A 144,179-nucleotide genomic window follows, 5' to 3' on the forward strand; every position below is an offset into this window, starting at 1 on the left:
TAGATACATGTATATGTATAACTGAATCACTTTGTGGTACACCTGAAACTAACACAACATTGTTAATCAACTATACTCCAATATAAATTAAAAAGTTAAAAAAAAAGAAAGAAAATTCATTCGGGCTGAGAAGCCGCGGTAAACAAACCTTGTTATTTCTTTAATTTGCTACTCCAAACCCAAACTCTGTTTAGATTCTGCACTAGTTAATCACTCAAAGCCTGTTTATTTGTCCTGTTAATTCCTCACAAATTTGTTTCTTTGTCTTAAAAGTATAAAAGCTGCCTGCTTTGGCCATTCCTTAGGTCCTATTTCTATGAGACCTCTATGTGCACAAGTTAAAATTAATTTCTTTTTCTCCTGTTAATCTGTCTTGGTCAATTTTATGATTAGTCCAGCCACAAGAACTCAAGAGGAATAGAGGGGAAAATTTTCCCCTCCCCGACAGTGTGGGTCTGTGTGTGTGTGTTGGAGGGCGTTCCTGCTGTTTGAGATGATTTTACTGAACTTTTCTGAGTGGCCTAACTACAGAAGATTGAGTTTTCATGTACATTTTTATTGAAAATCTATCCATAACCCAATTGTATCCTTTACAAATAAGGAATTGACAACATTGTTTTCATGTAAAACAAATTTGAATAGACAATTTATAAGAGAAGAAGAAATACTGATTGAAAAGTACATATGGAAATATTCTACCTTTCAGCCATCAAATAAATACAAATCCAGCTTCAGTGTTAGAGACAAATGAGCACATGTAAAAATAACAGAACATTTAATATGAGAATATTTGCAGTAAATGGGCAGTTTTACCCTGATGGTGAGGCAAAAATTGGGGTGATCTTATCAGAAAATGTCCCCCAATATATCAAACTCTTAAATATTTTTATAACCAACCCTTAATACATAATCCTACTTCTGTAAATAAACCCTGAGAGGTCAACAAAGTAAAAACACCAAAAACAGTAAAAAGTTAAAATGTCCACATTGAGATATTGTATAGCCTTATTCAAAATATTGAATACTTGGAAATGACACTTTAAACTGAAAAAAGAGGAGTCGACAAATAAATTATGGCATGCTTTATATGAAGAAATACTATGTGAGGATTAAATTCATCTTTGTAAAATATTGTAATATCATGGAAACTTTCGTTTTATATTACATGAAAAGATATATATTTTATATGTACACTATTTAATATGATATCAAAATTATTTACAGTTTAAACTATAAACTATGAGAAAAGTATACTGAAAATTTTAATTTTTATCAGTGACTATATCTGTCATTCTGGGTACTTGTTTTTTTCCTATTTTTCTACTTTCTATATCCTAAATATTTTCTCATGAGCACATATCAATTTTTAAAATGAATAAAAATAAATCTCATTAAAATTATTTTTAAGATGAGACTTAGAGTTTGGTAGGATTTTTGAGGGGGATTTATCATTTTATTAAAAACCTAAAATAAGCTAATCACCACCACCTCCCCAGAATGTTGAAAGATGTCATCTGAATAGCATGGATTACTCCTCCAGAAAACTAGATCACATTCTGGCTTCGTTATTATTTTAGAAAACTCACCTTTCAACCATCTGCAATATGGGCCATCATTCATATCGAACTTAATTAGAAAACAGTTTGGAAGTTGGAGAAATTCCTAATTTAAATCAATTAAAGGGAAAGTTGTCAGGTTCGCTTTGGGTTTGCTTATCTCTACTCTCACAGCAGGACTGAAGAGATCTGTCTTCCCCAATCTCCTTGTACTCCTCCAGGATTATGTCATAGTGTTCAGTGTGTAAATCTAGGAACTTGTGGTGGCAATTAGCATCTGAGGCTCCTGCCATAGCTAGGAGAAGTCTGGGTAACAAATGAAGGCATCCCAGTATTCCACGCTGAAAATTCTTTGATGGGTGCTTCCATTCACAGTGACATATCTGTAGTTTTGGGGGCCAGGCAACCCTGTTCTGTAGCCCTATTTCCATTCTGTGTTGAGAGCTCTTCTTCCTTCCCTCACCCATGCCCTAAATCCTATTGTGTCACAGTTAATCTAGTTATCAAATGGAAAAAGCATGTCACATAGTGATTATTTAAGGAGCACATTCCTTTCACTGAATAGATCATTATAGGTTCTTTACCTCTCCATTGCTAAAATAAGATTCCTTGCCTTATCTGTCACCTGCCCATATCCCTGCTGGCTTAAAATGTGCGCTCACTCTCCACCCAACTTAGAGAGAACTACTTTTTGTATAGTAATTTCATCTTCTAGTGCATTCTAAAATTATCATTATCTGCCAAGCACAGGGGATAAGATATATTCTCCAAGGTGATTTTACATAGATAGATAGATAGATAGATAGATAGATAGATAGATTTTTTCCCCCAAAATTAAGGTTCATGGGCATTTATACATCTGCCTTCTCTGAGGCTGTGGTCCATGAGAACAGTCACCAAGTTTTAATCATCTTTAGTATCCTAAGATATACATGACTCTCAATTTATGACTTAGAATCAATGAATGAATGAATGAAAAAAAATAGCTGTCTTGTATTATTTTTGAGTGCAAAAGTGATGGAATTTCTGAAATCTTTCGATAATTTGAGAAAATAATCCAGGATATTTGAAACTATACATACCTTAAAATTCCAGAATATATTATGGTTTATACATAGAATAAATCAAAAGAAATTTCTAAGCAAGAGACTAGAAAGTCTAGACTATATTACAGTAATGCATTAGGATATTTAATGGAAAATCCTAGACTAGGGGTTAGAAGACTCTATTCAGACTTTCTGTCTGTAGTCAAAATAGATGTAAAAGTTAAAACAATTACCCAAGTAATTAGGATGATTAGATTTTCTATTCTCCTCACATACTTTTAATGTGCAGATTTGTCTCCTATCAGACTGTAAACTCTTTAAGGTCAGAAATTCCACTTTTCTTTGAGTTTCCAGAATTGCCTCCCTTGGACTGTGTCTTAGTAGGTACTCATTTGGTTAACTGTTGTAAGCTAGCTACCGTAGAATGTACAGGCTCCAGAGATCTCAGTTCTCTTGCTCTTTGGTAGTTTCCTCTGGTACCTCAATTGCAGTTTACCAAGGTTCTTTCTGAAGGGCTGGTCCCATGTGGAAGAGCCCAGGGCAGAGAAGAGGACACTGCTAAAACAAGAGGTGTCTAGGGCATACCTTACAGTCAAGTTTACAGGTTTAAACTCGACTATGCTTTAAAATTGTCAGACACTTTTTAAATGAAGGCTCCTAGGCTCATGTCTAGATATCCTGATTCAATGTTCTTGGACTACAGTCCAGAAAGACACTATTTATTTATTTGTTTGTTATTGAGGTATAATTGACATATGACATTATATTAGTTTCAGGTGTACAACGGTAATGATTTGATATTTGCATATATTGTAAAATGATCACCACAATAAGTCTAGTTAATGTCCATCATATATGTAATATATATAATGTGCTTTATGACATCTATTAAGGAGAAGACATTCTATTGAGATTTTGCTACAATAATAGCTACAGAAAAATAGGAAGACTGAAGGAAGAACCTGCTGTTCCCTTCTGCACAGGTCACTAAGGAACCCATGGGGAGGGGAAAGAGAGGGGTGCCTGGTAATGACCAGAGAGAAGACCCCCTGGATGCTATCTGGCATGAGGAGTCTGATATGAGAGAGAGAGAGAAAAAGAGAAAGACAAAGAAATAAAGAGAGAGAGAGAGGGGCTAACAGCCCAGGTTTCATGAGGGAGGGACAGGTGGGGTCCAAAGAGGTCACAGCACTTGGGAGTCATTGCATCAGAGCCTGCACCATGTCCTTCACCAGCACATCACCATCTTCTCACTGTTGACTGTCAGCTGGGCAGCTCCAGTGGATGGGGCATTCCAGGGTCAGTGGGACCAGTCTCCCACTGGTCAGTGTCCTTCCTGCAAACCTGTACCCACCATAGGCCCCACAAGGGACACAGCCCAGGTTGGCAATGGCAGTCACTTTCTGCACCACAACATTGTTACTCTGACAGGTGTCTGGCAGCTTGAGCTCCTCTGTGATCTCATTCATGCCTGTCAGCTTTCCCTGTTCCTGAACTCATTCTCACTCATGAACACAGAGCCATCAGTTCCCCAGTGGCCGGATGGAGACATAGAACTCTTGGGTTTTGTTCACAGCTGGAAGCCTGGCCACCTAGGTTGAGTCACAGAAATTAATGTCCATGACAGCAGTGGCAGATTCTCTGAGTGCTTAGGGCTCGATTTCAGGATGTTAATGCCAGCAGGAAGTTCAGGGCATGCTCACATGAAGGCCCTTGACAGGGGTATCAGAGCTGTTGAAGAAGTAAATGTGCACAGCCACTACGTGGGAGTCCCGGGAGAAAGGCTGGCTGCTGAAGATGTAGCCCACAGATAGCCCCTCACCAGCTAAAAGGTGCAGCAGCTCCTGCCTCCCAACACCCAATACTGGAATCGGGAGTGAGGGCACGGCGGGGGCAGAGTCTGTGTCAGGCCCTGTAGGTCAGCAGCCAGACTGCTAGACACAACGCTGGGAGGAGAGACAGGCTGGATATTGGGAGGGGTGAAGTCCTCTAGATTGAGCAGGGAGATCTCCTTGGCTGCAGGGGCACTTTTGCCACTGGTTTTTTGTTTGTTTTTTGGTTTCCCTCTAGGAGGCAGGTTCCATCTGCTCTTCCTCAGACCCTGCTGCCTCTCAGACTTTGATGAACTATTAATGGAATCACTGTTGTCATCTGAGAAGGAGCCTGAGCACTTTCTTCCTCTTCACCTTATTCTCACCTTCCTCCTCACTCTGGTCACTCTCGCTGCTCTTCCCCTTCCCCTCATCCTCATCCTGGTCTTCATTTTTGAACTCACTGCTAGACTCCCTGGAGCTGCTATTGCTGCTGCTCTTACTGTATGATTCACTCTCAAACTGGTGGTCGCTGCCTGTAGACTGTGAGCTCTGAGTCCCCCTCAGAGGCTAAGTAGAAAGGTTTCTCCTTCTTCTTCTTCCTCTTCCTCCCCCTCCCTTCACCTCCCCTCCCTCCTTTCCCCCTCCCCTTCCCCTCCCCCTCCCCTTCCCCTCCCCTCCCCTTCCCCTCCCCCTCCCCCTCTTCTCCTCCTCCTCCTCCTCTTCCTCCTCCTCCTTCTTCTTCTTCTCCTCCTGATTTGATCATGTGGTCCATTCACATATCTCCAAGTTGTACAAAGATGGATCTGGGGTTTCCTCTGGCCAGTCTGTGAGTTCCTGGTAGCCTGTGGCCTTGGCATTGAGCAGATGAGACAGTGAGCCCATCTGTAAGTGATCCTGGTCTTTGAAGAATAATTCCAAGACTGGGAGTGGTTTGGGTGCCATGAAGAGTGTCTTGGCATGGCAGCTGAGGGCCCCACACTGCTCCAAAGGGACCATAAATTGCTGGGTGAAGTGCGCCTGGTTTCTGATATCACAGTTCTTGGTGTACACGGCCAGACTCAGTACATACATGCTCAGCAGTTTGGTCTACTTAGAGTTGGTCAGGTAAAGCTTGGCCAACCAGGTTGATGACCTGCAGGTTGAAGATGTCCTCCTCTGCTGTGAAGGACTTGGCTGTTTTTCTCAGGACGTCAGATGCAATCCTAGGGACATGCTCACAGTACTCACTGAAGAGCCACAGGATGCTGGCTCACACCATGGCCACCTGGATGTTTTCTGATCTTTGCCCAGTGTTTGATGATCTCATGTTGTGCTGGGTCTATCTGCAGCAGCTTCTTCATGATGACCACTGACTCTGTGACCACGAGCTCATCACAGTGGGACAGTAGCTGCACCAGGTCATTGCAGCAGATGTCACCCATTCAGCCTATGTTAGTTGCCCAGCGTCTAGTGGCTTGGACCGTGGCTGCCACAAAATCCCTGTCTGTGCTGTGAATGTAGGTATGGCATTCCCGTAGGAAAGTTATGGATGTTAGTCTCATTTGCCAGGTTGGTCAGTGCTTCTAGCTTCAGGATCTTATCTGGGTGGGGTTGATGGGCCTGATGTAGAAAGTCTTCTAGGAGGGCTCAAACATGTCTGGGCATAGTGGACATGGTGGCCACATTCTGGAGCACCATGTACTGCACCTCACTGCAGGGAGAGAATGGGTCAGAGGTACTTGGGCCCCTCAGTTGGAGCAAGGGGCAGCAGGTAGGGAGAGAAGGGAGGTGGGCCAAATAGGAGGGAGGGAAGGATAAGTGGGAGGAGGGCACCAGTAGGTAGAGGATATCAGTGGGAGAAGGACAGGACTGGCGTCAGTGCGGGGGTAGGTGAACTAGGGTGTGGAGGTTGGAGGGGGTGTGATACACTCAGAGTCCTGGAGAAGCCTTTTTTTTTTTTTTGAGAGCACAAAATATTTTATTTAACAACTTACAGTGTAACAATTTGCATTTAGGAGAAATAGCTCCTCCCTTAAAGAAAGCTTCTTGAATCAAAAGCTGCTGGCAGTTTGGGAATTCCCTGGCGGTCCAGTCATTAGGACTCTGTGCTTTCACTGCCAAGGGCTGGGGTTCAGTCCCGTGCTGGGAACTAAGATCTCACAAGTTGCGCAGCCAAGAAAAAGAAAAAGAAAAAGAAAAAGAAAACTTGCTGGTGGTCGACACAGAGAGCAATGGGCAGGGCTGGACTGGAGGAAGCCGAGGGAGCCAGGAGGGCCTCAGGTCCCAGGAATCACACTCAGCGCTGACGAAGGGAAATAAGAGGCTGCGTGTCATAAAGCCCAGCCTTTCTCAAGGTGGCAAGAACAAATGGATCCATTCCTACAAGTCTGTGAAACCTCGTGGATAACGTTCTGTGGGTCTCTCCTAGAGGATCAAGTGAACCAGAAAAATGGGAAGGACCTGTGCTAATTCCACATTTACACGATTCCCACACGTAGAATTAAAATACCCAGTACACTAGGTTCCCCCAGCAGAACCTACAGACAACATTTCCTAATGATTTTTATAAATATTTAAATCTTTTTTTCAGTCTCTTTAGATTTAACAAGAATGTTAATAGTTTTCGGCACCGTGGATGAAGCGTTAAAACTCCGAGTCCAATAAGAGGAGGTCATTTTTTTGAGGTTTAATATGGCTGATAGTCAACATGCTAACTACTGAAGATCTTAGAGTGGAAAAAATTTGATGCGCATATACGATGAACAATACGTGATGGACAGTACGTAGTAGACAATACGGAACGGAACAGGTGGTACCTGGGAGGAGGGAGAAGGGGCGGAGCCTAGAGTTAACAGGAAGATGGCGCCAGGCGGGCCGGAGCTTTATTGAGGGAGCGCTGGACGACGGCGCCGCAAGCCCTCAGGCCTCTAGACTGTGTTAAAGAGACGCCTGTCCCTCAGGCTAGGCTTTAAGATGAACAAAGGAGCCTCATTCACATAAATTCCGGGCACTTCTGGAGGTGCCACCTGTGCGCTGAGCCCTGCGGCGGGTGAGTGGCCTCCGAGCCGTTTAAGTGTTTTTTCTCAGGGTCTTGAGGATGGGGGCCCCCTTGGTTTTGAAAACTAGATGTTTTGGGAGCTTGTCTCCCAGGTGCAGGTCTTAAAAGCTGGGGTCCAAACCCTTTTCTCCTTAGGGAGGACCATGGATTTCGAGTTCCCTCAGGGTGTGGGTTGCGCCACCGCACGTGGGGTTTATGGAGCAATTGTGCCTCAGACTCTGGTGGCCTCTTCGACGGGGGCCTTGCCTCATTGGCTGGAGGTGTAGGAGTCACTCAGACTCCGTTTTTAGGTGTCGTTCCCCTCCCTCCGGAAGTTGTTATGTATATAGCTGCGGATTCAGCGTGTCTGTGGGAGTAGGTGAGTTCTGGGTTTTTCTACGGTGGCGTTCTGAAGCCAGGACGGTGCTGGAGGCTGGGAGTCTGAAATGAGAGTGAGAACCCTACGCATTTTTTTTTTTTTTTTGCGATACGCGGGCCTGTCACCACTGCGGCCTCTCCCGTTGCGGAGCACAGGCTCCGGACGCGCGGGCCCAGCGGCCATGGCTCACGGGCCCAGCTGCTCCGTGGCACGCGGGACCCTCCTGGACCGGGGCACGAACCCACGCCTCCTACACTGGCAGGCGGACCCTCAACCACTGCGCCACCAGAGAAGCCCAGGGCCTACGCATTTTAAACAAGCATCAGCTGTTCTTTATGTCTAGGTGGTTCATTGACCACAGACAGAGAAACTGCCCTGAGGAATATCACTTGTTCCACCTCTCCTGCCCCCTCGTAATTGCTCAGGCACGTAATCCGTCCTCTCTAGAGTAATATAGAAGTTGGGGTGTGGTCTTGGCCAGGTAATCTTGCAAAACAACGCAATGGGACCATCAATGTGATGTTCTAGTTCTAGCTCCAAAGTATTTTCTTTGAAGTTATTTTCTTGTCTCCTCACCATGGATACCTGCCCTCCCGTCACCATAATAATCCATGTTCCATGAAGCACATTCAGGCGTTACCTAAAGAAGTAAAGTGGTGATGAATTTTGCTGAAACCCTTTGGGGTGTTGTCTCAACTTATGCTTGGTTTGTGGGCTTTGGCATGTTTTAACGCTCCAACAATGAGCTCTAGAACGGTCCAAAGGCACAGGGCTTCTCAGCATCTTGGCGCTGACCTGAAAGAAATCACAAGTAGCAAAGGAGGAAGAGTTTTAATACAATGTGTTCTAAATACAGCAACAATATGTGTGTATATATTTGTAAATGCATAGGAAAATTTTTTTGAAAAACATGCACACTCTGGCTACACCCAGGGATGGGTACTAGAACTGGGGGTTAGTCAAAGTGGCCTTTATTATTATCACAGTTTTCTGTCAGTGTTATTTATTTCAAAATTTCTTTCAAGTTGCTTTGGTTTTGTTTTACAATTGGCACATTTTCAAGTACATCTTGAGTGTATATTTTTAAAGTTGGCAGTAATGTTAATACATTTTAAAATATTTTACTTGTCTCTAGCCTAATAATAACAATATTATAACAAGAAATAGCCCTATCACAAAAACTATTTTTTGATAGAAAAGGTGAGAGGATTACAATGAAAGATTCTCTACCCCTTAAGGTGTATGTATATTAGGCAGAATTCTCTCTCATTATGATAGTGTCCCCATTTAAGCCTGTTTCGAGAAAATATCTATAGAAATTTCCTGGGAGCATTTTTGGAAGAGAGCTTTTTTTCCCCATGTGTCACCTGTAAGGAGGTGGGGTAGTTCTTGTCTGAAGTACAGAATCTCTGAATGACCCAGAATTATGTACAATGTATGGATAGATGAATGTCTGGGGTATAGGAATAGATTAGTAAATTGTTAGAAAACAAAACACCTTGACAGAGGTGATGTTACATACACATATATACCATGACATCGTGATACCCATGTGTTTCTTCATCACAGTGGGACACTCTTTCTTAGCTGGAATTTACCTAGCAAGTGACAGTTGACAGCTGAAGAGTAGAATATAAACAGCGTGATCACTGTAGCATGGGGTGGGGAGAGAGAGGGAGAGAAGACACTGAGTATGGCATTCAGGTTAAAGCAGCAGGTCTGAACCTTGGCTGCACATCATAACTGCCGAGGGAGCTTTTAAAAAGACATAGTGGAGCCCCACTCTCATAGATTCTGATTTAATGACCTGAGATGGGGCTCAGGCAATATTAGTTTTAGAAGCTCTCCATCTGATTCTCATGTGTAAGCAGGGTTGAAAATCACTAGAATAGAGAGAAAAATATCTATAGCGGTGGTGGTGAAGTGTATTGGTAAAGCAGACATGGGTAGCAATTGATAAACACTTCAAACTTGAATATTTTGATCAATTGTAAGATCAGGCCTAAGTAATGCTAGTAAGGATTCAGAAACATGAAAGAAACCAGTTGTAGGGCACACCAGGGCAGCACAATACTTTGGAACACATTGAAAAGAAGAAGAAAGACCAGATTAGAATAGAGACAATTTATTCATTCCAGAACCTGGACAGGATTATTTCTAAGAATTTTGTATTTAAGTTTAATCAGTAACTACTCAAATGTAGATGTCTTACCTAACTCTTCATCCCAGGCTGAATACATACATACATACAGTAATTTCCATGCTCAAGTATTTAGTCCACACAGCCTAACCAATGCTCAGTGAGATGCTAGTTTGGTAATCACACCGACAAATAGTTGAGATGGATGATTCCATCTTCATTATTGAAAGCACAGTCTTAGGACTATATCATGCAAGTGTTGTCCTACAATTCTTTGTTTAAAGTATGTTTATCATCTGTTCTACCCTGGCCTTCAGGGGTACATCTGTCTTCTCCCTTCCCCCTTCCATTGTTCAGTTGGCTGGGAAGGCTAGATTTGGGGCTTCACTCTCTGGGTATATCAAATTGTTTGCATGCATATCATAATCTTAGTAGAAATCTCTGAATGCATGAGAATTTTAGAAATGTAGGCTACTATTAACAAAATAAACAAATAAAGAATTTGCTAAGCCCCAGAACCTAGCATACTGTTCATAACTTGGATGATTTTCTGTGTTATGAAATAATGGACAAGTACCTTTTTAAAATTTTGATTTTCTAATCTCTTTTATACATCTTCATTGATTCTGTGGAGTTTGTTATTTAAACACTCTTCCTTTTATTTGCTGCTTTATTTTTAACTTTACTCCCTTTTGAAATCATCCTGGAGTCCAGCATGAAGTTCTTTTTTTTTTTTTTAAACACCTTTATTGGAGTATAATTGCTTTACAATGTTGTGTTAGTTTCTGCTGTATGACAAAGTGAATCAGCTATATGTATACATATATCCCCATATCCCTTCCCTCTTGCATCTCCCTCCCACCCTCCCTATCCCACCCCTCTAGGGGGACACAGAGCACGGAGCTGATCTCCCTGTGCTATGTGGCTGCTTCCCACTAGCTATCTATTTTACATTCATTTGGTAGTGTGAATATGTCAGTGCTATTCTCTCACTGTCTCACTTCGTCCCAGCTTACCCTTCCCCCTTCCCAGGTCCTCAAGTCCATTCTCTGTGTCTGTGTCTTTATTTCTGTCCTGCTCCTAGGTTCATTAGAACCATTTTTTTTTTTAAGATTCTATATATATGTGTTAGCATATGGTATTTGTTTTTGTCTTTCTGACTTACTTCACTCTATGACAGTCTCTAGGTTCCATCCACCTCACTACAGATAACTCAATTTTGTTTCTTTTTATGGCTGAGTAATATTTCATTGTATATATATGCCACACCTTCTTTATCCATTCATCTGTCGATGGACACCTAGGTTGTTTCCGTCTCCTGGCTATTGTAAATAGTGCTGCAATGAACATTGTGGTAAACAGCATGAAGTTTTTGGATTAGTTATTTTTGGGGTGTTGTTATTTTAAATTGTAATGTTAACATTTTGATAGCATATTCACTAGATAATAACCAAATACATCAAATAATATTTTTGGCTTAGAAGGCTTATATTTTCAGGAGCAAGGTGAGGCTTATCAGAAGGTCAATGATGATTTCATCTGGAAAAATTCAATATATTTTTTCTAGGATTTTATTGACTGTTGTGACTAAGTTAACTGTCTTGTTCATTCAATCTGTTAAAAAACACTTTAAAATACTGAGAATTAGATATGCATTTTTGTTGTTGTCGAGGGAGGAGAGATTAAAAGATTTTACAGTCAAAAAACAAACTAAAGAAATATAAATGTTCTTTTTCTCTTTATCATATAATTACAGAGTTGTTTTGTGACAGCCATCAATAATAAATTTTAAACTCGAAAATGCTCAGCTTCTTGGTTCAGAAAACAATATGTTTTTATCCTCTGCAATTTCATCTGAAAATATATCTAGGGAGAAAACCAGGTAATTTCTTTTCCTAAGGGAATGAAGATTACTGCACATCCTTTCTAAGAATCTCATTGACTTTTCTTATTATCTGAAGATAATTTTCAAAGTTATGTCTAATAACTGTCTGTAAATAAATCCCAGAAATTGTATTTATTAAAACCTCTATCAAAAGTCATTCTTAATTATTTTAATAATACTATTATTTATTAAGTATTAGTCTTAATACCTAGAGTACACTTTAGCAATTTTTACAGTTTTATTTAAAGAAAGATAACCTATATTTAATTCAGGCAATAAAACATCATTGGAGGTGAGACAGTGGTGGTCAGCATATGAAGCTTGACTGTAAGGAGTTTGCATTTTGAACCTAGAACAGTTACTGGCACATATTTGACACTCAATAAATAGGATGTAAAGAAGGAAGGAGAAAGAGTTCTGCTGTCACTTTCTATCTGGGATATATTTTTTTCTTTTTTCCAAAACATGCATATCTGAGGCTTATTACATGTACCTATATGATAAGGCTCTATTGTCCAAAGTTTTTGTTATATTTTACTAGAAATGCCATTTTTTTGCAGATATTTTGTGGTATCAGATATAAAGAAAAAGAGATTCTAAAAAGGCTTTTCTGTCTTATTTCCATAGCTAGTCCTGAGAGAGTAGTAATTTTATTTTATTTATTTAGAGGTAACAATAAATATGATTTCTGTCAATTGTGAGGTAGAAAGAGATCATATGTGGTGGTTTCACACATAAGCAGTTATTTCTGGATTTAAAATAAAAACAAATAAATCAACTTCAGTAGTACTGTTGAGCACATAGCTGCATTTTAAAAGTTCAGAGAATCAACTGAGTGTCCATTTATCAAAATCGTATGATTTTTTTTCCTTGGATTTAAAAGCTGGACTAGGCATATCATGAAAGCAAACATTTTGATGAAGATTACAAAAAGATTTAGACAAGAAATGTTTAAGCAAATGAAAAATTGTGTTTCTGAATCAATAAGAGCAATAACAAGAAAAATTCCAAATACAGATAAATGAGGTTTTATTTCATGCCTTCAATCAAGTATGCTGTCTGTACAGTTTAAGGAGACTTTCATTTTTTTTGAACTGGTTTACCAATTTATAATAGAAAGTGGAATTTAGACTGGGTCTACAGAACACTGTCAATGAGTATGATTGATGAAAACAGTTCCTGAAATTTAGAGCTTTCTCCTCTTCCTTAACTATTTATTTTGTGTCTATTTATTGTATCAGTACAGACTTAGAGTCCTAATTTATTAAATAGATTATAATCTAAATAATTATGATTTATTTTGATGCTAAAATTTTCCCCGAACGGGAGCTTCATCAGTTTGCTCCTGTGTCCTTTTGACAAGTCTCCATCATTTCTTGTATGTCTTTAACTTATAACTTAAGTATTATTATATGACTTCATGTATAGCATAAGACCTTGCTGTGGTTTACTTCTCTTGCCTCTTTACTGGCCTTTGTAATATTGTTGTTATGCATTTAGCTTCTAAATATATTATAAACCTCCCAATACATTGTTACTATTTTTTACTACACACATTCAATTAATTTTATAGAGATTAAAAGGAAGAGAAAGTATGTTATAATTATATATTTATAATGTCTGGTGTCCTTAATTGCTTTATGTAGCTACCTGTTTCCATTTGGTATTATTTTCCTTCTGCATGAAGGACCTTTTAGCATTTACTGCAGCACAGGTCTGCTGGTGATGAATTCTTTTAGCCTTAGAGGTCTAAGGAAGTCTTTATTTCATCTTCATTTTTGAAGGCTTATTTTACTATGTTGTCAATTCTAGGTTGATAGTGTTTTCTTTTAGTAGAGTAGTTGTTCCACTTTCCTCTGACTTGCATTGCTTCTGATGAGAAATCTATCATTCTTATCTTCATTCTTTTATTCAAAACATATCACTTTTCTCCAGCTGCTTTTAAGATTTTCTCTTTATCACTGTTTTTAAGCAGTTTAAGATGAGCTTTTGTGTTGTTTTCTGTACTTGGGATTTGTTGAGCTTCTTGGATCTGTGGAATTGTAGTTTTCATCAAACCTGGAACAATTACAGCCATTATTTCCTCAAGTCTTTTTTTTTCTACCTCCTGCCCTGAGTTGTTTTCCTTTGACTCCAATTACACATGTGGTAGCCCACTTGAAGTTGTCCCCCAGCTCACTGATGATACATTCACTTTTTTCACAGTCTTCATACTCCCTGTGTTTCATTTTGGGTAGATTCTGTTGTTGTGTATTCAAGTTCACCAATCTTTTCTTCTGAAGCACCCCCTGTTTTCAATCCAAACAAGTGTGTTTCATGTCAGACATTGTAGTTTTCACATTTAGAAGTTCAATTTATTTTTCATATCATTCATGTCTCTACTTATGTTTAATATTTCCCCTTTCATCTTGGAATATAGAAATATAATAGTAACAGTTTTAATGTCCTTATTTAATAATTTATTATCTGGGTCATTTCTCAGTCTGTTTCTATTGATTGGTTTTTCTCCTCCTGGGTCATACTTTCCTGATTCTTAGCTTACCTCATAGTTTTTGATGGAATGCCAGGCATCGTGATTTTAACTTTGTTGCTGCTGAACATTTTTGTATGTCTATAAATATTCTTGAGCTTCCTTCTGGAGCACAGTTATGTTACTGAGAAATCCTTTTGAGATTGCTTCTAAGCTATGTTAAGTAGCATTAGATTAGACTAATCTACATCTAATTTTGCCCCACTACTGAGATATTCTGAGTTTTCTAAGTACTCTATTGGATTTGCTGTGAATTAAGAGTTTTGTTTCCTTTCTGATTGCATGATACTTTCCCTGCCCTCAAGTTGTTTCCCTTAAATGTGTGTTTGTCAGTCATGAGATGAAGATTTGAGGAAATGCTCTGCTGAACTTTATTGTTTTATTTCTGTGCAGATCCTGTCTCTCCAGTATTTTGACCTGTAAGCCTTTCACATCTTGGCCTGCTTCTTTTAATCACCTCCTAATTACCCCATTGATGAGGAAGGGATTTCCACCCTAGAGTTATGGAAGTAACCAAACACATATCACCCAACACTGGATAAATGAGATCGACCATAGTTGCATATGTTATTAGTCACATATACTCACAGCCTAGGGGAGGAGGACACAGCACACCACATGGACCACATAGAGGTGGCACTCAGGGACAGAGTGAACAACTAGAGGCTATGGGAGACAGGCTTTGTAGTACTAAGGGGTGTGATCTTAGTAATTGTGGTAGGTTGTGATTAGTGTGTTTAATAATTCCATGGGCTGTCAGGAAACTGAAAACCACTACTCAGAGACAAACAAGAACTGTGCCTGGTCTTACTAATAAGGGAAGTTGTTTGGCTAGAGGACCTCATCCACCAGAGCAGAGTTGGAAGGGGAATTTGTAGTTATACCACTTGAGGCCCTTTTGGATTCACCAGGTATGAAAGCAACACATCATACTGGATCTTAATTTTAGGCTTTGCACCACATCCCCCAACCTTCCATCTCCATCTTCTCGGTTCAGTGAGATTGCTAGGCTGTGACTAGGTCTTGCCTCTCAGTGCTGCAGTCTGGGAGCCCTCATGAGGTCATAACCAGGGGGACAGTCACAGAGTTTACTTCATTCAGGTATCGCTGTCCTGGGTTGCCTAATGTGCAAGGTTGGAAAACGTTACTTCGTAGATGTTGTCTGTTTGTGTTGTTGTTCTTAGTGAAACGACCAATGTGGCACCTGCTACTCCATCTTGGCCTTAGCTTACGTTTTAGAGAACTTTGGCAGGATATACATAATAAATTGAGGTTTAATGAGAAGTTTAAAATTATTAAGCAAATGATAATTATTTGATCAACAAGAGGGAGATTTCACCAGGATTGCTTTTAAAAGGCTTCCTATTCCTCTAGAATCCTATAAATAGTATGACTATACAATAACTAGGGGAGCAAGGATGTAAAGGGAAAAAAATACAGAGTATTTGGAAAAAAAAAAGAGGGAAAGAGTAAATCATATCTGTAAACAATATTCTTACCTTTTGCATTCTCCTGACTTTTACGTATTTGAATCTAGAAGCTCATGTTTTTCAAAATGAAGAGATATTTAGGCAGTTGGTTTTGAAAAAGATATTAAACTCTTTTAGTATCAATGCCACTATCTAAAAGAAAAGGTTGGGATAACATCCACATCAATGATTTGTTGCAAACACATTATATAAAATGTACATAGGCACTTTATACAAGATTTGGCACATAATAGGTGTTCAGTAAATATCATTTCCTCTTAAGCCACTTTGATTAATTCTTAAGGAGTTTCCTTTCTCAAAGTTTCCCCATCTCCTTTTGCACAAACTAAAGTTATTTTACCTTCAATTTTTGTCATTTCCTCACTCTGAGAGGCTATAAAATATGCTGTGTCCATAAGTAAATAAAAAAAAGTCCTCAGCCTCCCCAACAAAGAATATTTTTGGCAAACACTCTGCACTTACACTAAGTGTCAGAATTTAAAAGCCTCCCCAAGGAGTCCAGCAAACATATATAAGGAAAGGGAACACAGTGATTATGAGTCCTTTTCAAGGCAGTGAGACCATTCTTTAGAAAGAGACTCAGGCTGTGTAGAGTCACTTGCTTATCTGATAAGACCTTTAGCAGCAGGAAAAAAAAAATACAGGCAGACAAAGAATAACGTATTGTTAGCTCAAAAAGGGGGAATTCATTTGAGAACTATGAATTATTTTAAAAACTTTGCTGTAGTAGTATATAGGAAAACTGTAATCCTTCTGATGATGTTCAATCCATACAATAGTCAGTTGTGTTAACAAGTATGTATTGTGCAAATTAAATCATCTTCAATGTATTGTACTTTAATGTTTGGAGATAAAGATGCTAGTGACTATATGGATAAGGACTTGTTAACATTAACATTCCAACTTTTCAGTTACTGGTTCTGTAATCTTGAGCCAATTATCTAATATCTCTGAACCTCAGTTTCCATCTCTGTTAATTACAGACATTTCATGGGGTTTTTCTGAGGGTTAAAAAAAAAAAGAGTACAAATACAGAATCAGTCATGGTCCATTAATTATAAAATGCCCCCAATGAATGATTGTTCTGCTCCCACTACTAGTAAACCATTAACTGTTACTACATTTATCATTAAATGTTTGTTTTCAAACAATGGACATTTTTAGATTCTTCCAGTGCTTGCCAAAAGCAGAGCCTCTAAAGTCAAAGCAAGGAAACTGAGAGACATGAAATATTACAGGCATGGTGGTAGAAACTCAAAAGTAAATTCTATCATGTAACGAAACATGGCATTTAAAATGCAAACAATTATTGCTCATATAAAAGAGTAGAAAAATAGGGAGAATGAAATATCATTCTACCATTGTAACATCTTTTTCCCTTGTGTATTCATTCATTCATTTAACAAATGATTGTTAAACACATGTAATATTCGCGTCATTATTCTAGGCATTGTGGATAAAGCAGTTAACAAAACAGATAACAAATTTTAGCCCTGTTGGAGATTAAATTTTAGTAAGGAGAAAAAGAGAATACGTATCATGTCATGTTCTATCCTGTTCTATCCTATTCCCAGAGAATAATACATGTGTGCTTTATAATGTGCCTGTGTATATTTATGTTTATATTCATATTTATATACACATACCTACACATATGCTACTATGGAGAAAAATAAGACAGAGAAGAGGAATAAGGAGTGTGTGTATGGCTAAAGGGATTGCAATTTTAAATAAGGTGGCAAGGGAAAGGATCAGTGAGAAAGTATGAACAAAGACTTGAGGAAGGTATAATTTTGACCTTACTGGATAACTGAAAAGAGGATATTCAAGGCAGAGGGAACAACCAGTGCCTGGCCCTGAGTAGGAGCATGCCTCGCCTGTTGATGGAACACGGAGGAGACCAGTGTAGTTAGAGTGGAGTGACCAAGGGGTCAGTCCTATGATTTGAGGCTAGAGAGTTAGTGATGGGAGAGTGCTCAGATGATAGAGGGCCTTGCACATTATTCTAAGGGTTTTGGCTTTTTCTTTCAAAGAGATGGGAGAAACATTCTGACTTCTGTACTGAGAATAAATTAAAGGGAAGTAGAGAGGTAAGTTAGGAAGTAGGGAGTGATTGGATTCTTGATATATCTTGATGACAACATTGAGCGAGTTTTCTGAGTAATTGGATATGGGATGTGAGAGGAATCAAAGATAACTCACAGGTGTAGGCTTGAACAACTGGTGGGATGAAATTTCCAGGTAGAGAGATAGAAAAAGACAATGCTAGAGCAGATGGTGGAGGTTGGAAGATGGTAAGATCCAGAGTTCTATATTAGGAATATTAATTTTGCGATGATTATTAGGCATTCAAGCCTAGGTGTCATGGAAACACTTGCATAAAAATCTGAAGTTCAGGATAGAGATCCTTGCTAGAAATGTAAATTTGGAGTCACCAGCATATAGATTTTCTTCATATTCCTTTTACTCCTTATCTGTAGACGCATAGAATTTATAGATCATTTTTTCAACATTACATTAAAATATCTTCAATATTACCTCATTGCAACATTTAGTATTATTTTAAGGGCAATGGAAGGTATGTGGCAGATCTGGGTATAAATGGTCCATTTTATCAGGTATCATTTTTACAGCTTTGAGCTTGGACATGCTATTTTAGATTTGTGATCCTCAGGTTCCTCAAGTGCAAATAAAAGATAATAATACTTACCTTACAAGATTTTTGTGAGGGTCACATTGTAATACCATTCTTCATAATTTTAGTTTCTAATTTAAGTGATATAGTTTAATCCTCACTAAAAAATAAAGGTAGGTGAAATTATCCCAATAGGAATACTGAGCCTCAGCACATTGACTGATGTGCTTATGCTAACATGGCTAGCAAATAGCAGAATCAAACGTTATCTATTCACTCATTCTTTTGTTTTGCTTTGCTTTTTTTGCTTCTACGTGTATTCATATATAATATGAGTCTCAAGTCCCAGAAATAGAATAGGCACACAATAATTTCTCACTGTTTTCATTATTACATATCTTACATATGTAAGAAGTTGAACATCAGCATTGAAGTAGTAACTAAATAATTTTACAGGAGATAAAACACAGTTATCACTTGAATGAATAATGGTATGTGTGGTAGTTCTGGTAGCAAAATAGTTGCAAATGCAATAGCTTAGCTAAGTTAAGCAACATTTACAAACATACATGCATAAGTGAATTTCAGTTGCTCAGTATATGGAATAGTATCATTGCACATGCTCAGCATCGTACTCAATGGATTGCCTTAAGATCAGTGCAAAGTGGATTCATGGGGCCTCTCTTATTTACTCGAGGTGTCCACTTTTCCAGTTTCTATGAAAGATGCTCTGGTACTCTTTATTACCCCCTTCCAGTGCTTTCCATTGAGTAGGATTTATCCCAGACATCTAAATGTAACTTCATGTGTATATGTTAAGTGAAACCAGCCCATTAACTGGCAAATGCAGTTGAAAAGCTGTGGATGGTGAAGTCTTTCAATTATCTCTGTTACAGCCAAGCCAGATTTAAGTAGCTCTTTGTTTCTGTAAATAATCTGATTAGTGTCTGTTTGCTTTTCTTCTCTTATTATTATTTATCATATACATTTTGTTTCACTCATATAACAAAGAATTCATATAACAAAGAATTTTTCCTATTATATAAATTATATCATAATATATTATCATATTTAGTATATAAATGCCAGAAGTTGTGTGCCAGAGTAGTCAAGCATGTGACAGGAGCACACGTGTTGGTCATGAATCATGCTTTTGACATCCCACTCATGTGAATCTGATTTATGTGAGTAATTTCTCATAGAATTAACTATTCTCATCTGTAAATTGAAAAGGGGGTCCTGGTCTATCAGGGTTCATATTGTAAACAAATCACTGTTTACAAGATATGAATAACTTATTAGTGATAAGTGTAACAATAACTTTAAAACCCAATTTGTTAAGTACATATACTAAGCAGGTACTCAAAATGTTTATATGAACTAGCTAAAATAATCCTTACAGTGACCCTCAAAGGCAAGTATTATAATTATATTAATTTTACAGATAGAGAAATTAGAAACTGAGGTATAGAGACGTTAAGTATCCTCCCCAAAGAGGCATAGCTGGTGTTTGTCTCTCTGATTTGAGTTCTTGCCCTTAAATGTGGTTCTTTAGATCAACAGTGTCCAATACAACTTTCTGTAATGCAAAAAATATTCTATATCTGTCCTGTCCTATGTGGCAACCACTAGTCACAAGTGGGTATTAAGCATTTGAAGTGTGGTGACAGAGATAGAGGAACAGAATGTTCATTTTTATTTAGTTTTAGTTACAATTTAAGTTAAGTAGCCATATGTAGCTAGTGGCTATTACATTGTACATTGCAGCTCTAGAGTAAAAATCTGTCACACTGTGATACCCCCCCAGGGCTTGTGCTGTGTCTCCTTTGGCTTTGGGTCAGGGGTTAGGACAGAGCTTGGAGTTCAGATGCATAGTGAGTATTTGCAGCAAACATTAAAGAAGAGAATGATTGATGGGTTCTACACTTAAATTGCAGATCTAGTTCCGGGTTTGCAGCTGTCCCATCACAGCTGTCCTTTTCCACACCTTCCTTGCCTTTTAAGTTCTTGCTTAGTGAGCCTTGCCTTGACTTCATTTCAAGCTCCTCTGCTGGATCTACACACCAAAAGTGTCCCCATTTCCCAGGGAGAGAGTGTATGTGATGGTTGAAAGTGTGGGCTTCTGAGTAAGGCTGCTTTGTTTGACATTCAGTCCCACAATTTCTCAGCCTACTGTGCTTTCTTGGGAAAGTCCTTTAATCTCTGTGCATCTCAGTTTCCTGTTCTATAGGGAGTGCATAATAAAAGTTCTCATCACGAGAATGTTGGGAGGATACATGGAGATAATCTTTGAAAAGCAACAGAATATCTAGCTGCTAGATGACAGTCAACAAATACTGTCTATTTTTATTATTTTTCTCTGATTTTTCCTACTTCTGCTTTTCTTTCAAACCTCCAACACATCACAAATGCAAAATTTCAGGAGAATGTTTTACAGAAAACATTTCAAGACATTTATTAAGATTGTGTCTGCAGGACACTGATTTCTATCCTTTATTTAAACAATCATTTTTTGAACTGAAATAACTTGCCAGGTTCTTCAGGTGGAACAAGGGATATAAAGATAAATAAGACATATGTACTGCCTCCAAGAAGTGCACAGTCTGGCAGGAAAAACAGCTAACAAACAGATTACAGACCAGTATCACTATTACAGAAGGACTAAGTATGAGGCAGTGATCAACATTACTGTATGGGTAGTAATTGTCAGGGAGGTCTTCACAGAAGAGGTTATAGCTGACTGGATTGTAAAGAGTGCTTGGCATTTGCTTGATGCATATGAAATAAAAACCCTTGTTGATCAGTCTATTCTTTGCTGTTGGGAACTTAATGAATAAATCATGAAAAGTAGTTCCTTTCTTTTCTCTTTGTGCAGGTCGAGTAAAAAACTCTGAAAAGTAAAGTTGATCTTGTATTCAGATCACGTTTCCTCTACAAAAAATGTCTTTTCAAAGGGTTAAAATGGGTCTTAAGAAAAAAGAACAACAATAATTTGTATATGATTATGCTTGAGGTCTCAAACTAGAGCAGATGCCATATTAAAAATAATGCAGACAACAGGAGTATCACAAAAAATACAATTCCTTTAGGTATTAACAAAAGTATGTCAAATAATTGCCACAGCTGGTAAGTTGATTACTTTGTACCTGGAGGAGAGCATGGGACACACTGAAGAACAACTTGAGCTTCACATCACTGTAATTATATCTCAGTCCTGGACAATCTACACAGTCTTGTCCTGCCAAGACCCCTCATATAACTATGCACAACCCATGCCACCAATGGGATACATTGCACAAGAAATCAGACATTTAAAATTAGAGGGCTGAAAGAGGCTCTCTAGCTACTGAGTGGAAGCAGCTGTAGTAAGATGTCTGGCCATCTCAATTTTCTGTAGTTTGGCTCAATGTGTTAGAAAGGAGTGACCTGTTTTAGATCTCTGTCACTAAGGAACTAGGGCATGGTGATAAAGAGTTCTGGAAATAGCTTTTAGTCAAATCCTATCTCTGATCACCCTTGCTTGTGTGACCATGGATAAACTATTTAACCTATACGTGCCTCAGTTTCCTCATCTGTAAATTAATAATAGTATCTTACTTGTTCTGTTAGTATCTCTGATACTAGTAATAGTATCTCTCCTTGTTTCTAATATTGTTCTAATAATTCAATCAGGCAATATATGAAGTGTTTAGCTGGTGGCTGCTAAATTAGTGGCCAATAAAAGTTAGATATTGCCTCTCCAGTTATTCTGTCAGTTTATACTGTGTCTTCTTCATGCATTGTGTTCTTCCAAGTCATTTGGCCTTTAATAAATGGTTGCTCAGTGAAGGAATAAGTAAATGACAGTCTTATATTTATATAGGTCTTGGAATCATTCTAACAAATCATTTTTCTCTAGTTTCAGCATTGCAATATTAGCATATATTCTTCCATAATTTGAATAAATGATGTTTTTATTTGTAAAATTATGTTACTAAATGTCCATAATACTCCATATTGGGAACAAAGGATGGTGTTTGGATTATTTCTAATAATTATTTCAATGTTCTCATTCATTCATTGCTTGTTAATTCATTTTGTCAGTGGTTAGTGACCAATTGCAGAAAAAATGTTTGCAATTCTAATACATATATTGGAAAAACTTTATAGGTTATTATTGTGAAGTGTTAAAGATGGAAGACTTAAGCAAATTGTGGAAAACCACTTTTTCACAGGAACATTCATTGAGAACCACTCAGTGACCCTGACAGCAAGGACATAGAATTTTTCACTTGTATTTTGTCATAAGGGGCAATGTAGTCTCAGGATGGGGTTAGGAATCAGAAACCACTAAAATCTGGCATTCAGATTGTGTAAAAGACATTTTCTTTATTAACTATAACTAAGTAACTATTGTGAAGATCTGAGCTCCAGAGGAGTTTTATAAAATGTAAATAAAAAGCAACATAATGTTTCCTTTAATGAATATACTGGGCAGCATAAGAAAGGAAAAGAAAAGTGGTAATAAATCAATCACTGTATTGTAACTGGTCAGGAATGTTTCACAGTACTTGAGTTGTTCTTGTGATAACCCAACACATATTTCCAGCAAACGTGTGAAAATTATGTTTCACTAAAATTCATGGGGTGGGAGGAGGGCATTTTCACTTCTCCGCTTTCTAGAAGGAGGCATTTTCCCCTGCACTCACCCGTTCTCTTGCATCATGTTTACTCCTCACCCTGCACTGAAGTGGAGTTCCCCTTGTTAGGTGTATCCTTTGAATGGGGGCTATTCTGCTCTACTTTTTTGTTCAGTACTTTCTGCCAGGGTTAAGTGGGAGGCTGTGAAAATAAGATTTTGCCTTCTTTGTAGATTTCCCTCAGGTGAGGCAGAGGATGGGCAAGCCTGTTTGTATCTTTTACTGTAGCATATTAAATATCAGCTTTATTATTCACAAAACACATCTTTACATTCTGAGACTGTCTCTTATTTTTTTCCCTAATTTGGGAGTGTTTGTTTTGACTGATCCCCTTCCACCTCCAACTAGCCAACTCTCACTGTTCTTTCAGAAAAGAGGTGTGTTCGTGGGACTTCTTTTCTAAGATGAACAACTACATCCTTTAGCATTATTCCTGAGTAGAGACAGTGGTAGTACCAGGAGTCTCTGAAGGTCTTATGTTAAAATGTAAGATGTAGTGGAGAAAGAAAAAAAGAGTTGTCAGTAATAAGGTTTTATCTTAATGTTGTCAAGTGATTTCTGGAGTTATTGCTGGCACGTTTGTATTTGCTTTAACGACGGAGTCTGCTTTACAAAATCAGTTTGTGCCGGAAGAGGCTTATTTAAAATTGTTCTCATGGTGCTGTCTCCAGGTGGGAATCTGTTATTAGCGGTGGTGATAAGGAAGGCTGCAGACATGTCATGACATTCGTTACCCTCAGGATAAGAGTAACTCAAGGCTTTCTGAGGAAAGGGCAGAAGGGGAGAATTACTCCTTGTCACTGCCAGACTTTGCGGCTACCAGCAAAGGATCATTTTAAGCTGCTTCCAACTCAGGAAATTGGGAAAATTGTAGCTCCTACACTGATGATTGCTCTCCTCACTCTGCCCTCTTCAGAGCTGTCCTTTGCAGAGACTTCACTCAGGTCCTTGGTCATGGCTAAGTTTTCCCTGCAGATAATTGAACAGTTACTTTATCTGTGTGTACAGGGGCCTCAGGGTCAACTGTCGTGAGTTGAAATATTAGTAACACTGCTTTTACATGTCCCTGCACACACACCCCCCCACACACACACATAACCAAAAGCACACAGGTCGTTTTGACAGTATTGGTTGTAAAATGAGTGTTTAGGAGACTAACATGTATTCAAGGGGGTGCGGGAGGCGGGTAGTTATTTTCCATTAGTCAGGAAAGCTTTTTAACCCCCCATAATAAGGTTAACTAATAAAAAAAAGTATGTACTCACAAATTTGAAACAAATTTTTATTAATCAATTTCCCCCATCCCTGAAATAAAGTATATGAAATGACTGAGAGATTTTGTGTTACACCAGTACAGTGATGTCATTCACTCATATTCTGGGCTATTGTTAAACAAAAAAAAATAGCAGCAAAAAAAACAAGGAAAGGCTATATGAATTCTAGGAATATGCTTATTTTAGACTGAAGATTAAGCATTATTGGATATGAAACTTGCAAATCTTTGGTTATATTCCCTTTTATTCAAAGATCAAAATGTTCTTTATACACCAGCGAAGAAAATATTGGGTATATTTGAATTCAGTAGATATCACCAACTCTTTTTTCAAGTGTTCTGGCTTTGGCAGAAGCCAAGAAGCAGTTTGCAAAGCACTTTTCCTTAGTATTTAAATTCCCTTTGAGGTTTAAGAGAAATTTAATCCACATGTTTCTAATTAATTTGCACTCAACTCATAAAAAAAATGGTCTTCAATTTGATCTCATTGTGGTCCAGGGGCATTAAAAAGCTTTGAAATGAGCCTTCCTCCTTGAATTGATATCCAGATGTTGTGTTTTGTCAGCGCTAAACAAATTCAAAACTCAGAAAAGTCTTGGTCATAAATGAGAAGGCACAGATGGTTTTGGAATTTAGGGGGCAAAAACCCCACAGATAATAGAAACTCTCTTAAAATATAAGGAACTATCATTTTTAAGGATTTCATTCAACTGGTGAGTAACATTATGCTCACTTAAAGATGGCAGTCTCTGCAGCTATGAGAAATTGAATAATCAGGGGCCAAACTGTGGAGCGAGAATATAGCCAGGAATAGACTCTCAGAGCCCTTCATTTTACTAATCACAAATAGTGATTAAAATAAATAAATTGTAGGAGGGTGAAAAGGATGGAACCAAATGTTAAAGCCATATGGTAACACCATCAGAGACAGAAAAAAAAAAAAGGTTATTTTTCACATTTCAAATATTCCCTCACATCAGCCACAAATAAAAGATGGGGAGGGGAGAAGGGACTAAATACTACTCAATGTGAGGCAAAAACAGTCAGATTCTAAATAATTATATTTCTGGCATTTCCCAGAGAGTTCAGCTTTTAAAGATTCAAATTCTCAATCTCAATTTACTGCATTTTGAGGCAAAGTGTGATTCCGTCTCTCTTAAATATGAATTTGGTTTGAAAAATACTTAAATTTTTTTCCACATCTTAAAATCAATAAGTCAGTTTGTAAAAACATGTCACAAACTGCTAAGCAGTAATCTTTTTCACCTTAGAATATGGATTGTTAACATTTCTGCCTTAGTTACAAATATCTTCAAAACAAGGATGAATTTATCAAAATCTTATGCATTTTTTTTTTACTGGTGAGTTCCACCTGAGAACTTGATTATGATTTTTAAAATCTTATATTTGAAAGACACTTTAATGTAAATGCCTTAGGTAAACATTTTTTCCTATACTTCATTTAGTAGGATATGGATATTCGTGGGTTTTCCCTTAGAAATTGCTTTACAGTCAACCAATTCGGGTTCAAATTCTAGCTCCACATGTATAAGATGGGTTATTTGGGGACTTTACATTGTTTCTCATCTATTTTCTCACTGCCAAAATGGTGATAAAAAAAGATACATGTGGCTAGTTTGTTGTGAGGACAGAGAGTGAGCTGTGCAATACCCATTTATTCCCTTTGCATGCACCTTCCCCTCCCCAACACAATGAATTGTATATAGGTGTAGCTCAGTCCTTGATAACCTCAGGAAAGCCAGCAGAACTTCACAGGAGATTTTTCTTTAATGCTCTAAGCCCTCTTCACTCTTGTTTGATCTCTGTAGTGTATAAGAGAATGCTATGCAATTCCTCTTGCATGTCAGTATTTCATAAACCTTGACTCCTGGTCTGGATTTAGCATCATTCAAATCAAAGCCCCAAATTCCTCTTTCCCTATTTCTTTCCAATAGAGAGTATAGAAGATATCCATATCTACCTAGCAATCATTCACTTAAACTCTCACAGCAGCATCCCAATTTTCCTGTTGAACCCTCTTTCCTCCTCATTCCACACGAGTCAGATGGGCTTGACACCGGGCCAGGTTCTCCAAGGCATTGTTTCAGTATCAGAAAGGCAAGTGACCCAAGAAAGGAGAATCAGGGCTCAATTGCAGTTTTTTTTTTTTTTTTTCATTAGAAGAATTGAAGAGCTTTTGGGGGGCTTGATGAGACAATAGGTTTCATACCTGGAATTGCTTGTAGCTTTTGCCAGTATGAAGGGAAAAGCTTGTTTGTGGATGGAGCCCCCATGAAAGGAGAGCAAAAACTTCTGAGTTCTGACGGCATTGTCTATGTGCCTGGAATCAGCCATACCTGAAGCCTTTCAATTACCTAAGAAAACACACTCTTCCTTTAGCACAAACCACTTTGAATTGGAGTGTTCTATTTAATACTAATATGAAAAGAACACATAGATAAATACATTTTTGTTGCATAATAAGATGGCTTTCATAAAAACAGTGACTAACGGCAACTATTTTTCTTCTTTTTCTCACAGTTGTTATTACTATGATTATTACTATGATGATTATTATTATGATTATTACTTGTGCCCAAAATTAGCAATAAAAGTTAGTTTTCTCATCTTTAACAGGCTTTAATTTTTTTTTTTTTCATTTCCAGCCCCCAGACCTTGTGGTGCTTGCAGACCTAGGCAAGTACTTCGTTGAAAACAAACAAACAAACAACACACACACAGAAACAAACAAAACAAAACAACCCCCCCCCCCAAATTCCTCTCCTAAGATATGCCCAGCAGGTCTATTAAACTCCTGTGATTTCTCAGCCATTCACAGTTACTGCATGTTGCTTACAACTGTGTTTTCAACAGATACTTCACACTTTTTCTTTTTTTATTCCCTCTTGGCTGACTGCTTCACTATTTAATACCTGCTTGGGTAGCTTGATACTATTGATTCTAAATGAGTTCCTGATATTGGCCTTTTCATTTGAAAATGGATCCTAATTTATATTCTAATATATATTAGCAGTGTTGATCAAGGAGCCAGAGAAAGGTCTATGGACGATAATTTTGTAAAATAGAAAAAAAGAAGGCAATGGTTGTTATAGAAAAATACTAAATAAATGATAGGGATAAATGTAAAGGAACCACCTTTCTTATGTGGTCAGTGAAGGGCAGGGGCTATAAGCACCCTGGGAGAAGGTGCCACATTTGAATTGCCCTCCTTTGTACCCCAGCTGTCAGCAGAGTGAGAGGCCTTGTCATAGATTCTCATCTCCATTTGCTTAAGGGCTATTGATGGCCAGGACCTCAGCAAAACAGATGGTGGAAGTAGGTTTTGATGTTTAGTCTTGTTCTGATGAGTTTCTATATGCAATTATTAGGGATTACGTAAAATTTCTTTAATCTTGCTTTAGGAAACCTTTTGGAAAAGTTTATATGGGTAAAGGCAGAGTTTCCCTTCACCCATGTTGTCCTAAGTAGATAAATAAGGTTGCCTAAATTCTTTCCTATCACAGATATCTAAATATCTTTCTTGGGAAGCTAAGAGATCAGGAAGGAAAACTCAATTACATTATTTTAGGACTTGAGGAGAAAGTCAGATAGGAGCTCCCAGACTGTTGGTTAGATATGGAGAATAGTAGTGAATAAACACAATCTGGCTTCTTTGAGTTGAATTCCCTTTTGTGATGGCCAGTGTGTTCTTGATACATTCTGTTGGTGAGAATGACATTCACAAATAGCATCCAGGTCTATATCTTACAACTTCCTCTTCCATGCTCACTAATGCTCTGGTATAATTTTTATTGCTACATATTACCATATGATTCTTATTTTGCTCAAGAAGATCATTAGTTCTTAGCACAAGATAAAATTTGCCCAGTATTTTTCAGAAATGGTGATAAATGATCTCTGGCTGACCTTGCCTGCCCATTCCATTCTGTCTTTTCAAGGGCAGAGATATCAGCTGCATGGTGTGCTACAAAGGGAATTTGTCTTGAAATCAGTATATATGACATATAGTGTGAAAAATTACTACACATATGCATTTTTTTAAAAAACCTCAGTTTATCTGTGTTAGTAGGTCAAATCATGTAATTTCTCAGAGATATTCTGCTACGTCTGCCATTGGTAAAATTGGAGGGTTTAATTGGGTAATCAGTGGTTCTCTAAAGAGATGAAAATAGGTGGCTCAAGCAGAGAAAAAAGGGATGATTTCAAGAGTTATGCTAGAAGGGAATATACCACACTCAGCCCCTGCAAAGTTTAAATGTCCTCAGCTTTCAGCTGAATTTTTTATTTCAAGCTACCTGCTCTTTTCCGTTGATACTGCTAAACAGCCATCTGTAAAGGAACTGTGGATATTTGCACATCAGCTGATTTGGCTTAAATTCTTTAATGTCGCCATTTTTTGTCTGAAAAATAAGTATTTATTAAGCTATCTAAATATGTATGGTGATTTGCTTTTTTTACTTTATAATATGAAGGAAAAAGGTTAAAATTAACAACAATTTATAATAGAAGGGAAACAATTGTGTGTGCCAAAAGCAGAGATACCTTCAGACTAAGTCATTCTACTTTGTGTTTATTCTGTAAAACCAAATTTAACAAAATTAAATAACAAGACTTAAACGCTTCAAATAACATTTTGAGAAATGATAGTTAAAATATGAGTTTTAATTAAGAAATTAAAACTTATGATTTAGTTATCTGGGAATGGAATCGCTTTTAAAACAAAACTTTTACCATGGATGTAGGAAGGCTTTGTGTTGTGAAATAAGGGATTGCATAGATTGCTTTTTAAGAAATATTTCAGTAATAAGCTTTCATCTGAAGTTCATTGCTATTGTCTCCTTATAGTTTGAGTATTTTCTGAGTCTTATTAATCTTTATGACTTAAAGGAGTTGATAGAAATCCTAAGATGTATCAGTCCAAACAAATGGCAGAGCACATTCTACCAATGGTTAAGAAAGAAAACGTTTTATTTCTACAGCACATCACATTTAACTGTATCACTTTTCCATCATCTGGATTGTTTTACCCTTAAAATTCTAAACAGTCATTTTGCTGAACTTTTAACAATGATGGTCTGTTCTGAGCATTACAGACATTTCTTTATTTTTAACAGCTTTATTGGACTGTAATTGCTTTATAGTGGTGTGTTAGTTTCTGCTGTATAACAAAGTGAATCATCTGTACATATACATACATCCCCATATCTTCTCCCTCCTGCGTCTCCCTCCCACCCTTCCTATCCCACCCCTCTAGGTGGACACAAAGCACTGAGCTGATCTCCCTGTGCTATGCGGCAGCTTCCCACTAGCTGTCTATTTTACATTTGGTACTGTATATCTCTCCATGCCACCCTTTAACTTCGTCCCACCTTACCCTTCCCCCTCCCCATGTCCTCAAGTCCATTCTCTACGTCTGCATCTTTATTCCTGTCCTGCCCCTAGGTTCTTCAGAAACTTTTTTCTTTTTTTTTTAAGATTCCATATACATGTGTTAGCCTATGATATTTGTTTGTGTCTTTCTGATTACTTCACTCTGTATGACAGCCTCTAGGTCCATCCACCTCACTACAAATAACTCAATTTCGTCTCTTTTTATGGCTGAGGAATGTTCCATTGTATATGTGTGCCACATCTTCTTTATCCATTCATCTGTCAGTGGACACTTAGGTTGCTTCAATGTCCTGGCTATTGTAAATAGTACTGGAGTGAACATTGTGGCAAATGTCTCTTTTTGAATTATGGTTTTCTCAGGGTATATGCCCAGTAGTGGGACTGCTGGGTCATATGGTAGTTCTATCTTAGTTTCTTAAGGAACCTCCATACTGTTCTCCATAGTGGCTGTATCAATTTACATTCTCAGCAACAGTGCAAGAGGGTTCCCTTTTCTCCACACGCTCTTCAGTATTTATTGTTTGTAGATTTTTTAATGAAGGCCATTCTGACCGGTGTGAGGTGATACCTTACTGTAGTTTTGATTTGCATTTCTCTAATGATTAGTGATGTTGAGCATCCTTTCATGTGTTTGTTGGCAGTCTGTATACCTTCTTTGGAGAAATGTCTATTTAGGTCTTCTGCCGATTTTTGGATTGGGTTGTTTGTTTTTTTGATATTGAGCTGCATGAGCTGCTTGTATATTTTGGAGATTAATCCTTTGTCAGTTGCTCCATTTGCAAATATTTTCTCCCATTCTGAGTGTTGTCTTTTCGTCTTGTTTACAGTTTCCTTTGCAAAAGCTTTTAAGTGTCATTAGGTCCCATTTGTTTATTTTTGTTTTTATTTCCATTTCTGTAGGAGGTGGGTCAAAAAGGATCTTGCTGTGATTTATGTCATGGAGTGTTCTGCCTATGTTTTCCTCTAAGAGTTTGATAGTGTCTGCCTTACATTTAGGTCTTTAATCCATTTTGAGTTTATTTTTGTGTATGGTGTTAGGGAGTGTCCTAATTTCATTCTTTTACATGTAGCTGTCCAGTTTTCCCAACGCCACTAATTGAAGAGGCTCTCTTTTCTCCACTGTATCTTCTTTCCTCCTTTATCAAAGATAAGGTGACCATATGTGCATAGGTTTATATCTGGGCTTTCTATCCTGTTCCACTGATCTATATTTCTGTTTTTGTGCCAGTACCATATTGTCTCGATTATTATAGCTTTGTAGTATAGTCTGAAGTCAGGGAGTCTGATTCCTCCAGCTCCATTTTTCGTTCTCAAGATTGTTTTGGCTACTCGGGGTCTTTTGTGTTTCCATACAAATTGTGAAATTTTTTGTTCTAGTTCTGTGAAAAATGCCATTGGTAGTTTGATAGGGATTGCATTGAATTTGTAGATTGCTTTGGGTAGTATAGTCATTTACACAGTGTTGTTCCTTCCAGTCCAAGAGCATAGTATATCTCTCTGTTTGTATCATCTTCAACTTATTTCATCAGTGTCTTATAGTTTTCTGCATACAGGTCTTTTTCTTTTTTTTTGCGGTACGCGGGCCTCTCACTGTTGTGGGCTTTCCCGTTGTGGAGCACAGGCTCTGGACACGCAGGCTCAGCAGCCATGGCTCACGGGCCCAGCCGCTCCGCGGCATGTGGGATCTTCCCAGACCAGGGCACGAACCCGTGTCCCCTGCATCGGCAGGCGGACTCTCAACCACTGCACTGCCAGGGAAGCCCTGCATACAGGTCTTTTATCTCCTTAGGTAGGTTTATTCCTGGGTATATTATTCTAGTTTATTCTTTTTGTTGCAGTGTTAAATGTGAATGTTTCCCTAATTTCTCTTTCAGATTTTTCATCATTAGTGTATAGGAATGCAAGAGATTTCTTTGCATTAACTTTGTATCCTGATACTCTAGCAAATTCATTGATTAGCTCTAGTAGTTTTCTGGTAGCATCTTTAGGATTCTGTATGTATAGTATCATGTCATCTGCAAACAGTGACAGTTTTACTTCTTTTCCAATTTGGATTACTTTTATATCTTTTTCTTCTCTGATAGCTGTGGCTAAAACTTCCAAAACTATGTTGAATAATAGTGGTGAGAGTGGGTAACCTTGTCTTGTTCCTGATCTTAGTGGCAATGGTTTCAGTTTTTACCATTGAGAATGATGTTGGCTGTGGGTCTGTCATATATGGCCTTTATTATGTTGAGGTCAGTTCCCTCTATGCCCACTTTCTGGAGGATTTTTATCATAAATGGTTGTTGAATTTTGTCAAAAGCTTTTTCTGCATCTATTGAGATGATCATATTGTTTTTCTCCTTCAGTTTGTTAATATGGTGTATCACATTGATTGATTTGCATATATTAAAGAATTCTTGCATTCTTGGGATAAACCCCACTTGCTTTTAATGTGCAGTGGGATTCTGTTTGCTAGTATTTTGTTGAGGAGTTTTGCATATATGTTCATCAGTGATATTGGCCTGTAGTTTTCTTTTTTTGTGGCATCTCTGTTTGGTTTTGGTATCAGGGTGATGGTGGCCTCGTAGAATGAGTTTGGGAGTGTTCCTCTGTCTGCTATAATTTGGAAGAGTTTGAGAAGGATAGGTGTTAGCTCTTCTCTAAATGTTTGACAGAATTTGCCTGTGAAGCCATCTGGTCCTGGGCTTTTGTTCGTTGGAAGATTTTTAATCACAGTTTCAGTTTCAGTGCTTGTGATTGGTCTGTTTATATTTTCTGTTTCTTCCTGATTCAGTCTCGGAAGGTTGTGCTTTTCTAAGAATTTGTCCATTACTTCCAGGTTGTCCATTTTATTGACATATAGTTGCTTGTAGTAATCTCTCATGATTCTTTGTATTTCTGCAGTGTCAGTTGTTACTACTTTTTCATTTCTTATTCGATTGATTTGAGTCTTCTCCCTTTTTTTCTTGATGAGTGTGGCTAATGGTTTATCAATTTTGTTTACCTTCTCAAAGAAGCAGCTTTTAGTTTTATTGATCTTTGCTATCATTTCCTTCATTTCTTTTTCATTTATTTCTGATCTGATCTTTATGATTTCTTTCCTTCTGCTAACTTGGGGGTTATTTTGTTCTTCTGTCTCTAATGAGCATTACAAACATCTTGTAGTTATTTTCTGTCAAGTTGCCATATAACTACTGTTGCCATATCTGTGCTTTGTTCATTTTGTGGAATAACATATTTATCCTAATTCAGAATGATCGCAGAGGTGAGTGAGTTCCTATCTCATGACCTGTTTGTTAGCAACTGTATTAAATCACAATCTTTCTAATTGTTTGATGTAGAGACTGGCCTTCATTTATTCCATTTGTTTACACATGTTAAAAATCTGGTGCATGAAAGGTACTATATAAAGAGCTGTGTAGCAGGGCAGGAGGAGGGTAGGCATGAATAAGAGGTCCTTGTGGGGGTGGCAAACATGAAAGCATATCAGTATTCTACATGGTAGTTATAGAGTGCTGTTCAGAAGTATGTGCTAAGGAGAAGGGAGACCTCAGTCTGTCTATGTGAAATTATGTCTTTGCAGAGGATATAACATTAGTTTCATCTCTTATTGTCATTTATTTTGGAGTGTTTCTTTTATGTTTTGGTTACCAGTACCTTTTTTAGGCCTCTCTGAGGGTAGTCAAAGGAGGTTTCTGCTGCTCACTTTTTCATTTAGAAAAAGAAATGCAGCACATGTTTTAAACAATTCCTCTCCATCTTCACTGCCACCATATAGTTCCAATAAGCTTCTGTACTCGTTCCCCTGCTGCCATCCTTGCCAACTTCAGTGTATTCTCTATCCACAGTGGAAAGAGGGGAGGATGCAATTCAATCTGTCATTCTCCTGCTGTTGACTTTCCAAAGGTTCAACTTAATGGCCTTCAAGGTTCAGCAAGATCTGCCCTCATCTTAATCAGCACCACAGCCTTTTGCTGAGGATCTTCAGGTCCTCAGAGTCTTCTGGCAAGAGCAGTTTTCCTTCTGCTCTTTGCTTGGCTGACTCCTCATTCTTTAGAGACTCAGATTAAATATTAGTTCCTCAGAGAAGTCTTTCCTAAGACTCAGTTAGATTATTTCACAGCATGTCGCACTTACCCATTGTAACCTACTTCATTATTTGTAATTTGCATATTTACTATCTATTTTCCACATTAAACCATAAACCTGTTAGGGGTTGAGACTGTTGTGGACTTTGCCCCTACAACAGAGTATGCCAGATATGGAATATTCAAGAAAACTATTTTCTGGATGAATTAATGTCATAACACTTGCATCTAGGCTAAATATTCCATCAATGTGTTTATAGTGTATATTGACCATTGTGTACTATTAATTTAACTTCCTAAAGATTGAGGAGGAGAAAAATAAAGCAAAACAAAGGTTTTAGGCATGAAATTAAATGGAAAACATATTGCATATTGGAATATGCTTACTTTTCTATTCTGGGAAACTTGAGCCTAAATTCAGTATGTTCATACTGTAGGCTGTGTTTACTGGAATCAAACTACCTTCAGCTATGGATAACCTGTCTTTGAACATTGCTGTAGGCGGCATTCTATCAGAGGAGTGGCCAACAAACTGTGAGACTAAACTATTATCATCGTATCTGTAAATCAAGATGAAAGCTATAGACTTTCTCCTGTGGGCCTCACACTGCCTTTAGAAAAACAGAAAGGTGAGATATGTAGATATAAAAAGAGAAAATCTGCAAACAGTTATTTGGCATTAATGGAATAATGTTGACTATCTCATTTCCTTAAAAAACCTGTATGATGGTGAATTCTCAAAATGTGGCACAGCATAATTGCAGATACCTGGAAGAGCATGACCAATATTTTAGCATCTCAATTTATGATGCCAACTCCAGTGTAAGATGAATTCTCTCAAAATCTTTTTATTTTTTTAAATTGAGGGATAATGGATATATAATACTTTATTATTTTCAGGTATACAGTATAATTATTTGATATTTATATATATATTCCAAAATAATCACCAGAATAAGTCTAGTTAACATCCATCCCCATACATATTTAAATTGTTTTTTCTTGTGATGAGGACCTTTAAGATTTCTTAGTAACTTTCAAATATGCAATACTGTATTAGTAATTTTATATAAAATATTTTATATGTTTAGTTATATTCACTTTTTTTAACATAGAGACTAATTCCAAGACATTTAAAAAGCTATAGTTTTACCTTGCATGTCCTTTTTAACAAAACTGTATGTTATAAACAAAAGTCCTGCCAGAATACAGTAGTATTTACTTTGGACCTGGAAAAGTGAAAAGAAACTGGGACATGTATCAAACTACATATCAAACACCAAACATGTGTATCCTGATATCTAAAGACCACTAAAGATTCTATATGTTCTTTTTTTCAACATCAGACCATTAAAAAAAGTTTTACATTAACTTGCCTATAAGTAGTGGATAAATCAAATGTATACATATTGTAGTGTTTGTTACATTTAATAGTAAGCCTTTAAAAGCACACTTTTCTAATAAATATCCTTTTTAAGAACAAAGAGTTATTTTTAGTAGCAGAGGGAATGTTTTTTAATTGAATTTAGTAACACATTGATAGAAGGCTAGACTTACTTCAGCTGTAAAATGAAAATTAGAGCTACATTTCATACTACCATACTTTGTGCACATTAATCTAATTTAAATGCTATTTAAGTGCAGCTCACTTGCTCTTCATTTTAATATTAGAATAATGGAAAATAGACTTAGTTGTGACAAAAATATTTAGCTTCTATATAGTAATGTTTTCAATTTACTACCTTTTTTCTAAAGATTTCCAAATATTCCCACATATTCTGTCTTGTTTACTCCTCTCTTCATTTTGTGAAGTCAAATAGAAAAACAAAATTAGGTTAGAATCCAGGGAATTGACCTTTAATTTCATTTTCTTACTACCTTCTGATTGACTGAGTTTGGGGAAGTAAATCATTCATTAATCAATCAGTGCCTCATCTTCTGCAACTTTGCAATGAAGAGTTATCCTTTTCTAGTCCTTTCTTGTTGTACAAATAAAATATGAAATTAAATATTTGTGTCTCTACAGAAAATGGTGCCACATAAACTCAAGTAATACTGATTTATATTTTCTGGTTGACAAGCTAATTTACTTCCTAAATCAGTTATTGAAGGAGCTTCAACCTTGATATCCTGAACTTTCCTGGGACCTTTGATAGTTGAAGGCAGACATTCCTTCATTCGCCCTTATCAAAGAGAACATTGGATGCTTTGCTAACATGTGGCTTCAAAGGAAACAAAATTAAATTTTGACTCATTTTGACAGTTAAAAATGAGTCCTTGTGTGAAGCATGAAACTAAAATGTAGCAGGTAGAGAGGGAACTAAATTCTGTTGAGCAACAAATCCATGTCAAGTATTGTGCTAGTAGGTGCTTTCCTTACTTCTCTAGTGACCAGATAAAATACTGGACACCTAGTTAAATTTGAATGTCAGATAAACAACAAATAATTGTTAGTATAGGTACGGCCCATGAAATATTTGGGATATACTTATACTAAAAAAAAAATTGTTGTTTGTCTGACATTCAGATTTAACTAAGAGCTTTATATTACTATTTGCTAAATCTGGCAACTCTGTTCTCATGGGAATTCTGCAAGGTAGGCTAACACCACCCCATGTTACAATTGGGAAAACTAAGTTTCAGAGAACTTTCATTATATGTCTTAGATCACACAGCCAGCAAAGTGGCAGAGGTGGAGATGAACCCAGGCCTGTCTGTGCCGGTTTTCAGTGTTTATCCCAATATACCCTCCTGCCTACATGATACACCAACACATCTGGCTGCAGAATCAACAAGGATGGCTTCCACCAACACATGCATTTCTCCATAACTAAATAGATCAAGAGGAAAGGAAATATTTTATTTCATTCCACCTCCTCCCCAGGCAAAATCTCCCCCTGCTCTCCAAGGTCTGTCAGAAGAGAAGAGTACTGTCATTTATTCCTAGCACGTAATACAACAGCAACCACATTCCCTCAAGGTGAGAAACCCAAAGTATACTCAGAGTGCTGAGGGACCTACTTACAGTCTCCTAAGATCCTATCCTTGTTCCTGTACCACTATTTATCACTTTTGTGATGAGACATATTTGGGGAAGCACTTTAGCAATACCCTCAAAGCAGCCGTTCCAGGACTCCTTATGGCCGTAGGTGGCCATCTGTGGTGTGTAGATTCTGAAGGATGAAAGAAAAACTGAGTTTATTCACAGTTAAAGTAATGAAAGTGGCAGCTATTAAAGCTATTTTCTGTTCTGAAAGAAAGGGAGAGAGAATACTGACACTGGGGGCAAAAGAAGATGTATTGCTGAGTGTAGAGCTTCAGAAACCTTGCCCTGCAATCTGTGTTGCTGCTCCTACACAGTTTGGCAGGGGACAAACAGTGAATAGTGTTCTATTTTTAATTTTAAACTTTTAAGCAGAAGACCATCAAGAATAATCTGCTCAGTAAACATTTGGTCTAGAGTCTTAGCATTTCTCTTCGTTCGTCAAACAGTATCACAAATGTTAAATGTTAGAGAAGAACCAATGGCATGTGTGTTTTATCAATGAATCCTTTGCCAAGAATATCTCTGGATTTATTTCTTTTCCTGATTCAGTTTAGAAATGAAATAATAAACATAGCTGGAAGGCTGTGAATGTAGGTATAAAATATGGACTTTCTAGCCTAATAGACACAAGTTCAAGTGCCAGTTCCACAACTTAGCTGCTGTGTGACTTTGAACATATTCCTTAAATTCTTCCATCTGTTTCTTCTGAGAATTGAATATATAGTGATACCTACTTGATGGTAACATTGCAAAGATGAGAAGAAATTTTGTACATGAATGCATGGACATATTAGACACCCCCAAATGCTTATCAGTTCCCTTTTATCTGTCTTTTAAATGTTGAAAATGCAATTAATTGAGAGAAGAGAACAGTATTAAGCACAATAAGACTGTAGATTTAAAGGCATCATGTTATTTTATTTAAAATTATGTCACCTGTTATTATCTGGGCATATGACATGTTATAGATCCAGAAGCAATAGCATTGACTTATTAATCTTCTTAATACTTCTCTAATTCCTATAGTTTGTCTTGGATGAGTTCAGTGGGTGGTTGCAATAGGACCATTATTATTCTTTAATATAAGAAATTCTCAGATATGTGTCTCCCTATGTCATTGGAATTGATGGTAATGAATTTTCTGTCCAGAGATATTCACCTAGCATCACACTCATAATAACTACACATAAGGAACTCTGTGAAATGGATACATTTTCAGGGAAAATAGGTGGATCAGATGGCTGTTAAGTTGAGGTTATTTTCCAGCTTTGAGATTCTGCATTTCTAAGTATAGATTCTATAACTGACTTATTGAATCAGATTTAATTAATCCATTCACTTATTCTTTCAGTAAAAATGCATATATTGTGCTCCTACTATGTATTCAACATTGCTATAAGCATTAATTAATGAACACTGTGTAGAAATCATAGAGAAACTAGTATATTGAAATGTAGTGAGGAGAGAAAAAAAATTGTCAACCAATAGTCCTTGTTACTGTGCATTGAGCAATATATTTTATCCCATTACATTTTATTTGTGTCACTTCCATTCTGCTCTCGGTATGAACAGACAAGGCTAATATTGTTTCTGGTGAAGGCCTGACAGCCATTCTGTTGATTTGTTTGGCATTACATTTGAGCTGCGCTCATGCGGCCCAGACTGCTGAAGGATGGCTTGACTGAAAAGAACAGGCAGTATGCCCTAGGGAGAAAGGGCAGAGTTTTAGAAAAAAGAGAAATTTGGAACCAGTATTTGTACATATGTGCACTGCCAAAGGCTCTGAAAATTCCTGCACAGTGGTTTAGGTAGCGTAAAGAGAAATGGCTGCTATACTCCATAACAGACCTGGAGCCAAATAGACTAATTTTAAAGAATACGAGCTTTGATGTCACATGATCCAATCCCTGCTTCACTGTTGTAATGAGCCCTGTGTGTTGCCTTCTCAGCAACCTTTTCCAAAGATGTACCCAGATTTTCCTTCCAGAAAATTTATTTTCCCCCAGTTTATGTTGGTCAAATGATGTGGATGCAACTGGGGCCACCATCTGCTGGAGGTATAGGCCATCTTGAACATTTACAGCTAGGGACAGCTATCCTGATTTGGGTGAGTAGAGATGTTTTCCTAGGCCTTCTAGATAAAATTCTCCCACAAATAATAAGATTCCGTAACTAATAAGGAGCTTTCCTAACAGTAGATCTATTTACCTCTGAATGATATGGGATGTAGATGTGAAGTCTGAATATCTGCAACTATTTGCTATCACGAGACAGCCATCCTGATGAAGAAGCCTTCACATAGAGAATGGCACAGTCCAGACATTTTTCAAGAAATGAGCCAGAGCCCATATCATGAAACATTGTATTAAATTGTTCCCAAGACTGACCTCTGAACTTTTTAGTCACATGAGACAATAAATTTGTTCTAAGAACTAAGGTGATTTAAATTGGGTTATCTGATCATCTCAGAGAGGAATATTCAAAATGACAAATTCATGTCCTTAGCTGTGTGACTGTGGGCAAACTGCTTATCCTCGCTGAGTTTTTTGAAGGTGAATCCTAGATTTCTTGCTAATAATTTACACGATTTAACTTTCTTTTCTGTAAAATGAACATCATAATGGTTTTGGATATATCTTTTGAATAATACACTGCACAGTATGCCTTGAACATTTTACTTATTCCATACAATATAGTTATTATCATCATCAAGTTACTTTATACATATACATTCACGCTTTAACAAATACATGCTGGCTTGTCAATAGTGCAAAACTCAGTGCTATGTATGGTAGAGCTTAAAAATTATGATGAAGATATTATTCTGATTTCTCTCCTTCAGGGAAAGAAAGAAAGATATGTCAAAGATAATTATAATACATAGCAGTACTTGATAAATTACATTTTTAAAGAAAGGGGCATGTGTAAAGTGTACTGGCTGTCAGACTGGTAAGAGATGTTGCCTCTGAGTAGAAGAATCAAGGAACACATTAAGAGGGAGGAGACAGAATTGGTTGCACTTAAATAGGTAGACTTTGGTAAGCAAAGGAGCCCTATGATATCTTTCCCAGCTCTTCGTTCACAGTAGAAGTGATTGTAAGAGAAAGGGTGTATGGTGAGGAAAGCACAGAGGGAGAGAATTGACAAAAGTGGTTGAGAATTTTCCTGGAGTTTGAGGCTCTACTCTAAGCTTCTTGTGCTCAGGGATTGCAGCTTTTTCTAAGTCTTTGTGTAAAATGATGTCTATTATGTGGAGGTGCCAAGATATGTGTGCTGATTGGAATAATTCCAAAAAATTAAACTTAAATCTAATGTATATTTTTAGTATTTACTTCTTATCTTCTCCTCCAGCCCCTTACCAAGCTCAAAGGAATCAAAAGTAAAAAGTGTATGCATGAGTGTACCACAAATGTAATAATGAAACTAAGAATATTGTTGAGTGCCTGCATTATGCCAGTCAATCTCAGTGAGCATGTTCTCTCTCTGTGTCTCTCTCTAATTTCATTTATCATTAGATTAATCTCTTGATGCAAGCATTGCTATCCATATTTTACAAAGGGAAAGAGTGATTCAGAGAATTTAAATTGGGCTTATTGCAACTAACTAGTGGAGTCAAAGAAAATGTATATAATTCCTATACTTAGAGCTTCATATAACAGAGGATAATAGCATGGGAGAAACATTGATCTGTTTAATAGTTCCCTTTAAATAACTTGTGGTTTTAGAGTCTCTCTTTTTGTTATTGTTTTTGTTTTCCTTTGGTTTTGCCCTCTTGTATCACGATCAACCTGTTACTGGTAATGCCCACAGTTGTCTTGACCCACTACCATGAACTATTCTCTATCTCGTACTCTCTGGATCATTAGAATATGGATACTTCATCTTCATCTGTATTGAGAGACTATTTTGTACCAAGGATTATAACAAATGATACAGTTACTTTTTTTCTTGATTTAAGTTTCAAATAATACGAGGTAGGTCCCGTTATTCTATTTTTTTTTAAATGAGGCAAACCTAGTATTTTTTCTTTCTAGATTTTTATATAGGTCCAATATCCTAATTTTATATGGAAGAAAACCAATACTGGGCAGTTTATTTACTCTCCCAGCCTCAAACATCTAGTAAAGGGGAGACATATTTGAAATATGGGCCAATCTGCCTCAAAAAAATACATAATGGAAAGCAGAGTGTTACAGTGGAGAGAACTATGAGAACATACACAGAGTAATTAAGATGTTCTTGGCAGCACGTAAAAGAATAACAATAACTTAAGGAAAGAAGACAATTGGTGATGTCACTTAATAAGCCTGGAGGAAGGTAATCAAACTTGCAGTGGCTGAACATAGACCATGTCACTGAGCTAACACTTCATGCTCAAGCTTGCCACTGCATAGTCATAGCATGGCTCTGCTGTGTAACTCCAAGCACTTTGTGTCACATACCAGCATCCACAACAGGAAGAGAGGGAGGAGGCTCACTTCCCTGCCCATCTCTTGGTCAAAAAGGGAGCTCCTGTTTCAGAAGCTCCTATTTCCCAACAGATATTCCTTCACATCTCATTGGCCAATATTGGGTCAGATGGCCACCTCAACTTAAGGAAATCTGAAAAAAAAAATTTGTCTGATTTTCAGTTTCTAATAATGCTCACTCTTCAGAAAGAAAAAGAAAAGGAAAGGTTGTTGAGTAGGAATAATATAGGAGGAGAGAAAAATCCAAGGAGATAGAATTCCCTGTCCAAAGTCCCACATATAATAAGACACATTCCACCATATCTTATTATTTGTGGGTTCCATGCTGCCCTCTGCTTGGATACTAACTAGTCTTTGGATCTGTTGCTTCATTCCCTTGGGCTGATCCTGATAATTTTTATGTTTATTTACTTTTCACTGAGGTGCTTCCAACTAATGTGATAGTTTGTTTTCTAATTTAGTTTTGTAGCCTATGAAATTGAGTGAAATTAGAAGAAAATGTAGTCTCCCTAAAAATATTTACATTGGCAATTAAAATAAAATTTATAATTAAACATAGAGAAAGAATATAGCAAATATCTATGCTTATCAAAATCTTAATATCTGGTGATGTTAACTTCAGAACATTTAAAAATTAACATACAAAAATTAAGCGTAAAGTTAAAGTTTTCTTTTAAATATTTCTCAGTCACATTTCCACATAGGCAAATGCTAGTTAGAATATGATCTATATCTTGCCAGTCCATTTTTAATATATATTTTACAACATATATTCATACATAGGCAAATACATTGTTAATTTGTAAAAAATCATATCATGGCATACATATCATTTTGCAACTTGAATTTTTACTGAACAGTGTTTTTGAGATCTATTTATGTTGATGCATATAGCCTTTATCTCTCTCTCTCTCTCTCTCTCTGTCTATCTAGTGCATGGCATTTCTAGTGCATCATATGACTATATTGCTGGTTATTTATATTATTTCCTATATTTTGCAATTAAAAATAATATATATGCTTAATTGTGAGCATGTATGAGAGTTTCCAAAGAGTGAATATATAGAAGTGAATTCTGGGTCAGACAAAAGCATATGCAGATATTGCTAAGTTCATCTTCATTTTCTCATTCCCCCAATTTATACATATGTATGTGTATATATGTATATACATATATTTATACATATGAATTAAACTAATGATAATAATAGTGCTTTGTTTACTGAATTGGATCCATTGAAGAAGATCAAAATGATTCCACCACTGTCTTCATATCCCCTCATTAGAGGTGACTACTGACTAGCTGGACCTGATCAATAGGTGCTTAATCCTTGCTTTATCCTGATCCTTGGTAAAGGCTCAGGTTAAAGGGAATGGATTTTCTGCGAATGATACAGCCAGAATATAACTCTCAGGTACTCCAGCTGTTAGGAAACCAGAGGATGAATTAGGCACAAAGAACCAAATGTTTTTTTTTTAAATGTCTGATATATGGGACAAATGTTTTCTTCTTTCTGAAAAACCATCAGTTGTTACTCTTCAGTTTCTGAAACAGGGACTTCTACCATATGTTTGATACAGTGTCTTAGACAGCTAGCTATAGAGACTGCTTCAACTAAATTCAGTGAGAACATCCACTCAAAATCATGTATAGGATACTTCTGCCTAGAAACACAAGTGGCTGGGGAAGAATTATGTATAGAATTTTAAGAGCATTTCAAGGAAGGACAGACCAATACTACTGATGGGAGCATGATTTAGAAAGGATTTTGCCTTAAATTTGTATCTTAAAATTTTTTGTTAAGCCTACAATAAGAAAACAAATTACCCAATTTAAAAGGGGGCATAGATCTGAAACGGCACTTGACCAATGAAGATATACAGATGGCAAATAAGCCTATAAAAAGATGGTCAGCATCACATTGTATGTCATTAGGGAAGTGCACATTAAAACAATCATGAGATACTACTATATACTTATTAGAGTGGCTAAAATCTAAAACTGACAACATCAAATGTTGGTGAGGATGTGGCGAATAGGAATCCCTATTCATTGCTAGTGGGAATAAAAATGATAAGCTACTTTGGAAGACAGTTTGGCAAAATACTCTTAACATAGGATCTAGCAACTTCATATTTACCTAAAATAAAACGTATGTCCACATAAAAGCCTGCACATAAATTCCATAGCAGCCTTATTCATAATTGTCAAAACTTGGAAGCAATGAAGATGTTCTTTAATAGTGAATGCATAAACCAGGTACATTCATACAATGAAATATTTTTCAGTGATGAAAAGAAATGAGCTTTCAAACCATAAAAAGACATGAAGGAATCTTAACACACATTGCTAAGTGAAAGAAACAAATCTGAAAAGACTATGCTATATGATTTCTACTATATGACAATCTGGAAAAAGCAAAACTATGGAGATAGCAAAAAGCTCACTGGTTGCCAAGACAGCAGTACCCCAAATCCCTAGATTTCTATCTACTTAAAACCCCACTAACTCAGAAATTTGATACTGATTGAAATTTAAGCATTTATAAATTATGGAGAATATAGTAATTATACAAAATGCAATTAGTCAATAATTAAAACTATTAAATTCTTTTATTAAGATAATTAAAACAATTTTAAAAAGAACAAAGTACCATTATTGTCTTCCTATAAAATACACATCTTCCTTCTGACATATACATGGGCAAAAACAACAACAAAAAAACTTGATTATGTATTTTCATGGTACATGAAAGCAGTTATGGGATGAAAAAAGCATTAAAATTTTCAGATTATAAACACATATATTTTAAAATCAGACATTTATCTTAATATGTGAAATTTGGAAATCACAGAGTGCGTTTTTGGATGAAAAGTGAGAGATGTTTTAGAAGAGGCGTTGTGGTTTTGCAAATGCCATAAACGTTGATGAGCTTGGCTACCAGGTAGTTGGAATGAGAAATAATTCCAGAGGTGGATGCTAAGTGTTTGGTAGACTGGAAAGGAAAATGATTATATTTCAGATTCTGATAAAATCAGGATCCAAAAATATCTTGGCAGTGTTCTAAAAGAATGAGTCAGAAATTAGCAATAAAATTTAATAGGGAAAAACATATGTCTGCTAAAACGATCTGGTAGTTTCAAGGTGGGAGAGAGATGAATGAATATCAGAAGCAAATAACAAAAAGTGTTAAGTTTCTAGTTGATGGCAATTTCATTAAAATATAACACTGATGAATTACTGGATAGGCCTAAAATTGATCTAGAACTTTGGTGCTTAGAGAATATTTCACACAAATTTTACATGTTGGACAAGCCATACTGCTGTCAAGTTTGGGTATGGATCGTTAACAAAGACACAGAAAGATTGAATTTGTCTGAAGATCATCATTTAGAGAATCTAAGATTAAAGTTCATAAAACATAGTTGAAAGAAAAAAACGTTTTTTTTTCTATGATATAGTCTCAGGGAGTAAGCAAGAGCTACCCTTAAATAGTTGAAAACATTTACTCAGGAATGAATCAGGATTGACTTTCTTGGACTGAAGACAGGATTAGAACTTGATGTAGAAAGCTGCTTAATAAAGGAAAGCTTTATGGACTAATAAAGAAAATGATGTCTTAGGAGGCAGTGACTTTCCCATCACTTGGCTTTATAAGAAGGGCAGCCATTTTGGGGGAGTAATTCATATACTGTATAAGGAATTCATCCTAACTCTGGCCGTTCATTAGAATGCTAAAATAAATTACACAGAAGAAAAGAAGAGTGGCAAAATCCAAGGGCAGTGTAGGACTCAAACTTATAAACTGTGAGTTGTTACAACTGGAAAGTTGGGCCAAATTCACCGATAGGTTTACTTCCACTTATGTGGCTGATGTGTAGTGATTACATATTAGGATACATCAGTTGAATCCAAAAGGTATCGTTGCCTGTCCCATACAGGCCATAACAATGACAGGAACAAAGACATCAACAGGAACAGAGTTCACCAGTCAGAGAGAATTCAAAGCAGGAGGCAGTAACAACAGCCGTGAAGATGTAGAGTTTCAGTAGGATTAAGAATAGAAATACAGAGCAGTGAAGTGAACCTTATTATTTAGTTGAATTGCACACAATTACAAGAGAAGCCACCGCGATGAGAAGCCCGTGCGCCACAATGAAGAGTAGCCCCCGCTCACCGCAACTAGAGAAAGCCTAAGCACAGCAACAAAGACCCAATGCAGCCAAAAATAAATAAATTTATTAAAAAAAAAAAGAATGCAGTGGAATTATAGCTAATGCAAGATCTTAAACTACAAATAAGTCAAATCTAAGAAACACTAGATTATGACTATTATGAGTATTTCAGAAATTATAAAATTGCCCTAATGCCACCTTTAGTAAAAGAGGGAAAAATGGGGCTTTATATAGGAAGCAAAACAGTTATGCATGAATATTATTTACATACTAGCTTAAAGATAGAACATCATGATAAAGAAGCTACGAGCAGAGTTTTACAATTACCCTTTTACATGTGAAAATAGTTTCATGTTTTTGCATGAAATGAGACTATATGATCATGTGGTACAGATCTAAAGCTGAAAAAGAAACTAATTAAAAAACAAAAGTTGCTCAGTGTTGAGGTTTAATTTTCAAACCAACCACTAAAGTTGAAATTAAACTTTAGAGAAATCCTATTAAACTTTTTGTATGTGCTTAATATTTTTAAGGTAAATCGTCTTTATAATTTTGAAGTTATAAATTCATGTAATATACCTTGATATAAAAAAAAATACATGTACATAGATGTTTAAAAATCACTCCATTATTTCACAGCATAAAAGAAGAGTTACCTTCATGAGTTTAGGTAAAAAAGAAAATTCTCAATAAGCATAATGATGGATCCTTTTTCTCTGAGAGAAAAAAAATTATTTTAAGTAGCTGCTGTAATTTTATAGGAAAGTAAGAGATCTTTTTAAATGATAATTCCAGCTTATTACCACTTGAACAGCCATTTTATGAGCCAAATGAAAATGTATCTTTATCTTTTATTTCATAAATCCACAGTTGCCAACACTATGCCCATGCGATTAGGTGGAATGCCATTTTATAAATCTTAATTTGTCCTGAATAATGAAAGCCCGTGACTTCAGCACACAATATCTCCAAAAAACTAAACATGGAGTGCTGCTAATCTTCTTAATCTGTCCCTCAAATTGTCATCTCCCATGTTTTGTTTACTGACATGGAAAACCAATTTGATAATAAATGTTAAGAGAGTACGTGGGGTGTGAATAAGAGATAAAAGGCTTTCTGAATCTTAGATTCACCCAGGGGTAGAAATCTATAAAGTGGCACAATTCCAGCAAAGGAAATGAAAGCCTGCAAGAAAAAAGTAGAGAGAAATTCAATAGTGCAATTTTACATGTTGGTGATAAATAAAAATGAAAACAACCACAGAAGTTAGTAACAGAGACTAACTCTAAATCATCAAATATGGTTGAAGCTACAGTGAGTGAAGACTGGTAAAATCCATAAGAGAACAAGTGTTGAAGGAAAGAACAGGCAGGTCTTTACTTACATTATCAGTTTGCAAGTCCAACATTTAATGCTTTTAACTAAGTTGTTCTGCCTTCATGAAACCTGAGATGGAAAGTGTGACCTTTAAAGTCTTGAAACAAATACCCATTTGTTCTTAGAATAAAATACAAATACATTGCTTTGACAAAGGTGCTACAAACTAGTGAAAGACCTTGAAATTTTAGGTAATTGGATTTGAATGGACACCACATTTGGATTTATGGTACAAAGATGACCTTGGGTTTAAATTTCTTTCATGTGTTGTGAGAACTAGGAGAACAGCTCACCATATAATTCCATAATTCTCTGTTACCCTTTTAAAGAGATGTGGATGTTCTTTGGGGTAAAAAAAAAAACAACTAGGCTACAGGGTCATACATTGCCTTAGGTAGTGCAAGCCATTCATGCTTTTTTTCTCATTCTCTAGATGTTCGCTGGGACATTTTATCTTCAGGTATCCTCCATGCCTTATGCAGTTCAGGATGCTTATAAATGCACAGCAGTGTCCACGGATTTAAATTTTGCTCTGCTTGGTTTGGGTTGCTGGACTACTAAAACCTACATCCAATACCTACCTAATCCTTTTAATAAAACCTTGTTTTTTGTTTGTTTTTGTTGTTGTTGTTGTATTTCCAGTTCTAGTAACTCATCCTCTATCCATGAAAATGGATATGACAAACTCAGAGGAAATATTTGAAAGATAATTGAATAGAAAAATGGGAAAAGATATACTCCCATAAGAAAGGCTAAGATTAAAATGACTGATGATAACAAGAGTTGGTGAAAATGTGAACTAGTGAAAACCCGAATACCATGCAATTGTGTGTGTGGGTGTAGATTGGTAGAATCACGTTTTGACAACTGTTTGGTGGTATTTAGCAGAGCTGCATTTATGCATACACTCTGACCAACATGTCTATTACTAAGTATAAACCCAGGAAAACCATACCAATGTGCACTAAAAGATACCTGCAGAAAATGCTATGGTAGCACTGATTTTAAGAGCCCAAAACATGAAATAACCTACATGTTGATCTAAATCCAATGAAAAAAAAGAGGTTACTTTCTATAATAGAAGACTCTACATCAGTGAAAGTGAGTGAACTACTGCTATATGCCAGGACTTTAAAAAATTTCACAAACATAAATAATACCAGGCAAAATCAACCAGATTCAAAATAGAAACGGAAGACTACATAAGTCATAGTTCAATTTATATAAATTTCAAAAACAGACAAAACTATTGATGATGATGGAGTCTGATTAGTGGTTACCTTTGAGTTAGAGAAGGACTAATGTTGGGGGAGGGACATGAGGGAGTCTTGAATTCTGTTTTATAATATAGGATGTGGCTACCTGGATATTATTAACTGTGTGAAAATTCCCCAAGCTGTATGTACAGTTTTGATCTATCTTCCTATAACTTAGATAATATGTATTAAGTATTATACATACACACAATATACATTAAATAATAAATTTATATTAATTTAAAAGGTGACACTTTTTAAAAAGAGAGAAATATCTAGGATACCAGGAGATAAGGATGACAAAGTGAATGGTGGTGGTGGTGGTGATGATGATGGTGGTGTTGGTGATAATGTGAAAACTCTCAGTTCTGGTTCTAAAAGATTATATCATACATAACTATTGAGTAGTTTGAATATGCGGCAATCTATACACAGTAGGTAAGTGCTTGAAACTCTGATTTTAGGTAGACATGGACTTAAGTATAAGTTTCACCCACTTACCAATTAGATGATGTTAAGTTCTAGAACTACCATGTAATGTCAGCTCATTCCCAATTTGTAAAACTGAGCTTATAAACATTACTTACTTGATACTTGATAGTATTAGGGTGAGGATTAATTAGCAGAGCTTTTGTTGATATTAGTACTTATTGCTAGCATTATCATCATTGTTGTCTTGTCATTTTTTTTTTTTTTTTTTTTTTTTGCGGTACACGGGCCTCTCACTGTTGTGGCCTCTCCCGTTGCAGAGCACAGGCTTGGGACAGGCAGGCTCAGCGGCCATGGCTCACGGGCCCAGCTGCTCCGCGGCATGTGGGATCTTCCCGGACCAGGGCACGAACCCGCGTCCCTTGCATCGGCAGGCGGACCCCCAACCACTGCGCCACCAGGGAAGCCCCTGTCTTGTCATCTTGATTTTCAATGTTACTGTTTCTGTAGCAACAATCTAAATGTTAAATCTCACCCTTAGAAATAAGGATTGACTACATAGGTAGATAAGGTTTCAAGTGTCTGTATAATGAGATAAATAGAATTTGAAAAATTTTTAAATCTTTTTTTGGCAGTACATTTAAAAAAATTATATCATGAAAATTTACTTAAGAGCTGAAATTGAAGAAGTTGGGCAATAAACGTGTTATACCATCCCAGAGAGCTGAAATGATTATAACAGTCCAAAGTAACTCTTTTCATTCAACACTTACTTTGTCTATTTATGCTAGGTGAACATATGATGGCAGCTCAATTCATCATCATTGGTGTGTTTACAACATTTAATAATTTAAAAAGAAGATCCAAAAAAGATCTTTTGGAAAGTTTGCAGATAATTGAGAGCTAGTTTTTAAGAGACAAAGTTTATGATCTGTCAGATATGATCCTTACAGTATATTCAGTGCAAGAAAATAAATGACAAGTGACATAAGGAATAGAGACACATTTATCCTTAGAAAACACAGGGAGGAAGTGGATTTGTGAGGAGGTTGCTAATGACTGCAGTCAGTTGCCTGCAAATCATAATGGCTAAGGTCAGCAGTGAAATAATGTTCAAAGTGCTAACCTGGAGAGACTTCAAGTATGAAAGAGCAAAGTTGAAGTGCACTTATCACCTTAGTGGTGCCCATCAAAAGGGACTGTTCTCAGCATGTGACCTGAGCACACCCACTGGCCACAGCCAGCATTTGACGAGTATGAAACAATAGTAATCAGAGAACATTTTGTATTTCACCCTAATGCTCCCTCATTTTCAAAAGTATATTGGTTATTCATGACATTATGATTAGAGAAACTTCTTGTTAAACTTCCGTCTTCCCCAAACCCCTTTTGCAAAGGCAGTGAGCAAGGGTGAATTTAAATTAGCCTTTATTAAACAACATTATATCTGGACTCTGGGGGCTTTCATGTTGCATAAAAGGCCAAAATTGACATATATTCCTTCTTAAAATAATAAGCTCTAAAGTTTGTTAACCTTAGCTTCAATTTTAGTGCAGTATTTTACAACATAAAACAAGACTGTAAGAAAATGTTATGCTGCTCAGAAATATGCACCTCGAAAATAAAATGACCCTTCTAGACTTTTGATGGCATTTTTAGGAAATGTTTAATTTGGTTTATGCATCAGTTTTCTGAGTTGAAGTGAAACCTCAAGGCTTTTAGAGTTTCTCCACTTTCAAAAATGGAATGTTTTAAAATGCAATACTGATGTATGTATTTACATACATCAGTGAAGCTAAACTTAATATTGGCTCAAATTTAAGGAGGCTATAATTTTGTTTATCTTAGAATGTTATAATCTAAATTAGTGTAAATATTTATGCCATTGTGGTAGACTCAATATCTAAAGAGTATTATATGAAGAACCATGTAGGGTTCTAGAACAGAGAATTCCAACCATTCTACTCAGTGTTTGATTATTCTCTGCTATAGCCCTCAGTTGGGGTTGCCCACTGTTTAAAAATCCCCAGTGTCAGGGGAGGCTAGGACATCCTCTACTTTGGGAGTATACATTTACTGTTGGGGAAAAAAAAAAAAAAAAAAAAAAAGGTCTTTCTTACCTTTAGAGAAAGACCTTTAATTCCTACTTTAAGAAAGTGGTTAAGAACATACTTTTTGGAGTAGCGTATGTAGGTTAAATCAGCTGTGGGCTGGTAAATGATTAACAATCTTAACTGATTTAAAACTCTTGGGGAGAGGCTGATTTGTAGCATCTGTCAACTTTTGTGGCATAAATACTTCCCTCGTGGATAACCTTGGGCTATGCACATGACACTGCTGAGGACAGAATTGGGATGAGGTGTACACAGTCAGTTCCTGGGAGCCATTGGGAGGAGTCTCATGCACACCACTTGTTAAATCTCAGCTCCACTATCTAGAAGCTATGTTATCTGGGGTAATTTATTTAAATACTTTTGTGTTTCACTTTTCTCAAACATGTCTATATCACAGATTGAGAATTAAGTGCTCTGAATCATCCAACACAGAGTAATGCTATCTAAGTACTCATTGTCATTTTTAATATTCTACTCATCTGCCAGTGCCTAAAATAGAATATTTTGGATCCTCCTTCTACTTATGGTCATACAAATATTTGAATCCAGGTATTATACTCCCTCTAGATCATTCCTTTAGAAACATAAATCTTATTTAGTTATTTTTCCTAATATATATTTCTGTATACTCTTCACATCTCAAATTGATCACTCAAAGAAAGATTCTGTATTACAGTTCTTCCCCCTTCATCGTAGATGGCAAAAATTTTCATGATAATCCAGTTTCTTGCTTCTCTTGATGAATGGGCAACAGTCAGCTAGACTGCTTTTAAAATAGAGTAGGCACACAATCTCAAAGACTCTCTAATTTATCTAAAATGCTGGCCATGTTGCTCTTTGACTTTTTCTGCTTTGCTGTCATAAACAGATTTGAATTTGTATGTTCTGAATTTAGCAGACATTTCTCTTAATATGAGGCATCCAGAAACAAATACAGAATTCCAGGTGTGATTTAAGCAGGGCAAAGAAAAGCAAGACCATTGTTACCTTTGTACCAAACACTGAATTTGTGGTGAAAGGACCTAAAGTTACTCATGCTTTACTTTTTTTTTTTTTAACACCTTTATTGGAGTATAATAGCTTTACAATGGTGTGTTACTTCCTGCTTTATAACAGAGTGTGAATCGTACACATATATCCCCATATCTCCTCCCTCTTGCATCTCCCTCCCACCCTCCCTATCCCATCCCTCTAGGTGGTCACAAAGCACCAAGCTGATCTCCCTCTGCTATGCGGCTGCTTCCCACTAGCTATCTACTTTGCATTTGGTGGTATATATAATTCCATGCACTCTCTCACTTTGTCCCAGTTTACCCTTCCCCCTCCCCATATCCTCAAGTCCATTCTCTAGTAGGTCTGTGTCTTTATCCCCGTCTTACCCCTAGGTTCTTCATGACATTTTTTTTTCTTAGATTCCATATATATGTGTTAGCATACGGTATTTGTCTTTCTCTTTCTGACCTACTTCACTCTGTATGACAGACTCTAGGTCCATCCACCTCACTACAGATAACTCAATTTCGTTTCTTGTTATGGCTGAGTAATATTCCATTGTATATATGTGCCACATCTTCTTTATCCATTCATCCGATGATGGACACTTAGGTTGTTTCCATCTCGTGGCTATTGTAAATAGAGCTGCAATGAACATTTTGGTACATGACTCTTTTTGAATTATGGTTTTCTCAGGGTATATGCCCAGTAGTGGGATTGCTGGGTCGTATGGTAGTTCTATTTTTAGTTTTTTAAGGAACCTCCAAACTGTTCTCCACAGTGGCTGTATCAATTTACATTCCCACCAACAGTGTAAGAGGGTTCACTTTTCTCCACACCCTCTCCAGCATTTATTGTTTGTAGATTTTTTGATGATGGCCATTCTGAGTGGTGTGAGGTGATACCTCATTGTAGTTTTGATTTGCATTTCTCTAATGATTAGTGATGTTGAGCATTCTTTCATGTGTTTGTTGGCCGTCTGTATATCTTCTTTGGAGAAATGTCTATTTAGGCCTTCTGCTCATTTTTGGATTGGGTTGTTTGTTTTTTTGATATTGAGCTGCATGAGCTGCTTGTAAATTTTGGAGATTAATCCTTTGTCAGTTGCTTCATTTACAAGTATTTTCTCCCATTCTGAGGGTTGTCTTTTCGTCTTGTTTATGGCTTCCTTTGCTGTGCAAAAGCTTTTAAGTGTCATTAGGTCCCATTTGTTTATTTTTGTTTTTATTTCCATTTCTGTAGGAGGTGGGTCAAAAAGGATCTTGCTGTGATTTATGTCATGGAGTGTTCTGCCTATGTTTTCCTCTAAGAGTTTGATAGTGTCTGGCCTTACATTTAGGTCTTCAATCCATTTTGAGTTTATTTTTGTGTATGGTGTTAGGGAGTGTTCTAATTTCATTCTTTTACATGTAGCTGTCCAGTTTTCCCAACACCACTTATTGAAGAGGCTGTCTTTTCTCCATTGTGTACTCTTGCCTCCTTTATCAAAGATAAGGTGACCATATGTGCATGGGTTCATCTATGGGCTTTTTATCCTGTTCCATTGATCTATGTTTCTGTTTTTGTGCCAGTACCATACTGTCTTGATTACTGTAGCTTTGTGGTATAGTCTGAAGTCAGGGAGGCTGATTCCTCCAGCTCTGGTTTTCTTTCTCAAGATTGCTTTGGCCATTCAGACTCGTTCTACGAGGCCACCATCACCCTGATACCAAACCCAGACAAAGATGTCACAAAGAAAAAAAACTACCAGCCAGTATCAGTGATGAACATAGATGCAAAATTCCTCAACAAAATATTAGCAAACAGAATCCAAGAGCACGTTAAAAGGATCATACACCATGATCAAGTGGGGTTAATCCCAGGAATGCAAGGATTCTTCAGTATATGCAAATCAATCAATGTGATACACCATATTAACAAACTGAAGGACAAAAACCATATATCATCTCAATAGATGCAGAAAAAGCTTTTGACAAAATTCAACACCCATTTATGATAAAAACGCTCCAGAAAGTGGGCATAGAGGGAACTGACCTCAACATAATAAAGGCCATATATGACAAACCCACAGCCAACATGGTTCTCAATGGTGAAAAGCTGAAACCATTTCCACTAAGATCAGGAGCAAGACAAGGTTGCCCACTCTCACCACTATTATTCAACATACTTTTGGAAGTTTTAGCCACAGCAATCAGAGAAGAAAAAGAAATAAAAGGACTCCAAATCGGAAAAGAAGAAATATAGGTGTCACAGTTTGCAGATGACATGATACTATACATACAGAATCCTAAAGATGCTACCAGAAAACTACTAGAGCTAATCAATAAATTTGGTAAGACAGCAGGATACAAAATTAATGCACAGAAATCTCTTGCATTCCTATACACTAAAGATGAAAAATCAGAAAGAGAAATTAAGGAAGCACTCCCATTTAACATTGCAACAAAAAGAATAAAATACCTAGGAATAAACCTACCTAGGGAGACAAAAGACCTGTATGCAGAAAACTGTAAGGCACTGATGAAAGAAATTAAAGAAATTAAAGATGATACAAACAGATGGAGAGATATACCATGTTCTTGGATTGGAAGAATCAACATTGTGACAATGTCTATACTACCCAAAGCAATCTACAGATTCAGTGCAATCCCTATTAAACTACCAATGGCATTTTTCACAGAACTAGAACAAAAAATTTCACAATTTGTATGGAAACACAAAAGGTCATGCTTTACTTTTGAATCATTTGTACAAGGAAATTTCCCTCCCAGAAATAATTCTCCTTTTTTCCTGGACAATTATTTTTGTGTGTATTTTTCAATATTCCTCGTTTAGTACAAGATGCTAGAAAATAGAGACTGTCTTTTCTTAACCCAAATTTCTTAAAAAACACAAGTACCACAGCTAACACAAGAAGAAATCTGAAAAACTGTGTGTCTATTAAAGAAGTTGTATTTGTAACCAAAATCCTTCCTAGGAAGAAAGAATGAAAGCTTGGAAGACTTCATAGGTGAATTCTATCAGGTATTTAAGGAAGAAATAATAGCAATTCTGCCCAATTCTCCTTTGGAAAATAGAGGAGAAGGGGACTCTTCCCAACTTTTTTTTTTTTTTTAATAAGAACAGCATAACAACCCAGGTATTAAAATTTGGAAAGGACATTACAAGAAAAAGAAATGACAGACTAAAATCCCTCAGGAACACAGAGACAATAATCTTCAACAATTATCAGTAAATCTAGGAATATATTAAAAATGGATTTATTCCTGGAATGCAAGACTGGATCAACATTAGAAAAATTGAATACTAAAAGTCACAAAATCAGCAGAATAAAGAAGAAAAATATGATCATCCCAATAGATTCAGAAAAAAAATGGACAAAATTCAAAATCCATTCATGATAATAATTCTTAGCAACTCAATATAGAAGGAAAATTTCTCAGTTTTATAAAGGGCATTAGGGAAAACCTACAATTAACATACTTCATGATGAAATAAAATCCCTGAAGTGTTTGGGAAAAAATGCTGTTACAAATAATTCAAAGTGTATTTCCAAAGCTGGATGGAAATTAGATAAGCAGAGCTAAAGAAATTGATCAATTAAGTTAAAATAATTAATGCATACCTGGACAAATATTTCCATATTTAAGGAAGACAATGTTCTGCATATGTTTAGGCAAAATAAGTAAGGAAACTACAGCTGGCCTCAGACTTCTCCTCTAAAACACTTACATTCAGAAGGCAGTAAAGAAACTGCCTAGAGAGTTTCATCAAAGGAGTTGAATCGGCATTAAATAAGGCATTCTTTCTGTTCAAGATTAGGGGAAAAGAGAATATTTTTTGAAATATGTCATGCTTGTGAATGGTGCCAGTATAAGAATAAGAATTGCTTTAAAAAAGAACAGTAGAGCAATTTAATGTAGAAAGGATATCTTGGCTTGATTTGGGGCTTGAGTTTACATTAGAAAATATTTACTTATAACTAAATCTGGATAGGAGTGTCATTTATATAGAATTACCATATTTGCAAGCATAAAGGTCATTTTTGCATAATAACTGCACTTAAGCTTTAGCATCAGACACTTGTCATTTAGATATGGCTCCTGTGTGGATTTGCTGAATTACTTCTATCTTTTTACTTGGGTACCAAAAATAAGCATATCAGCTGCGGGTAGTTTTGATGAGGGTTGTATTCTCAGCAAGCATATGTATGCATTTCTTCCAAAAAATGATTCATCATTTTGTTGACTTGAAAAGACCCACATTGTTTATTCCAGTTATTTAAACTCATGACAATATAGCTAACTAGTTTCTCCCTACTGGTCTCTTATTCTCTAACATCCCTCAGACATCCCTCCTATTCTCTAACATGGCCTTGAGAAGCCTTCAGTGATACCTCATCAGGAAACTATACTCAATATCCTGTGATAAACCATAATGGAAAAGAATATGTAAAAGAATATGTGTGTGTGTGTGTGTGTGTGTATATATATATATACACACACATATATGTAACTGAGTCACTTTCCTGTGCAGCAGAAACTAAACACAACATTGTAAGTCAACTATACTTCAATAAAATAAAATTTTAAAATATTGGTAATGGCACCTCATCTCTCATTTGTATAATATATATTTTTATAACATAGACAAAACACGAGTTCTTTTAGGAAAATTTATGAAATATCAAAAATGTAGAAAAAAGAGCAAACTTAAAAACATATAGCCTAGCATCCAGAAAAGAACAAAATTTTGCATTAGGCCTTTCCTAATTGCCTGCTTCTATCCTCAACCTTCACCCCACATGAATAGGTGAATCTCTTTTCCTGTGTTCCTAAAACATCACTTGTGGGGTTTTGCCAAACCACTTGTCACACAGTACTGCCATTGTCCTTTCTGTTTACTCATGATTCTGCCCCATGAGATGGTTTTTATAAAAAGTGGATTCCTTACTTACCTCTCTATCTTTAGCATCTCGCACTGCTTCTGAAGTGGAGTGGACACTCCAGTTCCCATATCTCCTTTCTTATTCATTGCCTCAGCAAACATTTCCTGTCTGCACTTCTTCCAAGGAAGAGTGAAATGTAATCAGAGTTCATTTAAGGCAAAGTTATCAGACCTGTCTCTGTGGAAGGCCCCGGCATTGCTGAGTAGACTGATGGAGGGGCTTTGTGGCTGGTCAGCTCACTCTTCTGCAAGCCTTTTTCCAGCCCCAAAAGGAGTCAGGTACTTGACATTCTAGCCTGATGCTGAGATTTTTTAAAAAATCCATGTAAGGAAGGATTCTGCTCCTGGAAGCAAAATCAGTGTTTTACAAAAATCCTCATTAAATGAAGCCAACCACTTCTGTTACTAACCAACAATATGCTTTGGGCTAGGCCATTTCCCATTGCTGGATCTCAGTTTTCTCATTTGTGAAAGAAAAAAGGTTGAAGTAAGCATCTTCTAATCCCCATTGAGCACTAACTCCCTATGATATAGGGCAAGTAAATTGCCTGCACAATATATACATGATTACTTCTTTCATAGTTAGAGATATATGTTGTAATAAAAATTAACTTGCCTCTGTGTTATAGTTTCTCCCACCCTCCTTTTTAAATTCTCTGGAGTTTACAAATATGGCCAGAGCTACATTTCCTTTGTACCATCACAGAATCACTGTAAAGTAAGATGGAGAGATTTTTAATCGATGCATGTTTCCATTTTCTCAGCAATTACACATGGAGCACCTACTATGTACCAGGCACTATATTAGACACTGTAATTATAAAGGTAATGGAAGGTCAAGGGAGTGAGCTCCATATAATAGGTGCTGAAATCAGACGATTAGCTAGGACTGGAATCTATGAGTACCAAACCCGATCTCTTTTTTTAAGTCAGCCAACAAATTGAACCATTATTCCATGAAACTCTGAAGCCCCTCTCATTTCTTGGTCTTCTTTGGAAATCAAAATTAAAACAAAACAAAAAAACTGGGTATTTTTAAAGATGGTATTTAGCCAGAAATATATGTACTTGTCTTAAAATTGGCTTGGAAACTGGCTTTACTCCCCAGTTGCCAAAAGAGCCTCATAGCAGGAATGTGACCACAGCAAGAGAGATATTGAGTATGTGTGAGTGAAATTACTGGGGGGTTGGTGTGAAACAGCTGTTTGATTAAGGAGCCAAACTTTTAAGTAAAAAGTAGAATTAATGGGATAGTTAGCCTAGTAGAAAAGAAATGGAAAATGACATATGTAGCAGGCTTGATTTTTCTTTTGTAAATACTGGAAAATGAATATGTTACATCTGGTGCAAGAACATCATACCAGTGCTGTCAGCAAGAGCGTGGATTCTGCCCGTCTTCTGCTCCAGGAAGAAAGAGGACAGGATTGAGTTTTGCCCCATCTTTTTTTTTCACCTCCACTTACTCTTTCTTGCCTTTTCATACCATTCCATCCTATCCTTTCTCTTCTATTCACATTTCATTTCATAAAATGAGCCTTGAGAACCTATTGTTCCCAGACCTTGTTGAGACATGTAGAACAGATATGGAATATTAAATTCGAAGAAGACCCTTCTTTCAAGAAGGTCATGATCTATAGGGGAGATAAGGCATACACATATGTGCAACCTGGATATAACTGTGATGCTTCATGGCCCGGGCTTTGTTGACTATACCTACCAAAAAAATCTGGATCTAAAAAGTAGAAGTCAGTACAAATATTTTAAATAAATGTAACATCTAAAAAGTTATTATAATTAGTACAAGATTTCTTTCTTGAAAACTGGTGAGAGTGTATGCACTGGGATGAGGAAGGTTTATGCTCAGTACCCAGAAAAAAAAAAGTTCTCTAATTTTTCTAGTAAATCCCTCTCTCTCGCTCGCTCTCTCTCTCTCCAATCCTTTATGCTCCCTTCCTTAGCACTCTGCTCATTAATTTCTTATATTTTTCTTTCATTCTGGTTTTGGCGAATAGCAGCTATTTTCCCACTTACCAGCCATACCAAGTTGTTCTTGGATTCTTGGATCAGCAAACACCTTAAAACTCCAGCTCCCTATCTTTCCTTGCTTCTGAAGGAGTCAGTGATCTAGGACACGGCATTATTCTCTCTTTGCTTTTTCTGTGAGAATTTGCATATAATTCCCAATGAATAAAATGCTCTACCTTCTTATTTCTTCCTCCCTTTTATTATATTTCTGTTTCAATAGAAATCATGAAGGAAGAGATCATGAATGACAGCAGTTGCTAATGGTTCCTAGTGAAGATCACCTTGGAGATTAGAGCAGACCCTGAAAAGGGCAAGGAGATGATAGAAAGGGGAGTTTGTCAATGCTTACTTTTTATATTATGGAAACCTTATTGAATTCTATAGGGAACTGCTATTGGATAATATAACCTTGCATGTTATTTTCTGGGAATAGTCTTCACCACTGCAGAAAATCATCTATGTGAGATATATGTGGAGAAAAAGAAAGAAGGAGAATCTTGACAGTATCCAAACTCGTTACACATTACTACTCATTAGTAATGTGTACACATATCTACTCATCACACTCATTACAGTCCCTGACGCCCAACCATTCCTGTCCATCCATGCTGTGGAACAAATCCATTTCAACACAAAAAGTTTCCCATTTTTGCTAAAGAGAGTACACTATGGATTTCTGTCACTTTCAATTCAAAAGTTTTAAACTATTTTGAAATCTTATAACAATCCCGGTAGGATGGCATTTCATCCTAATTTTACAGAGGGTGAAATTGAGGCTGAGAGAAATGGAAAATTACAGATAGTTTGGAAAGATACATTCTGAGGATAGTGTGTGTGTATATATGTATATGATATGTGTAGAGTCTGTTCAAGTAAAATACATCTTTCTGTAGTCTGGGGTGGGTGGGTGTGTGTGTGTGTGTGTGTGTGTGTGTGTGTGTGTGTGTGTGTGTGTGTGTGTGTGTGTGTGTGTGTGTGTCTGTGCATTTCTATATGATTGCATCTCTGTGTCCCTTTGTGTGTGTTTGTGTATGCATTTGATGTGTGTGTTTATGCATGTGTGATGAAAAGGTAAGAAAGAAAAATGAGAAGGAGAGGGAATGAGGGGAAACTTGAAACAGAAGAAATAAATGCAATGTGCAAAATAATGCAAATCTTGTGCTTGACAAAAAGAAAAAAAATCACAAAAATCTGTAAGTCATTGTAAAGGTGTTAGTGATGTCCTTATTTTCCAAACCACTTGATCTTCCTATTATTTCTTTCTACCCATCTCAAGTACCCAGTAATCTGAAAAAATAGATGATAGACTCACTTCTCTCTGTCCCTGCTGACAACTGAAGACAGCTCTCAACAAGACAGTAGTGGCAGCTCCTCCAAATTATTCTAAAAATACTGCCAGGGTATCAGCTTTTCCCTGAACTGCCTTGTTATCCTAATGCAATTATGTAACTTTCTAATCTTTCTGTCAGTGCAGTAGTCAGGGGGCAGGAGAAAAGAAAATACTGCAAACCGGAAGGACTGAACATCTAAAGTGGAGGTGACTGATTAACCACTGCTTCTGCATTAATATCAATCTGTTAGCTACTGGCATTTGAACCAATAACTTCTTAAGGTTCCCAGGCTGGTCAACAGTTTTATATTCAACAAATTCCCTTTAACACCCACAAATGTTACAACCTACCTAAGCCAGCTTTCTCTCCCCTTATTCCCTGCTCTAATCATCCTAAATGTATCCAGGGGCAGATGATGTAGCCACATATTCAGTGGGCACCTGAAGTCTGTCCAGGAAATGAGCAATGGACGGCATGACATGGAACCTACAAAGAGACACTTTCCCTGGCTTAATGTCATCCCTGTGTAGGAGGAATTGAACTGTTCATGGAAATCTGCCTATCGTTCTGTGTGGATACATTTTTTTCCATTAATGGAACTAAAAATTGAAGGCAAAACCACTTGAGGTATAAAATCACAGGACTTTAAAGCTGTAAGGGGCTGACAAAACACTATTGCTTTTGCTTCAATTTTACAGATGAGAGAAATGAGGGTCTCGGTAGTTAAGGGAGGTGGGGGTGGTATGCTGAAGATAACCTGGAGTACATTTACACAGAAGGCTATCTGTAAGTGGTGGATTCAAAATCATTTTGACTTTTCTTTTTATCTGCATTTCTTAAATTTGCTAAAGTGAGCATGCGTCACTTTCTAAATAAAAAGTATTGTTTCTTACGTAAGATGAGTTTTGGCATCAGCCAGATCTGAGTGTGAGTCCTAATTCTGCTATTAAATGCTGGATGTCTTTGGCAGGTTATTTAACCTCTCTGATGCTCGGTATTATCTCCATTTTATAAATAAAAGCACTTGTATCAGTTTTGCAAGGGTGGTAGGAGGATTTCACAGAATAAAATACCAAGATAAACAGCACATGACTTAGCTCCCCTCTTCCCTAACTACTTTTATCAAGACACACACGACCCTTAAATATCCCTAGTGCTTACTCTCTCCCTCTAAAGACAGTGAAAGTGTCTTTTTGGGTTAAATAACACACTGTATGGTTTTCATTTCCTGTTTGGTCTTCCAATTCCCTCTTACAATCAGGGAGCTTATTCGAAATCCCCTGGACCACACAAGTTCAGGCAACACCTGAGAATGATGATGTTTCCATCAATAAGACAGAAATCCCCAGTTAAATTGGACTTGGTATTGGCATTGAAGGCCAGTAGAATCCTTTTGCTATTAAGAACTGTATCTTCCTCTGCACAGACGTGGGACATGGGGCCCAAGGCACAGGTCTTCTGGGACAGTTAGTGTGACATAAGTAATAATAAGGATGATAATAAAAATAGCTACCATTTGAGACCCCTGGCAGTCCAGTGGTTAAGGCTCTTTGCTCCCAATGCAGGGGGCATGGGTTCGATCCCTGGTCAGGGAACTAAGATCCTGCGTACCACATGGTGTGGGCTAAAAAATTTTTTAAAATTAAAAATAGGCAACATTTTTTCATCACTTAACATGTGTTAGATACTATTCAAAATACCTTAAAAATATCAGGGTGTTTAATGCTCCAAATGAGCCTCTGAAACAGTTACTATAATCTTTGATAAACTGAATGTTAGGGAGTAAAGTGAATAATTCAGTGTTACACAGCTATTAATTGTTGGATCTGGGAATGGGCCTGAGAGGCCAGACTCCAGATACTGTGCTCTTAACCACCATGTTTAACATTGACCTTGTTCACTATGATTGAAAGTGGGGACAAGAGTGGGGGCATAAGTCTGAACAGGACTTAAAACATGACAACAGTGAAAAAAGAATATGGATAATTAGAATGTAATGTTAATATGGAAGAAAAAATCAGAGGGACCCCATTCTCATCATTCATTCATTTATTCATTTTTTCACTTTGTAACTACTTACTTTTTAAAATAATTTTATTATTTATTTTTAAATTTTCGGCTGCATTTGGTCTTCATTGCTGCATGCAGGCTTTCTCTAGTGGCAGTGAGTGGGAACTACTCTTCATTGCGGTGTGCAGGCTTCTAATTGCCATGGCTTCTCTTGTTGCGAAGCACAGGCTTTAGATGCAAGGGCTCAGTAGTTGTGGCTCGCTGGCTCTAGAGTGCATGAGCTTCAGTAGTTGTGGTGCACGGGCTTAGCTGCTCCGTGGCATGGGGGATCTTCCCGGACCAGGGCTTGAACCTGTGTCCCCTCTGCATTGGCAGGCAGATTCTTAACCACTGGGTCACCAGGGGAGTCCCTGTAACTACTTATTGAATGCCTCCTGGTCACCAGGCCTACATCTAAGAATTGGAGACATTATGAAAAATAAGACAAGTGCTGTAATAAGAGGGGCTGTAATAACCCCTTAGGGTTAACCCCTTAGGATTTTCTTGCTGGTGTCAGAAGAGAAATATCTAATATATTTAAACTAAAGTTCAAATAATATTTTACTTAATTTTCACAATGACCAAATGAAGTATACAGAGTTGTCCTCATTTTGTAGATGAAACTCTAAGGTGCTAAAAGATTTGCCAGTTGACTAGGCTGCAACTTTAAGAGCTGTGTTCTCAACTACTCATCTGTGCTGCCTCCTGGAGAACGTTAGAACAAGAACACCAAGGTCTGTGCACTGGCTTCATTACTGTCTGGTTTAGTGATGCTGGCGTTGCACCCTCTCCCTCTCATCCTTTTCTGTAACGTGGAGAAATAACGACCTACACCACACATACAGCACACAGTGGACTTTTCACTGGATTCCCACAGTAGCCCTTGTAAATTAACACTTGTACATCTCACTCTCATGAGAGCGCTTGCACTGTACATTGTCATCATCATGTCAAAGATGAGGAAACTGAAGCTCAGAGATCTTAATGGCCTGCCTGGTGTCACAGAGTCAGTGAGCAGGAGAGCCCAAATTCAAACCCTACCGGTGTGATTCCCACGCTCATCCTCTGCTTTGCATCTACTGTCACCATCATTTTTTAATCCTTTTGTTTAATGCAGGAGCCCTGACATTTTTAACTAAAACGAAAAAAAGAAAAGTTGTTCACTGGGTTGGTGTTTTTATACCAAAGCCATGCTTAATTAAGGAAAATGTGAGCCTGTGTGTTCACAGAGACAAATTGTAGAGGCAGGCTTGGATGGAAGTGCATTCGAGAATTAAGACTTAATTTGACTGTGTAATGGTCTGTGGATAGATTAGTGACCAAACATGCTCTGGGCTCCCTGTTCAAGTACTGTGTATCTTTTCTTTTTAACATCTACCTCCCTAGCCCAATGTGCTAATTACTTGGTAACACTTAGGTAATTCATAGGAATTTTTCTCAATAAAAACCCATTGAAAGATACTGTAAACAAAAAAAAGTTATAAAGTGTAAGTAAGTAAATAAAAGTTATCCTAAACTCTAGCACCAGAGCCACCATCCATCAGTGTGTTAGTGGCCATTTCTGGGTATATTTTCCCCTGCCAATATGCATGCAGAGACAAGATGGAGAACAGATTACTTTACAGAAACAGGATGCATACAACTTAATAACATTTTGGGGACTGACTTGAACATTGGTAGATCAGGATTCCAGTCTTAAATCTGGTTCTGATATCGGGATTCCAGTCTTAAAACTGGTTATTAATCGTTAATCGGCATCATTAACCTATTTAACAGCCTCATTAATTAACCTGTTAATTATTAATCAATAGTAAGGCACCTAAATTAGCATTTCTTATTATAAGTTTCATGGTTTATTAAAGGAAAGGCTCATTGTTTTGCCCAGAATTTATACTTTCTCATGCAATGTGAAGGAAAGGATGGAGCAGGAGGGGAAGGGTTTATATAATATCAGATCCTGAAGCAGAGGAGCTGAAATTTTTTGACAACTTCTAGCTCTAACGTTCTGTGCATCTGTGGCTTCATATTAATTCATTTATTGCCAAATCATTTATTATTATTTTAAATAAATTATTTATTTATTTATTTTTGGCTGCATTGGGTCTTCGTTGCTGCTTTCTCTAGTTGTGGCGAATGGGGGTTACTCTTCGTTGCAGTGCGCAAGCTTCTCATTGTGGCGGCTTCTCTTGTTGTGGAGCACATGCTCTAGGCACGTGGGCTTCAGTAGCTGTGGCACGCGGGCTCTAGAGCGTAGGCTCAGTAGTTGTGGCGCATGGGCTTAGTTGCTGTGTGGCAGGTGGGATCTTCCCAGACCAGGGCTCAAACCTGTGTCCCCTGCATTGGCAGGCGGATTCTTAACCACTGCGCCACCAGAGAAGGCCCAAAAGTCCTGGGCTTTTTAACAGGCTCCTATAATCTGTCACCTGGGGGAAAAGAAAAAAAAAAAGATGACAGTTTATTCTGTGAAAACTCGAAGGGCAGACAAGAGATTTACTTTTTATTTTTCCCTTTCCACAAATAGAATTGCTGCATTTAGGATTGGGAAAGTGCACGTGATTTGAAAGTCCTATGAATAAAAAAAACAAAAAACAAAGAAAAACCCTGAAGCTTCACTTAATTATTGTATTCTCTTCCCTTTGAGGTGCGGAACTAATGGATTAAGATTGACGTTGAAAAATATATAGATCCTGTTGCTCAAGATTCTATAGTCACCTGGAAAGTTCTCTATATTGACTCAATTAGGCTTATCTATATCACCTAAACTGAATCACTTTAAAATACAGCCTCATGTCTGAAAATAATACAAGTGCCATGTTTTGCCCTGATTCTATAGTCACCTGGAAAGTTCTCTATATTGACTCAATTAGGCTTATCTATATCACCTAAACTGAATCACTTTAAAATACAGCCTCATGTCTGAAAATAATACAAGTGCCATGTTTTGCCCTGATTCTATGAATATATATTTGTTCCCATCTTCAAAGATTTGCTGATCCTCAGTTGGGCCTGACATTACCTTTTCAAAACCATCGTTGGTCTTCTAAGCCCAAAGACCCACTCAGTCAATCCACTCTGTGTTAGGACTCAAACAAGCTGCTGGCATTCTCTTCCCCTCCTTAGTCAAAGTAGCCTTCCATCCCAGTGCTGTGAAACATGGACCAGAACAACCTAACCATTATTACCCATTGGGCAAGGTACCTGATAGTGATCAAGTTGCAAACCAGCAGGGTTTGATCTTGCTTATTCTCTTCATAAGCTTTCTTCCCCCTGCCCATTTGTGTCTAAGACTGTAAACTAAGTCAAATTTCAATAATTGTTGAGCTGAAGATCCACAATACTGTTAAGATGATAAGGAATACGTTTTTGTCTCTCCTATGATGACCTTACAACTAGCTTCCAAGTAGCGAAACTCTGCACATTCTGCCCTGTGAGGTGTGGGGAGTAACTGGTACCTATATCACTATTATTTCCTGTTGTAAAGCCCAGAGAATGCCAAATATCTGCCTACTCACCATATTCTGAGGTTCACTGCTCAGCATAGGTTTCAGAAGAAAATAGTTTCTCTCTCTCCCCCTACCCCTCTTTCTCAACCCACACAAACACATACACATACCAGTAGGAATGTCATACTGCTGCCTTGGTCTCTAGAACATTTTGTTCCTTTTCTTACTCATTCTTTCAATCTCTTATACCATTCAAATAAATAAGATTTATTCACTGCCTTCTGTATCCTAGGGAAACCACAGTGAAAGAAAGATGCAGAACCAAACCTCACAGAATGTGAAGATCTTCTTCTTGTTTCCTCCTTTTGCTATTACCATGTATGTCTCTTTTTCTGGCTTCCTTTATAACACTTCTCTCTGCCTTTTCCCTTCTGAGAATTCCTGCCCTGAGCAGGGCTGCAGTGCCCAAGTATCATACATCTCTGGACATTCCTGTTTTATAAGGGTTTTCCATCAGTTGTGGTTACAATGTGTGATATACACATAGATTTTTGAAGGATTAGAGATAATTGGAAGAGAAAGTGAAGAGCAGTTGAAGCCTATGGCCATTCAAAATATGTGAACATTCTGTTCAAAAATGTTATTGTTTAAAAGAAAATCAAGGTCAAAGAACTCAAATCCCTGACCCACTCCCCCACTCCCACCTTTAGTCCTGAATGGTGATAACTGCAGAATGTGACATACTCTCAGACTTCTAACAAAATGTACTCCAAATAGATTAAAATGCACAAATAAAAAAGTAGACACCATGAAAAATGTTATGTCTTCAGTACTAAATGAAGTCATGGGTCAGAACCAAAGACTTCCTGGGAGTACATTTTGAGGATCATCTTGTAGTTAAATTTTAGTTTAACAAAAAGCAGCTGGTCATTGTATGAAAGACAGTAAGTAATAAGAGACACAGAGCTAGAAACAGAATTGATAAAAGAGTGTAACAGACCAAAAATATAAGAATTTCCTAAACCTCTCTGTCCCTGAGGTCTTGTTCTTTGATGTGTTTCTAAGTCATTTTTTCTTAATGACTAAATCACTCTTTGGTCACAGACCAGAAAACCAGCACTAGGAAGTATTCATCAGGGAGACACAAAATAATGCGGTTTGGGAATGGCATTTTTTATCTTATTTTTGAAAAAAAGAAACTATCTTAAACTATCCATCTGGGGCACAAAAAATATCTATCTACCGTTATCAAAATGATTTACTTAAGAGCCATTTAACGAGATTCATTAATTTAAAGAGATTAAAAACAGTCTGTATTAAAGGACATTTTGACAGAAGAAATAGGTTATAATAAAAGCTGAAAATCAGCAGTCTTTCTTTTTATCAAAGACGATGCAGAACTCTTAGCAAAATCTTCTTCATTCAAAGTGAAATTCAAGATCTGATTCAATTAATAGCAGTCTTTAAACAGAAAATAAAGAAAGTTTGCAATAGGTCAAAGTACTGAATGTACTACTGACAAGAGCACAAAATGTTCAGTATTTTCCTAGGGAGACATCTAAAATGAGATGGAAAGGATGAAAATGGAGGGGTAAAATCACACGCATTTAACAATAAAGAAACCTGGCCTAGAAAAAAAGCTAACTTTTAACAGACTGAAAACCAATTTTCCTATTCCTAGTTACCTTTGAGGCAGCAGTTGTTTATGTAATCAGCGGGAGCATCATTTTCTCTCTGAGACTTGTATCTTGAGAGTGTATTATTGAAATGCACTCCTTAAAAATTATATTTATTTTTTTCTCTTAGATAGCTTATATTTATACATTAGTACAAAGATATGTGCTAAATATTCCAAATGACTGCCTATGTGGAAGAGTGATTTTGGAATAGGTATACATAGAAATAAATACATGAAATTTTTAAAGGAAATATATGTATACTCATGTATACTCATCCAAAATACATACATGCATATGTGCATACAACTGAAGAGTTGAAGTGTGTGCATCCTTAGGAATCTGACTGAATAACTTTGACCACAGAAGAAACAAAGTTAGAAGGCACTGTATTAGCTGGGTCCTCTGGGAAGCAGGTGCTGAGATGGAGATGGGAACACAAAAGGTTTTTTGATTGGTAATGCTTTCAAAAGATAAAAGAAAATGGAAGTGGGATTGAGCAGGGAAAGCTCCAAACCATGGTGTGCACCCTTTCCTGTGAGAAGGAAGACCAACAGAAGCAGGATTGGACAGGGAGAACCTCCGACTACAATGTGGATTTGGAAATTCCTCAGGGAATCCAAGGGGGAGATCCACAGCAAAGATTTCCCATGAGGTGAGCCCAAGGTTGCATGGAAATAGCCAAGTCCTGGTACCTCTGCTGGGGTCAGCCATTGGTGAGGGCTGCCCAGGAAGAGCATGGTTATGGCAAGAAAGCTGATGTGGAGCCTGAAGGCAGTAGCAGCTGGAGGCAGGTAGCAAACTGCAGTCCTTGCCTGGAACAGAAAGTTCTGCCTTGAAGGGAGATCTGAGCAGAACATTTCCATAGCTACCACTGCAAACATTCTACCCTCTAGGTGCATAATATTTTACTCCTTTGACTATGAAGAACATTTTAGTGGCGGAAGACACCCTTACTATATTCTCTTATTTTCTTAATAAAAAACTGAATCCCAGCCAGATTAAATGACTTGGAAAGAATCTCAGATCGTTTGTTAGCATACTCAGGACTAGACTCCTTTAAGGTCATTTTCCAGTTAATCACACTTCCTTGTTTCTCAGAAAAATAAAATGTGTTTCACACTCATGAGACACTTTCTTTAAGTACTGTGTTTTACTAGGCCTTCTGTCCTAATCCCCATATCATTTCCTTTATTTACTGTATCTTGACACTAAACCACTTGCTGGAAACTTTTCCCATATTAATGGGTTTTTTTTTTTCCTGTGTTAAAATTGCTGTTTTAATGTTAAATGTCTGCAAAGGGAAATTAATATTCAAACAGCGAAGAACGTATTTAAAGAAAGCTTCTTGACTGATAGTCTCTTCTTTTCCCCAGAGATTAATAATTTTGACCATTTCTGCTTTTAATTCTTTCGGTGGTTCCAACACAATTGTAAAATAATGGTCTATTCCTCTATTTCTCATTATACTTGAATATAAACTATGAAATACAGTGAATTTATCTGTCTTTAAAATATACATCACCTCCACGTTGCTATTGTTTGGAATTTACAAATAATTTAAAGTGATAAAATATTACAACTTCCTTATCTCTCAGCTACAGAGAATACACCTTGTTTCCCTACTCTGTAATCTTTAAACCTCTTCTTCACTTCTCCCTTGTTTTGCCTCCCTCTGTCAGTTATACCATCATTTTTAATATTATGGTTTTTGATGTTTACATTCTCTGCCACAATGTAGAGCAATTGTCACCTTCCCTCTGAATTTTAAAAACAATCATACCAAGCAAGAAGACAATATAAACTTATGTTTCTAATTCTGTGATGTTCAAATGAGAAGGTTCGGAATGTCAAGGTCAAATAATTCTCTTAGTACTCACCAGGTGGACAATTATGTAACATTTTATTTTGATTTATATAAGCATTACAGAATATGTATATGCATATTTTTTTCTTTTCTATGGTTCTTTTTTCCCTCTGGACAGAAAGATATAAATATAGATGTATATACATTTATTCAGTTACATTACATATAATATATATTACCATCTTCAAAAAAATCACTCAGTTTATGTATGCGTATATCTTTTATGAAATAATTTGGTTTATTCATTATTACTATTTCATAAATACCTTTTTTGGATCCGTCTCCTAAAGCTAAAGAAACAAAAGCAAAAGTAAACAAATGGGACCTAATTAAACTTACAAGCTTTTGCACAGGAAAAGAAACCATCGGCAGAAAGGGAAGACAACCTACTGAATAGGAGCAGATATTTGCAAATGATATGACTGATAAGGGGTTAATATCTAACATATATAAACAGCTCATACAAATCAAAAAAACAAACAGCTGATTAAAAAATGGGCTGAAGAACTGAATAGACATTTTTCCAAAGAGGAGAGGCAGATGGCTAACAGGCACATGAAAAGTTTCTCAGTATCACTATCATCAGGGAAATGCAAATCCAAACCACAATGAGATACCACTTCACACCAGTCAGAATGGCTGTTATCAGAAAGAACACAGGTAACAAATGTTGGCAAGGATTTGGAGAAAAGGGAACCTTTTTACACTGTTGGTGGGAATGTAAATTGATGCAGCCACTGTGGAAAACAGTATGGAGGTTTCTCAAAAAACTAAAAATAGAACTACCATATGACCCAGCAATTCCACTCCTATGTATATATCCAAAAAACTAGAAACACTCATTCAAAAAGATACATGCACCCCAGTGTTCATAGCAGCATTATTTACAATTGCCAAGGTATGTAAGCAACCTAAGTGTCCATCAACAGATGCAGGTAAAAAAGGATATATATATTATATATACACACACACACACACACACACACACACACACATGAATACTACTCTGCCATTAAAAGGAATGAAATTTTACCATTTTAAGCAGCATGGATGAACTTGGAAGGCATTATGCTAAGTGAAATAAGTCAGAGAAAGACCAATACTACATGATGTCCCTTATATGTGGAACTAAAAAAAATTAAGCTAGTGATTAAAACAAAAAAGCAGACTGACAGTGAAAACAAACTAGTGGTTACCAGTGGGGAGAGGGAAGAGAGGAGGGGCAATATAGAGGGAATAAAAAGGATTGATATGAGATTATATGGAATCATGTATGTGAAACGTCTGAAAATTGTAAAGCACTTTAGAATTTAAAGAATCATTCAAAAAGATGTTGATATAATTGTAGATTAACATGCATAGCTGTAAGAAATAATTCAGAGAGTGCCTCTGAAACAGTTTAACAAGTTTCCCACAGTGTACTTACTAGCATCTTGCAAAACTGTGCCAGGATATCATTGATAACATTGACAATGATACATACATTCAAGAAACAGCACTGTTCCTCCACAGCAAGGATCCCTCGTTTTACCCTTTTATAGCCACATTCACCTTTCTTCCATGCCAACTGTTGCTAAATCATGGCAGCCACTAATCTCTTCTCCATTTCTGTAATTTTACTATTTTAAGAATATTTTATAAATGTTATAATACATTATGTAACCTCTTGATGTTGCTGTTTTTAACTCAATGTAATTCCTTTGATATTTATCCAAGTTATTGCACTTATCAATCATTTGTTCTTTTTTAAGAAAATATTCTGAGCAGTATTCCATGGTATGAGTGTACCATAGTTTGCTTAACGTTTCACCCATTGAAGGACATCTGGGTTGTTTCTAGTTATTGGTTATTGCAAATAAAGTTGCTATGAACATTATCAACATTATTTCACATAAATATGAGTGTTCCTTTCTTTGGGATGATGTGCAGGAGTGCAGTTGCTGCTTTGTGTAATATTTGCATATTTAGATATACAAGAATCATCTGGTATATGATATATATTTAGTGTTGAGGTCAGTGCTGCAAATGCAAAGGGCAAAGAAAATAAATTTAAAATGTCATATGAGTTATCATTTTTCAGTGGTAACTGAGCCTATTTAACCAGAGAGGTAGGTACAATGGCATTTTTCTCAGAAATAGAAAAAAGAATCCTAAAATTTGTGTGGAACCTCAAAAGACCCTGAATCACTAAAGTAATCTTGAGCAAGAAAAATAAAGCTGGCAACATCACATTTCCTGATTTCAAACTATGTTACAAACCTATAGTGATCAAAACTGTAATTCTGGATGATTGATAGAAAAATGGAACAAAATAGAGAGCCCAGAAATAAATCCAGGCATATGCGGTAAACTAATTTTTGACAGAGGTGCCAAGAATATATAATGGGGAAAGGATAGTCTCTTCAATAGACTGTGTTGGGAAAACTGGATATTCACATGCAAAAGAATGAAATTTGATCTTTATTTTACACGTCTGTAAAAGTCAACTCAAAATTAGTTAAAGACTTAAACTTGAGCCTTGATACCATAAAACTCCTAGAAGAAAACATAAGATCTCAGCAATGGATTTTTGGATTTGACACCAAAAGCGCATGTGACAAAGGCAAAAATAAACAAGTGGGACTACATCAAAATAAAAGCTTATGCACATCAAATGAAATTATCTACAAAAGGAAAAGGTAACCTGCAGAATGGGAGATCCTATATTGAATAGGGAATTGATATCCAAAATATATAAGAAACTCATACAACTCAGTTGAAAAAAAATCTGATTAAAAAATGGGCAGATGAACTGAATAGATATATTCCAAATGTCATTATGGTCAGTACTCCATTTGGTATCTCATAGTCTGAATCAACACTCTTCCTTAAGTTGAATCTCTTTCTATAGCTTTCTCTTCAATAGTAAGGTAAGGGGATGAATGTATAGTGAGTGTCAATTACATTCCAACCTTTTTATATATATTAGCATACTAATCTTTGAATATTTTTCAAGTAGGTATTATCTCTGTTTATAAATAAAGATGCTGAGACTCAGCAGGGTTACATAATTCATCAAAGGTCACACAGCTTGTAAAAGATGAAGATGGGTATTCAATCCAGTTGTCTGACTCTGAAATTCATGTTTCTCTCTACAACATAATCTTGCTCTCTCAGTCATTGTATGAAGTGGTCTTCTAAGAAAATCACCTTTGGCAAAATCACCCCCTCGTTTTATTCAGGGTAGTCTCCTATGAGTTAGAGTTTAGTAGAGGAATCCTAAGTGTTGCCACTTTGCCTGAATCAAGTTTATTAAGGTCCTTGAACTGAACCTGGGTGGATGCTCTATTGCTTTCTACTTTCAGAAAGTTAGGAGCATTTAGACACGAAATAAACATAGGCTATGTACAAAATTAACCATTTAATATTTCTAAGCAGTTATCTCTATAAGAGAAAAAGACCTCTAATCCACGAAGGTGATGCAGCTTGTTTCCAGGTTAAATACTTGCATTTCATAATTTCATAGCTTGCTTTCTTTCTCTTTCTTTCCCCTTCCTCCCTCCTTCCTTCCTTCCTCCCTCCCTCCCTCCCTCCCTTCCTTTTCTTTTTCTTCCTCCCTTCCTTTTCTTTTCCTTCCTTCCTTCCTTTCTCTCTCTCCCTCTCTTTCTCTCTTTCTTTATTTCTTTCTTTGTTTCTTTGTTTCTTTCTTTTCTTTCCCTCTCTCCCTCTCTCCCTCTTTCTTTCTTTCTTTCTTTCTCTTTCTCTCTCCCTCCCTCCCTCCCTCCTTCTCTCTCTCTTTTTCTTTCTTTCTTTTCTTCTTTCCTTCCTTCCTTCCTTTTTTTCCTTTCTTTTTCTTTCTTTCTTTTTAGTTTTAGCAGAATACTCCTATTCCTTTTTATGAAAGTCAGTGGATAAAAATAAGTAAACTTTTAAAAGTGGTTGAGAGGCTTGGCAGTATTGTTACCTTAGCAAAGTTTATAGAAAATGTGCCAATTTTTAAAATAATAATAAATGATGTAATGCTAATCATGAGGGAAAAACAGAAATAAGAACTCCCCAAAATTCTTTAATGACTCTATAAGAGGAACAAATCTGCAAAGTGGTACATCTGACAAAATAGCATTACACAATGAAGATTAGTAAATTTAAGTACTAGTGTAACTTTATTGTCATAATCACATTGGTAGCAATTCTGAATTCTGCAGGCCTAGGTCAAGAAAAGGTAAATATATTAATAACAAATTTACACATTTTACGGGGCAGAGGCAAAGGTTCTATTCACAATAGTGAACCATCAGTATAAATGTGCACACTGACCACTCAGAAATGCTATTTGCCATGAACATCAGGATTCTGGTTGAATATCAGAGGCATTCCCATGCATGAATTTAGACATTTCACCAGTATGTAAAGTGGCTGCCATGTATCAGACTCTCACAATTTTGAGGAATACGTTAATGCATAAGATTCTGTTGCTAAAATTGATGTAGTCACAGTCTAGGGGAAAAATATGAATTGTAGCACACTTAGAGCTAAGTGCTATATTCCAGTTAGGACTTGAAAAATCAGGCAAGTCTTTTCAGGAAGAATGACAATTAAAGTGGCTTTTGAAAGATTAAGTTTGCCAAGCAAGAGATGATGGAGGAAGGACAGTCCCATGCTAAAGGGATACGGGAAGGGATAATCTCTTCAATAGACTGTGTTGGGAAAATTCCATGCAAAAGAATGAAATCTGATTTTTATTTTACACCATATACAAAAGTCAACTCAAAATAGATTGAAGACTCCATTTTCTCACTTGAGTGAGAAAGTTCTATTGTCCCTGGATGGTTCTGGGCTGAAGCTAGGGCCATTCATTTTCTTTTTGTTTGTTTTTGTTTTTGTTTTTGCGGTACGTGGGCCTCTCACTGTTGTGGCCTCTCCCGTAGCGGAGCACAGGCTCCAGATGCACAGGCTCAGCGGCCATGGCTCACGGGCCCAGCCACTCCGCAGCATGTGGGATCTTCCCGGACCGGGGCACGAACCCGTGTCCCCTGCATCGGCAGGCGGACTCTCAACCACTGCGCCACCAGGGAAAGGGCCATTCATTTTTGGGGCTCCAGGAATTAACTCTGAGTATTTCCTTAGCTGGATACTCATTTGTTTGAGACTTCACTCTTATGACTTCCAGAAACATAGGAGACAGGGTGCTATAGATATAAAACTCAAGGTGGGGGTCTTAGACGTGACAGCTCTTGGCCTGACCTTCAGAGATTCTGATTATATGTGTCTGGACTGGAGTTCGTGACTCATTTTTAACAGACTTCTAAGGTTATAATGATGAATTTTATCAAGACCATATTTTTTAAAACTCTGTAATAAACACCATGGGTTAAGAACTTGTAAATGATTTTGAGGAGTTTTTTTATTTATATTTTTTAAAGCACTCCACACACACCTTACCCAATCAGCCACACTAAATAAGTAAGAGCACAGTATTCCCACTAGAGTATTTCTACACCACTTATCCTGGGTGTTTAAAAAGCTGATTTTATTTATTTATTTTTACTGAATATCCATGTCCCTTAGAGCAAAGAATGTGTGTTATTTATCTCTGCTTTCTCCACAGCCCCAAAGGCTTAACATATCATCAGTGAGAAATAAATATGTAATGAAGGCATGTTTTACATCTGGCCTGTTGATTCATCAAAAGATGCAGAGGACTGAGCTGATAGCCTGAACCAGTCATCAGGGACAGCAAGTAGGTAGCTCTCATCCATCTGCTGTGGTAGAGATGAGTCAGGTATTCTCAGCTGATGTGCTGAGACTTAAAAGCAAGCCCAAGAACAGGGTGGGCTGGAGCTAATGGGACAGGATATTAAAAGGAAGTCTTAGCATTTGCTTCTGGTTTGTCAAGACCAAAGATTGCAGATCGTCAGAAGGTATCTGGGATCATGGGAACTGAAAAGCCACTAGAAACAGTAGGTTTAAATGGTAGCTAAGGGCAGAGAGTATCAGATTTGCTGTGGGCAAATACTTGGGAGGGAAGATAGTCACCAGAAAGATGGCAGAAGAGAACCAACCACCTGTTTCTTGAAGGCAAGAAAGGATAGCTTTATAAAGAGGAAAGGCCTTCCTCCATGTCCTGAGGATTGAGATGTTCCAAGGAGAAACATAGGGTATGATAAAGTATTGGTACAATCATAAAACTTGAAGCTTGGAGTTAGAGTTTGTGGCTGTATTTGGTTTCCTTGTCAGAGGTGACCTGAAAGTACACTGAGGGCTGAAATAATATTGACAAGATCTGAGAGTAGGCTGGACTGAAGACACAGTAATTCAGATTCTACTCTCAAGATCTCCCCCCACCACTTGCTCTCTGAGTGCAGTAACTCTACATACTTTAAACTTTTTTCTCCTTTTACTTAACAAATGACATTGAAGGTCCAGAATTTTTCTAGTAAAGGCATCTCTTCTTGATCTAAAGTATTTCTTCCCTCTGGAGATATTGGAAGAAAAAGGGAGAAGCTTTATCACACAGATTTTAACTTAAAAAATCTTCTGTAAATGCAGTGGGTGAAAAAAAAAAGATTTCTGCAAATTCAGTATTTTTTTGCGGGGGTGGGGGGCGGACAGGAGCTGTGGGCTATTTATCTCAGCATTACTGTTTAAACAGATCTTTTTTCACACAAAATAAGTCACCATAAAGAATTGCTAATTAGTTGATGAAGGATATTCACCCTTACATTTTTTAACTTGAAATTAATCAGTAGGCGATTGACACTGGGAAATATGTGCATACAATCTGCTGCTTCATATTTGGGGACATATGGAGTGTGGGGAGAAGCAAGGAGACACCTTGGTTAAGTTTGCATGACTAGGTTTAAATTCAGGCTTCCACCAGTTACTAGCTGTGTGACACTGCTAGTTGGTCAGCCTTTCTGTACGTATATTTTTACATATATGTGCATTATTTGTCAAATAGGGTATCATTGCATGTAGCTTGTGAAGCTTAAAGGAGTTAATCTACATAAAGCATTTTGATTGATGCCTGGTACATAACTAGTGTACAGTGTGGGTGCTCAGTAAGGATAACTTTAATTACTACTTTGAGAAATTAATGGCTTACATATTTTGGGGCACTGGTCTTTTTCAGACATGGCTATGACTACATACTATGTCTACCTAATCACCGGTCAGTACAGTCAGAAATGTTACATGGGGGCTTCCCTGGTGGCACAGTGGTTGAGAGTCCGCCTGCCAATGCAGGGGACACGGGTTCGTGCCCTGGTCTGGGAAGATCCCACATGCCGCGGAGCGGCTAGGCCAGTGAGCCATGGCCGCTGAGCCTGCGCGTCCGGAGCCTGTGCTCCGCAATGGGAGAGGCCACAACAGTGAGAGGCCCGCGTACTGCAAAAAAAAAAAAAAAAAAAAAAATGTTACATGGTAGTAGAAGTTCTAAGCACCAGGGATAGAGCAAATAGAGGCAATATAATTTAGCGAAATAAAGTAGCATCTCTGGTCTGCTAAAGGGAAATTTCCTCCTCTTTCATTTGCCTTATTCTCCGTATCTGTAAAATGAGGATCATAATAGCCCTACCCCATTATCGATTTGTAGGGAGGATTAAATGAAATAATGAACGTTGGTGCTTAGAGTTAGATTAAGTGCTTTGCATTCATTCTGTCATTTTATCAGCAACCATCTGAGGTAGGCATTGCTGCTTTCCCCATTTTAGAGATGTGAAAGCTGAGGCTCAAAGTGGTTTTGCAAGTTTCTCAGTGCCAGACATCTAATAAACAGAAGGATCCAAACCATAGACTGTCTTAGTCCAAATAAATCTTGTGATCGTAACAATGACCTTGAATTGCATCCAAATGTTAGACACCCAAGACTTTGTGGGGAGAATCAACTAGTCTAATCCCCTCTTGATACAGATCTGGAAACAGGATCAGAGTGACACAAGATTATGCAATAAAATGAATAGTTGTCTCATCACAGCAGATCAAGGTCTAGGTTGGCTTGTCCTTTCATCTGAGAAAGATGGATGATAACCTTACTGACGGGTGGCTCTGTCTTTCCTAGTATGCCTTTCCAAGAGAAGTTCCTCTCTCTTTAAAAACGTAGCTCACCATGGAGTTCTGAGAGAATCAATCACATGGCAGGTGCTCCAGGCCATTCATTCCATGAGTGCTTATTAGAATTGTACATTTTTAAACACTTGATACAAGTACCAACATCTTAAAATGGGTGCTCTAAAAGGATAGGTGCTTATTTTTGTAATGGGCAATACTAGAGGGCCATTGCTAAGTGCAACTACAAGTATTCAGTCTTTACAGAAAAAAAAGGAGGGATTATTTTATGTAGACAAGGGTTGTGTAATACTTCTGTTTGGCACACTTAACAGTTTAGTCACCCAGGAACCCTGAAACTCTCCCTTACTCTATCATATTTGGGTCTTGGTTTTTCAGTAAAACTTGATGGATAATGTGGGATGTGGAGTCATATTTTTAGGTTTAAAGCTCAGATTCCCCACATTAGAACTGTGTCCACTTGGACAAGATATGTGAACTTTTTGGTGCCTCAGTGCCCTCATCTAGAAAATGGGTGAGTTAGTGGTACCAACATCATGGGCCAATGGGAGGATGACATGTGTCATTATCCACAAAATGCTCACAATAATACCTGACAGGTAGCAAGTGCCCAATACATGTTCACTATTATTAAGTCTCAGCAGTCCTAGAGCATCTTAATTTCATATATTTGCTGATGTATAGACATTAAAACATAAATATAAGAATACATATGAAAAAATAAACATTTTTGTATTTAGGTGCCAAGCATATTGAAATAAAGAACCTTCCAATGGTTTACATTTGAGCAGGAAAGGCGGATGAGTAAACAGATAATCATGTCCCAATGCACATTCCCTGAGAGAGATTCAGCAGAATGTTATTGGGAGTGAAGGAGAAAGAGCAGACTCTTTGAGGGAGTTCAGAAAGGAATCCTGGAGGGTGTAACATATGAGCTACGTGTGTCGCAAGAGTGGAACAAATAAAAAGGCATTCTAAGAAAATCAAAGGGAAAAAGACATCAAAAAAAATCTAGTGTGTTTGATGAATGTACATTTGATATAATTAGAGGAATTGGAGGAGGACTTGGGAGTGGTGAATGTAGGCTACGGAAGTAGCCTGGGGCCTGAGCAAGGAGACAGTTGCCCCACTAGAGATATACCCTCCGTCTCTCATGAAGTTTCTTTGAGGTACGTAGTATTCTTGGTGACAGCAGCGTATTGCCTTTCCATACAGCTAGACTTGTTCTTGAATTCTTGTTCTGCCACTTCTCAACTGTGGGCAAATTACACACTCTTTCTGTCTCAACACTGTCACCTATAAAATGAGGATGGTGAAGATAGCACCTAATTCAAAGGGTTTTGTGAAGATGTAATAGCATAAAAATTCATGTAAATTTTGGGGGCACAGTGTTCTTCTGTATATGATTTTGAATATAACTCCAGTCTTACCAGTGATGAAACCAAGGACAGGTAACCCTCAAGTGTTAAAGTCAGGATTGGAGCCAAGAACCAATGCCCAAATCCATGGTGTTGGGGTTTTTTTTGCCATAAGTTGCCCTTTTTTTTTTAAGTTCTTTGTGTGCATGTGTATGTGTGCATATATGTGTGTGTGTGTGTGTATGTGTTTTCAAATGAAGAGACATTAACCTTTCCCCAGAGCTTGGCGAAGAATCTGATTATTTTTCCTCCGGAGCAATTTCTAGTGTTATTGTGATCCATTCAGTGAACAGCATTTGGCCGCTTCAGAAGCATTTTCCCACTTCCATGTAAATGGTATGATTAGATGTGAAAGGTAATCTTGAGTGCTGCCATGTTATGACATTAAAATAGTAATTCAATTGTTAGCAACCCCTCACAAATAAGTGTTCAATCCATTTGTGTTTAATACCTCTTACATGCCTTTCCTTTTTGAAACACAAAGCAGTATTGATTTCTCTTCATAACCAACTAAAAAGTGCTTTGAGCACTTTTATCATTTCATTATCCAGCAGTAAATAAGGAAAATAACCTGCAAAATAAAAGTCCATGGGTGACTTGTATCCTTTTCCCTGCAAAACTCAAATGCAGACGAGAGTGACTTTTTGATGGATTTGAATGTCGTTATATTTGAAGACATCTTGGCATCATCAGGAAAGGCAGTTTGGTGTAGTGAAAAGCTGTGAGCATAGAAATGGAAACCCCAGTGTATTACAGTCACACTGGGGATTAGGGCTTTAATATATGGATTTAAGAAGGGGGGTCCGTAACACCCAGTTTGAAAACTAGTTCTGCCATTTATTGGCCATGTAATCTTCAGAAAGGTATTGGTCTCTCTCTTTGCATCTCTGTTTTCTCCGATATAAATAAAGGGGCCTGACTACAGCTGGAACAGAAACACGTTTCTACTGAAATTAATTTGGAAAGGATCTGGAAACTAGCCTCCTACCCTCCTTTCCCCACCAAGGAGCCAGAATTCTATGAAGCACAGCTGAGAACCTTTGGATAAGATCTGAGGAGCTTCTGCCATTCTTGCCTTCACGGATTTTGTGAAGAACTTCATTTCTCAATTGACTTTCATGAAAAAGTCACCTTTTGGTCTCAAGCCTCTTGGACTTGCCTTAAGCTATTTCCTCTGCCTAGAATTCCCTCAGACACCTGACTGTCAAACACCTGCTTCATTTTCTGATGCCCAGAACAGTCTTCCTTCCAATACACTTTCCAGAGACCTCCACTCAAATTTCTTCTCCTCTCTGCACCACGCTGTAGTATGTTTCATTGCTTGCAATAAGGATATGCAAATGTTATATTCTTGTGCACTAGATTTGAAGCCAGTGGAGGCAAAAAAAGAGTCCACATTCAGCTTTGAATCCACAATGCAGACCTCAGCGTGTTGACATACAGTCAGTGCACCTGAGAGTGTGATTTGTGGTGGGGTGTGGAGTAGATACTAAAGAGGACTGTAGCCACCCAGAAACCCTTTGCTTCTCCTGTTGTAAGAGATAAAAGTTGTACCAACTCTTATTAGCTCTTTCTCAAAAAATATCCCTTTAGAGTGGGGCAATATCCTGGATTATGCTTTTATGACCACAGGAAATACTCTTGCATGCTGCTGCTGTGATCTCCCCTACTTGCAAGCTAACAAGTGAACCTACCACAGTTTCGTAGATACTGGCAGAAGAAATAAGACTCCTGGGTCAGAGATCAAGACCTTTATCACTCACAGCACAGCTGGCTGCATGAGCTTCGTGTTCATATCAGTTCCCCTTTTCCTACAAGTCCTGTGGGGGTGATGTGGAGTGGCTTGGGTAGCACATACTTGGGAGTATCCAAGTATGTGCTTGGGTAGTGTATACTTGTGCACAACTTGTGCACAGCGGAAGTAACTGAAGCTTTAGAAACCCCCAGTCTTGTAAGGGGGCTCTGCTAAACCTGCTCAACTTTTGACCTAGAGGGAGACATCTTAATTGTGTTGGTTAGGAATCAGATCTTCCCTCTGCTCTGATAACACCTTTATCTTCCAAGGTTGTCGCATACAAATATCATAGAAAAGGTAATTGAAGACATAAACTGTTCCAAGATGTGTAGAAACATCATATAGGATTATCTCTCATCTCCCAGGTGTTTCTCCAGATCTGCCTCCTGCTTAGTTCTTCAGACGAACCTGGTGGGACTGCTTCTTTCTAATGTCTTACTAGTCTCCCTTTCCATCTGTGGAACAATGATCAAGTGGACTGGACTGTGTGGCTGTTTCTTTTCTTTCTTCTTTCTTCTTTTTCAAACGTTTTTCTTCTCTCTGCGATATTTTCTCAGATGGCACGTGGCCCTTCCATTTCCCAGTGCTACTGTGACCTAGATTACTGAGACATTTCCCCAGGCCAGAGCTGTTCTAAGAATCTACTTTTCTAGAAGAGTAGAAATCAGACAAACTGATAACTTATGCCTGAAACCATCGTGAAGGGAAGAAGGGACTTTGGCCAAACCTAGTCAATCAGATTAATGAAATAAAATTAATATACATGGTAGCCACAGAGGGGCATATACACAGCACCAGGAAATACAGGAGGAATTAATGAGACATATAGTAAATATAGTACTCCTTGTATATAACAAGGCTGGGAGGCTTATTATCCCTGCGGCTTCTGGTAGCCTCGGTTTACTAAACATAGCTCTTTTTTAACTGCCTACTTACTACTAGCTTGTTGTGGCTACAAAAATGAACAGACTTAAACCAAAATCCCTCTTTAAATGTAAATTTCAGTACTAGCTAAGCACCCCCTGTAGGTTAAACATTTAATTATGTCATTGTCCAGTATCTGCATCTGTGTCCTAGGATAATTGCCTATATTGTTGCCTTTAATTTTTATGAGAAGTGGAAGAAGGAGGATTACCCCATTTCAGAGCTCCAATTTTAAATGCCAGCATTTCATAGCAGCACTATTTACAATAGGCAAGGCATGGAAACAACCTAAATGTCCATGGACAGATAAATGGATAAAGAAGATGTGGTATATATATATACAATGGAATATTACTCAGCCATTAAAAAGAATGAAACAATGCCATTTGCAACAACATGGATGGACCTAGAGATTATCGTACTAAGCAAAGTAACTCAGAAAAAGAAAGACAAATACCATACGATGTCACTTATGTGTGGAATCCAAAATACTACACAAATGAACATATCTATGAAACAAAACCAGACTCACACATATAGAGAACAGACTTGTGGTTGCCAAGGGGGAGGTGGAGTTAGGGGAGGGAAGGATTGGGAATTTGGGGGTTAGCAGATGCAAACTATTATAAATAGAATGCATAAACAACAAGGTCCTACTGTATGGCACAGGGAACTCTATTCAATATCCTGTGATAAACCATAATAGAAAAGAATATGAAAAAGAATATGTATAACTGAGTCACTTTTCTGTACAGCAGAAATTAAACACAACATTATAAATCAACTATACTTCAATAAAATAAAATAATTAAGAAAATAAATGCCAACATGACTAGGAAGAAAATATAGGTGATTAAGTTGTTGGGTAGTGGTGGGGAATGTGGAAAACTTGAAAATGTAGCCTCATTGAGATCACCAAAGAACTTTCTTCTCCAAGATAATATGACTTAATAACAAACCAACTCCACATTTAGTAGTTTTCAGCAACAATGTTCATTATGCTTATGAAAAAGCAATTTAGGTAAGGCTCAGTAGGGCCAGCTCCTTTCTGTTCTACTTTCACAGGGTGGCCAGGAAGCTGGGGGCTGGAATCACCTGCTGGTATGTCTACTTATATCTCATGAGTGAGCTGGGCAGGTTCAATCAGCTGGAGGCTCTCACAATATGATTCCTTGTGTCATCTCTGTCTATCTCTACGTGGTCTTCCTACGTGGTCTTCCTACGTGGTCCCACAAGCAAGGTGGCTCAGGGCAGCCAGCCTTCTTAACCTGTCAGCCCAGGACAGCTCAAAGCAAGTGTATCAACAGAGCTGGTAGAAGCCATATCACCTTTTATGAACTAGCCTTGGAAGTCACTCAGGATCACTTCTACCACACTCTGTGGGTTGAGGCAGTTTCACAAAGGTCTACTCAGTTCAAGGAGAACAGACTATAACCCCCATTTGTCAATGAAAGAAAGTCAACATTACACTGTAAAGAGTATATGGGATGTGATATGTATATTGGTATGGACATTTTTGGAAAATATAATTTACCATGACATACATACGTATATACATTTGGCTCAGTGCCCACTGGTTGGCACCAGCTTGTACTCAGGAAGTCTTGATGTGCTATAGGATTTCAGGAAGTGATGCTGAGCCTCCTCCAGTGGTATCTGAAAACTTCCATTCCCTCCTGCACTCTGGTTTTGCAGAAAAGTATGGTTCTACCTATATTCAGTATCTGACTCCTTTCTTGAAGAGGTGTGGACAATTCTAGTAGTGACCCAAAAGTCTAGACAGATGCTGTAATTAGTCTTGGACTCTGGGCTGGAGCAGGTCAGGAATTTGTTTAAGACAGAAGTAGATGGATAACTATGGCAGTTACTAAGATATTCCTCAAGGTGAATTAGGTCAAACCAAAAAAGGTAATTATATTCTTAGCTCCAAGTGGTTGGGACAGTTTCTAGGACAGGAGTGGGGGTGAAGCCAAAATATCAAGAGACAAGTTGGCAATGGCAACAGATACTTAATGCACCTGGCATCGTGTAGAAGCAAATACAGAACAAGAGGATAAGATGCAGTCTCTCATGGGAACTTAACAAGAAATTGAGAATTCTTGTTGGGATCAACACTGGGGTATCCAAGTCTACATCTTACTGTAGTCTGGCTGTATACTGTGTGGTTGAATCTGTCTGAGAAAATGAAACCACAGGTATTCTTGCTCATGAAAGCAGACAGCATTCAGGTGGATTTTTTGAGCCCCCTGAAATACAAAAGCTCCTAATCAGAGTCAAATGTTAATGCAGCTCATGTGCCCACATTACAAAAGAACGACAGTAGGTTCCAGATGCAATAGATACATCCTACAGAAATGAGATTCCGATTCTGAATATGTGTTGCTCTCCCTGTACATTATCTCTATACAGATATACAGGGACATTCTTTCTTCATAAATATTTATCTAGTTCTCAAAGGCAATGTAACTAATCACTACAGTTTCCTTTAAATTAAAAAAAAATCAGGGCTTAGGAGAGAGCGAGATCGTATAAGAATCTCAGGAGAAGAATCTTTATAAAATACTCATGTAAATTGCCTTATCTTGTAGTGTTATTACTTTTCAGTGGGTATGTTTGATGTTAACATTTATATTCATGATCCACTTCTTTGTTGTGCTTTGCTTTGGAAGGAGAGCCTGCTTTATTATATCTTGCTCTGGCTTTGGAAAAATCCCCAAATTGTGTTATTAAAAGAAAAAGATATAGTAGAAATAGTTCACTTTGAAGTTTATTGAAAACAAAAAGTGATGCTTAATTTTATACCCAGCCTTTGTCTGAGGAATGACAAAGCCAACCTAGAATTTTTTTCTCTATTGCCTCTATCTTTGTTTATGGATATATCCATATGGGGTAGAAGAGTAAGCAATAATCTAAGAATCAGAAATCTTTGGTTCTGGGCTCTCTCTATGCTGCTTATAAGCAGTATAAAATTAGAAGAGTTTTGTAGGTTTTTAGCCTCAATTTCCGAAATTGCAAAGCAAAATAAATGGGCCAGGATGGTCTCCAAAATCTATTATTTTCTAGTGGACCATATTATATAATAATATCATTAAATGCCAGCATTTTTTGCCATCATAAAAATAATTGACTTCCTGGACATTCTCAGTTAATTACCCAAATTTAGTTTTTAATAAAGGTCATGAGAGAAGCAAGGATTTGATATAAGCAGAAGGGAAAAAATAAGACCACAGATGACACTAAAGGGTACCAAGATGAGTTAGCTCTCTTAGTTGCAGGAAGATGCACATAATCCCCTAGTCTTTGCCACTATGAAGCAGCGTTCTCCCCAGTATGGGGCCACTTCTGTCTCTTGAAAGCTTTACGCTGACACAGTATTTGTGCTGAATGCCCTCAAGGTTTGTGACAAATGTTTTCTGCAATGAAATTCAAGAATTCATTAGGACCCTTGAACCAAAAGTAGTATCACTGTGATGATTCCCTCCATTCTACCCACTTTCCTGACAAAATATCAATGCGCAGTGATAATGTATGAATATATACACTCACTTGATTACACACATATAAAAAAATCCGTGTATATATAAAATGCTGTGCTTGTCCTGCTCCCCAAATTTAGGTTCTTTGGAAGATAAACTGGTGAGGGGTTCCAGGTATTATCTGGGAGTTGAGGAGGGAGAGTCAAACTTAACTGTTTCTTATTTAACTCTACATAGAGTAAGCTCAACAAACAGTAGGTAATTTATCTAGATTTTCATTGGACATCTTCAGATACATTCAGCCAATCAAAGTACAGAAAAGGAGTATTGCTATAAATTCGTGATGTGGGAAGGGAAGAGATGGTAGGATTATCAGTTGTTCTTGCAGGGTTTTATCCCTAGGCCAGCATTTCTCACACCCAACTCAGTTTTTTGGCTGGCGAGATTTAAATTGTTTACCAGTCTCTCTGGGGAATAAATAAGGGAAATTAAGAAACCTTGTACTGAATGGAGGACCACAGGTTTCTGAATTAAATACAGGTGTGTGTATATGTGTGTGCAAGTGCATTTGCATTGGTACACAAAAAATTTAACAGTATGAAAAGGCATTTTTTAGAATGCTAAACCCAGAATTTCTACACTAATTTTGAGTCTATACATTGAAAAAAAAAAAACCAAAATGACAAGGTAGCAACTGGGAATATGGAAGGAACAGGAGAGTCTTACCAGAAAGATGAATGATGGGGTGAACAGGCAGTCAGAGATGACAATTTCTGCTCTTAAAATGACATGAAAGAGGAGCTTAATGAAATAACATAAAGGGGAAAAGCATTTGAAATATGTTAAAATACCAACTTTCAGAATATTGGTGGTATTTAAGTTGGTTGGTTGACTAGGGTGGAAATATTCCAGAAGTGATGGGACCCATTTTAAGACACTCAGAGAGTGTCCTTAACAAAGAGACAAAAGAAGCCAGAAGAACCAAAGTAAATTGTGATTTCAGTAAAGCAAAATATAGAAGCAAAGAAAGAAAAGGGAGGAGGCTTTTCCTCAACTCACATTGAGCTGTATCTCCCGTCACTCTTCAAATTAATTTCAAAAGTATTTTCACCTTATATATTTTGCATATTAAAGATATCCCTCTATCAAAATTATAAGATACTTTATACTTTTATGTTAACTGCTCCCACTAAATTCTTAAATTAAGCCTTTATTCAACAGTAGCTGTCAATATATTGGCATTTAGTATTACAGATGCCAAGAATCTAGAAGGTAACGAAATGTTTGCAAATTAATCTAAAGGTTGTAACTACATTACAAATGTCTCTGGACAATTAGGATCAGGACATGGAGTAAACAATCAAAACAAATTAACGAAGCCTCAATATTTGAAATCCAAATCTTGATAGAGGAAGACTGAGCAATGCACCAGAGTTGGACATATCCCAAAAAAATCATTAGGAAAATGAGTTCTTTTTTTTTAACATGTGCACAATTTGCTCCTGAAGTTTTTATTTCCTAAGGATAACCACAGGATGAAGATATCAATTAGCTAGTTCTTAATCACATTTTTGAACAAAAGCCAAAGTTAGATGCTTTAACTGTATGATTCTTTTCTTCTTTAATTTTATTTATTTATTTATTTATTTATTTTTGGCTGTGTTGGGTCTTCGTTTCTGTGCGTGGGCTTTCTCTAGTTGCGGCGAGCAGGGGCCACTCTTCATCGCGGTGTGCAGGCCTCTCACTGTCGTGGCCTCTCTTGTTGCGGAGCACAGGCTCCAGACGCACAGGCTCAGTAGTTGCGGCACACGGGCCTAGTTGCTCCGCGGCATGTGGGATCTTCCCAGACCAGGGCTCGAACCTGTGTCCCCTGCATTGGCAGGCAGATTCTCAATCACTGTGCCACCAGGGAAGCCTCGTATGATTCTTAATACCGGAAATGATCTTAGAAATAACCTGTGAAGAACCTTTCTTTTAGGAAATAGACCAGTTTAGGTGGAAGAAAAGAGCACTCTGGTTACACAACTGTGGTCTTCAAATATTTTGAAAAGCCATCAGTGGAAAACGCAATGCATTTACTTTTCTGCCTTAACAAGACAAGAGTAATTATTAATTAGAAATTTCAGAAGAGAAGATTCTTGGGACACAAGCTCACCACCTTCAAAGGTGGAGAATTTAAAACAAGCAACAAATTAAAATTGAGCAGGTTTGACAGTTAAGAAATTGGGTTTTGGGAGAGACAGAGGAACGTAGGCTTTGTTACCAGAAACAGGAATAAAGGGTGACTAAGGACACACAAAAGAGGAACTGCGTGGAAGCTGAAGCCTTGTAGGCATGTCTGAAGGTGCTGTCCAGAAGTGGTATGCGTGTCATCTCTTTCCTTTGCCATCCAATTCTATCATTACCTTCTATTACCCAAACCCAGTCAGAGCCAGTTGACCCGGGAAGTCGGAAAACACAGCCATCAAAACTATACCTCCCTGTGACATGTAGCAAGGCAGGAAAAAAGCAGGGCTTCTCATAGCAGACATGCCAGCGTTTGGCACAGTGACCCAGAGAATTCATATTGTCATTCAGTTTGAGTTGCATTCCTGAAACCTAGAGATGACATTTTAGCTGAGATATTAAAGATAACAACAAACTAGACTTGTGAACACCTTTCAAAAACATAGCAGGTTGAGGAAACAGCAAGTACAGACTCCAGGTGTCAGAAAAAGACCAGATGCATGTGATGAGCTGAAAGGTACCCAATGTAGCTGGAGCAGTTTGTAGGGGGATGTGGGTGTGTGCTTAGGGAGAGGCTGTAAACAGACTGCAACCAGAGTATTATGGCCATGATGGAGTGTCCAGACTTGTTCTAAGAGTGACAGGTGTTTATTGAAAAGGCTTTACCAGGAGAATAACAAATTCTGGTGATTGTTTTGAAAATATTACTCCAGCTGCACAGAAAAAGATGACCAAAGACACACAAAATAGGAATAATTATAGGTTATATAAAATTTAATATTAGCATTTGTTAATATACTTTACAGCAAATTAATTTATTCAAAAATATGGTTGAAGTAATGTAGTTATAGTTTTATTTTAAAATGTGAATGGAAAAGCATAACGTTTCTATGATTTGGAAGTACTTTATAAGTTTTATGTATGTAATATAGGCATTTCATTTTTCCTCCATAGTTAATAAATTGGTGTACCATACAATTGTTATTTTATGATTTATTTTCAAAGCAGGATATATTTTGCAAATATTATAAATAAGTCCATGATTTCAGCAGATCAAAGAATCTATTTGATCCCAAGATCAAATGGATCATTGACATATCTTTAAGAATCATACTTTAAAACACATACAAAGATTTTTTGGTCTTTGTTATTACTGGAAAGATAAAAACAAACATTTATTTTGATGCTTATTTAGTGGTAACTCATTGCTTTTTGTTCTACCACATTTTTCTTTAAAATGCAGTATTTTTAGAGTAGAAAACCTCATTTTGACCATGTTAAAAAGGTGTGCAGAGTCACACACGTGAAAATGCACGAATCTGTAGGTAGAGCTTTGGATTTAATTTTCAAATAAGGCTTTTAAGGTTCTAGTGGCAGAGACTGTCATGTTTTTCTTAAAGATGTCTGTTTAAATATTGATCAGCACATATTCACCAAAAGGAAACAGATATCAAGGTCTTTTTATCTTCCTACTCAACTATGATGAACAAGTGTTTATTGAGATTCTGTTAGACCTTATTAGTCATTCTTATGCAAATGAATAAGTGTAGGTCTTATCTTAAATAAATAGAGTGACTGTGAAAAGAGCTTATCTCCATACTCTCTGTTGTGGGGAGGGCATAGGTAGTCAAGGGATAAAAATTTTGTTTAACTCTTAAATGTATCAGACCTGTGGTTGAGGGAAGGACACTATTCTAGAGTCTCAGTTTCTCCATCTGGATAGAAATGAGATATCTCAACTGATACTGTTTTTTATTAAAAACTAAGAAAAGATATGTGGGGAATTACTTTATAAACTATGAAGTGTACACCAAAGGTAATATCTCGTTCCCCTCCAGTAGATTGGAATCCTTACTTTGGAAATCTCATCTTCATTCCCTAGCTTAACGTATTTTCATGGTTTTTCTCTTTCCCTAAGATGAAGTAAACATCCTTTACGCCCGATTTATCCTCAGTCTCTTCTCCTGTGGTTCTTCCCTCTTGCCTTCTGTATCTAGCCACACGAGCCTACGTTTGTCTCTCAAATTTGAGTATAGTTTTTGAGCTCATACCGTGTTCCAGGTTCTCTAATGGCAACACAGTGGAGAAAGGATTACTAAAGATCCCACTTTTAGAGCACTCATATACTAGAACAGTGGTTACCAGTGCAGTTGCCTAGGCAAGTAAGTTCATAAAATGAATATACAATAGATATGCAGACTGTGGCAAGAGGGAGAAACAATAACCCACCTCAAGGAGATTGGTACTATTCAGCTAATCTGTGCATGCAGGGATGTGGCTCTAATATTGCCCCTTCTTCTTATTGTCCATTTGAAAGATGTGCAGAGTCTTCTGTGTTGTCTCCTGGCATTTAAATGTTGGCTAATGGCTAATAGAAAAGAAAAAGCATCAAAATACTGTGCTGTAAAAACAAAATATGTTTGCTTGCTGGTTGTAGTCTTCACTCTCTGGTTTATTAGCTCTTTTCTAGAGGCATCTGGTCTTTGTCTCAGGACCTTTGCCCATGTTTTTCTCATTTGAAATATTGTTCCTACCATCAGCAGCACCCTCCACTTCAGTTCGGTAGTTCCTATTCATGCTTCATGTCTCAGGAAAACTTTCCCTGATCTTCTAGACCAATATTGTTGCATGCCATAATTGTATACACATACATGTCAGGATCATATTTTTTTCTTATTAATTATTTTTAGTCTATGTGCTTAGTTCTGTAAGCTCAAGACTGGATCTATGTCTGTCCTGATCACCAACCCTAATGTCTTCTTCTCAGCTTCAGTAAAAATTTGGGGGGGCTTCCCTGGTGGCGCAGTGGTTGAGAATCTGCCTGCCAATGCAGGGGACATGGGTTCGAGCCCTGGTCTGGGAGGATCCCACATGCCGCGGAGTGACTGGGCCCGTGAGCCACAATTACTGAGCCTGAGCTTCTGGAGCCTGTGCTCCGCAACGAGAGAGACCGTAATAGTGAGAGGCCCGCGCATCGCGATGAAGAGTGGCCCCCGCTTGCCACAACTAGAGAAAACCCTCGCACAGAAACGAAGACCCAACACAGCCATAAATAAATAAATAAATCAAAACTGTCAACAAGTAAAAATAAATAAACACTATAAAAAAAATTGGGGGGGCATGGCATTAAGAAACATATGTTCCGTAAGCAGAAAACATTCCCCTTTCTAGAATTTATCATCAAATGAGTCTATAATCAAGTTAAGGATATCATTTTTGATCCCAAGCTAGGCTACTGATGGGGTCATCTCTTTGCTGTGTCACTCAAAAAGTAAGTTGAGTAAAAAGTTAAAAGGCTTACCCTAAAGATGATCTCATGGAAAAATTCAGTCTTTATGGACCAACAGAACATTCATTCAGGGGACACCAAAATACATTGCCTTCATCAATCTCTGGAAAGTTCCATGTATTTCTAACAACTTGAACCAGTATAAGGCATAAGGTTTACAACATCTCAAGTGTTACTCAAAAGAACAGGGGCTATTTTTGCATAAGGACAGTATGATCTATAGTTTTCAAACTGGGTTACAGTGCCCCTATGGAGATATATTGTTGCATACTACAGGTATGAGAGCCACAAAGGACCCTAAGAGCTGGCTCATCTTCTTGGAGAATCACTTTTAACCTGTGATATGGGAAAAATATATTTTTTATATTGATTAGAAAAGAAAACTTGTTCTGAAGTATAGAAATATATTAGGTTAAGTGAGAAGTATCAGTACATAAAACGTGCTTGGTTAAAGTGTTTCCAGAGGAAAATATACCATCATGCAGTTCTGTGCGTTTGGAAATACTTCGCATTACATTAGTACAAGTGAAATACACTAAATCAGTAGAATTAGGCAAATATGACTCAGTCAGCAAGCTGTGCATGTCTCGGTCAGCAAGAAATTTAGAAATGTAAGTATGATAGGGGAAGACTCTACGGTTTTGATTTTCTTGGCACCACATGTAAGTTAGAGGAACTGAGCTGGATTTTGGCAGGAGCCTGTACTGAGAACATAACTGCTCGTTAATAAGAAACACTTTGAAGGGTAGATCTACAGGATAAACTGGGTTGTGAGCTCAAAAATTTGTTTAGCGTCATTTCTGCTGTTATTCCTCCCACTGGCATGGGCACCACAAGTATAGGAAAACTAAACATAGTGAATGGATAGTCTCATCTGCTCTGGCATTGGTATTTGGAGGAAACATTGTATTGGTCAACTGTGGGCTTCTTTTTTTGGAAAATGTACAAAACATCTATCACTACTGATAGGAGGTTAACATTTCTGTGTTTTTGTTTAGATACAAAAATTAGTTTGGGTTTAATATTTAGGGTAGATGTACACATTCCAAAAAATATATTTGCAGCTATTATGTGGTCAGTGCTTTGTTATATAAATGTACCTTTTCAGTGTATACTTTCACTTTTAAAATGCCTCTTTTGTGGTTTACAATAAATTATATGAAACCTCCAAAAATTAAAAAAATTTTAAAAACTATGACTTTTATATTAAATTGGCTAGATTAACAACTGGGACAACAGAGCTGTTTATCTATCTGTCTATCATCTATTGATTGATATATCTGTATCATCTATCAATATGTCTATATATCAAAATAGGAACATTTATTAATCAAATAGTAAGGACTTAACAATGCAAAGGTTTTTTCTTTCTTACCTTTACTTCTCATCCTCAGTGGCTAAACCATTTTAATATCTGTTGGTTGATTTCTTATCTGCAAATATGTCTTGATTTAGATTTCTCCCAGAAGCAGATCCTGAGACATGGTGTGAGATGCAGGTAGTTTATTTGAAAGGTGCAGGGCGTAAGGAAGAGACACAGGGAAGGAAAGGCAGCTAATCTAGGGTATATTGATAAATCAGTTCACCATGATGAGTGAGTAGAGATTAATCCTACAGAAAAAAATCTAGGAAAACGTATACAACACGTAACTCAAAAATATCCCACTTGTTGGTGGAAAGAGCTGGGTATTTATATACCTTTTCCATCAGGCAGTGGTCAAGTTCTGCTCTGGGTGGTTGTTAATTTCTTCACACTTCTGACCTACCCCAGCAGCAAGCAGAGCCACCTTCTGGAAAAAGTCCTGAGGCACAGGCTTGCCGGTGGCAGTTATCTGGAGCACAGGGAAACAGTAAAGTCCAAAGGGATATAGCAAAGATGCTGGCAATGTCCACTCCAGTACATTTATACTAAATATCTTGATGTTCAATATTTTTCATAATTGATTATTCTGCCCTCAAAATAAGGATTGAACTCACGTCATAGCCTCCAATTATTTTCTTGTGCTTCAAAAATTCATCATAATATTTGTCCCTGTGTTGCTTAGCCTTGAATATTTTAAATAATACACATCCTATTTGTCTTCTATGGGTAGTATGTTTTGAAAGTTCTCTTTATAAGTTGAAGATATCAGGACCCGCCTACCATCTCCCACAATTCTCCTCTATTCTTTTTACATTCCATCTTCTGCCTTTGCATGTCTACTTTTATAATTTAATTTACTTCACTGTATATAACATTACATGTTATATTTATAGACTCTTCTGTAACATATTTAATCCCTGAGCAACTTGCTTATAGGTAAGTTGAAAATTAATAAATAATACTATCAAATATATGCAGTCTTATTTTAAATACCATCCAGTATAAATTCCTGTTAAGTCTCTACAAACTTCTGCTTTACTCTGGCTTGATAACTCTTTATGTATGCCCTACAGTCTTCATTCTGGGAGTTTTTTCATTGATTTTTGTGGCTGGAGCTATTATTTCTTAGATTCCATATAGTCTTTCTCTCTTTTTTATTTACTAGACTATATTCTCAAATTACCTCCTAAGGAATGGTATATTAGTGGAGATAGCTGAGTGCATAAGTCCTCGTATATACGAAGATGTATTTTTTCTTATATGTTTGATAGTTTAACTCAGTATACAGTTCTAAGTTGAGCATCACTTAATCCCCAAAACATTTGACACCTTTTCTCGTCTGTTCTAGTATTATAGTTTATTTGTAAGTGACCTAATACTGTTCCACTCCACATTGACCGTCACTTCAAAACATTCACTTTATTCCCTGTGATTCTGAAATTATGCAGTGGTGTCTAGGCATGAAGCATTTCAGTTACTAGGCAGGCCTTTTACTGATGACTGATGTTCTTTAACTGTGAGAGTTTAAATCCCTTCTGTCTTAAAAAAATTCTTTTGAATCCATTGTTTTCCTTTTTCTTTCCTTTTGGGATGATTATAAGGTGTTGTATATCTTGAATTACACCTCTGTTTTTTGTTCTCAGAATTTTTATCTCTATGATGAAATCAAAAGATTTTACTGCCTTTGTCTTTCAACTTTACTTTTATCTTAATTTTTAGTAATTTTAATTTTTAAGACTTCTTTGTTACTTTTCATAACATTTTATTCTTACTTTATAGATGCATTATATTAAAGACATAGGTAATACCGTACCAAAATAGGGAGGAAAAAAAAAATTTTGAGGCTACAACATAGAGACTCGTTTGTATATAGATCTTGACTTTTATAAAAAAATATTGTTACTCTGCAGTAAATGTCTGGCAAGCCCTGGGGAAGTTTTTTGATGTTTAGGGGTGAGAACAGAACATAGTACCTGTTATTTGAGACAAACTAGTCAACAGAAAGATATTCCATTAGGTTAAGGAGGCAAGAAGCCATCCAGTATGCCTTTAGAACCCACCCCACTTTGTTCTCATCATTTTTGAGTATTAAGCCATTAAAACTATGTTTATCACTGTTTTATTAGTATTTCAGATAAATCAGGTATATGTCCCCAATCTACATTTTGGTCTAGCAGTTTTACATATTTAAAGGATAATCTTCAGTTTTCTTACCTGAGCAAGACATTTCAGACTTCACCCTTCGTAACTTTTGGGGATGTATGTCTCACCCCTCTCTGGTAGGGATACTTTGGCAGAAGTAAATACCAAGAAGTACTGTGGTGAAAAATAGTCTGAGAGTTGATGACATGGCTTCAACTCCTCTTTTAAAGATTTACTCACTTTACAATCTTGGATTCCTCACTTTTCTGAGATCTAGTTTCTTAATTTGAGAAAAGTAATAATGTTTGTCTATCTCATCAGAATTTTCTCTAAGTATCAAATTAAAAAAATGTACATAAGATTAGTAAACTTTTAATATCATGTCCTCTATCAGGAATACAAGGGTTAATAAGATTTAGTCCTTATGAGAGAGCATGTCACAGACAATCTTAGAAGACAATCAACAATGTCAGAAAAGAGAGCAATAAATAGTATTAGAAAGGAATATTATGTCAAGCAACTATCATGGATGGAGATTTTATCGTTTGCAAGCTACTTAATGTAGAGAAATTAATCCTTTTTTTAAAGAGTTTTCCATTGGGTAAATTTCCCATTTTACCTATAAGTAGGCAAGTATAGCCTCAAAAAAGTAAAAGGGTTTGCTCAAAATCAAAGACCTGATAAATTAGTACTTAAAAATAATTCTGACTAAATCCCTCATACTCCCTTACTAAAGATTTGCAAGAGCATATTATATTTCAAAAGAAAATTTGCAAGATTTACAAAATGTGTTACAGAGTAGACAGGAATGAATGTGATTTACAGAGCAAATGTTTGTCCTAAAATGAAATGAATTAATAGTAACAAATAGCAGTTGATTAGTGAGCTTCTTTAAAATAATGTCAAATAGAGATGTCAGGTGAATTTCTTCAATGATGATATGACTTTTCTAGCTAAGAAAGTAAAATCTGAAACTCAGGCAGCAACTAGGATGATGTGATGATTCAGACTATATAAAAAAAAAAGAATAGCATTAGCTAAAAGCAGAAAGCTGCTTTCCCTCTATTTCTTAAACATGAGTCCTATTTTTAGAGACTAGATAAGATCATGTGCATGGATATCAAAATGGGAATAAGCTACCAAGACAGGTGTATTCTCCTGATTTTCAACTTCTGCATTGTCTAGGAGCTGGATCCACAAGATCATCATGAGCAAAAGCTCCAAAAAACAAGAATTATAGTAATCCAGGCTTAAAAAACCAGAAACATTTACCTGCATAACAAAATTCTTTGTGCTGATCTGCACCCAGCCTGGCTAGGTTTGTTTTATCATAGAAAGTACAGTGCAATAGTAGTTTCACCCAATACAGATAATCCTGGAGAAGATTAAAAATCAGGTGTTTAGTTGAATATGGTCTCACTAGTGTTTTGCTAACTACATTGAAAGTGGAGTAGTATAAAAACAATGGTTTAAATTGCTAGATTCTAATTTCTAGTGGGAGATAACTCATTATGATCTCCCAACACCTGGCACATTATGGTATGGTTTGAGATAGACTGAGTTTCTAAATATTAGAGTGCTAATACATTTCTGTGCTGAAAAACCTCTGGCAAAAGAAAGAAGGATCTGGTATTTTGAAGTTGTGTTCTGCAACCCAGAGTGGCATGATGTGACCTTATGCTTTGTAAGATTCTTTGATTTGAGACTGGCAATCAAGTAATGTGCATTGCAGGGCAAAGAGAATCGGATTAAAAAGAATCTGAATTTTAATGTTGATTCTGTTCATAGGGAATTGTTTTGGTCTAATTATATCTGTTTTCTTATTTCTATGATGAGGAAATTAAACTACATGTCTCCTAAGGTTCCTTTAAGCTAAGATATTAATGACCACCTTTATTAACCTAAATGCCAGTGCCATTTGTTGTAGATTCTTTTAGCAGTGGCTTCCAATAAATCATGACTTCAAGTAACCATAATCTTGTATAGTCTTCTCTCACATTCACTCCAGGCTTGGCCACATTACTTTCTTTGGCCAATGGGATGTCAGCAAACATGGTGAAAGCAGAGGCTTAAAAGTTAGTTGTGCAATGTGTCTTGCCTTCTTGGAACACTGACTTAGAGCTGCCTCATTTATGTGTCACCTCATACCTGTCAGAGTGGCTGTCATCAAAAAGCAAACAAAACACAAATAACAAATGTTGGCGAGGATGGGGAGAAAAGGGAACCCTTCTACACTGTTGGTGGGAATGCAAATGGGTGCAGCCACTGTAGAAAGCAGTGTGGAGATTTCTCAAAAAAACTAAAAATAGAAGTACCATATGACCCAGCAGTTCAACTCCTGGGTATATGTACCCCCAGACCCTAGTTTGAAAAGATACATGCACCCCAATGTTCATAGCCGTGTTACCTAAGTGTCCATCAACAGATGAATGGATAAAGAAGATGTGGTATATATACACAATGAAATACTACTCAGCCATAAAAAAAGAATGAAAATTTGCCATTTGCAGCAACATAGATGGACCTGGAGGGCATTATGCTAAGTGAAATAAGTCAGACAGAGAAAGACAAATACTATATGATGTGATTTATATGTACAATAAACTAGTGAATAAAACAAAAAAGGAGACTCACAAATATTGAGAATAAACTAGTGGTTACCAGTAGGGAGAGGGAAGGGGGAGGGGCAATATAGGAGTAGGGAATTAAAAAAAAGGTTATTATGGGATTATATGAACTCATGTATGTGAGACTTTTGAAAATACAGAATTTAAAGACTCTTTCATTAAAAAAAAAAAAGTTAATAAAAAAAAGAAATCCAGGGCTTCCCTGGTGGCGCAGTGGTTGAGAGTCCGCCTGCCAATGCAGGGGACACGGGTTCGTGCCCCAGTCCGGGAAGATCCCACATGCTGCGGAGCAGCTGGGCCCAGTGAGCCATGGCCGCTGAGCCTGCGCGTCTGGAGCCTGTGCTCCGCAACAGGAGAGACCACAACAGTGAGAGGCCTGCATACCGCAAAAAAAAAAAAAAAAAAAAAAAAAGAAATCCAGTCCAGCTTACTGTGGGACAAGAGAGTTATGTGTAAGGAACCAAGGGACCCCAGCTGATAGCCAGGATCAACTGCCAGACATTTGACTGAGGTCATCTTGGACCTTCCAGCTACATGAGTGTAGCTACAAAAGTAAGCTCAGACAAAACTAACAGAGGAACCACCAAGCATACTGAGAATATCATGGGAAATAATCAGCAATTATTATTTTTAAGAAACTAAGTTTTAGAGTAGTTTGTTACAGGGAAATAGATAACTGACACCATTTGAAAAGGTATTCTATTCACATTAATAGAATACTGAGCTATAGCTAAAATTAGATGAGACAATTTTTACTTGATTATTAGAATGTGAACACTATTAGCAAAGGGATCTTATCTATGTTACTCATCACTACATTGCTACCACTTAATACAATGTCAGCGCTGCGTTTGTTATGTATTACTGTAATGAATTACCTCCTAATTGAGTGGTTTAATACAACTGACATTTATTGTCTCACAGCTGTTTTGATTTAGGAATTCTGGCATAGCTTATCTGGATCTTATGTTTCAGAGTGTCACAAGGCTGCAATCAAGGTATTAAGGAAGGTTATGGTTTTGCCTGAAGGCTCAACTGGGGAAAGATCCAGATCCAAGGTTACTCACATGGTTGTTGGCAGGATTCAGTTCCTTGCAGACCTTTGGCCATGTGGCCAACAGTTCTTTGCTCTATGGGTCTCTCCAACATGGCACCTTGCTTTCTCAAAGCCAGGGGGAAAAAAAAAGGGAGAGCGAGAGAGAGAGAGAGGAAGCCAATAAGATGGAAATCTCAGTATTGTGTAATCTAATCATGGAAGAGGCATCTAATCACTTTTGCTGTATTCTATTTGTTAATCTCTAGGTATAGCAAGGAATAACACAAGGACATAAATTCCAAGAGGCAGGGATCATTGGGGGTCATCGTAGAAGTCTTCCCATTATAGGTTCATAGTAAATGCTGAATATATTTTTGAAAAGATAAATAAGTGAATAAGCAATATTGATCAACAGCTATGTGTCAGGCGCTGTTCTATACGTGTTGGGGATACTTAGGTTGTAATTGTACAGTCCCTGCTTTTTAGAGCATATAGTAAAGTAAGGGATAGAGAAGTGTAAAAATTAAAGCCATACAATAAAAAGTGCTAACCTGTAGCTCTTGTGGAATGCATAAGGTACAGATGGAATACAAATAGAATGTGATTATTTTGTTGGGTAAGTCAGGAAGAAATTTCTTTTGAATATGGTAACTATCTAGGGATTTAAGGATGATTCATTATTTTCCATCACTGGAATTAGAAATAATGGAGAGAAGTGCATTTCACACAGAGCAAATAACATGTTGTAAAAGTGTGTGTGTGCGCGTGTGCATGTGTGTGTGTGAAGCAGAGAGCGAGGGACAGGCAGATATTTGGACTGGCAGGAATTTTTCCCCTTGATTTTTCCCAAACAAAATGTGTTCTCTTATGCAGTTTGTTGAAGAACCATCTGTCCCACAGACTTGAGGTGACCCACTGAAGGTCTATAAGGGAAGGCAGATAGCCCAGTAGATGGAAAGATAGGATACAGATGCAAAGAGGAACCCAGGTGTAATTCATTGCAAAGTGCCCCCCCCCCATCTCCAGAATTGTTCAGGTTAATTGCACATTGGAGGAAATTGACTAAGTTCGTATTTTTGAGCAAAACTGTTTTAAAACCAATCTATTCAGATGGGAAAGAGGAGGTCCTTTGACACCAGAGCATTTCTGAGGATGTGTTGTAGAGGAGAATTTAATGATCTGTAAACTATCACATCTGTTGACAGTTGTTTTATCCTGTTATCACAGAGAGCAAAATGAGAAGAGAGTATGATTTTTAAAATGAGTATACTGAAGGATTTATTAAAATTATGAATAGACATGAAATGCATAAAAGTATAAAGTATCATCTGCGAAGTACTCTCTTACTATCTTTTACATTGGATAAATGAGATTGGTAAAAATGGATTTAGATTTTTCAAGAACATGATTCAGATTCATAATTAAATTAAAATCCTGGCTCTATTAGTTACTAGCTAAGGGTCCTTGGGTAAGTCCCTTAACATCTATGAGCTTAAGAATCCCCATCTATAAAATTGAGATATAACTACTCACTGATTTGTGTTGAAAAGTCAAAGAGAATTACTATAAAAATGCTTCAACTGAATAGGTATATGAGTTACTTTTTTGTCATATGCCCCAATGTTTGGGAAAACACATCTCAGAATGCTTCCCATCTTGGCATCTTCATATGCTTCATAATTAGAGAGTATTGTCTTTGACAGATTGCCACCTACCACATTATTAAGAACATTATCCAAAATCAGACTGGCTCCAGGTTAAGTCAGCGAAGGTGACTGTTCCCAAAGATTTCCAACACTAGTTAAGTCCTGAGCCAAGTCATTGAGAGGGTGGAACAAAATGATCTACCTAATTCAGAGATTCCTTGAGTATTCACTTTTTTTTGAAAGCATTTTTTTAATGTATTTATTTATTTATTCTTGGCTGCCTTTGGGTCCTTATTGCTGCCTGTGGGCTTTCTTTAGTTGCAGAGAGTGGGGGCTACTCTTCGTTGCGGTGTGTGGGCTTCTCATTGTGGTGGCTTCTCTTGTTGCGGAGCACGGGCTCTAGGCACATGGGCTTCAGTATTTGTGATGCACGGGCTCAGTAGTTGTGGCACCCGGGCTTCAGTATTTGTGATGCACGGGCTCAGTAGTTGTGGCACATGGGCTTAGTTGCTCCGCAGCATGTGGGAATCATCCCACACCAGGGATCGAACCCGTGTCCCCTGCATTGGCAGGCCGATTCTTAACCACTGTGCCACCAGAGAAGTCCTGAGTATTCACTTTTGAGCAGTCAGTATTGCAATTTTCCAAAGCCAGGTCCACAGTAAAGGCTTGTCTATCAAGACCAAAGACTCTGAAATCCTTATGGTATATAACATTGCTTCTGGTGCTTATAAGGAGAGGTTATTTATTCATTCTCTGAATCCCAGAATTGTGCTGCATGCCATCTCAAACAGCATATATTCTAGCTTAGAGCAAAACTTGGCAAACAGATTTAAGGTAACTAAGCTCGGGATTTGGGGTAGGCAAAAGTGAACTTGAACAAAGTAGATGTACTTGAAACATTTTGAAAGGAGCCCAGTATTACAAATAGAACATGATTTTTGAAGGCAAAAGAAAGAGACAAGTAGTAAGGAATTAAATCAATCAAGTAGTGTTAGAAAGTCTATGCATGATGGCCACGGTTTAAAACGAATGAATGAGATATGGATAGCAAACCACGAGGAAGGATGAACTTCTAATCTCTGCAAATAATTGTCTAGTCTCATACTCAAAATTTTTAGGCAGAAAAAGTCAAGATTCAAAAAAAAAATCCATAAATGTTAATGAAAAGTTGTTACTGGTAAAATCTTCCTTAGCTAGAAATTACCTGCGTGGACCATGAGCCCATCATTCTTGTTTCTTTCTTCCTCTTTCATATGGCAGCTTTTTAGATACCCTATTCTATGTCCTTCTTCATCACCACCACCACTACCTGCCCCATACTCATAATCCTCTCCCACCCAGGCTTCTTACTTCAAATTCTCTCAACCACTTACACATATTATGGCTATTAGATGTCTCCTCATTCAGGTCATACACCTGTCTTTGTCCAAAAAAAGAACAAGGAATGAGGTATCCTGACTCTGCTACTTCTAGACATAGTTTCCTTCAGTTTCCTGATTTTCGTTTCCATATAAATAAACTCTATAGAAATTGCCTACTTTGGATCTGAAAGTTATTGGAGGGGATGGTATGAGAGCCTATATATAAGACCATAGAATGTCTAGAATACAGCAAGAATGAAATAATTGCTGGTTATTACTGTTATTGCCAGTTATTAATAGTATAATATTATCATTATTCTGATTGTGACTGTTTCCCTTTCTAGACTGCAGACATCTTGAGCATGGAGCATTGATTTTCTTTATGCATGTTTTTATGCCTGTCTCACTCAGTACCTTATGTAGGATCTTAATATATAAGGTGACCAAAAATTTTCACAGCTTGGATGATAGTTAGGAAAGAAAGTCTAAATATGAGTTGACAATAAAGAAAAAAAAAGGGTGTTGGAAAGCTTTTCCAAGAGAATCTTAGGAGATCAGTTAAGAAGAATAATGCCCAACTCTCAACACAGAACTCATCATTTAATTTTAATGCATAGAACATCAAGTTAAAGTGGACTTCATGGATTCTGAGACTGAATCAACTGATTTAATGTTAGCACTCTAAGTTGTTAAGTGGGACCAGCGTTTGAATACTCCTATTTGTCTATTCACCTTGTATTCAGATTTTTTGAGCATCTACACAGACTTCTCTTTTTTTGGAAGACAAGCCATGGCTGGAGGATGTAGAAAAAAATCATACTTTACCTATTGGGCAGGTGAGGAAACTGTTACAGTTCACAGTCACACACAGGTCCCCTGGGCTGTTTAGACAGAGGCAAAAACCACACATAAGCAACTCTCTGAGCCAACAACGCTTTGGTCCTTTTTATTGATAATTATCTCTTACATATCTGAATAAGCCTAGGCTCCTGAAGGTGTAAAAAATGCCCCAGAGGTATAGCAAAAATGAACACTCCAGTGCTCATTCTAATTAGGATTTAATTAGGGAATTAAAAAAATGCCGAACACATGTTTTTAGCAAGTGTATAATCATTGACTTATTGCTTGTAGGTTTTCTACATATTTTTCATTGTAAATATCCAATTATTATTGTCATTTAGGTCAGACTTTATGAATTCAAAGTCTTATTCAAAATAATGAGAATTTGTTTCCTTAAGCATAATGTCCTCTAGTATGGTTTTTACATCTTTTAATTTACTGTGTAGTCTATACACTTCCCTCTCCTAGCGTAGAATCTGGGTGGTGATTTTCTCATGATGTGTTGTATAACTCTTCAACAGAGCCCCGCATCTTGTATTTACAACCAGTGCATAGGAAAAAAAAGTGACAACTGCCTCTGTGTTCTTGTTCCTAAGAGATTTGTAACAAACCGTGAATGTAAAACAGCAGTCTCCTTTTCATAGTGAAAGCTGTGTGTATGCCTCCAACTCTGACCAAACTTTTGAAGTGATTTATGGCAGATCTGTTTTGACCTGCCCCTGATAATATTCAAATTAATGTCACAGTTAGAAAAGAAAGTGGTATTTGCCATGTGAGTTCCACCAAAGGTATAGAAACTGTTCCAAGTTTGATTTGTGACCACTGCCACCAGCTTTTAAAAGCCACGGCTGATGAAATAAAAAGTCTGATGTTGATTTCTTAATCACACCGCCATTATGGAAATAATAGGTTGCTACAGTAATAAGCATTACCCCTTTTCTGATGGCATTTCAATGCCTTTTACAGCCACTTCTAATGACCATCAAACTGTTTGGTCTAATGAGTGAGAAGACTCTAACATCTTTATTCAAAAGTCACTAATGATAATTGCCACCTATCACCCATTCTCTAGAGCCCAGAACGTATGTCTACTGAATCCCATTATCATCCTGCAGGTCTGCATCTCCATCTTCTAGACTCCAGTAATTAGGCATAATTTATATCTGATCCAGTGATGGCTACAGTCATCTCTCAAATTTGTGTTTTCTGATGTGTCGGAATATCACTTAACTCTAGAAAAATTTTTAAAGATTTTATTGAAAAAGTCATAAATATGATTAGTGACAGCTTTAGTGTTAGTACATCAGTGAAAAATTCATAACTACATTCATTTTTACCGTGTGGAGTAATGGTTAAGAAGCAAAGCACCTAGGGTATAACAGACCTGAATTTGAAATCCTTGTTCCATCTCTTAATAGCTATTGTAACCCCAGGCAAGTCAGCTTTTCAGAGGCTCAGTGTTCTGTCTCTAAAATGGGAATAAGAATAGTGCTTTCTTGATATGGTGGTTTAAGTATTAAACCTAAAAATGGTAGCTATTATTATATTATTATCATTGTCGTTACCATTATTATTCCCACCTCACATGCTTCTCCTTTTTATAGACAACAAAGAAATCCCACACAGTTACCCAATTAAATACATGATTGGGATTCTTGAAATGATTTGGGATATGAAGTCAATAATTCAGCCATGGACGTGGAATGGATTGTTGGGGGCATTGCTATGGGGTCTGTGAGCAACAACGGAATCTTTAAGATACTATTCCAAACATGCCTGGCCTGAGTTAGAAGAGCTGGCAAACAGTTGAAAAACATGAATAAAAGGGGTAAAGGAGGGACACAGCTAATTTATAGAATACATAACAGGTATAAGGCACTGAGCTAGGAATTTTAACTTACTCATATATTTTCACAAAAAAAATCATATGAAGGAGATAGCAATATTTCTGTTTCATAGCTAAATGAAACTAAGCTTATAGAGGTAAAGAATATCTCAGTTCAAAGAACTAATGAATGGTAGAAATGGTGTGACTCATTCCAAATCTTGATTTAAAGATACATAAGTTGTATGGCCTTTTGAAGAATTCATGAAATTCAGTCTGGTTGGGGCATATACTTAGAGAATGGATCCACAGAATGTATAGAGGAAAGCAATGATGGTATGATGCAGTATAACATTTTCAGGTGTTGGAGGAACTTAGAAACCAGATGTTTCTTTGGGTACCCTTGAAGGTAAAAGTAATGTGAAATGGCATTCAAAAGTAGGAAATTAATCTTTTGATCATATTTGATATTGATCAGATTCAAATTTAAAACATTTGCCCATTTTTCTCATATACATAATATAAAAAAGAAAAGATGACTATTTTGGAAAATGGCATATGAAGACGTGATGAGATAGGAGTTATGTTAGAGTCTATTGTGGAGAAAAAATCTAGAAGAGAGACTTTAATTGTCATGAAAGAAGGTTATTTCAAAGGGACACATATATCCCCAATATCTAAAGTTAGAAACATAGACATGTTTTCAAATCACATTCATAATTAAGATGGTTTATTGTAAAATATCATTATCTTATTGAAAATATTAAGGCTTGTTTAGGAAACAATGATATGGTTTCTACTTCTGAAGAACTCACACATTGGTCATGCTTGTGGCAAAGAAACTAGATATTATCTAGTGCTGTAGATGGAAAAAGAGATCAATGTTTAGGAAAAAGAATCTAAGCTTGCTCCATAAGAGGTTGTGGATTTTTCATTCCCATTAACTGGGAGTGAAATGTGGAATTGAGGATCTCAAGTTGAAAATAAATATAAAATTTATTTTAGGATGTGAAAACTCTTACAGTGACAAATGTGAAACCACTCTATAGGAATGCATCCATAATAACTCAGATAAATGGATTCCCAAGGAAGTAGTTCTGAAAACTTATAGCCAAAAATGACTAGTTACTGGAATAATAAGTGAAATTCATACCTCCAAATTAATGATGATTCAACAACCTGAAAGAGATTTTATTTTTTTGAATATTTCAACTTTTTTTTTTCCCTAAAAAGAAGCAGAATTCTTGAGGCAAGAACAGATTTCTCTGAAGGATAAAATGCATTTTAATGTGTAGAAATTTTTTTAGAAATGAAAATGGCTACTGGAAAAAATCAAGAGCAGCATTAAACACTAGATTAAAGATAAATAAAGTGAGAGTTAATGAGTTGTCTGTTAGACTTGAAGAAATCACTCAAAAGAAGGAAAGAGATAGAAATGTAGACTCATAAAATAGAAATTGGGAAATGGGAAAGAGAATGAAATAATTGAAGGGGAGCAGAATTTGCCACACCAAAATAAGCCTCTTTGGCATAAAGATTATTTTAGGTTAGTTATTTTTAAGAAACAGTAGACATAAGAGAAGCTCTGAAAACTGAAGAAGTTACTCTTTTGTAAGGGGACATTTACATGTAAAAGGGAAATCTTCCCTCTCTGTAATAGGAAGAGCAGGATGACTAAATCCTAGAAACTCCTAAGGAGAAAGCAGCAACTTAAATTTGCATAACAACCTTACCCTTATTGACTGTGCTTTTCCTGGTAGGTAACCTTCTGTAACTGACTCCCTCACATTCTCCCAACATCTTCTGCTGTCTTTAGCTGGAGATGGTATTTAAGGTGATGGCTGGGACTATTTCAGAGAGCTATTCAGTTATCCTGGGTGTCTCCCATGAATACAGGAGGTATACCTGCTTTAAAACCACTGCTTGTTTCTCCTTTGCTAATCTGTCTTTAATTACAAGGCTGGTCTCAGCCAAGTACCTAGAAGGGTAGAAAGAAAATTATTTTTCCTCCCCTGCATAGTCTTACATAGGACTTCATATATAGGGAAAAGGTAATATAGGAGAGGCAATAACAGAAAAGAAAATAGGTAAGAACTTTACAACATTTTAAGAACAGAAATATAAACTTAGCTTGAAGAACTATACCCTACTCTGTGGAACATGAATAAGGATAAACCCATACCTAGACATTGACTGATGACCACAGCAAAACTCCAAGACAAAGAGTTGTCTTAAACTTTCTGAAACATTGTCTCCTATCCTTAAGACAAAGGCTTCCACATATCTACTGGATGTAAGTATAAAACAAGATATAGAGTTCAGGCTATTTTTTATAAAGCTTACTTTTCTTAGCCTATTATAAATTGAAGTGAAATTCTTATTACTTTTGCTTCCCAAAAGAGGCTACAGGTAATAATTGAGGGAACATGAACCACAGTCATATGGCCTCTGAATAATAGCAATATGTAGAGTTGAAAAGGAAAATAATTATAGAGAGAAATAGAGATAGAAAAAGAGAGAAATTTAAGATAACAGGTTAAATAATAATTAGAAACTGATATATGTTATCTTAGAGTCAAGATTCAATCTTTATGTTTTCCATTTTCTACTAAGAGTGAAGTTTATGAGTTCACCAAGGGAGAGTAACATTCCTTTTCAGAAAAAGAATTTGTTCTGAGAATGTTCATGTAAGGATCACTGACCAAGGTAATAATTGATCCCCTAGATTACTAGATTTGCCCAAAATATAAAGATTATTTTCTTAATCTTTGTGGTCACCCAAAACATAATGTCAAACCAAAACCTTAACTGGCATTTCCCAGAATAGCAAATAGGGGCAGAATGAAAGGAGTGGGTGAGTTTAGGTATAGCATTCTCTGGTTCTTTTTTAGTAAAAGGATGACATTGGAGTATCTTAAGAAATGGAGCATATTTAAAAATAATAATATTGCCTAGGCTGGCTAATTCTCAGGAAATATTTGTATGATGACAGGGAAAAACTGAAAAATAGTTATTTTATTAAAAAATCCAAAAATGTGTGTACTTGTATTTTTAATATATTTCTATGAAACCGTATTTGAAATTATGTACCACCATACGCAAACATTTCTTGCATGTATTTGTAATACTTTATATCACAAATTGCTAGGTGCATTTTTGAGTTTTAAATTGGGAAGCTTGATTTCAATGCCTTTTAATTTTCCACAGATTCATAAGGCATTGTTTGCCATTTCATTGAATAGTGTCAAAAATAGAGTAAGAAGAGATCCAGGTTATTTTCTTATTACATGAAAGAACTATCTAGGCTCAGAGATCTGGGAGACATTTGGAGATAATTACTAGGTCACTTGAGTCAAGATGCAAACTTTTCTAAGCGAAATGCAGTGCTCTATTAAAAATCTACATTCTCTGCCTGACAAGTGAAGTGACTTGTTGGATGTAGAGAGAAAAGTTATGCTAATTTAATTATCTTGAGCCCTAAATACCCAATGGCAAAACTATCACATGTTGATTTTAAAATCAACCTATTTTAAAACCAGAAGGCAGTGTGGTGGTTTGAGAGTGAGATTTGAGGTAAGAAAATCCTGAATTTTAATCCTGGCTCTGCTGGACAATTTGATCAAATTTTTAACCAATAAATAAAGATGAAATATTTACCATGACCTGTAACTAAATAAATCAAAGGGCCTCTCACTTTTTTGGGGGTCATGGCTACTGCATTTTTAAGAAACTGGTTTAATTATTATTTATGTTCCCATCTACCTTAAAGGAATATCTTCAGACTCATCCTGCTTTACAAATTCTCTCACACTGTTCCTCTTTCCTTCCTTAGGTTTCTGTAACTTTTTAAGCTTACCTTTCTTTCACTTGGAGTGTTTCAATGTCCTCCTAAATTACTAGCTTTATTCTGGATTCCTTACCATTCTTCCCATTTCCCCATTCCAGAAATGAATTAATCTTTGTAAATTTACACTGATATAATCAAGTGTTCCTCATTGTTACAACACTTCACTGTTGCCGAATTGTCACTGTTTGCCTTATTGTGACAGATTCTTCTCATTCTTGCTCCGAACACTTTCCTCAGAGCTTTAGTAAAATCACTAACCATTTTTGAAAACATCTTGTTCTGTTTTACAAATTAACATCCTGTGTGTGTCTACACCACTGTCCTTCTCCAACTGTAAACTTGTGATCTAAAGCCAGGTTTGACTGTAACATTCCCCTTGAATCAGTCTCAGGAATTCATACACACATCTCAGGATGCCTTACATACTCATGCAGCCTACATATATACTTTATTACGGGCCTTAGCCCATGCATAGTCCTCTCCTGTACTGTAATGAAGCCCCTTGATATCAGGAAGTGTTACTATTTGTGTTTCCACCCCAGGATTTGCAATATAGTACACAATCATTAATTGTCTGCTGTGCAAAGAATGAACTGAAAGCTACCTAAGATAGAATATGTACTTTCACTTCACTATGATATTGCTAATTTAAGGAAAATACTTGTTTGCAAAGTTGTCTGTAAACAAAGAGTAAAAATGTAGGTAATTGGTTTCACTCTTCATGTTACTTTCCAAAAGTTTCCGTTGAGGGTAATGATGGCAAAGTTGTCCCAGCCCTGTAGGTTTGGAATGCAGTGATACTGCCACTCAGGGAGAAATTCCTTAAAAAGTGAACTCTGTGAAGCAGACTATACTGGGCAGTCAGCCTGCTTTGTAGATGACCTCAAAATCCCATAATCATTTCAGCTCACCTGGAAGCTCAGAGTTCAAAACTGAATGAATGTTTTGCCAAAGGTCAGAGAGTCTTCAGAATTTGCTTCTAAAATCTAAATCTCAGCTGTCTAGGAAAAAAATGAATAAAGACTCATTTTAATTAGGTGGCAGTATCTCCACTCCACAGAGGTCCATGGTATTAATTAAAGCCATGAGTTCAGGTTTGTCTCTCAGCTTTGAAATTTCAGCAATTTGACCAGGTTTGACTTGGAATGAATTGAAACTTTCTGAAGGGCTTTTATTTTGTTATTGCCATAATTCCAATTTCAGTCCTACAGAATGGGTAACACAAAAACATTACATTGTTTCTGAACTCTGAATGACATTTTATACTGATATCACATGTGCAAATACTTTAATAGGCTTTGCAAGTTTGGAACTAGATAACCATCACCTTTTCTGACAAGTCTACTTTCATCTAGTTGGTTATTTTGATCTTAGTATGTTCTGTGATCTTATAGCATTTGGTGCTCACACTCTCTTCTCTATACTAAAGCTCTTAATTGTCCTATAAAATCAGCTTTTTATAGCTCAAAAGTGGGTGCTAATATGTTAACCAACAAACGTTTAGTTAAACATAGAGACTACAGATTTACATCCTGATTTCATATTGATTTAAGTCAAATTCTTTCCCATTTGGTAGTACTTCCAGTCAGGGCTGGCCAGAGGCAAAATTGTGAAGTAGTTTAAACTGCTTTTAGCTGTATTCAGCTTTCTCTGAGGGTCATTGTAGGAGGATGGATTTTTCAAGCTGGAGATAATCCTTTATAAAAAGAAGGCTCTTTACTCGCTAGGGGAAATGTAAGGGAAATGGCCACCAGTGACAGATGCGTCCTATGGATTCTATTTTATATATATATATATATATATATATATATATATATATATATATATATATATATATAATGCTCACAAGAATTCTTTATTGAGAAATGTTTGGATGTAAAAGTATTAGGGAAGCAAAACTCATGCTGCAGTTTTTGCATTTCTTGATAACACCTCTGTGATGAGATGGTACTAATACAGTGGATTCAAAATCAATAGAAAATGGTCACTGCCCACAAGAGATGACAATCCAGTGAACCAGATAAGGTCGAAAGCTTGTAAATGGCCTTACAATGCAGGAAATACAATTTTAAGGATGTGAACAGAAAGCTGTGAGAACATGGGACACTAAGTGCCTATCTACACCAATGTGAGGAAGTTGGAGATAAGTTTTGAAGAAATCCTTGAAGTTTCCAGGAAAGGCAAAGAGAGGGGATTGAATTCCCTGTGGAGAGAAGTAATTGCAGTAAATCCTGAAAGTTCCTGGCATGTACAAGGCACGGTTAATCTGTCCATGAGACAGCAGTATTCATGGAAGGTGAAGCTGTAAGTCCCAGTTCAGAGCCAGATTAAAAATGATGAATGTTTAGTGCCAGGCATAAGTAGGCTTCACTTTATAGGAAGCAGAGGATTAAAAGTTGTACGCAGGTAAGTAATATCATAAACTCTGTTTTATTGAAGTTAATCTGTGAGAGATATGAGGCAAGGTAGGGGATCTGAAGTGAGGCTTAAGAGTTAATTCTGACGTGGAATTGTGTGGACTTGATAGGGTTTGTGTATACATGTATGTGTGTGTAGGGGAGAGGGTAAGCAAAGGGAGGATTAAAACTTGAGTTCATTGGAAGAACTGTTCTTCCAGATGCTAACTCAGATGCAAAAGTTCAACTTCATGTAGTTTACTTTGGAGGTAACTGCAGGAAAACACTGAATGATGAGTGGGAAATGACAAAGAGAAGCAAAGACAACTAATGGACGGTTCATTATCAAGCTAGCTAACGCTGCAGGTGGCTGATACTTAATTCTGTGGGGAGACTCTGGGAAACTGTATTAATTACCTAACTCAGAGTTATCTTAACTGAAAGGTAAGGAAGATGAAATATTTGTATAGGAACTCATTTCTGTCATTGTCCACCACTAGGGAGTGTTAATTTAACAGCACATTGGCACTCCTGCCTACCATGATTTGGAAAGGCTTCCAGCAAAGAGAGAATAGGTATTGACAGTTGGAAATAGCTGGAGGAAATTTTAGTGGTAAGGTTCCAGGTATATAGTGCACCAAAAGTATCTATAAAACCTATGATGGTTAACTATAGTATCTTCCAGTTTTGGTGTGGATCCTTCATTCTTTCTTTTTTAAACCTTTTCCCATAGCTCAGCAGTATCACCAATATATATTTCCATTGCATACTAATCCTCTGTGTTCTTACACCTGTTGCCACTTTTTCTTTTTTTAAATTTTTGAATATTATTTTATTTATTTTTTTATACAGCAGGTTCTTATTACTCATCAATTTTATCCACATCAGTGTATACATGTCAATCCCAATCGCCCAATTTGTGACAACACCCCCCCACCCCCCCGCTGCTTTCCCCCCTTGGTGTCCATACGTTTGTTCTCTACATCTGTGTGTCAGTCTCTGCCCTGCAGCCCAGTTCATCTGTACCATTTGTCTAGGTTCCACATATATGCGTTAATATACGATATTTGTTTTTCGCTTTCTGACTTACTTCACTCTGTATGACAGTCTCTGGATCCATCCACGTCTCAACAAATGATGCAATTTCGTTCCTTTTTATGGCTGAATTATATTCCATTGTATATATGTACCACAAATTCTTTATCCGTTTGTCTATCGATGGGCATTTAGGTTGCTTCCATGACCTGGCTATTGTAAATAGTGCTGCAATGAACATTGGGGTGCATGTGTCTTTTTGAATTATGGTTTTATCTGGGTATATGCCCAGTAGTGGGATTGCTGGATCATATGGTAATTCTCTTTTTAGTTTCTTAAGGAAACTCCATACTGTTCTCCATGGTGGCTGTATCAATTTACATTCCCAAAAACAGTGCAAGAGGGTTCCCTTTTCTCCACACCCTCTCCAGCATTTGTTGCTTGTAGATTTTCTGATGATGCCCATTCTCACTGGTGTGAGGTGATACCTCATTGTAGTTTTGATTTGCATTTCACTAATAATTAGTGATGTTGAGCAGCTTTTCATATGCTTCTTGGCCATCTGTATGTCTTCTTTGGAGAAATTTCTATTTAGGTCTTCTGCCCATTTTTGGATTGGGTTGTTTGCTTTTTTTAATATTGAGCTGCATGAGCTATTTATATATTTTGGAGATTAATCCATTGTCCATTGATTCATTTGCAAATATTTTCTCCCATTCTGAGGGTGGTCTTTTCGTCTTGTTTATGGTTTCCTCTGCTGTGCAAAAGCTTTGAAGTTTCATTAGGTCCCATTTGTTTATTTTTGTTTTTATTTCCATTACTCTAGGAGGTGGATCAAAAAAGATCTTGCTATGATTTACGTCAAAGAGTGTTCTTCCTATGTTTTCCTCTAAGAGTTTTATGGTGTCCGGTCTTACATTTAGGTCTCTAATCCATTTTGAGTCTATCTTTGTGTATGGTGTTAGGGAGTGTTTGGATTTCATTTTTTTACATGTAGCTGTCCAGTTTTCCCAGCACCACTTATTGAAGAGACTGTCTTTTCTCCATTGTATATCCTTGCCTCCTTTGTCATAGATTAGTTGACCATAGGTGCATGGGTTTATCTCTGGGCTTTCTATCTTGTTCCATTGATCTGTTTCTGTTTTTGTGCCAGTACCATATTGTCTTGATTACTGTAGCTTTGTAGTATAGTCTAAAGTCAGGAAGTCTGATTCCTCCAGATCCGTTTTTGTCCCTCAAGACTGCTTAGGCTACTTGGGGTCTTTTGTGTCTCCATACACATTTTAAGAGTTTTTGTTCAAGTTCCGTAAAAAATGCCATTGGTAATTTGATAGGGATTGCATTGAATCTATAGATTGCTTTGGGTAGTTTAGTCATTTTCACAATATTGATTTTTCCAGTCCAAAAACATGGTATATCTCTCCATCTGTTGGTATCATCTTTAATTTCTTTCATCAGTGTCTTATAGTTTTCTGCATACAGGTCTTTTGTCTCCCTAGGTAGGTTTGTTCCTAGGTATTTTACTCTTTTTGTTAACAATGGTAAATGGGAGTGTTTCCTTAATTTCTCTTTCAGATTTTTCATTTTTAGTGTATAGGAATGCAAGAGATTTCTGTGCATTAATTTTGTATCCTGCAACTTTACCAAACATTGATTAGCTCTAGTAGTTTTCTGGTGGCACCTTTAGGATTCTCTATGCATAGTATCATGTCATCTGCAAACAGTGACAGTTTTACTTCTTCTTTTCCAATTTGTATTCCTTTTATTTCTTTTTCTTCTCTGATTTCCGTGGCTAGGACTTCCAAAACTATTTTGAATAATAGTGGTGAGAGTGGACATCCTTGTCTTGTTCCTGATCTTAGAGGAAATGCTTTCAGTTTTTCACCATTGAGAATGACGTTTGCTGTGGGTTTGTCGTATATGGCCTTTATTATGTTGAGGTAGTTTCCCTCTGTGCCCACTTTCTGGAGAGTTTTTATCATAAATTGATGTTGAATTTTGTCAAAAGCTTTTTCTGCATCTATTTAGATGATCATATGGTTTTTATTCTTCAGTTTGTTGGTGTGGTGTGTCACATTGGGTGATTCACGTATGTTGAAGAATCCTTGCATCCCTGGGATAAACCCCATTCGATCATGGTGTATGATCCTTTTAATGTGTTGTTGGATTCTGTTTGCTAGTATTTTGTTGAGGATTTTTGCATCTGTATTCATCAGTGATATTGGTCTGTAATTTTCTTTTTTTGTAGTATCTTTGTCTGGTTTTGGTATCAGGGTGATAGTGGCCTCATAGAATGGGTTTCGGAGTGTTCCTTCCTCCGCAATTTTTTGGAAGAGTTTGAGAAGGATGGGTGTTAGCTCTTCTCTAAATGTTTGATAGAATTCACCTGTGAAGCCCTCTGGTCCTGGGCTTGTGTTTTTTGGACGATTTTTAATCATAGTTTCAATTTCATTACTTGCAATTGGTCTGTTCATATTTTCTAATTCTTCCTGGTTCAGTTTTGGAAGGTTATACCTTTCCAAGAATTTGTCAAATTCTTCCAGGTTGTCCATTTTATTGGCATAGAGTCGCTTGTAGTTTTCTCTTAGGATGCTTTGTATTTCTGCGGTGTCTGTTGTAACTCCTTCTTCATTTCTAATTTTATTGATTTGAGTCCTCTCCCTCTTTTTCTTCATGATTCTGGCTAATGTTTTATCAACTTTGTTTATCTTCTCAAAGAACCAGCTTTTAGTTTTATTGATCTTTGCTATTTTCTTCATTTCTATTTCATTTATTTCTGCTCTGATCTTTATGATTTCTTTTCTTCTGCTAACTTTTGGTTTTGTTTGTTCTTCTTTCTCTAGAGCATTTAGGTGTAAGTTTGGATTTTTTTTTTTTGAGATTTTTCTTGTTTCTTGAGGTAGGCTTGTATAGCTATAAACTTCCCTCTTATAACTGCTTTTACTGCATCCCATAGGTTTTGGATCATCGTGTTTTCATTGTCATTTGTATCTAGGTATTTTTTGATTTCCAATTTGATTTCTTCAGTGATTTCTTGGTTATTTAGTAACATACTGTTTAACCTTCATGTGTTTGCGTTTTTTACGTTTTGTTCCCTATAACTGATTACTAATCTCATAGCTCTGTGGTCAGAAAAGATATGATTTCAATTTTCTTAAATTTAGTGAGGCTTGATTTGTGACCCAAGATGTGATCTATCCTGGAGAATGTTCCGTGTGCACTTGAGGAGAAAGTGTAATCTGCTGTTTTTGGATGAAATATCCTATAAATATCAATTAAATCCGTCTGGTCTATTGTGTCATTTAAAGCTTCTGTTTCCTTATTTATTTTCATTTTGGATAATCTGTCCATTGGTATAAGTGAGGTGTTAAAGTCCCCCACTATTATTGTGTTACTGTCAATTTCCTCTTTTAGAGCTGTTAGCAGTTGCCTTATGTATTGAGGTGCTCCTATGTTGGGTGCATATATATTTATAATTGTTATATCTTCTTCTTGGATTGATCCCTTGATCATTATGTAGTGTCCTTCCTTGACTCTTGTAACACTCTTTATTTTAAAGTCTATTTTATCTGATGTGAGTATTGCTACTCCAGCTTTCTTTTGATTTCCATTTGCATGGAATATCTATTCCATCCTCTCACTTTCAGTATGTATGTGTCCCTAAGTCTGAAGTGGGTCTCTTGTTGACAGCATATATATGGGTCTTGTTTTTGTATCCATTCAGTAAGCCTGTGTCTTTTCGTTGGAGCATTTAATCCATTCACGTTTAAGGTAATAATTGATATGTATATTCCTATGACCATTTTCTTAATTGTTTTGGGTTTGTTTTTGTAGGTCCTTTTCTTCTCTCGTGTTTCCCACTTAGACAAGTTCCTTTAGCATTTGTTGTAGAGCTGGTTTGGTGGTGCTGAATTCTCTTAGCTTTTGCTTGTCTGTAAAGCTTTTGATTTCTCCATCAAATCTGAATGAGATCCTTGCCAGGTAGAGTAATCTTGGTTGTACGTTCTTCCCTTTCATCACTTTAAGTATATTGTGCCACTGCCTTCTGGTTTGTAGAGTTTCTGCTGAGAAATCAGCTGTTAACCTTGTGGGAGTTGCCTTGTATGTTATTTGTCGTTTTTCCCTTGGTCCTTTCAATAATTTTTCTTTGTCTTTAATTTTTGCCAATTTGATTACTATGTGTCTCAGCGTGTTTCTCCGTGGGTTTATCCGGTATGGGACTTCTGTGCTTCCTGGACTTGGGTGGCTATTTCCTTTCTCATGTTATGGAAGTTTTCGACTATAATCTCTTCAAATATTTTCTCAGGTCCTTGCTCTCTCTCTTCTCCTTCTGGGACCCCTATGATGCGAATGTTGTTGTGTTTAATGTTGTCCCAGAGGTCTCTTAGGCTGTCTTCATTTCTTTTCATTCTTTTTTCTTTATTCTGTTCTGCAACAGTGAATTCCACCATTCTGTCTTCCAGGTCACTTATCCGTTGTTCTGCCTCAGTTATTCTGCTATTGATTCCTTCTAGTGTAGTTTTCATTTCAGTTATTGTTCATCTCTGTTTGTTTGTTCTTTAATTCTTCTAGGTGTTTGTTCTTTAATTTTTCTAGGTGTTTGTTAAACATTTCTTGCATCTTCTCAATCTTTGCCTCCATTCTTTTTCTGAGGTCCTGGATCATCTTCACTATCATTATTCTGAATTCTTTTTCTGTAAGGTTGCCTATCTCCACTTCATTTAGTTGTTTTTCTTGGGTTTTATCTTGTTCCTTCATCTGGTACATAGCCCTCTGCCTTTTCATCTTATCTGTCTTTCTGTGAATGTGGTTTTTGTTCCACAGGCTGCAGGATTGTAGTTCTTCTTGCTTCTGCTGTCTGCCCTCTGGTGCATGAGGCTATCTAAGAGGCTTGTGCAAGTTTCCTGATGGGAGGAACTGGTGGTGGGTAGAGCTGACTATTGTTCTGGTGGACAGAGCTCAGTAAAAGTTTAATCCACTTGTCTGCTGATGGGTGGGGCAGGGTTTCTTCCCTGTTGGTTGTTTGGCCTGAGGCAACCCAGCACTGGAGCCTACCAGGGCTCTTTGCTTGGGCTAATGGTGGACTCTGGGAGGGCTCACGCCAAGGAGTACTTCCCAGAACTTCTGCTGCCAGTGTCCTTGTCCCCACAGTGAGCCACAGCTACCCCCCGCCTCTGCAGGAGACCCTCCGACACTAGCAAGTAGGTCTGGTTCAGTCTTGTATGGGGTCACTGCTCCTTCCCCTGTGTCCTGATGCGCACAGTACTTTGTGTGTGCCTTCCAAGAGTGGAGTCTCTGTTTACTCCACTCTTGTCGAAGTCCTGCGATCAAATCCCACTACCTTCAAAGTCTGATTCTCTAGGAATTCCTCCTCCGGTTGCCAGACCCCCAGTTTGGGAAGCCTGATGTGTGGCTCTGAACCTTCACTTCAGTGGGTGCACTTCTGTGGTATAAGTGTTCTCCAGTCTGTGAGTCACACACCCAGCAGTTATGGGATTTGATTTTACTGTGATTGTGCCCCTCCTACCGTCTTATTGTGGCTTTTCCTTTGTCTTTGGATGTGGAGTATCTTTTTTGGTGAGTTCTAGTGTCTTCCTGTCAATGACTGTCCAGCAGCTAGTTGTGATTCTGGTGTTCTTGCAAGAGGGAGTGAGAGCACATCCTTCTACTTCACCATCTTGGTTCAGGGTCCCTATAGCTGTGTCCCTGTTGCCTCTTTATAGAATTTTTTATTAAAGAGAAACCAGTTCCATTACTTAAAATTAAGTCATTTAAATTAGTCTTCATTAACTGTATTCTTATAGCTCTAACTCAGTGTAGGTTTTATCTTCTGTGACAACTCTGATTGGTAGCTGCTTCCTGGAGCATCATGATAAGAAGGATTCTGAGGCTTCATCTGAATTTGGAGAAAGGAGAGCTGTGGACAGGATGGAGTTGGGTGAAACGCAAGCCAAATACTTGCTATTTACATTAGCAGTTTATGTTTCCCTATATTAGTTTTAAAAATCATGAAATACTTACTTGTCTGCCCAGACATGAGATTGAGGACAAGATCTTATAATTCTCTATGTACCCAGTGGTTAGGACATAGTAAGAAACTAACAAATGTCTGGTTAGACTTTTCTAATAATGCATTCCAAAAAAATGTATCCCTGTATATTGTCTGTTACAGTTGCATATTGCTGCATATTTTCCTGCATATGTCAAGGTACCAGAAATATTTGACCTTGTATTATCCCAAAGACATGTCCTCCTAATATCTCCATAATATCTTCCTAATAGCTCTGTAATTATCTTCCTAATCATTTTTGTTTATGTTAGCACTCATGAGCAAAACACCTTCCCCACCCCACCCTGAAACACATATAATACACACATAGCACCCTAGTGGGCTTGATGCAGAACAGAGCTAATTAAGATGTTATACAAGAGTGCTAAGAGTTTTTTCAATACAGGAATGAGGCCAGGCAATTAATTAAAGATTGAAAAAGCAAAATACAGAAATGATTAGGAAAAGAATGTACCAGAAACCAAGTAGGATAAAAGGTTGGAGGTCAGTACAGAAAAGCAGTTCAAAAACATCAGTATACTCTGAGGCTTCCTGTCACATCATGTTACGTGCAGTCCAGGCTTATAACAAGCAGCCTCATCAGAGTTGTAATGATCATTTGCCAGCCAAGATCATCCTGCCACTTTGTGTTTGCTTTTACCTTGATTTTAGCTGAGAAGAAAATGTTCCTAATTTAGCAGAATGGCTTAAAAACATGAACTTTGAGTCAGGAATACATGAAGTCAAATATTTACTTCAGATCTTTTATTCCTATTGACTGAGGGTAAGTTTTAGTTTTTCTGCTCCTCTCCCATTTTTTCAACTGACAAATGGGGCAATATATACCCCTTATGTTTTTAAAAGTTTTACTTTGTTTCACTAAAGATTGAATGAAAGAGAAGTTTAAAGAGCTTAGCAAAAAGCATTTAGAGATGATTTTGTTTGCTTGTAATGAAAATTTGTGTCTCTTTGCACTGGGTGGGGGCGGTGGGGAGAGAGCACGATCACATCGCTCAGCCTAATAGAATGAACACCAAAGAGATGTAATATCAGGCAGCAAGGTCAAACAGCTAATATACCGTTTTTTATAATGCCAGCTCTATTACCAATTATCACAAAACATTTTGGGCAGTATAGTAGAACTAACTTGTATGTTAAATTCAGACATTAAACCAAGGAGTCTTATTTTGACTGAGAGTTAGCTGGGAGAATGGTAAGAAAAAGTGACAGTAGGTACTTTAACAGAACTATATCCCCCTCTCTGAGACTTAGTTGTCTATTTGAATAACATACTAAGATCTCTGTACTATCCAGTTGGTTGTATGAGCTATATAGGTGATCCGCAAATGATGCATAGAATTTTTGTGGCACTCATGGAATATTTACTGTGTGTTCAGTGTATGAGGCATGACTGTTGAGGCTAATTTAAAACACATGTTCCCTTCTATTGGAAAAATATAATTATGTAATCCATTATTTTACCTTTCTTGCCTGGACACAAAGACTTCGAAAGCTAAACTTAGTTCTCAGTCACAGTAAGTTATTTTTCTCTAGATCTTAATGTTCATGCTTCCTTTTCCTTTCCAGGACCCAGAGTTTTAATTTCATTTATACATTCAGTCAGTTTTGTTAAAGACGTGTCTTGTTTCCAGAACTAAGATGATAAGTGAGAAAGCAAATATTATTGCTACCCTCATGGAACTTTCACTTCAGTGTATCTATGACTAAAATTGTTTGTGGAGGTAGGTAGCATATATAAAGTGCAAAGAAAGTATATCTCCAACCAGAGGATATATATATATTTTTGGCTGCGTTGGGTCTTAGTTGCGGGATGCGGGATCTTCATTGAGACATGCGGGATCTTTCTTTGTGGCGCACGGTCTCTTTCTTGTGGGGGGCTCCAGGGTGTGTGGACTCTGTAGTTTGTGGCACCCAGGCTCTCTTGTTGAGGCGCGCGAGTTCAGTAGTTGTGGCGCGCAGGCTTAGTTGCCCCTTGGCATATGGGATCTTAGTTCCCCGACCAAGGATTGAACCCACGTCCCTTGCATTGGAAGGTGGATTCTTAACCACTGGACCACCAGGGAAGTCCTGAGAATCATTTTATGTTTTTTTGAAAAATAATAGAAATTCACATGTATACATACACATACACATAGAGACTTTATCATGGTTTGGCTTCTTAATTGGGATTTCCTTCCATTTTTCTGTTGATATATGTACAAAATAGCCATGTTTTGTCCACAAGAGAGAATGATGTCAAGAAGGACAGCGTTCTTGGTATAGCCATCTCATAAAGATTTATTCTCTAAATTTATTGACCTAGGATAATCCCTGAATGAGTAAAATCTGTTACCCTTCGGGTCTTTTATTTTCTCCTTAACTTATTGTTCCCCCTGTGTATATTTACTACTTTATTATGTAGACCTTGGTGTTCTGCAAAACGCCTTGTAATAGGTAGAGAAATATTGTTGGAGATATATATATATATATATATCTCCAATATTTTACCTTCAAAGGAAGTGGTTAGAAGCAAAATCAGCCTCTATTTTTTTGCTTAATTTGACCAGTCTGGCTGGTAAATGGGGCTCTCTTTCTTCTTCGTAACAATCTTTGTAGCATATGGCATCAGCTATATTTTATAGGAAAGGCAACTGAGATGCTGTGGGTAGTAATTCACTTAATGTTTTACAGCTGGTCAAAGACATTAGTATTTATACTGCTCAGATCCTTTTTATTTTCATTCTTTGCCTTTTATTTATTCCTTTGACAAGTATTTATTAGGGTCTTACAATGGGCCATACATTGTTCTAGACTGTTAGGACACGTCAATGAAAATAAGAACAGACAAAAATACATTTTTTATGGAGTTTATATCCTGGTGAGGGGAGATAGGCAATTAGAATAAGAAAAATATATATGTCATGTGGTTAGGAGCGTTACAGAGAAATCTAGAAAAGGGATGGAGAACCACCATGGTCACCTTAAGAAGAAAATATGTGACTAAAGACTTGAAGAATGTGAGGCAATGAAAAGATCCACACATTATCTGGTACCCAGAGCACCAGACAAGCACTTTGTATTTTGACCATTAAGTCACCGATCTCAGAACTTACTGTATAAGCTTGGAGCAGTCACTTCTTTTCCTTGTTGTCAGTTTTTCATCTAGCAAATCAGTGTGTGTCCTAATTTACCTCCAATATTCACCTTATGTCATGACTCATTTTAACCTCTGTCCTCTAGACTGGATGATTTGTTCTCTCTCCTTCTCTCATATTTCTTTCTTAGTTTTACTTTCTTCCTAACATTTATCCACTCTTGCTAATTTCCCTAAAGCCTAAGTTCTTTCTACTCATGCACAACTATACACCTATAATCACTTCACTTATTTAAGTCACACATTCAAATTGTGATGAAAGCCTAGCAAAAATAAAGAGGGCAAGCGTTTTGAAAATTGTTTAATAAGGCTGATGCCTGATTCCTTTTCTAACATTCTGTCTTTATTTCTTTTAGATACTGAAAATATGCTAATTGCCGTGGCAGATATACTGTATATGTTTGCAAAAAAGGGGCAGTATGCTCAGCTGCTATGGAGGAAATATTTTGATAGATACCAGCTTTTTTAACCTAATTACACAGACATAACTAATTTTACCCATCAGCAATGCATAAGTTCATTGCTGTTACTGACACATGCCCAAACTTAAAGTACTTCCCCAAATCATGCATTAATATTTGCTCCATTAAAAATAAGGAGTAAGAAGGCTTTTTCAACTAGTTGTTTTAACGGTCTATAGACCATTATCATAGCTACCAATTTTGAATGCCTACTGTGTGCTAGGAACTATCATAGGCATTTCTTATACCTTATTTCAAGCCTTTTTTATTTTTTACAAACCTTAAAGGTATATGTAACTGTATCATATTGAAAGCTGAAGAAATAGAAATCCACTTTGTTAAAGAATTTACCTGGATTGCTTAAGACCACTTAATTTATACATAGTCTCCTTGGGATTTGCAGAAAAACAGACAAATTTGACCTACAGAAAAGGGTAACCACCAAATTTACTGTATCCATTCTTTTAAGAAATGACTGTTTATGGAATTATATTAATTAAGCATTCAACTTTGTTTTGTGATTAAATTTGGGAACTGATTTTGACAAAGAAACTCAGGGAATGATGAGAAGATGGAATGAATCACATTTCTTCCTATGAAACAAGTAAACACCTAATAACATCTTCTAAAGTATAAGCATTCAGTAGAACAATGTGGTGTGGGAATTGTGTGAGGCCAATGTCTTCAGCCTCACATAGATGCCTCTCACAATTTGACCTCCTTTATATATACTTACTGCTCTTCACTATACTATGTTATTTCATAAAATAACTTTGAAAGTAATTTTGATTGTGATTAGTACAGCTGGTTTGTTTACATAGCCCAATTATAACCTCTCAGGTAAGAAAATAAAGTCTCTTGGAGACCATATGGAATAAAGAATGGACATTGAGATATAAATTCAGTTCTCCTTCTGAAACCTGTGTTGATCTCCTTGTGTTACCGAAAATATTCAGTTCCTATAGAGAGAATTCCTAGCACAGTGTAGGACACATAGCCACTACTGTTTATTAAGAGACAACTATTATTTCCATCCCATCTTTAAAACTGGGATTTATTTTCTATATGGAGGATGAAAACCTTGAATTAAAAAAAGTTTATTTTCATATTGTGATGGTTAATTTTATGTGTCCAGTTGACTGGGTCATGGGGTGTCCAGATTAAACATTGTTTCTGGGTGTGTCTCTAAAAGTATTTCTGAATGAGATCAGCATTTGAATCAGTGGACTCAGTAAAGTATATCTCCCTTCCCAATGTGGGTGGGCATCATCCAACCCATTGAGGGCCTGGATAACACGAAGAGTGCAAGAAAGGAGGTTTTATTCTGCTTCTTGGCTGCCTACTGGATCTGGGACATTGGTTTTCTCCTGCCCTTAGGCTAGGATTTATACCTTTGGCTCCCTTGGTTCTTAGGCCTTTGGGCATGAACTGAAATTACACACTGGCCCACGGCCTTTCCTGGGTCTCTAGTTTGCAGATGACAGATTTTGTGACATTTCAGCTTTCCTAATCATCATGTATGTCAAGGCATTGGCTCACATGATTTTATATATAGATCTAGATATATCTCTTAAAGGTTCTGTGTCTTTGGGAAATATTGGGAATACACATACTTAATCACAGATACTTGAAGAATGTTCTCTAGATGAAAATATAAAAACATTTATTGACATGAAGACAATTACTACACTGTAGCTGATGGAATACAATGAAGTCCAATCCCATTGTCCTCCACTCTTCCCCTTACTTATTACACTTGATAGCATTGAATGGCTTGTCACTAATTCAGACTTTATACTAATTTGAGAAATAAATTTTAATGATTCAGGTAATGTCTAGTATCATGTTTCTTTGACTCACAAGCATGGAAGAATTTTTTAAATGCTTAGAAGAACAAACTCTCTGGGCTACCTTAAGTGCAAGAAAAACACAAATTACAATAAGATACTATATAAAATCATTACCAACTCTTTATGCATTAAACCTAGCCCATAAAAAACTATTTTCTCTGTGGGAAAAAGAATGGTGTGTGTGTGTACACATGCATATATATGTATACATACATTACATATATATATATACACACATATACTAAGCACATTTTTTTCTCTGTTACATTGAAAACACTCATTTTATAATTTGTTGAAATTTTTGGAAATAGATAAAATTAGAAAAGGAGAAAATATAAAGATTATATCACTCAGGCACCCATTTTTTTTAATTGAAGTATAGTTGATTTACAATGTTGTGTTAATTTCTGCTGTGCAGCAAAGTGATTCAGTTATATATATATAATATTATATATAATTCTATATATAATAGTTTGCAACTGGTAACCCCAAATTCCCAATCAACCCCTCCTCCACCACCTCTCCCCCTTGGCAACCACAAGCCTGCTCTCTATGTCTGTGACTCTGTTTCTGTTCTGTAGATAGGTTCATTTGTGTCATATTTTAGATTACACAAATAAGTGATATTATATGGTATTTGCCTTTCTCTTTCTGGCTTACTTCACTTAGTATAATCTCTAAATCCATTCTTGTTGCAGCAGATGGCATTACTTCATTCCTTTTTATGGCTGCATAGTATTCCATTGTATATATGTACCACATTTTCTTTATTCATTCATCTGTCGATGGGCATTTAGGTTGCTTCTGTGTCTTGGCTATGGTGAATAGTCAGACAACCATTTTTGACATGATTTGACATGACATCCATCTCTTTCTAGATGGAATATCGATATTATATTTCAATATTTGTTTTATTAACAATTAGCTTGTTTGAAGTTAAATTTTAAAATAATTACGTTCCATGCCATTAAATTGTTCCTAAAGATGATTTTAAATGTTGTATGCAATTGCATATATCAGGTGTGCTATAATTAACTTAGCTATTAACTCATTTTAAATAGAAAGACTATTCTCATTTTTTCACTATTATAAGTAATATGGTGGACCTTTTCATTTCTAAAAGGTCCCAGGAATTGAATACTAATTCAAAAATTGTGAATTTTTGTTAAGGCTGTGTCAAAATATCAATTAACATTTCCTTGACATAAATGTATCTTAAGTAATTGAAATTGATATTTGATAGTTCACGAATATATGATAATACATACTTTTGATTGATGTGAGATGCTTATATTTGAAAACATAGAAGCATGTTATTAATCATAATTTTATATTTCAAGGCACTTTGAAAATTATTTTGTACATATTTGTCCTTGATACGTAGTTGTTGAATTATTACTCCAGGTATTTTAATTAATGGGATTTTATGGCATATTCTTGTTACTGCATAGCATTTAGTCTATATTTCATCAATCAAATATAACCAGTGCAGGGTAACATCATTCCCGTGAATTGTGTGTAGTCTGGGGCTCTACATACAGTAATCATTTTTAAGGTTGAGATAAAAATATGGGCTACAAATTTTGATATTCCCATCCTTGTTTCACTTTTGTGTGAAATCCTTGTGCGACATTAGAAAAGTCACATTCCCTCTCTGGTCTTCAGTTTGCCCAATAATATTTATGTGGAATAAGTTATAGAATAGGCTTTCTCCTCCAGCCTATAACTCATAATTTGTTTACATTACTTTAATGTTTATGTAGAAAGGACAAGTTTTTGAGAAATGCAGTTTCCCTATTCAAGTATTAGCATGAGATTGATTTTAATGGTTAAATTTTAACTGTAATGCATAATGTTTCAACATCTTGCATGTAAGTGCAAATAAATTGTCATTTATAGTATCTAAAATTATATATTTGTTATTTAAAATGACTAAATCTTTTTTTTAATCCAGTTTTTTTTAACATCTTTATTGGGGTATAATTGCTGTACAATGTTGTATTAGTTTCTGCTGTAAAACAAAGTGAATCAGCTATATGTATACATATATCCCCATATCCCCTCCCTCTTGCATCTCCCTCCCACCCTCCCTATCCCACCCCTCTAGGTGGTCACAAAACACGGAGATGATCTCCCTGTGCTATGCAGCTGCTTCCCACTAGCTATCTATTTTACATTTGGTAGTGTATATATGTAAAATGACTAAATCTTATGGGAAAATATCATTCACCATTGTTTCCACTATATTTTTGAGCCCTTTGAGCTAAAATAAATCAAATTAAACTCTTTAGTACATTACTAGCCTCCAAAAAACAATTTCTCTTTATTTCACCAGGTCTGTGCTGTTCTTTTAATGATGGAATATGGCAGCATGCTTCTAAAACTCTTAAGTGCACCGTTTTCAAGGTTTTTCACAGTGGGTTGCAACATCAGATATCTATTTCTAGAACTTCTCCACTTCAGCTGGCTTCCCACACACTTTGGATGGTGGAGATTATTAAAAATTTAAGCAATGGAAAAACACATTTATATTTAAAATCAATGCAATATTTTAAGAATCTCTCTCTCCAAAAAGTTGCCTTAAAAATTAAAATACGTAAGTTTCAGGCTGGGGTGGATTCTTAGGTTATCTAATCCTTAGTAGGTACGAATGTTTTCTCATAGGTGTTTCACCAACCTTTTCTTGAATATAGTCAGTATCTGAAATCTCTAAAAGCTGTTTTCTCTTTGCTGGACAGCTCAACTACGACACATTTCCTTGGTTTGAGTTGAAAAATCTCCATTTAGAACCTTTCACATTGATTTTAGTTCTCCAAAACTTCTCAAAGCATACTGTAGTCTTACACATTCCATAGAAAAGATATGTTTCTGAAAAACTAAATGTTTTATTTGATTGAGGGGTTGCACCTCACTCTCCTGTTTGCATAAAGAACAGTCCTTGCCTTGTCACACACCTATGCTTCCTTCCATGCTGTTTGCGGAGGCTGAAACACCTTCCTGTTTTACCACTCCCATTCTCTGAACTCATTTCAAATTCATCCTCAACCTTTAAGAATTTGCTGAAATATTCTACTTCTCTGACATTTTCCTTAACTGACTCATGAAAATTTTCTTCATTATCACACTTTCCCTGGAAAACAGAAAACTATCTTGTTTGCCTTTGAATTCTTCAGTGGGTTTTGTGACAAAATGGATGCCCCCTCATTGTCTAAGTGAGTAAAACTTAAATTTTCCAAACATCACCAAGGATGTCAAAGTTAATATCTGACAGGTGTACTTTTGAGTTTAAACCATATCATGCTACCACTTTCACTATCCTTAGCTTGCAGTTTGTGGTTCAGCCTAGGCAGGTTACAACAAAAAAAACAGCATAGGTTTCAGCAACATTTAAACCTAGATACAAAATTTTGCTGTGACTTCAGGCTGGGGGAAGATTTGTTTTAAAAAATTTTGAGTTGGAACTGTAGCAATGGGTATCATTGAGTCAAATATTAGAAAATATTACAGCTTTGCTTTATGTAATGGCCAGTGCTCTGTATACTAATTGGCTTATTTTAAACCATCTATTTAAAGCAGGTAGCACAGCACCTGACACTTAATAAAGGCACATACATGTAGTAATTCTTTAAGAACACTTTTTAAAATAGGGGAAAGTCAAAGGCAAAATCTGCCTTTTGTGCATCATAGTGGTTTTGTCTTCATTTTGGAGGAAAGAGAAAATGGACTGCGTATTACTTGGCACCTGTGTATTATGGTAACATAATCTGCATTGCTTTGCAAACCACACACCATTCAAAGGGAGCAGAGAGCCCCTTTTTACAGGTCAGTTCAGCTAATTCCAGCACTTCATCTTCTTCAAGCCTGCCTCCCCAGTCCTCAGCATCATGTCTTGCATCCTAGCATTTGCTACTTAAGATAAATAGATGAATAAATAAATGAACCCTTGCCTTAGCCTTATCAGGATACGCATCTGATTAACTTTTGAAGTCCTTTTTTTGTCAGGACAGATAATCAAATTCATAGGCACTTCAGGTTTTTAAAAAAATGAAAAATAGAAAAGAAGAAAGAAAAAGACAATCTTAATACATTTATTGGTATTACAATAAAATTAAAAATATTAATATTTTCCCAGGCCTCCATGTATGGTCTGACATCCTCTTCACTCTCCAGCCTTCGTGTCACATCATTTTCACTTTTCTTCTCTCACACTTTTAAATATCTTCAACCCTCAGGTCTCTCCCTTCTGCTTGGAATTGCTTCTCCCTTATCTCTCTCTATTATCCTTTTCTCTATTGCCTGGTTAATTCCTATGTATTCATTATGCATGTCTCTCAAATGTCAGAGAGGATATTTGGGGATAGTTTTCTGGGTTCTTTATTCTTGGTTGGATATTATAGTTATAAGCTCTTCTCAAAATGCATTATTTTCCCTTCAGAACACTTAACCTCAGGTTGTAATTATTTGTGTAATCATTTGAAGTCTTTTGTGTAATAATTTTAAAGTGTTTTTTTTTTCATCTAGATTCCAAATTCCGTAAGAATAAAGTCTGTTGCTCTACCCTGACCATAGCAAATCCATTGCCTCACATGGTATGTAGTTAATAAGAAAAAATAACTTAGTAACCAAGTGCTAATGAAGAAAGTAAAAACAAACAATCACCTCCCAGCTACTTGGGTGGCTGCATATGAGATGTACAGGAAACCTCTATGTGGTTTAACAACTTCTATGTTCCATGCTTTCCGTCCCCCCAGAGGAGCTATACCCCTATAAGCAGTGCTTAATTTAAAAAACTTACGTAAATATATTAGTAATGAGAAAAGTTCATTACATAGTAATTTGTTTAAGAAAGATTTGAGATTGGTATTTAATTCAAATTTTTTTTTTTTTAATTTTTTTTTATTTTGCGGTACGCGGGCCTCTCACTGCTGTGGCTTCTCCCATTGCGGAGCACAGGCTCCGGACGCGCAGGCCCAGCGGCCATGGCTCACGGGCCCAGCCGCTCCGCGGCATGCGGGATCCTCCCGGACCGGGGCACGAACCCGTGCACCCTGCATCGGCAGGCGGACTCCCAACCACTGCGCCACCAGGGAAGCCCTTTAATTCAAATTTTGAAAGTCAGATTTTATGAATAATTTTAATAATTTTTCTCAGTTTTCATTTATTTGCCTGCTTAGCTCATTTTGGCAGATGACATAACAACCATAGCTTATATCATTCTGAGGTAGCCATAGATTCTCTCTTAAAAAAATAAGAGGTCCACTTTTTTGCAAAGGCAGTGTTCCTCTGTTGCCTTCATCCAGTAACCCCTAATGTCATCATTTCACAAATTTTAGTAAATGTCCTCTCGAAGACCAAAGTCATTTTAAAACAGGAAACTTACAGTTGGCTTGATAGGGAGCTGTATGGAGAATAATTCTTAGTGAAGTTTATCATCAGGTACCAAACTTCTTTGAGCCTTAATCTACCGTGGGGGTTCATAGAGAAAAGCCGTCGCTGTAAAAGCAGGCAACGAGAACCACTTTGAAGCATCTCTGTCTGTATGCTGTTAAAACACTGCAGAAATGGAGTATCAAGACAAGGCTGTTTACAAGATTTTGTACATGCAAACCTACTCATGCTCAGGAAAAAAAAAAAAAGCCTTATTGACTCTGGCTGCCTTGAATGCTTGTAAAAACATAAGTACTTACCAAATCCTGGGATTTTCAAGTTAATACTTGAGATGAGGGGAGGACTGACTCACTCCTCAAACACACACACACACACACACACACACACAAATACACACAGAGTTTAGAGCTACATGGTCTAATATGGTAGCCACTAATCACAGGTGACCACTGATCATTTCAAATATGGGTAGTCCCAACTGAGATGGGATGGAGGATATAAGTGTAAAATACAAATTGGATTTCAAAGACTTAGTCCAAAACAAGGAATATGTAACATCTCATTAATATTTTATATTGGTTACATGTAGAAATGATTTTATTTTAAATATAAGTTAAATATATCATTAAAATGTATTTTAGCCCTCTCTGTTTACCGTTTTAATGTGGTTTCTAGAAAATATAAAATTCCATATGTGACTCACATTGTATTTGTTGGATACTGCAGGCTTAAAGACCATAGTGTAACAGAAGAAAAAACAAGCAAACAAACAAAACCCCCCAAAACCATTGACTTGGAGTTGGAGATCTTTTCAGGAGACAATAAAGCATAATGGTAAATAACACAGGTTCTGGCATCAGATTGAGTCAGACCACAATTTTTTTCATATACTAAAATTAGCCCTATGACTTTGCAATTATTTATAGAGCACCTACCAAGTGTAGGGCTGTATATAAGATTAACACAAATATCTAACCAAATTCTCCAGCTTAAAGAAGATAGAATTCATCTACATAATTAGGTATGTGGGCTTAAATTTCAGCCTGTTATTTTTTTTTTTTTGGTTAGACATTTCTTCATTTTTAAAACAGGGATAATAATTTCTACATTAGAGGGTTTTGAAGACTAAATGAGATTAATACTATACAATGTAGGAGTATTAATAAATTTCAAAGTGATACCCTAGCTAGCTCATGCTTTTTAAACTTTTTTCTTTTTTAAATTGAAATATTTGATGTAGAATATTATATGTTAACAGTGTACAATATAGTGACTCACAGTTTTTAAAGGTTATACTCCATTTATAGTTATTATAAAGTACTACTGGCTATGTTCCCTGTGTTCTACAGTATATCTTTGTAGCTTATTTTATACATAGTAGCTTGTACCTCTTAATCTCCTATCCCTATATTGCCCCTCCCCACTGGTAACCACTGGTTTGTTCTCCAAATCTGTGAGTCTGTTTCTTTCTTACTATATTTACTAGTTTGATTTATTTTTTAGATTTCACATCACAAGTGACATCATATTTGTCTTTCTCTGTCTATTTCACTAAACATAATATCCTCCAGGTCCATCTGTGTTGTTGCAAATGGCAAAATTTCATTCTTTTTTAAGGCTGAGTAATATTCCATTGTGTGTGTGTATGTGTGTGTGTGTAAATATATGTCACATTTTCTTTATCCATTCATCTCTTTGGACATGTAGGTTGCTTTTATATCTTGGCAATTTTAAATAATGCTGCTATGAGCCTTGGGTTGCATGTATCTTTTTGAATTAGTATTTTTTGTTTTTTTTGGATATATACCCAGGAATGGAATTGCTGGATCATATGATAGTTCTATTTTTAGTTTTGTGAGGAACCTCCATACTGTTTTCCACAGTGACTGCACCAATTTACAGTCCCACCAACATTGTACGAGGGTTCCTTTCCTCCACATCCTTGCCAACATTTGCTATTTGTATTCTTCTTGATGATAGTCATTCTGACAGGTGTGAGGTGATATTCAATTTTTGCCTCTCTGCATTCTGATTCAGCTTCTCTCAGACCTCTTGGATCTTGGCTTGTGTTTGTCCACTGATTTCCTGATTGTTTATCTTTCCATTTTGCTTCCGAAAGACAATACAGAGACCATTAGGCCTCTTAAAAATCTGGTCTGGAGACCATTGGCATGCAAGAAATTGTTATTTTTGGTCCATATTGACTCCTTGGGTCTAAAATTCAATGAGACCTTCCTGGGGCAAGTTATTGTGCAAATTGCACTTTCTATGATTCTGTCAAGGATCTTCTCCCAGTAGATCACTGGTTGTTATTATTCTTCTTTTACTCTTTATCTTTTATGAAACTCAGCTCAATTGAGTCAAAACAATTTTATAATTTATAAAATATTTTAAACATATTCCAGCTTATTAAACTACCTAGACATTGTTTGAAACAGCTAATCACCTATGAAAGTAGAAGTTCTACTTCATAGAGCTATGAAAACCAGACTCTATTCAGTCTTAAGTAACCCTAATAGCATCAGTCATATGACAGTTTATTATTTTCTTCCCTATTATACTATTTAAGGGAAAGATGCATAGATGCAGAAAACACTAATTGAAGGTGAGGAATAAGTGGAAAGGAAAAAATATACCAGGGGATGATTTCAAAAAATTTGAAAGTAATTAGAAGTTGAGTGTTTCACTTCTGAAACCATAGGATTATGCAGGAAATGTTGTATGTTTTATTTTGTAATATTTAAAAAATAAAAAGACGTGAAAATAAAAGCAGATATTAAAATTGACAAGTTTTCATGTGAAATGACTTTTACGTGAGAATTGGTTTTGCTCAGCAGTCCCTTTCTTTATCTCCATTCTGTGAGAATTCTACTGAATCTTAACCCATGTTAAAGGCAGCAGATCAAGGTGAGTATATTTATATCACATGATTTCCATCCTTCTCTGTACAGTTGGCTGGCTAATATGAAGAGCCAGTTCACAGTGGGCAGTGCATCTCTGCTGTGTCTTTTGGCACCAGAATTCAGGTTGGACTGTCTGAAAACAGGAGAAGCCAAGGGAAGTTAAGAGTGAAACAAGAAAAGGGAGGAAAAGGAAAAGGCAAGCGTTAATGATAGAGGAAAGAGCACACAATACATTTGAGATAATCAGGCTGGTTTTAGGGCAATTAGTTCTCAACTCCAGTCTCCAGAGCTCTAACCACCCTTAAATTTGTATATCTGAGGGAAGGCGATAACTACCTCCATCCCCTCAGCTGCACGAAACTAAAACCTCTTAGGCTACTCCCAGAAAACCTCTTTGACTAAAACACTTCAATACAGACTATTCACTTATATGATCCAATTAGTATATGCTTAAAATATGCCCATTTCAAATAACACCTTTAAAATGCAAATTGTAGATTGAAAATTCAGAGGAAAGACTATTTCCATACAAATAAAAATTATTGCAAAAAAAATCAGTCTGTCTTATATGTTTCCCCCTAAATTGACTTACAACATACTCATTGGTTTTTATCTTTAGGTATATTAGACTCTAAATAAATTAACAGTGACTTTCTGAAAGAGGCCAGCAGATTCTCTCCCGTACTATACTAATACGGTAAACAGTTTAATCAGTAGTCATATAAGTAATTATGGTAATATGACAGATACTCGGATTTGGGGCATTTTTTTTTTTAACATCTTTATTGGAGTGTAATTGCTTTATGGGGGCATTTCTTTATGTGAAACATTGTTGATGACAAATAACATTGCAATTCTCCTTTTATTAAGGGTTATAAGATGTGTAAGAAGGAAACTGCAGGGGAGTAAAGCTGATTTTTTTTTCTATGAAACTTTTAATCTTCTTTGAAACTGTCTAGCAAGCCACCATACAGTATCCTTTTTTCTCCCATCAATATACTAACGTAGATCTTTACAAGTGTTAGAAGCAATATCTGGCAGTTCAAACAGCTCAGTGAACGTATTTATTCTTCCCAAATAAATGATAGTAAAGATTTTGTCAACGAAAAAAGAGAAGGTGCACATGAGATGTGGGTAGGGTCACCAGAAAGGTGAAATGCACAAATGACTCCAAATAGATCAAAAGATCTTGCTTGCTCCAAAATGACATTCCCCTCAGTATGCTTGGAGTGGAATGAAGAGTCATTTGAACATAATTGATGGAACCGAGTGAGAACTTCACAAAGAGATCTGGATAAATATCAGGTCCCAGCTCCAAAGTGAGGTGAAGAATGGAAGGCAGTTTGTTAAGAAGTTTAGGGCATTTGGGCTTAATTAGTGAGATAAATTGTGACCAAATCACCTAACCTCTTGACCTTTAAAAAGGAAGAGTAAGCTTGAAAATTTTATATATCTTGACCTTGAAGAATTAAATACATTTTTTTTTTTTATCTCTTTAGGTTATCGTTCTCACTGAGTAGTGAATAGCATTCTATGATTGGGGCAACTTTCAACACAGGAGTGGTTTTATCATAGCTATGCCATCATTGTGCTGAACTATATCTTCTGAAGTGTTTTTCATAAAAAGAAGGTATCAGAAGATAACTTAAAAACAATAAATCCAATATCTTACCTAAGGGTCCAAACCTCTTTCTTTGCCTCATTGAAAGGGAAAACTGAAGGGTTATAAGATAAAATAGGTATTTTTAGAGTTGCAAAACTTGGTAGACTAAAAATACTAGTGAAAATTGATTGCATGTTAAAATGCTAAGCTATCTATAACCTTATTTTGAGATTCTTTGGTCACTATATCTGTCATGCCCATGCACAGGACTATAATATTCATACTTGTTGTAGGTGGGGGTGGGGGTGAGAGAGAGGAAGGAAGGAGGGGGGGAGGTAAAAAGGAAAGAAAGATGTTAGTTCTAGTAAAAATGGTGAAAAATTAATTATCTGAAAACAGAATAAGCAAGATGGGCCTTTTCTCATTTGACTCAGTCCACGTTAATATTAAGCTTAGGGATTTAGAGGAATAGACATAAAATACTATAAGTGTCATGGTAAGTGGCTGACTCAGGATTCTACATTTCACTGATTTTGCAAATACATAACCTATCTCAACTAGTTCTCCTATAAAAAAATATAAATCATTTGGTGGTATGAGGCAAAGATGGTTTATTAGACTTACAAAGCATAAGTTTACTGGTTTAGTATATAGTAAACTTTTAAATCATTGTTGTAACAAAGCATGCACTTTATTTCAGTACTTTCAGTGTATAGTTCCCAAGGAAAGGATATACAAGTGTGGGAATGTAAATAGAGGCAGAGCTCATAGTGGATAGGCAAACAAAGTTTGAGGATCTATCTACCTGCAAAGATATGGATCACCTGTAATCCCCAGTTTTGGAAGGAGCCATTGTAGGATGAAAGCTACATGCCACCTTTTTATTAATATGAAGCCTAAGGTTTTTCCATAGTCCCTGTAAGTAGCTGACACAGGATTTGAATAGTTCTTCTGTCTGCTTCCCTTCCTACTATAACTTTCCCAGGTCGTGGAGTGGTGTCAGGAAGGACAGAATTTCCTCTATCCTTTTAGGATCTTCTGGCTCATCTAAGAATTAAATTGACATGAGCTAGATTAACAGGAGAAAATCAAATGTAATTTGATTTGTACATACAGGAACCCACGTACATGAGTGGTTCAGAGACAGAAAGGTAAAATGAGGTCCGTATGCCATCCTGAGCTAAGGATAGCTAAGGGACTTCCAAGAACAGGAGGGTCATTCACAGGATGATAAGAAGAGCAGTTATTTGGTATTTAGATGTTTGTCCTGCTGTATAGGTGGGGACACCTAGCTAAAATGTATCTCTGGTAATAACTCTTCAGAAAAATCCCCGATATAAATTCTTCTTTGTAGTTAAGGGAGGGGCAATATCTTCTCTTGAGCACACAGGGTCTCAGTTGCCTTTAGCTCAAAATAATCCACATGCCAAAGTGGCACATCTTGCGGAGGCTTGTTTTGAACCCCTACAGTGGTTACTAACATGGGTTCTGAAATCAGAAACCTATGATTAAACCCCATTCCTGTAGCTTCATGGATATGTGGCTTGGGCAAGCATTGTTGAACTACAGCGTCTGTCTGTCTCTTTCTCTCTAATAAAAGAAGAAGAAGAATCTGATAGTCCAGGTCTTCTGAGAAGTGTAAGCCGAGAGTGGATAAAATGGGCAAAGATTTTATTACAGAAAATGCATAGGTGAGGAAAAACAGGGAAGAAGAAAGAAAAGGCCGAGAGACTGTAAGATGTGATGCACAACATGAAAGAATGAGGGAATTGAGATTTGATGGAAGTGTTACAGATTGCCATTCAGTCCAAGAAGGGTCAGCAAAGCCATGAGGGTGTTCTCAAGATAATGTTGACTGTCAGAGGAGTGCTGAGTCTCCTGGGAATAGATCTCAGTCATCGACAGGGAGCAGCCCTAGCACGAAGGTGGCAATTAATTTCAAAGTGCAGCAGCTGGAGCTTCCCTGCAGTTGGAAGTCTGTGAGACACAGTTTCTTGACTACCACAGTGCACTATTCCCTTCATAGACAGATCATTAAGTAAGTGAATGCATGCAAAAGCACAATGTAAGCACTTAGCAAATATTACTTATCATTACTCCTATTGCTATTACTACTATACTTCTGTTACTACTACCACTGTGATTACTATTTATTACTAACTGATGTGTCCCATCTATTAGTCATATTTAAGTTTGACACTACCACTCTTAAATAACTGACATTTTTTGAGGCCTTAGTTTTTTATCCCTCTCATGAGTACCTAACACAGAGTTCTGATATATTCTTGTTAGTGCCTTGAGAGTTATAGAACACAATAACATGCAGTCTGCTTATGTAGTGATGGATGTTGATGGGGAATGGACATGAGAATAAGACCTTTTTAAGTGGAACAGGAATGCCCTTTGATCAAACTTGCAGTCTGTGAAGACAGTCCTCACCACACTCATCTCGGCAGCCCATCCATCAGAGGAAGAGGATTGGTACTCAACAAAGGCACTTGGACCTTAAGTAAAATATTGGACACATTGTCTCACATTCTTTTTTAAGCTTGGTTAGGAAAGAGAAATTGTTCTCTTCAACTTGTTGCCAATATCAACTTACTTTTTTATGCTTTGTTTTAATGCAAAAAGAAGAACACACTTTGCCAAATCCCTTATCCTCAGATAACTGAAAATCTCTAAACTCCAGTTAGGATGATTGAGATTTTAGTTCAGTAACTGCAAAAAGAGAATTTTTAGATCTCCACTAAACAATCACCTTATTTCTTTCTTTACAAGAAACAGTGAGTGAGGCAGAGAAATGGTGAAAGGGAGCCATGGAGACATGCCTCCTCTGTGATTCCACTTGACTTGTCTGCTTGTGTTCAGGTAACACACCGTCAGCGCATTGGATCAGATGTATCTTAGAAGAAATGCACAAAGGCTTTGGAATTTATTAAAGCTTGACTAGAAATCTGTCTCCATCAAACTCTGTGGTTGGAGGCAAGTTGTTCCACATCTCTGTATCTCAGTTTCTTCATCTGGAAAATCAGAAAATGGCTTACAACCAAGGGATGGTGAAGCACAGTACAGTTGTCTCTTGGTACCCACAGGGACTTTGTTTCAAGAACCTGGCCTTTACCAAAATCCACGGATTCTCAAGTCCCTTATATAAAATGGCTTAGTATTTGCATATAACTTACACACATCCTCCCATATACTTTAAATCACTTCTATATTACTTATAATACTTAAAGTATAAATGCTGTGTAAATCGTTGCCACTACATGGAAAATTCAAGTTTTGCTTTTTGGAACTTTCTGGAGTTTGTTTTTTTCCTCCCAAATATTTTTGATCCATGGTTGATGGAGTACAAGGATGGTTGAGTCCAAGTTTGGTTGAATCCCTAGATGGGGAACTCGTGAATACAGAGAGCTGATTGATGTAGTATATGCAGAATGTGTAGTGCACAGTGGCTGCTAAAAATATAAATGACTACTATCTTCATTTATTCAGAAGTTACAGTGTATTATCTTTCTTACTCAACATTTACAACTCTTACTAACCCTATCAATCACCCAAAGAAATCAGTGAATATAAGTTATTCTTGTTCAACAAATCTTTAGCAGTGCTGAAGACCGCATATATTTGTTTTCTCTTGTTTTAGTCATTAATATCTTCATTCATTAATTCATAAATTAAAGCAGCAGAGTATTGTGATAAGAATACAATTTCCCTAGGTTTATATATCACCCCTGGTGCCTAGTGATGTTGAGCATCTTTTCATGCTCCTGTTGCCCATCTATATGTCTTCTTTGGAAAATTAAATGTCTGTTCAGGTTATCTGCCCATTTTTTAATTGGGTTTTTTTTTGATGTTGAGTTGTATAAGTTCTTTGCATATTTTGGATACTAAACCCTTAATAGATATATCATCTACAAATATCTTGTCCCATTTAAGGGCTGGCTTTTTCATTTTGTTGATAGTTTTCTTCACTGTGCAAAAGCTTTTTAGTTTGATGTAGTCCCATTTGTTTAACTTTGCTTTTGTTTCCCTTGTCTGAAGAGAGATATCCAAAAAAAAAATATTGCTAGGACCCATATCAAATAGCATACTGCCTATATTTTCTTCTAGGAGTTTTGTGGTTTCAGGTTTTACATTTAAGTCTTTAATCCATATTGAATTTATTTTTATATAGATGTGGAAAGTAGTCCAGTTTGACTCTTTTGCATAGTTGTCCAGTTTTCCTAACATCACTTGTTGTAGAGGCTGTCTTTTCCCCATTGTATATTCTTGCCTCCTTTGTCACAGATTAATTGACTATATATATAACTGTGGGTTCATTTCTGAGCTCCCTATTCTGTTTCATTGATCTACGTGTGTGTGTTTTTGTGCCAGTGCCATACTGTTTTAATTACTGTAGCTTTGTAGCATAGTTTTGAAATCAAGGCGTGTGATACCTCTAGCATTGTTCTTCTTTTTCAGGATTGTTTTGGCTATTCTGGGTCTTTTGTGTTTTCATATGAATTTTAGAGTTATTTGTTTTAGTTTTGTGAAAAAATGCCATTGGTATTTTGATAAGGATTGCATTGAATTTGTAGATTGCCTTGGCTAGTATGGTCATTTTAACAATATTAATTCTTCCAATCCATGAACACGGTATATATTTCCATTTGTGTCATCTTCAATTTCTTTCATCAGTGTCTTATACTTCTCTGAGTACAGGTGTTCAGGTTTTTACCTCCTTAGTTAGATTTATTCCTTAGTATTTTAATTATTTTTGATTTGATTGTAAATGTGATTGGTTTATTAATTGCTCTTTCTGATAGTTCATTGGTAGTGTATAGAAATAAAACAGATTTCTATGTATTAATTTGTATCCTGCAAATTTACTGAAATCATTTTTTAGTTGTAATAGTTTTCTCATGTCATCTTTAGGGTTTTCTACAGATAGTATGTCATCTGCAGATAGGATAAACTGTCACTATTCAACATAATTGAGAACATAAAATGGACAATATTTGTGTTGGTCATGGTTGACTGTTATTTTGTGTGTAATTTAAGTATACCTTCGCAACAAAATGGTTCTTGGGGGCCTTTCTGACTGTGTTTTTAATATTATTTGTATAAACAGTTTTGTCAAAGCCAACATAATCACAACAGTGTTTGCTTCTTTGTCCATCTTTTTCTGTTCCTCCACTCTCTTATACTCCCGACGTTTCCTCACCTCTTGAAAAATGACCTATATAAGATACTTTGAAACCTCTACATTTTTAGAATTATGTTGGCCCTCACTGTCAATTACTGTGTTTGGAAGCACTAGGGAAAAGAAGGTCCACACATTTATTACCGAGTAAAATAGTAGGGAGTTTCCCAGACTCAGTAACCATGTTATTCCATTAGCCCTGAGCAACCTCTCTTGAGGAAGAGGAATGGAATGCATCATAAACTCCTCTCTTGTTAGAGCACTGCAGCCTGACTGTAGTAAACATGATCTCTATTATTAATAATGAATTCCTATATTTTATTTTTCCTTTTTCTATTTTTAAATTTATTTAAAATATTTATTTATACATACATACATACGTACGTACATACATACATACATACATATTGGATGCTTGTAATTTATTTTCCACTTGGTGCAAGATAAACAGTTATGGGGTGTCAGGAAAGTTCATATATAGCTTGGATAATAAACAGTGAAATTCTCTCAACTTCCTTTTTGATGTTTTGCTCTTTTTATATTAAAGAACCCAAACTATATTTTATTTTTCCTTTGGCATTTGCATTCATTCCTCATTTTTTTTTTTTTTTTTTGCGGTACGCGGGCCTCTCACTGTTGTGGCCTCTCCCGTTGCGGAGCACAGGCTCCAGACGCGCAGGCTCAGCAGCCATGGCTCACGGGCCTAGCCGCTCCGCGACATGTGGGATCTTCCTGGACCGGGGCACGAACCTGTGTCCCCTGCATCGGCAGGTGGACTCTCAACCACTGCGCCACCAGGGAAGCCCTCATTCCTCATTTTTATGTTTAAAAAATGGAGGAAAAAATCCAATGACACCCCAGAATCTCTAATCAGAACATGTGTTTGGAATTAGTATGACAGTTATTAGATAGGCTGTTGCTCATTCATTTCCATCAACTGCAGGTATTGTGATCTTGCTTAAAGGTATCCAAGAGTCTAAGATTAGTGACTTTAACATACATATTTGGTGAGAATATTGATTGAAACAATAATGATCATTGAAAAATTTTTATTTTCTAAAAGCAATTTGCATTATAGCCCCTCGAAACTGGAGTCTAGTATAAACACTTCATGATTTGAACCTAGAGAAGTATTAACCTGGGTAGTGAATTTCTTAAAGAAAATAAAAGTGGTGTTTCCATAGCTTAATAAATTTAGGATTTGATCTAATTCCCATCCTCACCTACCTGTGCACCAATATTAAGAAGCCAACGCAAATGACATAGAAGATAGGGGTTGATCAGGGTTCTATTACAGCCAAAAGATGGTGTCTTCTTAGAATTTATTCGATATTAAAATATTAAACAGGGCTTCCCTGGTGGCGCAGTGGTTGAGAGTCTGCCTGCTAATGCAGGGGACACGGGTTCGAGCCCTGGTCTGGGAGGATCCCACATGCCACGGAGCGGCTGGGTCCGTGAGCCACAGCTACTGAGCCTGTGTGTCTGGAACCTGTGCTCTGCAACAGGAGAGGCCGCGATAGTGAGAGGCCCGCGCACCACGATGAGGAGTGGCCCCCGCTTGCCGCAACTAGAGAAAGCCCTTGCACAGAAACGAAGACCCAACGCAGCAAAAAAAAAAAAGAAAGAAAAATTAAACAATCGAAATATTCAATTCAAAATAGTGTCACACTAATTGTGTTCACATGTTTTAACTTCCTTCATATACAATTTTTAAAAATGCAGCACATTTTCATAACTACATTTAATGTTCAATACATATTCCAATTGCTGTTTTAAATTTCCTTCATAGCATGTTCAATGAACTGGTTATATATATGTATATTTTAATTTTATTATCACTAATAGTTACAGTCTAACATAACATCACCCAAAGGAGTGCTTACGTTTTTTTTCTTGTTGTCACCTTAAGATAATACCAGATTTTGCTAATCACTTAAAGTTTTAAAGTAATAACTTTATTTCTGGAAGAAATATTTTCACCTAAAATTAGAACTGTGCTCACTAATCTCTCTTTGTTCCTTCAGATCCACTCTCTTTCTTCTCCACAAGGGGCTCTCTTGGCTTTGGCCCTTTGGTTGGCTTTAGCCAAAGGGAGTGTTAGATAAGGTAGGAGGGAGGGAGCAGAGTGAGGTCAAGTATTTATTTCTCTGACTCCTTCCTATTAGTGTCCCTTGGGGCCTGCTCTCTCCCTAGACCACGTTTATAGCTACATTCACACAGTCCTGTCCAATCAGCTGTCTCATTCTGGGTTGCAGCCAGCTCCCACCTTTAACCTTTAAGCCTGAGGATGGTAATAGACCACCTCCCCACTTACTAATCCCTGTAGCTCCCTAGCACTACCCCTTTCGTTGTGCCTGCATCTTGCTCAGAGCTTTGCAATAGACCCTTCATTAAATTCTTTTCAAGTAACCAAATTGGCATGTACCATCTGATTTTTGCCTGTGTTCTGACTGATGAAATATCAATAAACAGTAGCTCCTTATTTCAACTGCAAGTCAAACATATTTGTATCACATGCTTATTTGAAAAAAAAGTTGCATTTATTACTGGTGTCACATAAAAAGTCACTAAAATTATCTAGTAACTTAACACGCTGTTCAAGTCAAACATTGTACCTACAACTTACAAGTTTTCCTCAGACTGACTAAAGTGTCAAACCTACAACCCAGTTGTATATCACAGATGAGACCATGTTGTATCCATGATATAAATTTAATAAAGTCCCCTGTGTGTGTGTGTGTGTGTGTGTGTGCATGTGTGTGTGAGAGAGAGAGAGAGAAATCAGTATGGAGAGGATCCAAGAATCGTCTCCTGTGGAAAAACCTTTCTTCACATTATTATGATTTTTTTTCCCTAATCCCTAAGAAGTGAAGAATCAGAGTGGGTTTGCCTGAGGAATATGTGGGTTTGGAGAAAAAGGAGAACAAAGCAAATTTCCAGTGTTGAGAAAGAATCAGGATCTAAGGAAACCTTAAAATAAATTGGTTAAGGAAGAAAGGCCCAGGTGGAGCTTGATCCTTAGAGGGGACACTTAGAAAAGGCACACTTGAAAGAGGAATGACACAAATAATGTTACTATATTTTTATGCCTTTATTGACTGAGCTCTTACTATGTGCCATCAACTTTGAGCATGACTGTCCTTATTCTCATTTTATACTTGAGGAAAGTGAAATAAACTTTCCCTGAAATTCTCAAGTAAAGCAGAGAATTTTAAAAACTAGTTCTCTCTTATCTCATTCCTAATTACAGTGTCCAAATTCAGGCTGTTCTTTAAATGAAAATGCAACAATGCAGATAGAAGACAGCTTCTGTCTGCAAGTGTCAAATATGTGGTCAGTCTATCTTTCATGGTTTGTCAAGATCAGAAAGCAAAACAGAGGATGAACGTTTTGTTCAGATACTAAAAGATTAGCCTCCACGACTGTGACAAAACCATCTTACACTGAATGAGTGTAAGAAGCAGAGCTAAGTCCCATAGGAATGAACTGGGGAATCTTAGGCGATAGTTCCTAGAGTTCATGGAGAGTCCTAAAGCCTCTTCCTAAAAGGGTAGTAGGGGAGGATTTAATCATGAGGCTCATGATTTGATTAGACCTTCCTCCAGATTCTCCTCTTGCTTGTCTACCCATTTACTTCTGACAGCTGGGTTGTTATTTTTTTCCCATAAAAAACTCATTTTGATTGAGTGGATACAAGTGAATTACGCTTTTCCTTAATAGAAATGTCTAGAACCTCCTTAGCATCTGATATTTGCTAAGACCTGTAGGCTTGCTTTAAATCAGCTGCTAGGAAAACAACATAAATAAAATTCTGTGGTTAGATAGTTTTTCTTGCACTGTACTTGTGACTATAAGCTTCCTCTGCAAAGCCTGACATTAAAATCATTTCACTTGCTGGATGGATATAAAGTAAATCTTAAAAAATAAACCCAAACTAGCTAGGTTAGTAAAATTGTGTGTGTGTTTTATTTAAGGACATAGTTTTCATTAAAAAACAAATTTCAAGGTAGAGTGTGGGTGAATACTTAAAATATTTTGGTAAAAATAAACTTATAAAGCTTAATTCTTTTGAAAACATGTTTTTCAAAGTTGATCAAAGAAGTCAATGATCGCTGAAGATATTCATTGAATACTGTTCACTTTAATAATTCGAAACGGCGAGTCATTCCAAGACATACATCTCTTGCTGCTTGTGTTTCTAACTGTATCTATTTATGTTTTGAGCCAATAACCGAACAGATCCAATATATACACTCAGTCTTTCCTGGTTGTCTGATATCAAAGCAAATTCCCTTTTTTCTTTTCTTTCTTCCAAACTTCTTTGCTATTTTGTCATCAGATGTCTTGAAATTTTACAATAACTAGTCATCGAGAGGCCACTCTATGACTATGTCTCCAAAACATTTTGGCCATATATGTGTTGGTCTAAATCATATTGTAATGATTAACAGTGTTGTTCAGAAAGACTATGTGAAATATTCCACTTGGGGAAATGTGAGAATAGTGAATAGGAATCACAATGTTCAGCTTCTTTCATGTGTTTATGCTAAGGAAAAATACACTAATCTCTCTCTTTTCAATTACTGAGTTTAGCATTAATGTTTAAGTTCTGCTGTTTAACGTTGGTTTGATTTTTGAGGCGTTCATACATCCTAAACTAATACCAAAGGTGATATCTTTACCCCTTAAAATCTCAGATTTGAAACTTAATGAAATGGCTTTCACAGAAACAAAATAATCAGAAAATTTTTTGCCCTTTTCTAATTATATAGATAATTACATACACACATATTTACACTAACCAATGACATTGGGTATCTTTTAAAAAAAATAAGAATAAAAAACTGATTAATTAAAAGGGGGTAGATTTAAAAGGAAACTTTTACTGGCAGTAAATGCTTTGCCTGTATTTTAGGACTTATTTCTTTCAGGATTTTCTGGAGCATCATTCCCTGTAATTTTAGGAAATGGAACCACTTTTCCAAAAGGAAAATGTATCCACTATAGCAAAGGTCACCTATTTGGGCAGACATCAATAAAACCCTAATATTCAGGATAGTGAGTGTTTTTCCCCCCTGTTGACAGACTTGGGGGATGTTACATATTATAAATATGGGTGACTAATTCCTAATTAGGAACTCATTAGCAGCTCTGCAACTGTAGAGTATGATGGATTTGTAGCCAATTTTGAAGAAGTCACAGTAAATGACCTCTGGCCCAAGACTTTCCCATCTGTCCATCATTTAATACCATTTTTTTTTCATTTTTTTTTAAATGCTAGAAAATGTAATTATTCTGGCTCCACTTGAGAAAGTACACAAGGCCATTTCTCTTACAACATTATTGTATTTAATTATATATTGATATTAATAAATGCATTATTGGCTTTTGATTTTCTTACAGGAAAATTTCATCCTCTACATCTCTTATTTGAATTAGCTATTCTTCCTCTTAAAAATATTGATTAAGGACAGGTATGAATGTGTCAGCTTGTGAGATATACAAATTAATTCAGAAGATTAAGATAAACAAAAAGGAAATGACATTTTGGTGATTCCCATAGCAACTGTGGAATTGTACAACAAAGCACATTCACCATTCTAAAGGGAACATTTTTACATTAACAAAAGATATGTTATTAAAACAAATGTTTTAATTATTGTCATTCTTAAAAGCCAGAAGAGGAAATCTATTTCTTAGAGTGAAATATGGAGTACAAAATAAATCATTTTATTTTAAAATTTAACAATGATGCCCTTAACATTTCAAATCATGTTAAACTCAGTCATATTTAAAAAATACATAATGCAGTTTTTTCTTTTTTTTCTTATTTTCTATTTTTGTTAGGTTCATATTTATATAATTTAGAGAGAGTGTGAAGTTCAACAGGGAAAAATTTTTAACTTTAACTTCCTCCATTATGTCCTACAAATTTTCCAATGGATGTAAGGAGATATTTTTTCTACTTGCATAAAAGTAGAAAATGATAAACAGATAGTTTTATTTTAATTTTTTCAAGCTCTGTGTGGATTAGAGCTGATAAGTTCTATGCAAAGCAAAAAAAAAAAAAAAGAAGTATGTGGTTGCAAGAGCTGGAAAGTTCTGCTCTCTTCCAATCCCTTAATTTTAATACTTATGAAATTTGATGTGCAGAATTGGAGAATCACATTACCAAGGGTTTTTTTTTTTTGGTTTTTGGTTTTGTTTGTTTGTTTTTTAATGTTTGTTTGTTTCTGTGTTTTGCTTTCAAAATAAAACTTGGCTTTCATGCCTGATGGGTTCTTCCATGTAGACCATAATAAGTTCCAGTTCTTATTCATTCATCAAAGATATATTGAGTTGCTATTAGATGCTAGATCCTGATAGGACTGGGAATAGTGAAATTATAAGCAGATACGATAATTGTTCTGTAATAGAGAAAATCCGGCATAGAGGACAGATGTTCAATAAAAAAAATATAATGAAAATTGGAGATTGAGATGGGAAAGAACAGAGTGTTATGGGTGAGTGTTAAGGAAAGCATAAGCAAGTCTACGGGGCTTAGAAAAGCCTTCACCAATGAAGTGATGTTTAAGCTAAGGCCTCATGTGCTCTAGACTAAGTTTATAGGGTAAGTTTTAAAACACGGATGGGGAGAAAAAAAATAATAACACTCTTCCTGTCCATAAAAAGTCAAAGGATACATTGGTATTAGGCAGGTTGCAAACCTTTGCATTTGATGGCTTATTTGAAAGCTTATTTTGTTCAGTTTATTTCTGTATGTATATCTATTTTTTGACCCTAGAAAAGAAGCAGTGATTTTTTTTAAAGTGAGAAATAGTCAAGACAAACAGATTTAATGTATATTTTGGCATAAAAACCTCACATATTTTATATGCTGTTATCCAATGTAAATGCGGAGGTAGAAGTTAATTTAGGTATATTTTTGTCAAAGGTCTAATCGACAGTGGAAATAAACAGAAAATAACTTTATGAAAGCCACTCTTGCATGGTCTCATGATAGCTGAGGCTCAAAAAAGAGTGAAAAAAGAGGTCGAGCTGCCCACCAATTGAACGCACGACCTCGTGAGAGAATGAACTGTTACTACAGTGGTTACACAAAAGCTAGAGTTCTTTGGAGATTAAATAAAACAGAAAAGAGATGAGAAAGTCTCCCAGATGACAG

Source organism: Grampus griseus (assembly GCF_964374135.1).
Source record: "Grampus griseus genome assembly, chromosome: 19".
NCBI classification, from domain to species: domain Eukaryota; kingdom Metazoa; phylum Chordata; class Mammalia; order Artiodactyla; family Delphinidae; genus Grampus; species Grampus griseus.